The 144179-nt window shown below is 39.1% G+C and overlaps 1 protein-coding gene across 1 annotated transcript; it reads right to left on the bottom strand.

Moving 5' to 3' along the window:
• Positions 1–40709: 40709 nt before the first annotated feature.
• LOC6635287 (leucine-rich repeat flightless-interacting protein 2) lies at positions 40710–123233 on the bottom strand. Its single transcript, XM_032433413.2, has 9 exons — positions 122953–123233; positions 115534–115821; positions 84813–85176; positions 83146–83304; positions 82903–83087; positions 54267–58231; positions 48574–52539; positions 42883–46849; positions 40710–41153 (listed from the first exon to the last, which is right to left on the bottom strand). The coding sequence occupies exons 1-6, from the start codon at positions 123055–123057 to the stop codon at positions 58121–58123; spliced, it is 1212 nt and encodes a 403-aa protein (XP_032289304.1). The 5' UTR covers positions 123058–123233; the 3' UTR covers positions 40710–41153; positions 42883–46849; positions 48574–52539; positions 54267–58120.
• Between the last annotated feature and the right edge of the window lie 20946 nt (positions 123234–144179).

The raw sequence follows: 144179 nt of genomic DNA, 5'->3' as shown, positions 1-144179 counted from the left end.
TTATAAAGTCCAACAGTTCGAAAACATTGTCCATATATTAATAGCAAATCCCAAAGACAAATTCATCTTTAGAACGCACTGAGTATTCCCCGTATACCACCAACATATAGTTCTACAGCTGCAAGACAACATTAAAACTAAGTATATCGCGGCGGTCAGGGAGTGCTCCATTACCAATTTTGGCGCAAAATGCAACATAGCACCAGCCGCAGATGCTGACATAGCTCTGGTCCGGATGTTCTTGCACGACGGCAGCGCACGAGGCGCAAGCTAAGCATTCTAGCGGCCGTTGTGAAAGCACACAATAGCTTAGGTATTTTTGATCAATCTTTTGTAAATTTAGTTTTTAATTCGACTTTCACTGCGGCACATCGGCCCAGCGACTTCGTGTATAATTTAACTCACTCACTACGGCGTGTCGGCCTAGTGTTTTATAAATCATTATAAAAATAAAGTTCTATCAAAATAGTCCGCGAGGACTTATTATTTAAATCCTAATTGGCGCCCAATGTCTTTCGGACCATTTTGTTCCATAATTATTTTGTGTGCTGTGCAGTGTAAAGAACAAACCTACCAGTGCAAACATTAAAAGCTGTGCCTGATCTACATCAACTTACGTCAGCGGCACAAGCACAATAAAAACCATTTGATACACCGAAGCCGCTGGAGCTCTTCGGCCAGTGACTTGTCACCAAACCAGCGCGCAAGCGGGTTTGGGCAGCGACGTAAACCAACACCACAGACTTCAGCGAGGGATAAAAAAAAAGCATTCGCGACTGCAGCGTGGAAATCAGTAGTTTTATACGTAGAACATACAACCTTTCTAGGATCAAATAAAATGTAAGTGGGCCATCATTTGGCACAAACTGTTTTCAATTTGCGTGATTTATTTAAAATAAAATCATAAAAAAAATATAAGTAGAAATATTAAAATTGCAGTAATTGTGTTTCCAACTAACTTTGAGTAACACAATTTTGCATCCATCAGCAATTTTCAATAAACTCTCCTCTGTCAGCATTCATTTAATTTACCGTTGTTGAATTGCCCTTGAAATTGTGTTGTTATTATTGTTGACAAGTATAGTCCATGAACAGCTCATTTGTCAGATATAGAGACCGCTCTGCGAGGGGATCTGAATCTGACGACTCCACCACCTTAGATAGGGAAGCCATCACGCAAAAATCGCTGACAACAGGTGTAAAATAGGAATGGAGCCTGAGCAGCTTAGGGCCTTGCTGCAGGCCGCAGTGGTCGCCGCCTTAGAAGCACAGAGCGCAATATTGAGGCAAAGAGATGCAGAGCTGAGGGCTTCCTTAGACGCTCAGATACAAGAATTGGTAGGCAGAATATCTACCAGTAGTATAGAAACACCGCCGGTCCAGGCATTTGAGCCGGTGGAAATCAGAAACGACGTCCAATGTAATGAGCCATTGGACGCCGTTAAATGCTTACCAGAATTTACAGGGGTGCCAGAGACGTACGCCTCTTGGAGACAAGCTGCGATAGCGGCATATAAAATTTACAAGCCATACGACGGCAGCTCACGCCACTACCAGGCGGTCATTATTATAAAGAGCAAAATTAGAGGGGCAGCTGACGGAGTTTTGGGTCAGTTTGGCACAGTAATGAATTTTGATGCCATAATAAACCGTCTCGATATCACATACAGGGATAAGAGAGGCATTCACGTCAGCCTACGTTAACTCTAGCGCTCCTCAAGCCTACAAAAGAACGGCCACGTCTGGGCGTTTAAGCGGACAGAGGAGGCAGAGAGTCAATCACACAGCTCACGAGCCGGATCAAGATTCAGGTTCGTATGCTAGCTCTGCAGCAGCAACAGAACAGCAAATTGCCGACGACAATGGTAGCCGTTATAACTCAGACACTCTCAATTTTTTAGGGGAAGCTCCCTGCTGCCCTACATCAGTAGAAGAGTAGCAGGGATCTAGATGAGGTCTCCCATCGACACGGGCGCTTCCAAGAATTATATCAGACCACATAAAAATCTAAAAGGTGTGTGCCCAGTAAATTCTTCCTTCTCTACCCATTGTATACACGGCACCACGAAGATCACTCATAAGTGCCTTATATCTCTGTTCGGCAAAACTGCCACATTTTTCTAATTCCCAAACCTGTCCACATTTGATGGAATTGTGGGCCTCGACTTGCTCACACAAGCAGGAGTTACGCTTTGTCTTTCTTCTGGCCAACTCAAATGTGGCGCAGAAACTGAACAAATCGAATTCCACAGGTGCGCGGATGTTAACTTTACCAATGTTGACTGCGCCGACGCGCCCGATGCTGTAAAAGATGCATTCCTAAAGATGCTAAAAAGCAAACATAAGGCCTTCGCAGATCCGGAAGAAGCACTTCCCTATAACACATCAGTGGTGGCAACCATCAGGACCACTGATGAACAACCAGTTTATGTCCGACTGTACCCCTACCCCATGGGAGCAGCGGAATTCGTTAATAAAGAGATTCAAAGCCTTCTGAAGAACGGTATCATCAAAAAATCTGTCTCCCTCTACAACAACCCCATTTGGGGTGTGGACAAGAAGGGGACGGACGAGTTTGGTAACAAGAATATGCGCTTAGTAATGGATTTTCGCAAACTTAACGAGAAAACCATCGCAGACAGATACCCTATCTAAATACTTTTCGACATTGGACCTAAAATCCGGCTATCACCAGATCACGCTAGCAGAGCGTGACCGTGAAAAAAACAGCCTTTGCAGTTAACGGGGGGAAGTACGAATTTTGTCGACTTCCCTTTGGGTTGAAGAATGCGGCCAGCATCTTCCAAAGAACTGTTGACGACGTACTGCGTGAGCAAATTGGCAAATCTTGCTATGTCTACGTTGACGATGTCATCGTCTTCTCAAAAGACGAAAGTTCTCATGTCCAACATGTAGAGTGGGTCTTAAAGAGCCTGTATGAAGCAAATATGAAATCTCCAAGGAAAAATCGCGTTTTTTTAAGAAAAGCGTAGGTTTTCTTGGTTTCGTGGTAACCAGTAATGGAGCTACAACGGACCCTGAAAAAGTCAAAGCGATTCAGGAGTTCCCAGAACCAAAGAATATATTCGAGATCAGATCATTTTTAGGACTGGCTAGTTACTATAGGTGTTTCATCAAAGACTTTGCCTCAATAGGAAAACCCATTTCTGATCTTCTAAAGGGCGAGAATGGGTCAGTAAGTAAACATAGGCGAAACATCCCGGTAGAATTCTCTGAGATTCAACGTCACGCATTCCAAAAGCTACACAACATTTTGTCGTCAGAAAACGTCATGATCAAATACCCTGACTTTAAGAAGCCGTTTGATCTAACGACAGACGCTTCAGCTTACGGCATAGGGGCAGTGCTCTCCCAAGAGGGTCGCCCCATCTCAATGATTTCCAGAACATTGAAACCCCCGGAGGTGAACTACGCCACCAACGAGCGGGAACTTTTGGCTATAGTTTGGGCCCTTAGCAAGCTACGTCACTACCTATATGGGGTAAAAGACATTAACATTTTCACGGACCACCAACCATTAACTTTTGCCATTTCTGAGTCAAACCCGAACGCCAAAATTAAAAGATGGAAGGCGCGCATTGAGGAAACGAATGCGCTAATATTTTATAAGCCAGGCAAGGAGAAGTTAGTTGCTGATGCGCTTTCGCGACAACAGCTCAACACTATTGACGAGCTGAATACTGATTCCTGCTCAGCCACAGTCCACAGCGAGCTGTCCTTGACCTATATAATTAAGTCGACCGAAAAGCCACTTAATTGTTACCAAAATCAAATTGTCATTGAAGAGGCACGCGTCCCCACCAAACGCAACTTCATTCTTTTCGGGGACAAGAGGCGTCTTGAAGTGGGCTTCACTGATCACACAGCCCTTTTAGATGAACTGCTTGACTTGATTAATCCAAATGCGGTCAATGCCCTCTATTGCAACCTGCTCACACTAGCACAGGTGAAGGATGGCTTAGTGCGCATGTTTCCAGGCACAAATTTCTGGCACTGCAAAAACCGAGTTGCAGATGTCTTCAACGTTGATGAGAGGAGAGAAATTCTCGTTGCCGAACATAATAGAGCGCACACGAACATAATAAGCAAGTGTTATCAGAATACTATTTCCCTAAAATGGCGAGGTTAGCTACATAAATTGCAGAAAGTTGTAGAATCTGCTCAGCAGCCAAATACGATAGGCACCCGAAAAGACAGGAGCTGGGAGAAACTCCGGTCCCTAAGACTCCTGGGGAATTGCTACACATTGATATTTTTCCACGGATACAAATTTTTTTTTTGATCTGTGTTGATAAGTTCTCTAAATTTGCAGTCGTACAACCAATTCAACCGCGCTATCTGGGATTTAAAAGCTCCAATACTGCAGCTCACGAATTTCTTTCCACGAGCCAGAACAATTTATTGCGACATCGAGGCTTCGATGAATTCTCAAACGATAAAGACACTGTTGTTAAACAACTATGGAATCCATATTGTTAATGCGCCGCCGCTGCATAGCACCTCCAATGGCCAAGTCGAGCGCTTCCATAGCGCTCTAGCCGAGCTGGCACGTTGTCTCAAGCTGGAGAGAAACATCAGTGACTCAGTCGAAGTCATAATGCTAGCCACGATTGAGTTGAACAAGACAGTATATACATTCGGTCATCAACAAGAGACCTGTTGATGCCCTCCATGTGTCCTCAGGCAAAAGTTAAGGAGTGTGCTAGATGCGCTCCGGGCTAGGCTGAACGACCAGCGACAGAATAGAGTCTTTGAAGTAGGCAAAAAAGTACCAGTAAAAAGAAACTGCAGGCTTGGCAATAAACTCACGCGCTTATGTGAAGAACGGATCGTAGAGGCAGACCTTGGTACGACCGTTCTCATTGGAGGGAGGGTGGTCCACAAGGACAACCTTAAGTAGGGCGAGAGCTGCAATAAAATATCGATTATATGCATCTTGAATTTAACTATAAGTTTCAACATATGTGCCACTAGGCTTCACCTTCAAGTTTTAATATTAACGCTACTTGGCATTTTCTTTAGGAAGATACGTTGTAATAGTTTGATCCGTTTTGTCTGTCTTCCGCAGGTTCGGGTTTCTGCTATTTCTATTTTTTGCAAATGCGGCAGCGCGTGTGACTAATTACTCACACGCCAAGTATATTCCCATTGTTTAGGGCCAAGTTCTGGTCTGGGAGGAATTCAATTTCGTCAGGCACACAGCAAACATCTCTGACTACGAGAAAATGGTAAACGAAACAATGGAGCTATGTGAAATGTTTCCGCAGTCACATATGAGAAAGCTTCTAAGCGTAGATGCGTCCCACCTCAGAGATCTGTTAGAAGCTCTTGACGTGCACCACAGGTTGGCAAGAAGTTTAGATTTCTTGGGCACAGCCCTCAAAGTTGTTGCGGGAACACCTGACGCCAGTGACTTCGAGAAGATCTTATTCACTGAGTTACAGTTGGTGAACTCTAACAACTGACAGGTAGCTATCAACACAAAGGAACAGGAACAAAACAATCAACTCACTACAAGTGTCAACACATTACTAAAAGCTGCATAAGAGAATCAGATAGATTCCGGGCATTTATACGAAACTCTTTTAGCTTGGAATAGAATGTTGCTAATGGAAATGGAGAATTTTGTGCTCGCTGTTACCCTTGCAAAAATGAATATCATAAGCCCATATATATTAGATCACGCAGATTTGACATCTGTTTGGGTCGATGAACCCACAGGTACTTCAATAGCTGACTTTATGTCCGTTGCGTCCGTGAAAGTATTACAATCTGTTTATCCCCTTCACTTTATCATTAAGTTCCCGAAAATCAAAATGGCTTGCAGAAAGGTGATGCTGTATCCAGTTGCACATGAGAATGCTGTGCTACAAATTGACGACAACATTATAGCTGAGTGCGGAGATCAAGTGCTTGCCCTTAAGAATTGCACTTCCACGCCGGGAGGAACCTTTTGTCAACTTTCACCGACCAGCTCTTGTGCCAGAGAGCTGCATGCTGGTGGCTTGGCAAACTGCCAAATGCAGCCGAGTCACTTAGACCCGATCACATGGGTGGATGACGGAATTCTTATCATCAATAACCGGCCTGCTAAAATTTGCGTTGACAACCGTACTGAGACTTGGGTTCACGGAACGAATCTAATCACGTTCAATAATTCGGCTCTGATCAACGAAACTAAGTTCTTGAATCGCAACAACGTCCAGAGTAAGTTCCCCGGCATCGCGGCATCTCCCCTTCTGAACGTCACCGGCCACCCAGACGTGTTGAGTCTCCCCTACCTTCATCGCCTGAATGAACGTAACCTGGAGATCATCAAGGAAGTCAAGGACGAAATTGGAAGCATCGACAGCGTGGTAATAGCCTTCTTGTTGGGTGCTGTGTGTTGCACCATAATTTGCGTCGGAGTCACCTACCGTCGGTTCACCAAAAATATGGCATCGGCCAAGGAGATTAAGAAGGTGATCGCCAAGATAGGAACGGCCGAGGGCGGCCTTAACTTAAAAGGGGAGCAGTTAACAGAGGCCAACGACACCAGCTCCAGATGCTGATATAGCACTGAGCCGGATGTTCTTACGAGCTAACAGGGGACAGCAAAATGCAACATAGCACCAGCCGCAGATGCTGACATAGCTCTGGGCCGGATGTTCTTCCACGACGGCAGCGCACGAGGCTAAGCTAAGCATTCTAGCGGCCGTTGTGAAAGCACACAATAGCTTAGGTATTTTTGATCAATCTTTTGTAAATTTAGTTTTTAATTCGACTTTCACTGCGGCACATCGGCCCAGCGACTTCGTGTATAATTTAACTCACTCACTACGGCATGTCGGCCTAGTGTTTTATAAATCATTATCAAAATTAAGTTCTATCAAAATAATCCGCGAGGACTTATTATTTAAATCCTAATTTATATATGCTCAATGTATATGCTTTAAATGTATGTATATATACATGCTCCCGCTCTGCCGCTGTACTCAGCGACAGAGACTTATATACTAATAATCTAATGTGAGACTTAAGAACGACACATCAGTCGATAAGATATCATCAACGTCTTAAGACGTTAGGTAATAAACTATAAAAGTCCAACAGTTCAAAAACATTGTCCATATATTAATAGCAAATCCCAAAGACAAATTCATCTTTAGAACGCACTGAGTATTCCCCGTATCCCACCAACATATAGTTCTACAGCTGCAAGACAACATTAAAACTAAGTATTTCGCGGCGGTCAGGGAGTGCTCCATTACCAATTTTGGCGCAAAATGCAACATAACACCAGCCGCAGATGCTGACATAGCTCTGGGCCGGATGTTCTTGCACGACGGCAGCGCACGAGGCGCAAGCTAAGCATTCTAGCGGCCGTTGTGAAAGCACACAATAGCTTAGGTATTTTTGATCAATCTTTTGTAAATTTAGTTTTTAATTCGACTTTCACTGCGGCACATCGGCCCAGCGACTTCGTGTATAATTTAACTCACTCACTACGGCGTGTCGGCCTAGTGTTTTATAAATCATTATAAAAATAAAGTTCTATCAAAATAGTCCGCGAGGACTTATTATTTAAATCCTAATTGGCGCCCAATGTCTTTCGGACCATTTTGTTCCATAATTATTTTGTGTGCTGTGCAGTGTAAAGAACTAACCTACCAGTGCAAACATTAAAAGCTGTGCCTGATCTACATCAACTTACGTCAGCGGCACAAGCACAATAAAAACCATTTGATACACCGAAGCCGCTGGAGCTCTTCGGCCAGTGACTTGTCACCAAACCAGCGCGCAAGTGGGTTTGGGCAGCGACGTAAACCAACACCACAGACTTCAGCGAGGGATAAAAAAAAAGCATTCGCGACTGCAGCGTGGAAATCAGTAGTTTTATACGTAGAACATACAACCTTTCTAGGATCAAATAAAATGTAAGTGGGCCATCATTTGGCACAAACTGTTTTCAATTTGCGTGATTTATTTAAAATAAAATCATAAAAAAATATAAGTAGAAATATTAAAATTGCAGTAATTGTGTTTCCAACTAACTTTGAGTAACACAATTTTGCATCCATCAGCAATTTTCAATAAACTCTCCTCTGTCAGCATTCATTTAATTTACCGTTGTTGAATTGCCCTTGAAATTGTGTTGTTATTATTGTTGACAAGTATAGTCCATGAGCAGCTCATTTGTCAGGTACAGAGACCGCTCTGCGAGGCGATCTAAGTCAGACGACTCCACCGCCTTAGAAAGGGAAGCTGTCCCGTAAAAATCGCTGACAAGAGGTGTAAAATAGGAAAGGAGCCTGAGCAGCTTAGGGCCTTGCTGCAGGCCGCAGTGGTCGCCGCCTTAGAAGCACAGAGCGCAATATTGAGGCAAAGAGATGCAGAGCTGAGGGCTTCCTTAGACGCTCAGATAAAAGAATTGGTAGGCAGAATATCTACCAGTAGTATAGAAACACCGCCGGTCCAGGCATTTGAGCCGGTGGAAATCAGAAACGACGACCGTAACATGGCACTCAAATGTCTCAATTCAACAGCGAGTCCGTCTGGAAGAAGATTCACTCGATGGGCCTTAGAATTACAGCAGTTCCAGTTTGACGTGCAGTACTAGCGAGGGAAGTTCAACGTTGAAGCTGACGCACTATCCCGACAGCGATTAGAGACATGTTGTTAAGCCTTGAAGGATCAGCACCCCTGCGGAAGGACGCATGATGCAAACAACTCAGTAATGAGCTAGAGAAGTACCCAGACTACGCTGTCGGGAACGGTCAAATCTACCGCCACCTAGACCACCGAGCTGACGACGAGGACCACGTACCATTCAAATTATGCGTCGTCGGCAATAAGAGGCAGAGAGTCTTGCGGGAGTGCTACAATGCCCTGACGGCGGGTCATCAAGTGGTGCCGATATATCGACTAGCGCAGAGGTATGCCGCACGACAGGTGACGTGTGCCAAAAATTTAAGATTGAACAGGTGAGGCCGGCAAGACGAATGCTGACGCGCCAGGTGACGGAACCGTGGTCCATCTATGCGCCGACTTCGTGAGCAAGTCGGTGGAACTGGTTCCCTTAAGGAGGCTGACGGCAGAATACTTGAAGAGGGCGTTCCGAGAGCGGATACTTTGTCGATTCCAAGTCCCCCGGAAGTTTGTATGCGACAAGGGGTGCAATTTACGAGTCGGAGTTTTCAAGCTTTCCTGATATCGATCGGCGTACGAAAAACCGGAAAACCCCACCGAGCGGAGGAATCAGACGGTCAAGACAATGATCGCCCAATTCATCGAGGAACACCAGAGCCAACCGGATTTTCACTTTCTTGGTACAAGGTGGCGAGCCTCGTCTTCCCGCTTCCTTATACGACGAGGGTACTCCCGGATTCGGGCGTTTGAGAGAGGTATTCGACATCGTTCGTCAAAATCTGCAGCGTGCTTCCCAGGGGAGGCATTACAACTTGCGTCGAAGAGAGTGGCGACCTAAGATCAATGAGCAGGTGTGGCTACGTCAGCATCAGCTATCCAAGGCTGCCGACGGATTCGCGGCGAGGTTGGCACCGAAGTTTGACGGTCCCTACCGGGTCCCGGGTCATAGAGTTCGTCTCGGCCAATATTGTGCGCTTAACGCGCGACGGCGAGCGGAAGAGGTGGGTAGCCAACGTTGTCCAACTAACGATCTACTACGGACCAGGCCAAGAAGACCCATTCGAAGATGGAAGGCCGAGATACGACCAGGTAGACGAAACTTAAATTAAGAATGATTTGTTATAACTAACATGTAAACTATTTATAAGGAAATCGTAAGCTGCACCGTAGACGTCTAGGAGAGTAATATGTAGTTCGAAATCCATATTAGGGGGAGGGGAATCGGAATGGAGAGAAGTTACTTCGTTGCAACCATTTCAATGTCAATGAAGGCTATGGATTCAACAAGGTGACCATCTCCTATGGCCGCAAGGTGACGATCACCCGCCGTCAAGAAAGGGGTGTTGTGACGCAGGGTGACAATAAAATTATTAACAATAAGAAAATCTAAAAATGAAAATGATGTATTTTTATACATATTTAATGACTATGTATAAAGTATTACTTTTATTAAATATGATAGATGACTATGAAGGAAAGTATTAGTATGTTTAGAATAAATAGAGAACAAGAGGAGTGTATTCTGTTGTATAATGAATTAAAATCAGGAGTAGAAGGGAACAGAGGCAAGAAAGAGAGAGATAGAGAGAGTTTTCGCCGCACGGCGAAAAGGGCGAAAAAGGATCGTGGGCTGCTGAGGCTGATCGGTAGTTTCACTTTGCTGACGGTGCAGCAGGGAAAGTTTATAGAAATAAAGTGCGAACGATTATATATAAAGTGCGTCTGTGTTTCCATTATTTTGCACATGTCGGCGAGAAAGAACGTATAGCGATTGTGTGTGTTTTGTGAGCTTTTTTTATTCTGCAGCGGAGCGATTCTAGTAGCACCGGAGTGATGTAGGATTAGTTATTACGCACGTTTTAAGTTTGGGTAGGAGCGACTGTTCTTGTCGCTCCGGATGCTTTTATTAATCTGATTTTACATTTTGGTATTAAGTATCACTAAACATAATGCTGCGTAAACTTCGTTGGCAGCGCTGCCTATTGTATATAAGTCGTATATTACATATAAAACGAATATATGCGCCGTCAGCTAAACGGTCAGCCAGTTCTAGCGGTCCGCGCTGTGAAATATAAGCCTGAGTCAATAAACCCAAGCGGCTCTGGGCTTTTGGCTTTATGTTTGTTATTGTGCAGCGTGTTACTTAATGCATATACTCACTACACCTCCTGATATAGCACTGGGCCGGATTTTCTTCTTCTTAACAGGGGCTAGCAAAATGCAATATAACACCAGCGACAGATGCTGACATAGCTCTGGGACGGATGTTCTCACTACGGCGTATCGGCCTAGTGTTTTATAAGCCGTAATTAATTAATTAATATTTCGTTTCTTAAATAATGAAATAATCAAAATAAAGTCCTATAACGAAAATCCGCAGGGAATTCTTATTTAAATATTAATTGGCGCCCAACGTTTTCAGACCATTTTGTTCTATAATTATCTTGTTTGCTGTGCAGTGTAAAGAACTAGTCTACCAGTACAAACACTTCGCGCTGTGTAAAAGCAATACCCAACCTATCAGTGCAAACAATTAAAGCTGTGCCTGACCTACATCAATTTACGTCAGCGGCGCAAGCCCAATGAAAAGGCTTTTGATACACCGAAGCCGGTGGAGATCTTCGGGCAGCGACTTGTCACCAACACAGCGCGCAAGCGGGTTCGGGCAACGAAGTAAACCAACACCTATAGACTTCAGTGAGGGATCATAAAAAAGCATTCGCGACTGCAGCGTGGGAAGCAGTTGTTTTAGACGTCAAATAAATTGTAAGTGGTCCATCATTTGGCACAATTTTTTTCGATTTGTGTGAGAGAAATATTAAAATTGCAGTAATTGTGTTCCCAACTTACTTTGAGTAACACAATTTTGTATTCATCAATAATTTTCTATATACTCTCCTCTATCAGCAATTATTTACTGTTGTTGATTTGCCCTTGAAATTGTGTTGTTATTATTGTTGACAGTATAGTCCATGAACAACTCGTTTTTCAGGTACAGAGACCGCTCTGCGAGGCGATCTAAGTCAGACGACTCCACCGCCTTAGAAAGGGAAGCTGTCCCGTAAAAATCGCTGACAAGAGGTGTAAAATAGGAATGGAACCTGAGCAGGTTAAGGCTTTGGTGCAGGCCGCAGTGGCCTCCGCCTTAGAAGTACAGAGCGCAATATTGAGGCAAAGAGATGCAGAGCTGAGGGCTTCCTTAGACGCTCAGATACAAGAATTGGTAGGCAGAATATCTACCAGTAGTATAGAAACACCGCCGGTCCAGGCATTTGAGCCGGTGGAAATCAGAAACGACGTCCAATGTAATGAGCCATTGGACGCCGTTAAATGCTTACCAGAATTTACAGGGGTGCCAGAGACGTACGCCTCTTGGAGACAAGCTGCGATAGCGGCATATAAAATTTACAAGCCATACGACGGCAGCTCACGCCACTACCAGGCGGTCATTATTATAAAGAGCAAAATTAGAGGGGCAGCTGACGGCGTTTTGGGTCAGTTTGGCACAGTAATGAATTTTGATGCCATAATAAACCGTCTCGATATCACATACAGGGATAAGAGAGGCATTCACGTCAGCCTACGTTAACTCTAGCGCTCCTCAAGCCTACAAAAGAACGGCCACGTCTGGGCGTTTAAGCGGACAGAGGAGGCAGAGAGTCAATCACACAGCTCACGAGCCGGATCAAGATTCAGGTTCGTATGCTAGCTCTGCAGCAGCAACAGAACAGCAAATTGCCGACGACAATGGTAGCGGTTATGACTCAGACACTCTCAATTTTTTAGGGGAAGCTCCCTGCTGCCCTACATCAGTAGAAGAGTAGCAGGGATCTAGATGAGGTCTCCCATCGACACGGGCGCTTCCAAGAATTATATTAGACCACATAAAAATCTAAAAGGTGTGTGCCCAGTAAATTCTTCCTTCTCTACCCATTGTATACACGGCACCACGAAGATCACTCATAAGTGCCTTATATCTCTGTTCGGCCAAACTGCCACATTTTTCTAACTCCCAAATCTGTCCACATTTGATGGAATTGTGGGCCTCGACTTGCTCACACAAGCAGGAGTTACGCTTTGTCTTTCTTCTGGCCAACTCAAATGTGGCGCAGAAACTGAACAAATCGAATTCCACAGGTGCGCGTTTGTTAACTTTACCAATGTTGACTGCGCCGACGCGCCCGATGCTGTAAAAGATGCATTCCTAAAGATGCTAAAAAGCAAACATAAGGCCTTCGCAGATCCGGAAGAAGCACTTCCCTATAACACATCAGTGGTGGCAACCATCAGGACCACTGATGAACAACCAGTTTATGTCCGACTGTACCCCTACCCCATGGGAGCAGCGGAATTCGTTAATAAAGAGATTCAAAGCCTTCTGAAGAACGGTATCATAAAAAAATCTGTCTCCCCCTACAACAACCCCATTTGGGGTGTGGCAGCCTATATTGCTAGCAAATCTTCTGCTAGCGTGTCAATAACTAAATTTAATTTCTCCACCCCTCGTGAAATATCATCATTCAAAATAAATGTTTCACATGATATGTTCCCAATCATTTGTGATCCCAAATTTTGGCCACCACACATGATTGTTCATAAGTTCAAGCCTAAAAAGCGTAACCAGCCTGTCACCCTTCCAGTCCCTTCAATATAGGGTACCATTGCTGCCCCAAAAAACTAGCTTCATCTTCTGACCAAATCTTTATTCATTATCAGAATGTCAGAGGTCTCACTTCAAAGCTAAAAAATCTTTTTATTGCCGAACATCTCTTGGTCATTATTCACTGCTGAAAATTATCTAGTGCCCTCAGCAGTACTGGCGAGGGAAGTTCAACGTTGAAGCTGACGCACTATCCCGACAGCGATTAGAGACATGTTGTTAAGCCTTGAAGGATCAGCACCCCTGCGGAAGGACGCATGATGCAAACAACTCAGTAATGAGCTAGAGAAGTACCCAGACTACGCTGTCGGGAACGGTCAAATCTACCGCCACCTAGACCACCGAGCTGACGACGAGGACCACGTACCATTCAAATTATGCGTCGTCGGCAATAAGAGGCAGAGAGTCTTGCGGGAGTGCTACAATGCCCTGACGGCGGGTCATCAAGTGGTGCCGATATATCGACTAGCGCAGAGGTATGCCGCACGACAGGTGACGTGTGCCAAAAATTTAAGATTGAACAGGTGAGGCCGGCAAGACGAATGCTGACGCGCCAGGTGACGGAACCGTGGTCCATCTATGCGCCGACTTCGTGAGCAAGTCGGTGGAACTGGTTCCCTTAAGGAGGCTGACGGCAGAATACTTGAAGAGGGCGTTCCGAGAGCGGATACTTTGTCGATTCCAAGTCCCCCGGAAGTTTGTATGCGACAAGGGGTGCAATTTACGAGTCGGAGTTTTCAAGCTTTCCTGATATCGATCGGCGTACGAAAAACCGGAAAACCCCACCGAGCGGAGGAATCAGACGGTCAAGACAATGATCGCCCAATTCATCGAGGAACACCAGAGCCAACCGGATTTTCACTTTCTTGGTACAAGGTGGCGAGCCTCGTCTTCCCGCTTCCTTATACGACGAGGGTACTCCCGGATTCGGGCGTTTGAGAGAGGTATTCGACATCGTTCGTCAAAATCTGCAGCGTGCTTCCCAGGGGAGGCATTACAACTTGCGTCGAAGAGAGTGGCGACCTAAGATCAATGAGCAGGTGTGGCTACGTCAGCATCAGCTATCCAAGGCTGCCGACGGATTCGCGGCGAGGTTGGCACCGAAGTTTGACGGTCCCTACCGGGTCCCGGGTCATAGAGTTCGTCTCGGCCAATATTGTGCGCTTAACGCGCGACGGCGAGCGGAAGAGGTGGGTAGCCAACGTTGTCCAACTAACGATCTACTACGGACCAGGCCAAGAAGACCCATTCGAAGATGGAAGGCCGAGATACGACCAGGTAGACGAAACTTAAATTAAGAATGATTTGTTATAACTAACATGTAAACTATTTATAAGGAAATCGTAAGCTGCACCGTAGACGTCTAGGAGAGTAATATGTAGTTCGAAATCCATATTAGGGGGAGGGGAATCGGAATGGAGAGAAGTTACTTCGTTGCAACCATTTCAATGTCAATGAAGGCTATGGATTCAACAAGGTGACCATCTCCTATGGCCGCAAGGTGACGATCACCCGCCGTCAAGAAAGGGGTGTTGTGACGCAGGGTGACAATAAAATTATTAACAATAAGAAAATCTAAAAATGAAAATGATGTATTTTTATACATATTTAATGACTATGTATAAAGTATTACTTTTATTAAATATGATAGATGACTATGAAGGAAAGTATTAGTATGTTTAGAATAAATAGAGAACAAGAGGAGTGTATTCTGTTGTATAATGAATTAAAATCAGGAGTAGAAGGGAACAGAGGCAAGAAAGAGAGAGATAGAGAGAGTTTTCGCCGCACGGCGAAAAGGGCGAAAAAGGATCGTGGGCTGCTGAGGCTGATCGGTAGTTTCACTTTGCTGACGGTGCAGCAGGGAAAGTTTATAGAAATAAAGTGCGAACGATTATATATAAAGTGCGTCTGTCTTTCCATTATTTTGCACATGTCGGCGAGAAAGAACGTATAGCGATTGTGTGTGTTTTGTGAGCTTTTTTTATTCTGCAGCGGAGCGATTCTAGTAGCACCGGAGTGATGTAGGATTAGTTATTACGCACGTTTTAAGTTTGGGTAGGAGCGACTGTTCTTGTCGCTCCGGATGCTTTTATTAATCTGATTTTACATTTTGGTATTAAGTATCACTAAACATAATGCTGCGTAAACTTCGTTGGCAGCGCTGCCTATTGTATATAAGTCGTATATTACATATAAAACGAATATATGCGCCGTCAGCTAAACGGTCAGCTAGAGTTCTAGCGGTCCGCGCTGTGAAATATAAGCCTGAGTCAATAAACCCAAGCGGCTCTGGGCTTTTGGCTTTATGTTTGTTATTGTGCAGCGTGTTACTTAATGCATATACTCACTACACCTCCTGATATAGCACTGGGCCGGATTTTCTTCTTCTTAACAGGGGCTAGCAAAATGCAATATAACACCAGCGACAGATGCTGACATAGCTCTGGGACGGATGTTCTCACTACGGCGTATCGGCCTAGTGTTTTATAAGCCGTAATTAATTAATTAATATTTCGTTTCTTAAATAATGAAATAATCAAAATAAAGTCCTATAACGAAAATCCGCAGGGAATTCTTATTTAAATATTAATTGGCGCCCAACGTTTTTAGACCATTTTGTTCTATAATTATCTTGTTTGCTGTGCAGTGTAAAGAACTAGTCTACCAGTACAAACACTTCGCGCTGTGTAAAAGCAATACCCAACCTATCAGTGCAAACAATTAAAGCTGTGCCTGACCTACATCAATTTACGTCAGCGGCGCAAGCCCAATGAAAAGGCTTTTGATACACCGAAGCCGGTGGAGATCTTCGGGCAGCGACTTGTCACCAACACAGCGCGCAAGCGGGTTCGGGCAACGAAGTAAACCAACACCTATAGACTTCAGTGAGGGATCATAAAAAAGCATTCGCGACTGCAGCGTGGGAAGCAGTTGTTTTAGACGTCAAATAAATTGTAAGTGGTCCATCATTTGGCACAATTTTTTTCGATTTGTGTGAGAGAAATATTAAAATTGCAGTAATTGTGTTCCCAACTTACTTTGAGTAACACAATTTTGTATTCATCAATAATTTTCTATATACTCTCCTCTATCAGCAATTATTTACTGTTGTTGATTTGCCCTTGAAATTGTGTTGTTATTATTGTTGACAGTATAGTCCATGAACAACTCGTTTTTCAGGTACAGAGACCGCTCTGCGAGGCGATCTAAGTCAGACGACTCCACCGCCTTAGAAAGGGAAGCTGTCCCGTAAAAATCGCTGACAAGAGGTGTAAAATAGGAATGGAACCTGAGCAGGTTAAGGCTTTGGTGCAGGCCGCAGTGGCCTCCGCCTTAGAAGTACAGAGCGCAATATTGAGGCAAAGAGATGCAGAGCTGAGGGCTTCCTTAGACGCTCAGATACAAGAATTGGTAGGCAGAATATCTACCAGTAGTATAGAAACACCGCCGGTCCAGGCATTTGAGCCGGTGGAAATCAGAAACGACGTCCAATGTAATGAGCCATTGGACGCCGTTAAATGCTTACCAGAATTTACAGGGGTGCCAGAGACGTACGCCTCTTGGAGACAAGCTGCGATAGCGGCATATAAAATTTACAAGCCATACGACGGCAGCTCACGCCACTACCAGGCGGTCATTATTATAAAGAGCAAAATTAGAGGGGCAGCTGACGGCGTTTTGGGTCAGTTTGGCACAGTAATGAATTTTGATGCCATAATAAACCGTCTCGATATCACATACAGGGATAAGAGAGGCATTCACGTCAGCCTACGTTAACTCTAGCGCTCCTCAAGCCTACAAAAGAACGGCCACGTCTGGGCGTTTAAGCGGACAGAGGAGGCAGAGAGTCAATCACACAGCTCACGAGCCGGATCAAGATTCAGGTTCGTATGCTAGCTCTGCAGCAGCAACAGAACAGCAAATTGCCGACGACAATGGTAGCGGTTATGACTCAGACACTCTCAATTTTTTAGGGGAAGCTCCCTGCTGCCCTACATCAGTAGAAGAGTAGCAGGGATCTAGATGAGGTCTCCCATCGACACGGGCGCTTCCAAGAATTATATTAGACCACATAAAAATCTAAAAGGTGTGTGCCCAGTAAATTCTTCCTTCTCTACCCATTGTATACACGGCACCACGAAGATCACTCATAAGTGCCTTATATCTCTGTTCGGCCAAACTGCCACATTTTTCTAACTCCCAAATCTGTCCACATTTGATGGAATTGTGGGCCTCGACTTGCTCACACAAGCAGGAGTTACGCTTTGTCTTTCTTCTGGCCAACTCAAATGTGGCGCAGAAACTGAACAAATCGAATTCCACAGGTGCGCGTTTGTTAACTTTACCAATGTTGACTGCGCCGACGCGCCCGATGCTGTAAAAGATGCATTCCTAAAGATGCTAAAAAGCAAACATAAGGCCTTCGCAGATCCGGAAGAAGCACTTCCCTATAACACATCAGTGGTGGCAACCATCAGGACCACTGATGAACAACCAGTTTATGTCCGACTGTACCCCTACCCCATGGGAGCAGCGGAATTCGTTAATAAAGAGATTCAAAGCCTTCTGAAGAACGGTATCATAAAAAAATCTGTCTCCCCCTACAACAACCCCATTTGGGGTGTGGCAGCCTATATTGCTAGCAAATCTTCTGCTAGCGTGTCAATAACTAAATTTAATTTCTCCACCCCTCGTGAAATATCATCATTCAAAATAAATGTTTCACATGATATGTTCCCAATCATTTGTGATCCCAAATTTTGGCCACCACACATGATTGTTCATAAGTTCAAGCCTAAAAAGCGTAACCAGCCTGTCACCCTTCCAGTCCCTTCAATACAGGGTACCATTTCTGCCCCAAAAAACTAGCTTCATCTTCTGACCAAATCTTTATTCATTATCAGAATGTCAGAGGTCTCACTTCAAAGCTAAAAAATCTTTTTATTGCCAGCACTTCCTTCGATTCGGACATAATAGCATTTTCAGAAACATGGTTAAACTCAACCATATCTGATTTTGAGATATTACCGAATAACTTTATTTTGTTTAGAAATGATCGGCCGACTCGAGGTGGTGGGGTGTTAATTGCCGTTAAAGCCACTCTCCAGTCTGAACTATTCTGTTTTAGTACGCCTACTGACGCTGAGATTGTCTCAGTTAAGGTGTCTTTTCCTACACGGAATATCTATGTAACATGCTCTTATGTCCCACCTTCTTCTGATATTCAAGTTTATATGAATCATATTACTTGTATTAAAGAAGTTTCTTCACACGTGCGGGATAATGACCTATTATTGGTGTTGGGTGATTTTAATTTGCCGAACATCTCTTGGTCATTATTCACTGCTGAAAATTATCTAGTGCCCTCAGCACAGCACGATTTTTTAGACTGCATGCTTGATCTTTCGTTGTTTCAAATCAATTCAATTTCTAATCATATGAATAGAACACTTGACCTTGTATTTGTTAACGACTACCTTATTTCTAATGTGTCTAGGTCACCTCCTTTATCTCTTCCTGAGGATGTCTATCATCCAACTTTAGAGATTGCAATGCTAAATTGTAATCCTTCCATTTCGTGCTCATCAGCCAATAAGCCCCGCTATTGCTTTCGCAAAGGAAATTATTCCTTGCTGAATCAGCTTATTTATTCAACCGATTGGTCTTTCTTATATGACTCAGTTTATATGAATACAGCCATTAATTCTTTTTATATCACCCTAAACTCCCTCTTAGATGTCTGTATTCCTAAGTCAATTCCTTCGACTACTTTTTCAAAACCACCCTGGTTTACTCCCAGATTATCACATCTAAAAAATGTAAAATCCAAATATTTTAAAAAGTTTAAAAAGTCTGGTTCGTGTACAGACTTGGCTAAATATTCCATAGCCAAGTCGAACTTCTTTCTTCTTAATTCTCAATGCTATGAGAATTATCTAATTCGTTGTAAAAGGCAATTCGCCCGAAATCCGAAACAGTTTTATAATTTTGTAAACTTGAAGCGTAAGTGTCCTAATACTAATTCTTACCCTTATACTATTTCCTCCGCTAGTTATATACCTCCCCCCATTATTTCACACTCCTCTCTCCTATTAGCTATAAACTCTCTGAAATCGTCTTACTCTCCTGGGCCGGACAATATTCCTAGCTGTCTACTCAAGGAGTGTAGTTCTTCCCTTTTTTATCCATTGCTAAAGCTTTTTAATCTATCCCTTGAAACTTCTGTCTTTCCATCTCTTTGGAAAGAATCTTATATCATTCCTCTTCACAAGAAAGGTGGGAAGTCTGATATACAAAATTACAGGGGCATTGCAAAACTGTCCTAAATTATTTGAAAAAATAATCACTTCGAATTTGTAGCATTTCTGCAAATCAGTTGTTTCCCCTGTTCAACATGGATTCGTAAAGAATCGGTCAACTACGACCAATCTGCTTGAGTTTACTTCCTTGGTAAATGATGCTTTCCTTTCGAAAATGCAAACTGATGTAATTTACACTGACTTTAGTAAGGCGTTTGACTCTGTGCAACATGACATTTTACTTTTTAAACTTGACCGAATAGGTTTCCCTCTGTCCCTTTTACTTTGGATTAATTCTTATTTAAAAGGTAGGACCCAAAGAGTAATACTGAGGTTGACTACCTCTAAAAGGGTTCACGTTACTTCTGGTGTTCCTCAAGGTAGTCATCTTGGACCTTTACTCTTTACACTTTTTATAAATGATCTTCCCTCTGTTATATCACATGCTCGTGTACTCATGTATGCGGACGATGTCAAACTTTTTCTATCATACACTAACCCCCTACATCATTCTCGTCTACAAGACGATTTGAACGCTATGCAACTTTGGTGTTCGGCCAATCAATTGCATCTAAATTGTTCAAAGTGTATGTTTATGACTTTTAATCGTACTACACCTTATCTTGTCAGTTATACAATCGACAATATCCCTTTGCAACGTATACTAACAGTTAAGGATCTAGGCGTTATTTTTGATTCTAAACTCTGTTTCAATCTTCATATAGATACCATTGTTAATGAGGCAAAAGGTGTACTTGGATTCATTAAACCATGGTCTAAAGAGTTTAACGATCCTTTTATAACAAAACTTCTGTACATTTCTCTTGTTCGCCCTATCCTTGAATACTGCTCTTGCATCTGGTCTCCACAGTATATCAACAGCCAGGATCGTATTGAATCTGTTCAGAAGCAATTTCTGCTTTTTGCTTTACGAGGTTTAAATTGGGACGCTAATCTTCGGTTGCCGTCCTACTCCAGCAGACTGCTTCTTCTCAACCTTCCGTCGTTAATCAACCGTAGGACAATTCTCGGTGTTGTCCTTCTACATAAGTTGATTATTGGCGACATTGATTCTCCTTTTCTGCTAGGGCGTCTTCAATTCTCTGTTCCGGCTAGACCAACCAGAAATTATCGCCCCTTATTACTATCTACGTGCACAACTGATTACGCTATGCACAATTCTTTTCGCGTGCTATGTAAAAATTATAATAGTTTGCATCACGTTTTCTCTACCGAACTGTCTCTACCCCTAATAAAATCGTTGCTTTCAGGATACCTTCGGGAAGTCGCTGACCATTCCCAGCTATGAGCAGGGGCATAGCTAGCCGGACAGGCTGAAAAATTTTCCCCCACCGTGTCGGCGATTTCCCATTACTTTTCTCTTTGTCCTATCCACTTAACACTCTTTATCTAACTTACATTGCTTTACTTTATTAACAATTTTCTTACTTTCTTTTTTCCTATTTATTGTATTTTCTTTATTAATATAGCAAAAATTTCACTTGAGATCACTTTTTTCCTACTTACAACCTTCTGCTTAGATGTAGGCTCTAATAGCGTCACTGACAAAATAAGCTGTGAAAAGGGGCACAGCTGGCCGGACTGGCAAATAAAACACCTCCATCGGTCGGTGATGCTATTTAGAAAATTGTATCCTTTAACTAGGCTTTTAGCATATAATTATATTGTACAATTTTGAATAATGAGGAAGACACTCGTTTTGTCGACCATTAATAAATAAATAACTAAATAACTAACAAGAAGGGGACGGACGAGTTTGGTAACAAGAATATGCGCTTAGTAATGGATTTTCGCAAACTTAACGAGAAAACTATCGCAGACAGATACCCTATGCCTAACTATCCAATGATTTTGGGGAATCTTGGCAAAACTAAATACTTTTCGACATTGGACCTAAAATCCGGCTATCACCAGATCACGCTAGCAGAGCGTGACCGTGAAAAAACAGCCTTTGCAGTTAACGGGGGGAAGTACGAATTTTGTCGACTTCCCTTTGGGTTGAAGAATGCGGCCAGCATCTTCCAAAGAACTGTTGCTATGTCTACGTTGACGATGTCATCGTCTTCTCAAAAGACGAAAGTTCTCATGTCCAACATGTAGAGTGGGTCTTAAAGAGCCTGTACGAAGCAAATATGAAATCTCCAAGGAAAAATCGCGTTTTTTTAAGAAAAGCGTAGGTTTTCTTGGTTTCGTGGTAACCAGTAATGGAGCTACAACGGACCCTGAAAAAGTCAAAGCGATTCAGGAGTTCCCAGAACCAAAGAATATATTCGAGATCAGATCATTTTTAGGATTGGCTAGTTACTATAGGTGTTTCATCAAAGACTTTGCCTCAATAGGAAAACCCATTTCTGATCTTCTAAAGGGCGAGAATGGGTCAGTAAGTAAACATAGATCGCGAAGCATCCCGGTAGAATTCTCTGAGATTCAACGTCACGCATTCCAAAAGCTACACAACATTTTGTCGTCAGAAAACGTCATGATCAAATACCCTGACTTTAAGAAGCCGTTTGATCTAACGACAGACGCTTCAGCTTACGGCATAGGGGCAGTGCTCTCCCAAGAGGGTCGCCCCATCTCAATGATTTCCAGAACATTGAAACCCCCGGAGGTGAACTACGCCACCAACGAGCGGGAACTTTTGGCTATAGTTTGGGCCCTTAGCAAGCTACGTCACTACCTATATGGGGTAAAAGACATTAACATTTTCACGGACCACCAACCGTTAACTTTTGCCATTTCTGAGTCAAACCTGAACGCCAAAATTAAAAGATGGAAGGCGCGCATTGAGGAAACGAATGCGCGAATATTTTATAACCCAGGCAAGGAGAAGTTAGTTGCTGATGCGCTTTCGCGACAACAGCTCAACACTATTGACGAGCTGAATACTGATTCCTGCTCAGCCACAGTCCACAGCGAGCTGTCCTTGACCTAAACAATTAAGTCGACCGAAAAGCCACTTAATTGTTACCAAAATCAAATTGTCATTGAAGAGGCACGCGTCCCCACCAAACGCAACTTCATTCTTTTCGGGGACAAGAGGCGTCTTGAAGTGGGCTTCACTGATCACACAGCCCTTTTAGATGAACTGCTTGACTTGATTAATCCAAATGCGGTCAATGCCCTCTATTGCAACCTGCACACACTAGCACAGGTGAAGGATGGCTTAGTGCGCATGTTTCCAGGCACAAATTTCTGGCACTGCAAAAACCGAGTTGCAGATGTCTTCAACGTTGGTGAGAGGAGAGAAATTCTCGTTGCCGAACATAATAGAGCGCACACGAACATAATAAGCAAGTGTTATCAGAATACTACTTCCCTAAAAAGAATCTGCTCAGCAGCCAAATACGATAGGCACCCGAAAAGACAGGAGCTGGGAGAAACTCCGGTCCCTGAGACTCCTGGGGAATTGCTACACATATTTTTTCCACGGATACAAACTTTTTTTTTATATGTGTTGATAAGTTCTCTAAATTTGCAGTCGTACAACCAATTCAATCGCGCTATCCGGGATTTAAAAGCTCCACTACTGCAGCTCACGAATTTCTTTCCACGAGCCAGAACAATTTTTTGCGACATCGAGGCTTCGATGAATTCTCAAACGATAAAGACACTGTTGTTAAACAACTATGGAATCCATATTGTTAATGCGCCGCCGCTGCATAGCACCTCCAATGGCCAAGTCGAGCGCTTCCATAGCGCTCTAGCCGAGCTGGCACGTTGTCTAAAGCTGGAGAGAAACATCAGTGACTCAGTCGAAGTCATAATGCTAGCCACGATTGAGTTGAACAAGACAATACATTCGGTCATCAACAAGAGACCTGTTGATGCCCTCCATGTGTCCTCAGGCAAAAGTTAAGGAGTGCGCTAGATGCGCTCCGGGCTAGGCTGAACGACCAGCGACAGAATAGAGTCTTTGAAGTAGGCAAAAAAGTACCAGTAAAAAGAAACTGCAGGCTTGGCAATAAACTCACGCGCTTATGTGAAGAACGGATCGTAGAGGCAGACCTTGGTACGACCGTTCTCATTGGAGGGAGGGTGGTCCACAAGGACAACCTTAAGTAGGGCGAGAGCTGAAATAAAACATCGATTATATGCATCTTGAATTTAACTATAAGTTTCAACATTTGTGCCACTAGACTTCACCTTCAAGTTTTAATATTAACGCTACTTGGCATTTCCTTTAGGAAGACACGTTGTAATAGTTTGATCCGTTTTGTCTGTCTTCCGCAGGTTCGGGTTTCTGCTATTTCTATTTTTTGCAAATGCGGCAGCGCGTGTGACTAATTACTCACACGCCAAGTATATTCCCATTGTTTAGGGCCAAGTTCTGGTCTGGGAGGAATTCAATTTCGTCAGGCACACAGCAAACATCTCTGAGTACGAGAAAATGGTAAACGAAACAATGGAGCTATGTGAAATGTTTCCGCAGTCACACATGAGAAAGCTTCTAAGCGTAGATGCGTCCCACCTCAGAGATCTGTTAGAAGCTCTTGGCGTGCACCACAGGGTGGCAAGAAGTTTAGATTTCTTGGGCACAGCCCTCAAAGTTGTTGCGGGAACACCTGACGCCAGTGACTTCGAGAAGATCAAATTCACTGAGTTACAGTTGGTGAACTCTAACAACTGACAGGTAGCTATCAACACAAAGGAACAGGAACAAATCAATCAACTCACTACAAGTGTCAACACATTACTAAAAGCTGCAAAAGAGAATCAGATAGATTCCGGGCATTTATACGAAACTCTTTTAGCTCGGAATAGAATGTTGCTAATGGAAATGCAGAATTTGGTGCTCGCTGTTACCCTTGCAAAAATCACGCAGATTTGACATCTGTTTGGGTCGATGAACCCACAGGTACTTCAATAGCTGACCTTATGTCCGTTGCGTCCGTGAAAGTATTACAATCTGTTTATCCCCTTCACTTTATCATTCAGTTCCCAAAAATCAAAATGGCTTGCAGAAAGGTGATGCTGTATCCAGTTGCACATGAGAATGCTGTGCTACAAATTGACGACAACATTATAGCTGAGTGCGGAGATCAAGTGCTTGCCCTTATGAATTGCACTTCCACGCCGGGAGGAACCTTTTGTCAACTTTCACCGACCAGCTCTTGTGCCAGAGAGCTGCATGCTGGTGGCTTGGCAAACTGCCAAATGCAGCCGAGTCACTTAGACCCGATCACATGGGTGGATGACGGAATTCTTATCATCAATAACCGGCCTGCTAAAGTTTGCGTTGACAACCGTACTGAGACTTGGGTTCACGGAGCGAATCTAATCACGTTCAATAATTCGGCTCTGATCAACGAAACTAAGTACTTGAATCGCAACAACGTCCAGAGTAAGTTCCCCGGCATCGCGGCATCTCCCCTTCTGAACGTCACCGGCCACCAAGACGTGTTGAGTCTCCCCTACCTTCATCGCCTGAATGAACGTAACCTGGAGATCATCAAGGAAGTCAAGGACGAAATTGGAAGCGTCGACAGCGTGGTAATAGCCTTCTTGTTGGGTGCTGTGTGTTGCACCATAATTTGCGTCGGAGTCACCTACCGTCGGTTCACCAAAAATATGGCATCGGCCAAGGAGATTAAGAAGGTGATCGCCAAGATAGGAACGGCCGAGGGCGGCCTTAACTTAAAAGGGGAGCAGTTAACAGAGGCCAACGACACCAGCCGGATGTTCTTACGAGCTAACAGGGGTCAGCAAAATGCAACATAGCACCAGCCGCAGATGCTGACATAGCTCTGGGCCGGATGTTCTTGCACGACGGCAGCGCACGAGGCTAAGCTAATCATTCTAGCGGCCATTGTGAAAGCACACAATAGCTTAGGTATTTCTGATCAATCATTTGTTAATTTAGTTTTTAATTCGACTTTCACTGCGGCACATCGGCCCAGCGACTTCGTGTATAATTTAACTCACTCACTACGGCGTGTCGGCCTAGTGTTTTATAAATCATTATCAAAATTAAGTTCTATCAAAATAATCCGCGAGGACTTATTATTTAAATCCTAATTTATATATGCTCAATGTATATGCTTTAAATGTATGTATATATACATGCTCCCGCTCTGCCGCTGTACTCAGCGACAGAGACTTATATACTAATAATCTAATGTGAGACTTAAGAACGACACATCAGTCGATAAGATATCATCAACGTCTTAAGACGTTAGGTAATAAACTATAAAAGTCCAACAGTTCGAAAACATTGTCCATATATTAATAGCAAATCCCAAAGACAAATTCATCTTTAGAACGCACTGAGTATTCCCCGTATCCCACCAACATATAGTTCTACAGCTGCAAGACAACATTAAAACTAAGTATATCGCGGCGGTCAGGGAGTGCTCCATTACCAATTTTGGCGCAAAATGCAACATAACACCAGCCGCAGATGCTGACATAGCTCTGGGCCGGATGTTCTTGCACGACGGCAGCGCACGAGGCGCAAGCTAAGCATTCTAGCGGCCGTTGTGAAAGCACACAATAGCTTAGGTATTTTTGATCAATCTTTTGTAAATTTAGTTTTTAATTCGACTTATACTGCGGCACATCGGCCCAGCGACTTCGTGTATAATTTAACTCACTCACTACGGCGTGTCGGCCTAGTGTTTTATAAATCATTATAAAAATAAAGTTCTATCAAAATAGTCCGCGAGGACTTATTATTTAAATCCTAATTGGCGCCCAATGTCTTTCGGACCATTTTGTTCCATAATTATTTTGTGTGCTGTGCAGTGTAAAGAACTAACCTACTAGTGCAAACATTAAAAGCTGTGCCTGATCTACATTAACTTACGTCAGCGGCACAAGCACAATAAAAACCATTTGATACACCGAAGCCGCTGGAGCTCTTCGGCCAGTGACTTGTCACCAAACCAGCGCGCAAGCGGGCTTGGGCAGCGACGTAAACCAACACCACAGACTTCAGCGAGGGATAAAAAAAAAGCATTCGCGACTGCAGCGTGGAAATCAGTAGTTTTATACGTAAAACATACAACCTTTCTAGGATCAAATAAAATGTAAGTGGCCATCATTTGGCACAAACTGTTTTCAATTTGCGTGATTTATTTAAAATAAAATCATAAAAAAATATAAGTAGAAATATTAAAATTGCAGTAATTGTGTTTCCAACTAACTTTGAGTAACACAATTTTGCATCCATCAGCAATTTTCAATAAACTCTCCTCTGTCAGCATTCATTTAATTTACCGTTGTTGAATTGCCCTTGAAATTGTGTTGTTATTATTGTTGACAAGTATAGTCCATGAACAGCTCATTTGTCAGACATAGAGACCGCTCTGCGAGGGGATCTGAATCTGACGACTCCACTACCTTAGATAGGGAAGCCGTCCCGCAAAAATCGCTGACAACAGGTGTAAAATAGGAATGGAGCCTGAGCAGCTTAGGGCCTTGCTGCAGGCCGCAGTGGTCGCCGCCTTAGAAGCACAGAGCGCAATATTGAGGCAAAGAGATGCAGAGCTGAGGGCTTCCTTAGACGCTCAGATACAAGAATTGGTAGGCAGAATATCTACCAGTAGTATAGAAACACCGCCGGTCCAGGCATTTGAGCCGGTGGAAATCAGAAACGACGTCCAATGTAATGAGCCATTGGACGCCGTTAAATGCTTACCAGAATTTACAGGGGTGCCAGAGACGTACGCCTCTTGGAGACAAGCTGCGATAGCGGCATATAAAATTTACAAGCCATACGACGGCAGCTCACGCCACTACCAGGCGGTCATTATTATAAAGAGCAAAATTAGAGGGGCAGCTGACGGCGTTTTGGGTCAGTTTGGCACAGTAATGAATTTTGATGCCATAATAAACCGTCTCGATATCACATACAGGGATAAGAGAGGCATTCACGTCAGCCTACGTTAACTCTAGCGCTCCTCAAGCCTACAAAAGAACGACCACGTCTGGGCGTTTAAGCGGACAGAGGAGGCTGAGAGTCAATCACACAGCTCACGAGCCGGATCAAGATTCAGGTTCGTATGCTAGCTCTGCAGCAGCAACAGAACAGCAAATTGCCGACGACAATGGTAGCGGTTATGACTCAGACACTCTCAATTTTTTAGGGGAAGCTCCCTGCTGCCCTACATCAGTAGAAGAGTTGCAGGGATCTAGATGAGGTCTCCCATCGACACGGGCGCTTCCAAGAATTATATTAGACCACATAAAAATCTAAAAGGTGTGTGCCCAGTAAATTCTTCCTTCTCTACCCATTGTATACACGGCACCACGAAGATCACTCATAAGTGCCTTATATCTCTGTTCGGCCAAACTGCCACATTTTTCTAACTCCCAAATCTGTCCACATTTGATGGAATTGTGGGCCTCGACTTGCTCACACAAGCAGGAGTTTCGCTTTGTCTTTCTTCTGGCCAACTCAAATGTGGCGCAGAAACTGAACAAATCGAATTCCACAGGTGCGCGGATGTTAACTTTACCAATGTTGACTGCGCCAACGCGCCCGATGCTGTAAAAGATGCATTCCCAAAGATGCTAAAAAGCAAACATAAGGCCTTCGCAGATCCGGAAGAAGCACTTCCCTATAACACATCAGTGGTGGCAACCATCAGGACCACTGATGAACAACCAGCTTATGTCCGACTGTACCCCTACCCCATGGGAGCAGCGGAATTCGTTAATAAAGAGATTCAAAGCCTTCTGAAGAACGGTATCATAAAAAAATCTGTCTCCCCCTACAACAACCCCATTTGGGGTGTGGCAGCCTATATTGCTAGCAAATCTTCTGCTAGCGTGTCAATAACTAAATTTAATTTCTCCACCCCTCGTGAAATATCATCATTCAAAATAAATGTTTCACATGATATGTTCCCAATCATTTGTGATCCCAAATTTTGGCCACCACACATGATTGTTCATGAGTTCAAGCCTAAAAAGCGTAACCAGCCTGTCACCCTTCCAGTCCCTTCAATACAGGGTACCATTTCTGCCCCAAAAAACTAGCTTCATCTTCTGACCAAATCTTTATTCATTATCAGAATGTCAGAGGTCTCACTTCAAAGCTAAAAAATCTTTTTATTGCCAGCACTTCCTTCGATTCGGACATAATAGCATTTTCAGAAACATGGTTAAACTCAACCATATCTGATTTTGAGATATTACCGAATAACTTTATTTTGTTTAGAAATGATCGGCCGACTCGAGGTGGTGGGGTGTTAATTGCCGTTAAAGCCACTCTCCAGTCTGAACTATTCTGTTTTAGTACGCCTACTAACGCTGAGATTGTCTCAGTTAAGGTGTCTTTTCCTACACGGAATATCTATGTAACATGCTCTTATGTCCCACCTTCTTCTGATATTCAAGTTTATATGAATCATATTACTTGTATTAAAGAAGTTTCTTCACACGTGCGGGATAATGACCTATTATTGGTGTTGGGTGATTTTAATTTGCCGAACATCTCTTGGTCATTATTCACTGCTGAAAATTATCTAGTGCCCTCAGCACAGCACGATTTTTTAGACTGCATGCTTGATCTTTCGTTGTTTCAAATCAATTCAATTTCTAATCATATGAATAGAACACTTGACCTTGTATTTGTTAACGACTACCTTATTTCTAATGTGTCTAGGTCACCTCCTTTATCTCTTCCTGAGGATGTCTATCATCCAACTTTAGAGATTGCAATGCTAAATTGTAATCCTTCCATTTCGTGCTCATCAGCCAATAAGCCCCGCTATTGCTTTCGCAAAGGAAATTATTCCTTGCTGAATCAGCTTATTTATTCAACCGATTGGTCTTTCTTATATGACTCAGTTGATATGAATACAGCCATTAATTCTTTTTATATCACCCTAAACTCCCTCTTAGATGTGTGTATTCCTAAGTCAATTCCTTCGACTACTTTTTCAAAACCACCCTGGTTTACTCCCAGATTATCATATCTAAAAAATGTAAAATCCAAATATTTTAAAAAGTTTAAAAAGTCTGGTTCGTGTACAGACTTGGCTAAATATTCCATAGCCAAGTCGAACTTCTTTCTTCTTAATTCTCAATGCTATGAGAATTATCTAATTCGTTGTAAAAGGCAATTCGCCCGAAATCCGAGACAGTTTTATAATTTTGTAAACTTGAAGCGTAAGTCTTCAAGTTTGCCATCTTCTTTTTTTCTTGGTATGGATAAAGCTAGCAATGACACTGATTCTGCTAACCTCTTTGCTAATTTTTTCCAATCAACTTACTCTTCAGTCTGTCCTAATACTAATTCTTACCCTTATACTATTTCCTCCGCTAGTTCTATACCTCCCCCCATTATTTCACACTCCTCTCTCCTATTAGCTATAAACTCTCTAAAATCTTCTTACTCTCCTGGGCCGGACAATATTCCTAGTTGTCTACTCAAGGAGTGTAGTTCTTCCCTTTTCTATACATTGCTAAAGCTTTTTAATCTATCCCTTGAAACTTCTGTCTTTCCATCTCTTTGGAAAGAATCTTATATCATTCCTCTTCACAAGAAAGGTGGGATGTCTGATATACAAAATTACAGGGGCATTGCAAAACTGTCTGCTATTCCTAAATTATTTGAAAAAATAATCACTTCGAATTGTGGGCCTCGACTTGCTCACACAAGCAGGAGTTTCGCTTTGTCTTTCTTCTGGCCAACTCAAATGTGGCGCAGAAACTGAACAAATCGAATTCCACAGGTGCGCGGATGTTAACTTTACCAATGTTGACTGCGCCGACGCGCCCGATGCTGTAAAAGATGCATTCCCAAAGATGCTAAAAAGCAAACATAAGGCCTTCGCAGATCCGGAAGAAGCACTTCCCTATAACACATCAGTGGTGGCAACCATCAGGACCACTGATGAACAACCAGTTTATGTCCGACTGTACCCCTACCCCATGGGAGCAGCGGAATTCGTTAATAAAGAGATTCAAAGCCTTCTGAAGAACGGTATCATAAAAAAATCTGTCTCCCCCTACAACAACCCCATTTGGGGTGTGGCAGCCTATATTGCTAGCAAATCTTCTGCTAGCGTGTCAATAACTAAATTTAATTTCTCCACCCCTCGTGAAATATCATCATTCAAAATAAATGTTTCACATGATATGTTCCCAATCATTTGTGATCCCAAATTTTGGCCACCACACATGATTGTTCATGAGTTCAAGCCTAAAAAGCGTAACCAGCCTGTCACCCTTCCAGTCCCTTCAATACAGGGTACCATTTCTGCCCCAAAAAACTAGCTTCATCTTCTGACCAAATCTTTATTCATTATCAGAATGTCAGAGGTCTCACTTCAAAGCTAAAAAATCTTTTTATTGCCAGCACTTCCTTCGATTCGGACATAATAGCATTTTCAGAAACATGGTTAAACTCAACCATATCTGATTTTGAGATATTACCGAATAACTTTATTTTGTTTAGAAATGATCGGCCGACTCGAGGTGGTGGGGTGTTAATTGCCGTTAAAGCCACTCTCCAGTCTGAACTATTCTGTTTTAGTACGCCTACTGACGCTGAGATTGTCTCAGTTAAGGTGTCTTTTCCTACACGGAATATCTATGTAACATGCTCTTATGTCCCACCTTCTTCTGATATTCAAGTTTATATGAATCATATTACTTGTATTAAAGAAGTTTCTTCACACGTGCGGGATAATGACCTATTATTGGTGTTGGGTGATTTTAATTTGCCGAACATCTCTTGGTCATTATTCACTACTGAAAATTATCTAGTGCCCTCAGCACAGCACGATTTTGTAGACTGCATGCTTGATCTTTCGTTGTTTCAAATCAATTCAATTTCTAATCATATGAATAGAACACTTGACCTTGTATTTGTTAACGACTACCTTATTTCTAATGTGTCTAGGTCACCTCCTTTATCTCTTCCTGGGGATGTCTATCATCCAACTTTAGAGATTGCAATGCTAAATTGTAATCCTTCCATTTCGTGCTCATCAGCCAATAAGCCCCGCTATTGCTTTCGCAAAGGAAATTATTCCTTGCTGAATCAGCTTATTTATTCAACCGATTGGTCTTTCTTATATGACTCAGTTGATATGAATACAGCCATTAATTCTTTTTATATCACCCTAAACTCCCTCTTAGATGTGTGTATTCCTAAGTCAATTCCTTCGACTACTTTTTCAAAACCACCCTGGTTTACTCCCAGATTATCATATCTAAAAAATGTAAAATCCAAATATTTTAAAAAGTTTAAAAAGTCTGGTTCGTGTACAGACTTGGCTAAATATTCCATAGCCAAGTCGAACTTCTTTCTTCTTAATTCTCAATGCTATGAGAATTATCTAATTCGTTGTAAAAGGCAATTCGCCCGAAATCCGAGACAGTTTTATAATTTTGTAAACTTGAAGCGTAAGTCTTCAAGTTTGCCATCTTCTTTTTTTCTTGGTATGGATAAAGCTAGCAATGACACTGATTCTGCTAACCTCTTTGCTAATTTTTTCCAATCAACTTACTCTTCAGTCTGTCCTAATACTAATTCTTACCCTTATACTATTTCCTCCGCTAGTTCTATACCTCCCCCCATTATTTCACACTCCTCTCTCCTATTAGCTATAAACTCTCTAAAATCTTCTTACTCTCCTGGGCCGGACAATATTCCTAGTTGTCTACTCAAGGAGTGTAGTTCTTCCCTTTTCTATACATTGCTAAAGCTTTTTAATCTATCCCTTGAAACTTCTGTCTTTCCATCTCTTTGGAAAGAATCTTATATCATTCCTCTTCACAAGAAAGGTGGGATGTCTGATATACAAAATTACAGGGGCATTGCAAAACTGTCTGCTATTCCTAAATTATTTGAAAAAATAATCACTTCGAATTTGCAGCATTTCTGCAAATCAGTTGTTTCCCCTGTTCAACATGGATTCGTAAAGAATCGGTCAACTACGACCAATCTGCTTAAGTTTACTTTCTTGGTAAATGATGCTTTCCTTTCGAAAATGCAAACTGATGTCATTTACACTGACTTCAGTAAGGCGTTTGACTCTGTGCAACATGACATTTTACTTTTTAAACTTGACCGAATAGGTTTCCCTCTGTCCCTTTTACTTTGGATTAATTCATATTTAAAAGGTAGGACCCAAAGAGTAATACTGAGGTTGACTACCTCTAAAAGGGTTCACGTTACTTCTGGTGTTCCTCAAGGTAGTCATCTTGGACCTTTACTCTTTACACTTTTTATAAATGATCTTCCCTCTGTTATATCACATGCTCGTGTACTCATGTATGCGGACGATGTCAAACTTTTTCTATCATACACTAACCCCCTACATCATTCTCGTCTACAAGACGATTTGAACGCTATGCAACTTTGGTGTTCGGCCAATCAATTGCATCTAAATTGTTCAAAGTGTATGTTTATGACTTTTAATCGTACTACACCTTATCTTGTCAGTTATACAATCGACAATATCCCTTTGCAACGTATACTAACAGTTAAGGATCTAGGCGTTATTTTTGATTCTAAACTCTGTTTCAATCTTCCTATAGATACCATTGTTAATGAGGCAAAAGGTGTACTTGGATTCATTAAACGATGGTCTAAAGAGTTTAACGATCCTTTTATAACAAAACTTCTGTACATCTCTCTTGTTCGCCCTATCCTTGAATACTGCTCTTGCATCTGGTCTCCACAGTATATCAACAGCCAGGATCGTATTGAATCTGTTCAGAAGCAATTTCTGCTTTTTGCCTTAGGAGGTTTAAATTGGGACCCTAATCTTCGGTTGCCGTCCTACTCCAGCAGACTGCTTCTTCTCAACCTTCCGTCGTTAATCAACCGTAGGACAATTCTCGGTGTTGTCCTTCTACATAAGTTGATTATTGGCGACATTGATTCTCCTTTTCTGCTAGGGCGTCTTCAATTCTCTGTTCCGGCTAGACCAACTAGAAATTATCGCCCCTTATTACTATCTACGTGCACAACTGATTACGCTGTGCACAATTCTTTTCGCGTGCTATGTAAAAATTATAATAGTTTGCATCACGTTTTCTCTACCGAACTGTCTCTACCCCTAATAAAATCGTTGCTTTCAGGATACATTCGGGAAGTCGCTGACCATTCCCAGCTATGAGCAGGGGCATAGCTAGCCGGACAGGCTGAAAAATTTTCCCCCACCGTGTCGGCGATTTCCCATTACTTTTCTCTTTGTCCTATCCACTTAACACTCTTTATCTAACTTACATTGCTTTACTTTATTAACAATTTTCTTACTTTCTTTTTTCCTATTTATTGTATTTTCTTTATTAATATAGCATATTAAGTTTATTTTTAATTTCACTTGAGATCACTTTTTTCCTACTTACAACCTTCTGCTTAGATGTAGGCTCTAATAGCGTCACTGACAAAATTAGCTGTGAAAAGGGGCACAGCTGGCCGGACTGGCAAATAAAACACCTCCATCGGTCGGTGATGCTATTTAGAAAATTGTATCCTTTAACTAGGCTTTTAGCATATAATTATATTGTACAATTTTGAATAATGAGGAAGACACTCGTTTTGTCGACCATTAATAAATAAATAACTAAATAACTAACAAGAAGGGGACGGACGAGTTTGGTAACAAGAATATGCGCTTAGTAATGGATTTTCGCAAACTTAACGAGAAAACTATCGCAGACAGATACCCTATGCCTAACATTCCAATGATTTTGGGGAATCTTGGCAAAACTAAATACTTTTCGACATTGGACCTAAAATCCGGCTATCACCAGATCACGCTAGCAGAGCGTGACCGTGAAAAAAACAGCCTTTGCAGTTAACGGGGGGAAGTACGAATTTTGTCGACTTCCCTTTGGGTTGAAGAATGCGGCCAGCATCTTCCAAAGAACTGTTGACGACGTACTGCGTGAGCAAATTGGCAAATCTTGCTATGTCTACGTTGACGATGTCATCGTCTTCTCAAAAGACGAAAGTTCTCATGTCCAACATGTAGAGTGGGTCTTAAAGAGCCTGTATGAAGCAAATATGAAATCTCCAAGGAAAAATCGCGTTTTTTTAAGAAAAGCGTAGGTTTTCTTGGTTTCGTGGTAACCAGTAATGGAGCTACAACGGACCCTGAAAAAGTCAAAGCGATTCAGGAGTTCCCAGAACCAAAGAATATATTCGAGATCAGATCATTTTTAGGACTGGCTAGTTACTAAAGGTGTTTCATCAAAGACTTTGCCTCAATAGGAAAACCCATTTCTGATCTTCTAAAGGGCGAGAATGGGTCAGTAAGTAAACATAGATCGCGAAACATCCCGGTAGAATTCTCTGAGATTCAACGTCACGCATTCCAAAAGCTACACAACATTTTGTCGTCAGAAAACGTCATGATCAAATACCCTGACTTTAAGAAGCCGTTTGATCTAACGACAGACGCTTCAGCTTACGGCATAGGGGCAGTGCTCTCCCAAGAGGGTCGCCCCATCTCAATGATTTCCAGAACATTGAAACCCCCGGAGGTGAACTACGCCACCAACGAGCGGGAACTTTTGGCTATAGTTTGGGCCCTTAGCAAGCTACGTCACTACCTATATGGGGTAAAAGACATTAACATTTTCACGGACCACCAACCGTTAACTTTTGCCATTTCTGAGTCAAACCCGAACGCCAAAATTAAAAGATGGAAGGCGCGCATTGAGGAAACGAATGCGCGAATATTTTATAAGCCAGGCAAGGAGAAGTTAGTTGCTGATGCGCTTTCGCGACAACAGCTCAACACTATTGACGAGCTGAATACTGATTCCTGCTCAGCCACAGTCCACAGCGTGCTGTCCTTGACCTATATAATTAAGTCGACCGAAAAGCCACTTAATTGTTACCAAAATCAAATTGTCATTGAAGAGGCACGCGTCCCCACCAAACGCAACTTCATTCTTTTCGGGGACAAGAGGCGTCTTGAAGTGGGCTTCACTGATCACACAGCCCTTTTAGATGAACTGCTTGACTTGATTAATCCAAATGCGGTCAATGCCCTCTATTGCAACCTGCACACACTAGCACAGGTGAAGGATGGCTTAGTGCGCATGTTTCCAGGCACAAATTTCTGGCACTGCAAAAACCGAGTTGCAGATGTCTTCAACGTTGATGAGAGGAGAGAAATTCTCGTTGCCGAACATAATAGAGCGCACACGAACATAATAAGCAAGTGTTATCAGAATACTATTTCCCTAAAAAGAATCTGCTCAGCAGCCAAATACGATAGGCACCCGAAAAGACAGGAGCTGGGAGAAACTCCGGTCCCTGAGACTCCTGGGGAATTGCTACACATTGATATTTTTTCCACGGATACAAACTTTTTTTTGATCTGTGTTGATAAGTTCTCTAAATTTGCAGTCGTACAACCAATTCAATCCACTACTGCAGCTCACGAATTTCTTTCCACGAGCCAGAACAATTTATTGCGACATCGAGGCTTCGATGAATTCTCAAACGATAAAGACACTGTTGTTAAACAACTATGGAATCCATATTGTTAATGCGCCGCCGCTGCATAGCACCTCCAATGGCCAAGTCGAGCGCTTCCATAGCGCTCTAGCCGAGCTGGCACGTTGTCTCAAGCTGGAGAGAAACATCAGTGACTCAGTCGAAGTCATAATGCTAGCCACGATTGAGTATAACAAGACAATACATTCGGTCATCAACAAGAGACCTGTTGATGCCCTCCATGTGTCCTCAGACAAAAGTTAAGGAGTGCGCTAGATGCGCTCCGGGCTAGGCTGAACGACCAGCCACAGAATAGAGTCTTTGAAGTAGGCGAAAAAGTACCAGTAAAAAGAAACTGCAGGCTTGGCAATAAACTCACGCGCTTATGTGAAGAACGGATCGTAGAGGCAGACCTTGGTACGACCTTTCTCATTGGAGGGAGGGTGGTCCACAAGGACAACCTTAAGTAGGGCGAGAGCTGAAATAAAACATCGATTATATGCATCTTGAATTTAACTATAAGTTTCAACATTTGTGCCACTAGGCTTCAAATTCAAGTTTTAATATTAACGCTACTTGGCATTTCCTTTAGGAAGACACGTTGTAATAGTTTGATCCGTTTTGTCTGTCTTCCGCAGGTTCGGGTTTCTGCTATTTCTATTTTTTGCAAATGCGGCAGCGCGTGTGACTAATTACTCACACGCCAAGTATATTCCCATTGTTTAGGGCCAAGTTCTGGTCTGGGAGGAATTCAATTTCGTCAGGCACACAGCAAACATCTCTGAGTACGAGAAAATGGTAAACGAAACAATGGAGCTATGTGAAATGTTTCCGCAGTCACACATGAGAAAGCTTCTAAGCGTAGATGCGTCCCACCTCAGAGATCTGTTAGAAGCTCTTGGCGTGCACCACAGGGTGGCAAGAAGTTTAGATTTCTTGGGCACAGTCCTCAAAGTTGTTGCGGGAACACCTGACGCCAGTGACTTCGAGAAGATCAAATTCACTGAGTTACAGTTGGTGAACTCTAACAACTGACAGGTAGCTATCAACACAAAGGAACAGGAACAAATCAATCAACTCACTACAAGTGTCAACACATTACTAAAAGCTGCAAAAGAGAATCAGATAGATTCCGGGCATTTATACGAAACTCTTTTAGCTCGGAATAGAATGTTGCTAATGGAAATGCAGAATTTGGTGCTCGCTGTTACCCTTGCAAAAATGAATATCATAAGCCCATATATATTAGATCACGCAGATTTGACATCTGTTTGGGTCGATGAACCCACAGGTACTTCAATAGCTTACCTTATGTCCGTTGCGTCCGTGAAAGTATTACAATCTGTTTATCCCCTTCACTTTATCATTAAGTTCCCGAAAATCAAAATGGCTTGCAGAAAGGTGATGCTGTATCCAGTTGCACATGAGAATGCTGTGCTACAAATTGACGACAACATTATAGCTGAGTGCGGAGATCAAGTACTTGCCCTTAAGAATTGCACTTCCACGCCGGGAGGAACCTTTTGTCAACTTTCACCGACCAGCTCTTGTGCCAGAGAGCTGCATGCTGGTGGCTTGGCAAACTGCCAAATGCAGCCGAGTCACTTAGACCCGATCACATGGGTGGATGACGGAATTCTTATCATCAATAACCGGCCTGCTAAAGTTTGCGTTGACAACCGTACTGAGACTTGGGTTCACGGAACGAATCTAATCACGTTCAATAATTCGGCTCTGATCAACGAAACTAAGTACTTGAATCGCAACAACGTCCAGAGTAAGTTCCCCGGCATCGCGGCATCTCCCCTTCTGAACGTCACCGGCCACCAAGACGTGTTGAGTCTCCCCTACCTTCATCGCCTGAATGAACGTAACCTGGAGATCATCAAGGAAGTCAAGGACGAAATTGGAAGCGTCGACAGCATGGTAATAGCCTTCTTGTTGGGTGCTGTGTGTTGCACCATAATTTGCGTCGGAGTCACCTACCGTCGGTTCACCAAAAATATGGCATCGGCCAAGGAGATTAAGAAGGTGATCGCCAAGATAGGAACGGCCGAGGGCGGCCTTAACTTAAAAGGGGAGCAGTTAACAGAGGCCAACGACACCAGCTCCAGATGCTGACATAGCACTGAGCCGGATGTTCTTACGAGCTAACAGGGGTCAGCAAAATGCAACATAGCACCAGCCGCAGATGCTGACATAGCTCTGGGCCGGATGTTCTTGCACGACGGCAGCGCACGAGGCTAAGCTAAGCATTCTAGCGGCCATTGTGAAAGCACACAATAGCTTAGGTATTTTTGATCAATCTTTTGTTAATTTAGTTTTTAATTCGACTTTCACTGCGGCACATCGGCCCAGCGACTTCGTGTATAATTTAACTCACTCACTACGGCGTGTCGGCCTAGTCTTTATAAATCATTATCAAAATTAAGTTCTATCAAAATAATCCGCGAGGACTTATTATTTAAATCCTAATTTATATATGCTCAATGTATATGCTTTAAATGTATGTATATATACATGCTCCCGCTCTGCCGCTGTACTCAGCGACAGAGACTTATATACTAATAATCTAATGTGAGACTTAAGAACGACACATCAGTCGATAAGATATCATCAACGTCTTAAGACGTTAGGTAATAAACTATAAAAGTCCAACGAAACTAAGTACTTGAATCGCAACAACGTCCAGAGTAAGTTCCCCGGCATCGCGGCATCTCCCCTTCTGAACGTCACCGGCCACCAAGACGTGTTGAGTCTCCCCTACCTTCATCGCCTGAATGAACGTAACCTGGAGATCATCAAGGAAGTCAAGGACGAAATTGGAAGCGTCGACAGCATGGTAATAGCCTTCTTGTTGGGTGCTGTGTGTTGCACCATAATTTGCGTCGGAGTCACCTACCGTCGGTTCACCAAAAATATGGCATCGGCCAAGGAGATTAAGAAGGTGATCGCCAAGATAGGAACGGCCGAGGGCGGCCTTAACTTAAAAGGGGAGCAGTTAACAGAGGCCAACGACACCAGCTCCAGATGCTGACATAGCACTGAGCCGGATGTTCTTACGAGCTAACAGGGGTCAGCAAAATGCAACATAGCACCAGCCGCAGATGCTGACATAGCTCTGGGCCGGATGTTCTTGCACGACGGCAGCGCACGAGGCTAAGCTAAGCATTCTAGCGGCCATTGTGAAAGCACACAATAGCTTAGGTATTTTTGATCAATGTTTTGTTAATTTAGTTTTTAATTCGACTTTCACTGCGGCACATCGGCCCAGCGACTTCGTGTATAATTTAACTCACTCACTACGGCGTGTCGGCCTAGTGTTTTATAAATCATTATCAAAATTAAGTTCTATCAAAATAATCCGCGAGGACTTATTATTTAAATCCTAATTTATATATGCTCAATGTATATGCTTTAAATGTATGTATATATACATGCTCCCGCTCTGCCGCTGTACTCAGCGACAGAGACTTATATACTAATAATCTAATGTGAGACTTAAGAACGACACATCAGTCGATAAGATATCATCAACGTCTTAAGACGTTAGGTAATAAACTATAAAAGTCCAACAGTTCGAAAACATTGTCCATATATTAATAGCAAATCCCAAAGACAAATTCATCTTTAGAACGCACTGAGTATTCCCCGTATCCCACCAACATATAGTTCTACAGCTGCAAGACAACATTAAAACTAAGTATATCGCGGCGGTCAGGGAGTGCTCCATTACCAATTTTGGCGCGATCTGCAACAAAACAGCAAAAGGCGAAACCTGCGGTCGAGCGATACACGCTGGAATGACAGCTATCCTAAGGCCCATGATTCAAGTGGACGACGGCGTGATAATTATAAACGACAGCCCAACGTAAATCAGCGCTGACGACAGTCCAGACATCAAAATCGATGGCAACTTTAAATGTTAAAGAAAAGGCCAGTTGTATCGGGATCCAAATTGCTCAATATCACCATTCATGACCTAATACCACACACAACACCAATGCCACAGCAGTTGTTGCTTCCTCATCTATCAGCTCCTTAAGCTGCGACAAGCTTCGAGAAATTACAAGAATCCATCAGCAAATATAACGTAACCGGGGCGCTCACGAACTTAGTGGGGGGATAGCTAACAAACAACCCAGGCTTGTTAGGCCCGTTATATTTATAGCTACCCTCGCATGGGCATTCATTATGAACACTCGATTGTAAAACAATAAATTAATACTATCTCCGACAAATGGCCGTAAAATAATGTTGTTATTATTTGACAAATTATTACACAGCCCAAGGCCAGTAATAAAAACGCTAATTCAAGCTTTCCATTCTTATCGTCCTAAGACACTTACGTTCAGTCATAACCCAATCTGGCCAGAAGACTTATTTAGATTAAACTATAACTCGATGTGACCAGCAGCCTGCCCAGAAGACCTAATTTATATAGTTTCTAATTTATATGAAATAATATTTAGCCTTCCGTATTCTCGGGGGCTAAAACCGCCAACCTCGTACTCAGTGTGCCCCACTGTTGTAATTAACTGCGATCAATTAATTATGTATCGAGGCTATGCCGGCTGTAGCTTATTTCATATTTAATGCCAATTGCAGTTTGTAATTGGCGCTTAGAGCACTAGCTCTTACAAATAAAATATATTCAATATCCGGTAACAGCCATTAATTCATTGTACTCGTTCTTGGGATAAAATGAATAGCCAGATACCTGGAACACGTCACATAGCAACCAACCAACCAACCAACCAACTTGACTATAAGACTAAGAAGACATAATTTAAATACATGTACCAATTTTTGAAGGATTACATAAAGTAGCGCAGGTATATAAAAAAGTAATTTAAATATTTTCAAATTTAAATATTTGCTATAGGGCCTAACTAGTTGACTATTTTACAGATATATTATCTATGCAATTAGCTTCGATTAATGTTTTGCATGTGCGTGCTGTTGAAATATTGTTATTCCATGTCATCATTGATTATAATTCCTTTAATATTGTGCTTTTTGCATTTTTAAGTTTATCAAGTCGTTTAAGTAGATGGTTATTAGCGGTTTCTGCTTCCTCCAAACGTTCCAAAATCTCCCGATGCTGTAAAATACAAATAGGAAAAAAAACATAATGTTTATAATAAGGTTAATAAAATAGTTAATGGGACAACTGATACAGGAATTCTTACATACAGTTGTACAGCATTGTTTATAAGTGAAAGCTGGGAACAGTAGATGTGGGTTGGCTCCTGTGCCCACATAATGCAGGAATGCCAACTTATTTTCTACACTCATTGCAACAAAATCAACCACGCATCTATCCTATGAATATAATGACACACTATCAAACGATATCAGGGAGTGAAACATCAAGGGTATAAAACAAATGAGAGTAACACACTATGAATACTATGTATGCCATTTTTTTAATAACGGGGAAACTCAAACCCTAGCAGACTACTCTGCCACGCTTTTGATTTTAACACCGCAGAAGTCGCTAGGGGCTCATATTTTAGTACAAAACAACAAAGGGGCCACTGAGAGATTGCAAAATGTGACTTACTGTCTACTTTCTAAAACCCTGAACCCGTTGATAATTGGTGAAAAGAGTATAAAAGGTTTGTGAAAATATACTTAACAAGCAGACCAAAGTATCTTCTAGCCCATATATAAGTTAATGCATTTGGCTAGCTATAAGTCAATTCCGACTAGATTCACAATTAGAACTCCTTTCTGTATGATCAACTTCGCATGCGCGGCTACAACAGTACAGCCGCGCGTCAGAAACAAAGTTGTCATCTGCGCTTCCATGCACTGGTTGTCTGAAATACAATTCGCTTGGACTTAATGCTCTATCAGCGAATATATGTTACATGTCTAGGTTTGCCTTAAGAACATTTTTATACCTAGCTTACGTTTAACTTAAACAATAAATCAGTCACTAAACGGCTTGTAACTTTTATAGCCTAGTGACCCTTCAAAATGTAACATTTTTTACGTGTGTTTAAAAACCAACAAACGTAACATACAATGATATCCTTATGAAAAATGGTGAACAAAAGGATTTAGTAGCCGGGTTAGACAAAGATTCTGTGAACCAAGGCCAGTTTAAAAAAAAAAAAAAAACAAGTAAACGTGACAATAAATGCTCCGTTTGGCGATTCCAATATAAAGCCCCTACTCGTGTTTACGGTTATTACTGCACTTTCCAGTTAGGCCCAAACGTTTGATTACAAATTACAAGAAATGAAAAAAGTAAAGCTCCTAACACATTCCGCACCTGTGGTAATAATAATCAAAGATGCTGAAAAAATGCACAGGACATAGAATGTCACGAGACATTCTATGCTGATTCGGTGCTGTCTTCGTAGCATTATTATTTTTACCGAATCCTTCCTGAGTTTTTTGAAAAATGATTGATTACGCAGCATGTACGATAAATTATTTGTCCAACTTGGTTAAATAATAATCCAGAGGCGAGAGCGAGAATTTTTCTTTTTTCCTCTCCAATCGAACGCAATCCCCGCAGAATTTTAATGAATTATTCATAAAAATAAAAACCCAATCAAACAAAGTTGATACGCAAAATTATAGATCACTTTTTGAATGTTTCGTATAATTTCGTTACTAAAAATTTTTTAGCAACACAACGACTTTCAGTATCAAATCTAACGGGGCTTTTCCAGCAAAGCCCAAAATTCTGTTCTCTTATGCACATTACGCTTTGCATTCGTATTTTATTCCATCGTGTGAGTTGCTAAAACTACATTTTCGATTTGACGAGTGTTAAAAGTAATATTTTTATAGTTTCGTATAATTTCGTTACGCACCTTCTAACACAAAATTAAATTTTAAAGCTATTAACAGACTTGACTTTATGTACCCCTATTACCAAATTAAATACAAACACGATAATACAATGAACGCAATGAAGGAGATATTAGGTGAACGTACGCTTCTCACAAATAAGACAATCGATAGCATATTGTCTGCTTCTCACATCCCCTCGTCAACCGATGGACATTGACAGTTCAACAGCCTCAACAAGTAAGAGGTTCTAGTCGGGAGCTCCCGACTAGGGGATACCCTGAACCCTCTTATTCCAACACCAAATAAATTAATAAAAATAAAGTTCCCTTGGCAGGGCTCGAATTTGCAACTGACCGCATTACTTACTGTCGACTCTACTCAACAGCCACACCAGCAAAAAAAAAATAATAATACTTTCCCCGGTAGGGCTCGAACTCGCGACAGACCGCACCACTTGCTATGCCTCTACTCAGCAGCCACACCAACAATTAAGTACTTATGATAAAAAAAAGGAACTAAAATAACATTACAAAAAAAAGATGCAATTACCATGCTATTAGAATGCGAAGCAGACGCGCATGAATGTGTGTGTGTACATGTATACAGAAATTCTTAATGGTGCTGCCCCATTCAATTGCGCAGTTGCATACAACTTTGGTTTTTCTTAACCGATCTTTATGAAATTTCTACAGTATATCTTATTGTACCAAAAAAAAATCAATTGCATTTAAATTGTGGTTTAAATTCGTTGGTAATAAAAGTTGGTTTATTAACTTGATTTATAGCTCTAAGGTGGTAGCGGGGAGGTGGCGATAGGTATGAAATAAAATATACTTGAAATATCTGCAATATTCTAGAAGCAACATATCATGTTTGGTGGCTCTAGCTCTTATTATTTACCCAATTTGCTAAAAAAAACAGGATGTCGATATCGATTTTTATCGATTGCTTGGAAACGGAATAGAATGTTACTAATGGAAATGCAGAATTTGGTGCTCGCTGTTACCCTTGCAAAAATGAATATCATAAGCCCATATATATTAGATCACGCAGATTTGACATCTGTTTGGGTCGATGAACCCACAGGTACTTCAATAGCTGACCTTATGTCCGTTGCGTCCGTGAAAGTATTTCAATCTGTTTATCCCCTTCACTTTATCATTAAGTTCCCGAAAATCAAAATGGCTTGCAGAAAGGTGATGCTGTATCCAGTTGCACATGAGAATGCTGTGCTACAAATTGACGACAACATTATAGCTGAGTGCGGAGATCAAGTGCTTGCCCTTAAGAATTGCACTTCCACGCCGGGAGGAACCTTTTGTCAACTTTCACCGACCAGCTCTTGTGCCAGAGAGCTGCATGCTGGTGGCTTGGCAAACTGCCAAATGCAGCCGAGTCACTTAGACCCGATCACATGGGTGGATGACGGAATTCTTATCATCAATAACCGGCCTTCTAAAGTTTGCGTTGACAACCGTACTTTGACTTGGGTTCACGGAACGAATCTAATCACGTTCAATAATTCGGCTCTGATCAACGAAACTAAGTACTTGAATCGCAACAACGTCCAGAGTAAGTTCCCCGGCATCGCGGCATCTCCCCTTCTGAACGTCACCGGCCACCAAGACGTGTTGAGTCTCCCCTACCTTCATCGCCTGAATGAACGTAACCTGGAGATCATCAAGGAAGTCAAGGACGAAATTGAAAGCGTCGACAGCGTGGTAATAGCCTTCTTGTTGGGTGCTGTGTGTTGCACCATAATTTGCGTCGGAGTCACCTACCGTCGGTTCACCAAAAATATGGCATCGGCCAAGGAGATTAAGAAGGTGATCGCCAAGATAGGAACGGCCGAGGGCGGCCTTAACTTAAAAGGGGAGCAGTTAACAGAGGCCAACGACACCAGCTCCAGATGCTGACATAGCACTGAGCCGGATGTTCTTACGAGCTAACAGGGGTCAGCAAAATGCAACATAGCACCAGCCGCAGATGCTGACATAGCTCTGGGCCGGATGTTCTTGCACGACGGCAGCGCACGAGGCTAAGCTAAGCATTCTAGCGGCCGTTGTGAAAGCACACAATAGCTTAGGTATTTTTGATCAATCTTTTGTTAATTTAGTTTTTAATTCGACTTTCACTGCGGCACATCGGCCCAGCGACTTCGTGTATAATTTAACTCACTCACTACGGCGTTTCGGCCTAGTGTTTTATAAATAATTATCAAAATTAAGTTCTATCAAAATAATCCGCGAGGACTTATTATTTAAATCCTAATTTATATATGCTCAATGTATATGCTTTAAATGTATGTATATATACATGCTCCCGCTCTGCCGCTGTACTCAGCGACAGAGACTTATATACTAATAATCTAATGTGAGACTTAAGAACGACACATAAGTCGATAAGAAATCATCAACGTCTTAAGACGTTAGGTAATAAACTATTAAAGTCCAACAGTTCGAAAACATTGTCCATATATTAATAGCAAATCCCAAAGACAAATTCATCTTTAGAACGCACTGAGTATTCCCCGTATCCCACCAACATATAGTTCTACAGCTGCAAGACAACATTAAAACTAAGTATATCGCGGCGGTCAGGGAGTGCTCCATTACCAATTTTGGCGCGATCTGCAACAAAACAGCAAAAGGCGAAACCTGCGGTCGAGCGATACACGCTGGAATGACAGCTATCCTAAGGCCCATGATTCAAGTGGACGACGGCGTGATAATTATAAACGACAGCCCAACGTAAATCAGCGCTGACGACAGTCCAGACATCAAAATCGATGGCAACTTTAAATGTTAAAGAAAAGGCCAGTTGTATCGGGATCCAAATTGCTCAATATCACCATTCATGACCTAATACCACACACAACACCAATGCCACAGCAGTTGTTGCTTCCTCATCTATCAGCTCCTTAAGCTGCGACAAGCTTCGAGAAATTACATGAATCCATCAGCAAATATAACGTAACCGGGGCGCTCACGAACTTAGTGGGGGGATAGCTAACAAACAACCCAGGCTTGTTAGGCCCGTTATATTTATAGCTACCCTCGCATGGGCATTCATTATGAACACTCGATTGTAAAACAATAAATTAATACTATCTCCGACAAATGGCCGTAAAATAATGTTGTTATTATTTGACAAATTATTACACAGCCCAAGACCAGTAATAAAAACGCTAATTCAAGCTTTCCATTCTTATCGTCCTAAGACACTTACGTTCAGTCATAACCCAGATTGGGTCAGAAGACTTATTTAGATTAAACTATAACTCGATGTGACCAGCAGCCTGCCCAGAACACCTAATTTATATAGTTTCCAATTTATATGAAATAATATTTAGCCTTCCGTATTCTCGGGGGCTAAAACCGCCAACCTCGTACTCAGTGTGCCCAACTGTTGTAATTAACTGCGATCAATTAATTATGTATCGAGGCTATGCCGGCTGTAGCTTATTTCATATTTAATGCCAATTGCAGTTTGTAATTGTCGCTTAGAGCACTAGCTCTTACAAATTAAACATATTCAATATCCGGTAACAGTCATTAATTCATTGTACTCGTTCTTGGGATAAAATGAATAGCCAGATACCTGGAACACGTCACATAGCAACCAACCAACCAACCAACCAACTTGACTATAAGACTAAGAAGACATAATTTAAATACATGTACCAATTTTTGAAGGATTACATAAAGTAGCGCAAGTATATAAAAAAGTAATTTAAATATTTTCAAATTTAAATATTTGCTATAGGGCCTAACTAGTTGACTATTTTAAAGATATATTATCTATGCAATTAGCTTCGATTAATGTTTTGCATGTGCGTGCTGTTGAAATATTGTTATTCCATGTCATCATCATTGATTATAATTCCTTTAATATTGTGCTTTTTGCATTTTTAAGTTTATCAAGTCGTTTAAGTAGATGGTTATTAGCGGTTTCTGCTTCCTCCAAACGTTCCAAAATCTCCCGATGCTGTAAAATACAAATAGGAAAAAAAACATAATGTATATAATAAGGTTAATAAAATAATTAATGAGACAACTGATACAGGAATTCTTACATACAGTTATACAGCATTGTTTATAAGTGAAAGCTGGGAACAGTAGATGTGGGTTGGCTCCTGTGCCCACATAATGCAGGAATGCCAACCCCTGTATTGTGATTAAATATCGGCTGAATCTTATTTTCTACACTCATTGCAACAAAATCAACCACGCATCTATCCTATGAATATAATGACACACTATCAAACGATATCAGGGAGTGAAACATCAAGGGTATAAAACAAATGAGAGTAACACACTATGAATACTATGTATGCCATTTTTTTAATAACGGGGAAACTCAAACCCTAGCAGACTACTCTGCCACGCTTTTGATTTTAACACCGCAGAAGTCGCTAGGGGCTCATATTTTAGTACAAAACAACAAAGGGGCCACTGAGAGATTGCAAAATGTGACTTACTGTCTACTTTCTAAAACCCTGAACCCGTTGATAATTGGTGAAAAGAGTATAAAAGGTTTGTGAAAATATACTTAACAAGCAGACCAAAGTATCTTCTAGCCCATATATAAGTTAATGCATTTGGCTAGCTATAAGTCAATTCCGACTAGATTCACAATTAGAACTCCTTTCTGTATGATCAACTTCGCATGCGCGGCTACAACAGTACAGCCGCGCGTCAGAAACAAAGTTGTCATCTGCGCTTCCATGCACTGGTTGTCTGAAATACAATCCGCTTGGACTTAATGCTCTATCAGCGAATATATGTTACATGTCTAGGTTTGCCTTAAGAACATTTTTATACCTAGCTTACGTTTAACTTAAACAATAAATCAGTCACTAAACGGCTTGTAACTTTTATAGCCTAGTGACCCTTCAAAATTTAACATTTTTTACGTGTGTTTAAAAACCAACAAACGTAACATACAATGATATCCTTATGAAAAATGGTGAACAAAAGGATTTAGTAGCCGGGTTAGACAAAGATTCTGTGAACCAAGGCCAGTTTAAAAAAAAAAAAAACAAGTAAACGTGACAATAAATGCTCCGTTTGGCGATTCCAATATAAAGCCCCTACTCGTGTTTACGGTTATTACTGCACTTTCCAGTTAGGCCCAAACGTTTGATTACAAATTACAAGAAATGAAAAAAGTAAAGCTCCTAACACATTCCGCACCTGTGGTAATAATAATCAAAGATGCTGAAAAAATGCACAGGACATAGAATGTCACGAGACATTCTATGCTGATTCGGTGCTGTCTTCGTAGCATTATTATTTTTACCGAATCCTTCCTGAGTTTTTTGAAAAATGATTGATTACGCAGCATGTACGATAAATTATTTGTCCAACTTGGTTTAATAATAATCCAGAGACGAGAGCGAGAATTTTTCTTTTTTCCTCTCCAAATTCATAAAAATAAAAACCCAATCAAACAAAGTTGATACGCAAACTTATAGATCACTTTTTGAATGTTTCATATAATTTCGTTACTAAAAATTTTTTAGCAACACAACGACTTTCAGTATCAAATCTAACGGGGCTTTCCAGCATAGCCCAAAATTCTGTTCTCTTATGCACATTACGCTTTGCATTCGTATTTTATTCCATCGTGTGAGTTGCTAAAACTAAATTTTCGATTTGACGAGTGTTAAAAGTAATATTTTTATAGTTTCGTATAATTTCGTTACGCACCTTCTAACACAAAATTAAATTTTAAAGCTATTAACAGACTTGACTTTATGTACACCTATTACCAAATTAAATACAAACACGATAATACAATGAACGCAATGAAGGAGATATTAGGTGAACGTACGCTTCTCACAAATAAGACAATCGATAGCATTTTGTCTGCTTCTCACATCCCCTCGTCAACCGATGGACATTGACAGTTCAACAGCCTCAACAAGTAAGAGGTTCTAGTCGGGAGCTCCCGACTAGGGGATACCCTGAACCCTCTTATTCCAACACCAAATAAATTAATAAAAAAAAGTTCCCTTGGCAGGGCTCGAATTTGCAACTGACCGCATTACTTACTGTCGACTCTACTCAACAGCCACACCAGCAAAAAAAAAATAATAATACTTTCCCCGGTAGGGCTCGAACTCGCGACAGACCGCACCACTTGCTATGCCTCTACTCAGCAGCCACACCAACAATTAAGTACTTATGATAAAAAAAAGGAACTAAAATAACATTACAAAAAAAAGATGCAATTACCATGCTATTAGAATGCGAAGCAGACGCGCATGAATGTGTGTGTGTACATGTATACAGAAATTCTTAATGGTGCTGCCCCATTCAATTGCGCAGTTGCATACAACTTTGGTTTTTCTTAACCGATCTTTATGAAATTTCTACAGTATATCTTATTGTACCAAAAAAAAATCAATTGCATTTAAATTGTGGTTTAAATTCGTTGGTAATAAAAGTTGGTTTATTAACTTGATTTATAGCTCTAAGGTGGTAGCGGGGAGGTGGCGATAGGTATGAAATAAAATATACTTGAAATATCTGCAATATTCTAGAAGCAACATATCATGTTTGGTGGCTCTAGCTCTTATTATTTACCCAATTTGCTAAAAAAAACAGGATGTCGATATCGATTTTTATCGATTGCTTGGAAACGGAATAGAATGTTACTAATGGAAATGCAGAATTTGGTGCTCGCTGTTACCCTTGCAAAAATGAATATCATAAGCCCATATATATTAGATCACGCAGATTTGACATCTGTTTGGGTCGATGAACCCACAGGTACTTCAATAGCTGACCTTATGTCCGATGCGTCCGTGAAAGTATTACAATCTGTTTATCCCCTTCACTTTATCATTAAGTTCCCGAAAATCAAAATGGCTTGCAGAAAGGTGATGCTGTATCCAGTTGCACATGAGAATGCTGTGCTACAAATTGACGACAACATTATAGCTGAGTGCGGAGATCAAGTGCTTGCCCTTAAGAATTGCACTTCCACGCCGGGAGGAACCTTTTGTCAACTTTCACCGACCAGCTCTTGTGCCAGAGAGCTGCATGCTGGTGGCTTGGCAAACTGCCAAATGCAGCCGAGTCACTTAGACCCGATCACATGGGTGGATGACGGAATTCTTATCATCAATAACCGGCCTTCTAAAGTTTGCGTTGACAACCGTACTTTGACTTGGGTTCACGGAACGAATCTAATCACGTTCAATAATTCGGCTCTGATCAACGAAACTAAGTACTTGAATCGCAACAACGTCCAGAGTAAGTTCCCCGGCATCGCGGCATCTCCCCTTCTGAACGTCACCGGCCACCAAGACGTGTTGAGTCTCCCCTACCTTCATCGCCTGAATGAACGTAACCTGGAGATCATCAAGGAAGTCAAGGACGAAATTGGAAGCGTCGACAGCGTGGTAATAGCCTTCTTGTTGGGTGCTGTGTGTTGCACCATAATTTGCGTCGGAGTCACCTACCGTCGGTTCACCAAAAATATGGCATCGGCCAAGGAGATTAAGAAGGTGATCGCCAAGATAGGAACGGCCGACGGCGGCCTTAACTTAAAAGGGGAGCAGTTAACAGAGGCCAACGACACCAGCTCCAGATGCTGACATAGCACTGAGCCGGATGTTCTTACGAGCTAACAGGGGTCAGCAAAATGCAACATAGCACCAGCCGCAGATGCTGACATAGCTCTGGGCCGGATGTTCTTGCACGACGGCAGCGCACGAGGCTAAGCTAAGCATTCTAGCGGCCGTTGTGAAAGCACACAATAGCTTAGGTATTTTTGATCAATCTTTTGTTAATTTAGTTTTTAATTCGACTTTCACTGCGGCACATCGGCCCAGCGACTTCGTGTATAATTTAACTCACTCACTACGGCGTTTCGGCCTAGTGTTTTATAAATAATTATCAAAATTAAGTTCTATCAAAATAATCCGCGAGGACTTATTATTTAAATCCTAATTTATATATGCTCAATGTATATGCTTTAAATGTATGTATATATACATGCTCCCGCTCTGCCGCTGTACTCAGCGACAGAGACTTATATACTAATAATCTAATGTGAGACTTAAGAACGACACATAAGTCGATAAGAAATCATCAACGTCTTAAGACGTTAGGTAATAAACTATTAAAGTCCAACAGTTCGAAAACATTGTCCATATATTAATAGCAAATCCCAAAGACAAATTCATCTTTAGAACGCACTGAGTATTCCCCGTATCCCACCAACATATAGTTCTACAGCTGCAAGACAACATTAAAACTAAGTATATCGCGGCGGTCAGGGAGTGCTCCATTACCAATTTTGGCGCGATCTGCAACAAAACAGCAAAAGGCGAAACCTGCGGTCGAGCGATACACGCTGGAATGACAGCTATCCTAAGGCCCATGATTCAAGTGGACGACGGCGTGATAATTATAAACGACAGCCCAACGTAAATCAGCGCTGACGACAGTCCAGACATCAAAATCGATGGCAACTTTAAATGTTAAAGAAAAGGCCAGTTGTATCGGGATCCAAATTGCTCAATATCACCATTCATGACCTAATACCACACACAACACTAATGCCACAGCAGTTGTTGCTTCCTCATCTATCAGCTCCTTAAGCTGCGACAAGCTTCGTGAAATTACAAGAATCCATCAGCAAATATAACGTAACCGGGGCGCTCACGAACTTAGTGGGGGGATAGCTAACAAACAACCCAGGCTTGTTAGGCCCGTTATATTTATAGCTACCCTCGCATGGGCATTCATTATGAACACTCGATTGTAAAACAATAAATTAATACTATCTCCGACAAATGGCCGTAAAATAATGTTGTTATTATTTGACAAATTATTACACAGCCCAAGACCAGTAATAAAAACGCTAATTCAAGCTTTCCATTCTTATCGTCCTAAGACACTTACGTTCAGTCATAACCCAGATTGGGTCAGAAGACTTATTTAGATTAAACTATAACTCGATGTGACCAGCAGCCTGCCCAGAAGACCTAATTTATATAGTTTCTAATTTATATGAAATAATATTTAGCCTTCCGTATTCTCGGGGGCTAAAACCGCCAACCTCGTACTCAGTGTGCCCAACTGTTGTAATTAACTGCGATCAATTAATTATGTATCGAGGCTATGCCGGCTGTAGCTTATTTCATATTTAATGCCAATTGCAGTTTGTAATTGTCGCTTAGAGCACTAGCTCTTACAAATTAAACATATTCAATATCCGGTAACAGTCATTAATTCATTGTACTCGTTCTTGGGATAAAATGAATAGCCAGATACCTGGAACACGTCACATAGCAACCAACCAACCAACCAACCAACTTGACTATAAGACTAAGAAGACATAATTTAAATACATGTACCAATTTTTGAAGGATTACATAAAGTAGCGCAAGTATATAAAAAAGTAATTTAAATATTTTCAAATTTAAATATTTGCTATAGGGCCTAACTAGTTGACTATTTTAAAGATATATTATCTATGCAATTAGCTTCGATTAATGTTTTGCATGTGCGTGCTGTTGAAATATTGTTATTCCATGTCATCATCATTGATTATAATTCCTTTAATATTGTGCTTTTTGCATTTTTAAGTTTATCAAGTCGTTTAAGTAGATGGTTATTAGCGGTTTCTGCTTCCTCCAAACGTTCCAAAATCTCCCGATGCTGTAAAATACAAATAGGAAAAAAAACATAATGTATATAATAAGGTTAATAAAATAATTAATGAGACAACTGATACAGGAATTCTTACATACAGTTATACAGCATTGTTTATAAGTGAAAGCTGGGAACAGTAGATGTGGGTTGGCTCCTGTGCCCACATAATGCAGGAATGCCAACCCCTGTATTGTGATTAAATATCGGCTGAATCTTATTTTCTACACTCATTGCAACAAAATCAACCACGCATCTATCCTATGAATATAATGACACACTATCAAACGATATCAGGGAGTGAAACATCAAGGGTATAAAACAAATGAGAGTAACACACTATGAATACTATGTATGCCATTTTTTTAATAACGGGGAAACTCAAACCCTAGCAGACTACTCTGCCACGCTTTTGATTTTAACACCGCAGAAGTCGCTAGGGGCTCATATTTTAGTACAAAACAACAAAGGGGCCACTGAGAGATTGCAAAATGTGACTTACTGTCTACTTTCTAAAACCCTGAACCCGTTGATAATTGGTGAAAAGAGTATAAAAGGTTTGTGAAAATATACTTAACAAGCAGACCAAAGTATCTTCTAGCCCATATATAAGTTAATGCATTTGGCTAGCTATAAGTCAATTCCGACTAGATTCACAATTAGAACTCCTTTCTGTATGATCAACTTCGCATGCGCGGCTACAACAGTACAGCCGCGCGTCAGAAACAAAGTTGTCATCTGCGCTTCCATGCACTGGTTGTCTGAAATACAATCCGCTTGGACTTAATGCTCTATCAGCGAATATATGTTACATGTCTAGGTTTGCCTTAAGAACATTTTTATACCTAGCTTACGTTTAACTTAAACAATAAATCAGTCACTAAACGGCTTGTAACTTTTATAGCCTAGTGACCCTTCAAAATTTAACATTTTTTACGTGTGTTTAAAAACCAACAAACGTAACATACAATGATATCCTTATGAAAAATGGTGAACAAAAGGATTTAGTAGCCGGGTTAGACAAAGATTCTGTGAACCAAGGCCAGTTTAAAAAAAAAAAAAAAAACAAGTAAACGTGACAATAAATGCTCCGTTTGGCGATTCCAATATAAAGCCCCTACTCGTGTTTACGGTTATTACTGCACTTTCCAGTTAGGCCAAAACGTTTGATTAAAAATTACAAAAAATGAAAAAAGTAAAGCTCCTAACACATTCCGCACCTGTGGTAATAATAATCAAAGATGCTGAAAAAATGCACAGGACATAGAATGTCACGAGACATTCTATGCTGATTCGGTGCTGTCTTCGTAGCATTATTATTTTTACCGAATCCTTCCTGAGTTTTTTGAAAAATGATTGATTACGCAGCATGTACGATAAATTATTTGTCCAACTTGGTTAAATAATAATCCAGAGACGAGAGCGAGAATTTTTCTTTTTTCCTCTCCAAATTCATAAAAATAAAAACCCAATCAAACAAAGTTGATACGCAAACTTATAGATCACTTTTTGAATGTTTCATATAATTTCGTTACTAAAAATTTTTTAGCAACACAACGACTTTCAGTATCAAATCTAACGGGGCTTTCCAGCATAGCCCAAAATTCTGTTCTCTTATGCACATTACGCTTTGCATTCGTATTTTATTCCATCGTGTGAGTTGCTAAAACTAAATTTTCGATTTGACGAGTGTTAAAAGTAATATTTTTATAGTTTCGTATAATTTCGTTACGCACCTTCTAACACAAAATTAAATTTTAAAGCTATTAACAGACTTGACTTTATGTACACCTATTACCAAATTAAATACAAACACGATAATACAATGAACGCAATGAAGGAGATATTAGGTGAACGTACGCTTCTCACAAATAAGACAATCGATAGCATTTTGTCTGCTTCTCACATCCCCTCGTCAACCGATGGACATTGACAGTTCAACAGCCTCAACAAGTAAGAGGTTCTAGTCGGGAGCTCCCGACTAGGGGATACCCTGAACCCTCTTATTCCAACACCAAATAAATTAATAAAAAAAAGTTCCCTTGGCAGGGCTCGAATTTGCAACTGACCGCATTACTTACTGTCGACTCTACTCAACAGCCACACCAGCAAAAAAAAAATAATAATACTTTCCCCGGTAGGGCTCGAACTCGCGACAGACCGCACCACTTGCTATGCCTCTACTCAGCAGCCACACCAACAATTAAGTACTTATGATAAAAAAAAGGAACTAAAATAACATTACAAAAAAAAGATGCAATTACCATGCTATTAGAATGCGAAGCAGACGCGCATGAATGTGTGTGTGTACATGTATACAGAAATTCTTAATGGTGCTGCCCCATTCAATTGCGCAGTTGCATACAACTTTGGTTTTTCTTAACCGATCTTTATGAAATTTCTACAGTATATCTTATTGTACCAAAAAAAAAAATCAATTGCATTTAAATTGTGGTTTAAATTCGTTGGTAATAAAAGTTGGGTTATTAACTTGATTTATAGCTCTAAGGTGGTAGCGGGGAGGTGGCGATAGGTATGAAATAAAATATACTTGAAATATCTGCAATATTCTAGAAGCAACATATCATGTTTGGTGGCTCTAGCTCTTATTATTTACCCAATTTGCTAAAAAAACAGGATGTCGATATCGATTTTTATCGATTGCTTGGAAACGGAATAGAATGTTACTAATGGAAATGCAGAATTTGGTGCTCGCTGTTACCCTTGCAAAAATGAATATCATAAGCCCATATATATTAGATCACGCAGATTTGACATCTGTTTGGGTCGATGAACCCACAGGTACTTTAATAGCTGACCTTATGTCCGTTGCGTCCATGAAAGTATTACAATCTGTTTATCCCCTTCACTTTATCATTAAGTTCCCGAAAATCAAAATGGCTTGCAGAAAAGTGATGCTGTATCCAGTTGCACATGAGAATGCTGTGCTACAAATTGACGACAACATTATAGCTGAGTGCGGAGATCAAGTGCTTGCCCTTAAGAATTGCACTTCCACGCCGGGAGGAACCTTTTGTCAACTTTCACCGACCAGCTCTTGTGCCAGAGAGCTGCATGCTGGTGGCTTGGCAAACTGCCAAATGCAGCCGAGTCACTTAGACCCGATCACATGGGTGGATGACGGAATTCTTATCATCAATAACCGGCCTGCTAAAGTTTGCGTTGACAACCGTACTGAGACTTGGGTTCACGGAACGAATCTAATCACGTTCAATAATTCGGCTCTGATCAACGAAACTAAGTACTTGAATCGCAACAACGTCCAGAGTAAGTTCCCCGGCATCGCGGCATCTCCCCTTCTGAACGTCACCGGCCACCAAGACGTGTTGAGTCTCCCCTACCTTCATCGCCTGAATGAACGTAACCTGGAGATCATCAAGGAAGTCAAGGACGAAATTGGAAGCGTCGACAGCATGGTAATAGCCTTCTTGTTGGGTGCTGTGTGTTGCACCATAATTTGCGTCGGAGTCACCTACCGTCGGTTCACCAAAAATATGGCATCGGCCAAGGAGATTAAGAAGGTGATCGCCAAGATAGGAACGGCCGAGGGCGGCCTTAACTTAAAAAGGGAGCAGTTAACAGAGGCCAACGACACCAGCTCCAGATGCTGATATAGCACTGAGCCGGATGTTCTTACGAGCTAACAGGGGTCAGCAAAATGCAACATAGCACCAGCCGCAGATGCTGACATAGCTCTGGGCCGGATGTTCTTGCACGACGGCAGCGCACTAGGCTAAGCTAAGCATTCTAGCGGCCGTTGTGAAAGCACACAATAGCTTAGGTATTTTTTATCAATCTTTTGTTAATTTAGTTTTTAATTCGACTTTCACTGCGGCACATCGGCCCAGCGACTTCGTGTATAATTTAACTCACTCACTACGGCGTTTCGGCCTAGTGTTTTATAAATCATTATCAAAATTAAGTTCTATCAAAATAATCCGCGAGGACTTATTATTTAAATCCTAATTTATATATGCTCAATGTATATGCTTTAAATGTATGTATATATACATGCTCCCGCTCTGCCGCTGTACTCAGCGACAGAGACTTATATACTAATAATCTAATGTGAGACTTAAGAACGACACATAAGTCGATAAGAAATCATCAACGTCTTAAGACGTTAGGTAATAAACTATTAAAGTCCAACAGTTCGAAAACATTGTCCATATATTAATAGCAAATCCCAAAGACAAATTCATCTTTAGAACGCACTGAGTATTCCCCGTATCCCACCAACATATAGTTCTACAGCTGCAAGACAACATTAAAACTAAGTATATCGCGGCGGTCAGGGAGTGCTCCATTACCAATTTTGGCGCGATCTGCAACAAAACAGCAAAAGGCGAAACCTGCGGTCGAGCGATACACGCTGGAATGACAGCTATCCTAAGGCCCATGATTCAAGTGGACGACGGCGTGATAATTATAAACGACAGCCCAACGTAAACCAGCGCTGACGACAGTCCAGACATCAAAATCGATGGCAACTTTAAATGTTAAAGAAAAGGCCAGTTGTATCGGGATCCAAATTGCTCAATATCACCATTCATGACCTAATACCACACACAACACCAATGCCACAGCAGTTGTTGCTTCCTCATCTATCAGCTCCTTAAGCTGCGACAAGTTTCGAGAAATTACAAGAATCCATCAGCAAATATAACGTAACCAGGGCGCTCACGAACTTAGTGGGGGGATAGCTAACAAACAACCCAGGCTTGTTAGGCCCGTTATATTTATAGCTACCCTCGCATGGGCATTCATTATGAACACTCGATTGTAAAACAATAAATTAATACTATCTCCGACAAATGGCCGTAAAATAATGTTGTTATTATTTGACAAATTATTACACAGCCCAAGGCCAGTAATAAAAACGCTAATTCAAGCTTTCCATTCTAATCGTCCTAAGACACTTACGTTCAGTCATAACCCAATCTGGCCAGAAGACTTATTTAGATTAAACTATAACTCGATGTGACCAGCAGCCTGCCAGAAGACCTAATTTATATAGTTTCTAATTTATATGAAATAATATTTAGCCTTCCGTATTCTCGGGGGCTAAAACCGCCAACCTCGTACTCAGTGTGCCCCACTGTTGTAATTAACTGCGATCAATTAATTATGTATCGAGGCTATGCCGGCTGTAGCTTATTTCATATTTAATGCCAATTGCAGTTTGTAATTGTCGCTTAGAGCACTAGCTATTACAAATAAAACATATTCAATATCCGGTAACAGCCATTAATTCATTGTACTCGTTCTTGGGATAAAATGAATAGCCAGATACCTGGAACACGTCACATAGCAACCAACCAACCAACCAACCAACTTGACTATAAGACTAAGAAGACATAATTTAAATACATGTACCAATTTTTGAAGGATTACATAAAGTAGCGCAAGTATATAAAAAAGTAATTTAAATATTTTCAAATTTAAATATTTGCTATAGGGCCTAACTAGTTGACTATTTTAAAGATATATTATCTATGCAATTAGCTTCGATTAATGTTTTGCATGTGCGTGCTGTTGAAATATTGTTATTCCATGTCATCATCATTGATTATAATTCCTTTAATATTGTGCTTTTTGCATTTTTAAGTTTATCAAGTCGTTTAAGTAGATGGTTATTAGCGGTTTCTGCTTCCTCCAAACGTTCCAAAATCTCCCGATGCTGTAAAATACAAATAGGAAAAAAACATAATGTATATAATAAGGTTAATAAAATAATTAATAGGACAACTGATACAGGAATTCTTACATACAGTTATACAGCATTGTTTATAAGTGAAAGCTGGGATGTGGGTTGGCTCCTGTGCCCACATAATGCAGGAATGCCAACCCCTGTATTGTGATTAAATATCGGCTGAATCTTATTTTCTACACTCATTGCAACAAAATCAACCACGCATCTATCCTATGAATATAATGACACACTATCAAACGATATCAGGGAGTGAAACATCAAGGGTATAAAACAAATGAGAGTAACACACTATGAATACTATGTATGCCATTTTTTTAATAACGGGGAAACTCAAACCCTAGCAGACTACTCTGCCACGCTTTTGATTTTAACACCGCAGAAGTCGCTAGGGGCTCATATTTTAGTACAAAACAACAAAGGGGCCACTGAGAGATTGCAAAATGTGACTTACTGTCTACTTTCTAAAACCCTGAACCCGTTGATAATTGGTGAAAAGAGTATAAAAGGTTTGTGAAAATATACTTAACAAGCAGACCAAAGTATCTTCTAGCCCATATATAAGTTAATACATTTGGCTAGCTATAAGTCAATTCCGATCTAGTCGGACACAATGAGAACTCCTTTCTGTATGATCAACTTCGCATGCGCGGCTACAACAGTACAGCCGCGCGTCAGAAACAAAGTTGTCATCAGCGCTTCCATGCACTGGTTGTCTGAAATACAATCCGCTTGGACTTAATGCTCTATCAGCGAATATATGTTACATGTCTAGGTTTGCCTTAAGAACATTTTTATACCTAGCTTACGTTTAACTTAAACAATAAATCAGTCACTAAACGGCTTGTAACTTTTATAGCCTAGTGACCCTTCAAAATTTAACATTTTTTACGTGTGTTTAAAAACCAACAAACGTAACATACAATGATATCCTTATGAAAAATGGTGAACAAAAGGATTTAGTAGCCGGGTTAGACAAAGATTCTGTGAACCAAGGCCAGTTTAAAAAAAAAAAAAAAAACAAGTAAACGTGACAATAAATGCTCCGTTTGGCGATTCCAATATAAAGCCCCTACTCGTGTTTACGGTTATTACTGCACTTTCCAGTTAGGCCAAAACGTTTGATTAAAAATTACAAAAAATGAAAAAAGTAAAGCTTCTAACACATTCCGCACCCGCGGTAATAATAATCAAAGATGCTGAAAAAATGCACAGGACATAGAATGTCACGAGACATTCTATGCTGATTCGGTGCTGTCTTCGTAGCATTATTATTTTTACCGAATCCTTCCTGAATTTTTGAAAAATGATTGATTACGCAGCATGTACGATAAATTATTTGTCCAACTTGGTTAAATAATAATCCAGAGGCGAGAGCGAGAATTTTTTTTTTTTCCTCTCCAATCAAACGCAACCCCCGCAGAATTTTAATGAATTATTCCTAAAAATAAAAAACCCAATCAAACAAAGTTGATACGCAAACTTATAGATCACTTTTTGAATGTTTCGTATAATTTCGTTACTAAACATTTTTTAGCAACACAACGACTTTCAGTATCAAATCTAACGGGGCTTTTCCAGCATAGCCCAAAATTCTGTTCTCTTATGCACATTACGCTTTGCGAGAGATTTCTCAGTTGAGAGTGATTGACGTGTTTTACTTGTGCTCCAAGATTTTTATATATTTTTGCGCTTTTATCCTGCTTTTTATTTCAAAACTTTGCATTTTTCGTTGCTTTATTTAAAAAGCTTTTATAAACTGTGCAAAGTGTTATCTGTTGTGCAGCGTGTCTGTTAATTATTACATTTTATAAAACGCGGCGTCAGTTCCGTGTTTGTTGTTATTGGCTGTTTTAAGTCTATTGCCTTTGTGCTCCCCTGTGAATACACTTGTTTGTGCGTGTGTTCGCTGCATACTTTCTGCTTGTCCATCGCGCTCTCACAAATTTCTTTCTATTGCTTTTCGCACCAAACAATTTGTCTGTGTACGAATAATTGTTTTTTGAGTGTTTACTTGTGCACCGTTTTCGTTTCGTTTTGCTCTGCGCTCTCGCAAGTTGCTTGTGCATTTAATAATTATGTCGTGCTGTAAGAAACCGTGCACGTTCAAGCAGGCTGACGATTCTGCGTTGCCGCAATTTGTTAATTGCTGGCTGTGTGAGAATATGATGCATGCTAAATGTGCAGGTCTCACTGGGCGTGTTTGCGACAAGATCGCTGCTATTGCCAAGAAGGGCTGCGGTGGCTTGCGTTGGTCGTGCCCAGAATGCATCGACAAGCAAATTGATTTCTCCAGAATGTATGTGAGAAGTCAATTCTTAAAATTAAATAATGTGGCTAAGCAGCTCTCGAGTAATTTTGACTCGAGTTTCGAGTTGCTAGGCAAATATAAATTTGAGTCCCCAACCAATCGCCGGTTGGAGCCTCAACTTTTGCAATTGCCCTCTACGTCTGTTCAGACACCTACGACTTTCTTGTCCCTTCCTAGCAACTTGGAGGTATCTCCAATGTTGTCTTTATCGCCTTCTCCAAGCGACTGTCCAATTACCCCGGCTTCAAGCCCTCTACTAGACCCAGTAGAGCCCGTATCTGATTCCGTCCCAATTAATCAAACTGCCTCAGCCCCGTCAGCTCCTGGCCGCAAAGGTAGACCTGCGCGCAATCTTGCCCAGATTGTTAAAAACAATCATTGTGCCTCGTTAGCTCCTCCAACTCCTGTATTACCTACAGCCCCATCAGCGCCTACTTTAACGGTAGTTGCCCCTCGTAGGCAAGTTTTTGTGTCTCGACTTTCGTCGGACACCACTTCTGAGTCATTGGCAGCCTATATTGCTAGCAAATCTTCTGCTAGCGTGTCAATAACTAAATTTAATTTCTCCACCCCTCGTGAAATATCATCATTCAAAATAAATGTTTCACATGATATGTTCCCAATCATTTGTGATCCCAAATTTTGGCCACCACACATGATTGTTCATGAGTTCAAGCCTAAAAAGCGTAACCAGCCTGTCACCCTTCCAGTCCCTTCAATACAGGGTACCATTTCTGCCCCAAAAAACTAGCTTCATCTTCTGGCCAAATCTTTATTCATTATCAGAATGTCAGAGGTCTCACTTCAAAGCTAAAAAATCTTTTTATTGCCAGCACTTCCTTCGATTCGGACATAATAGCATTTTCAGAAACATGGTTAAACTCAACCATATCTGATTTTGAGATATTACCGAATAACTTTATTTTGTTTAGAAATGATCGGCCGACTCGAGGTGGTGGGGTGTTAATTGCCGTTAAAGCCACTCTCCAGTCTGAACTATTCTGTTTTAGTACGCCTACTGACGCTGAGATTGTCTCAGTTAAGGTGTCTTTTCCTACACGGAATATCTATGTAACATGCTCTTATGTCCCACCTTCTTCTGATATTCAAGTTTATATGAATCATATTACTTGTATTAAAGAAGTTTCTTCACACGTGCGGGATAATGACCTATTATTGGTGTTGGGTGATTTTAATTTGCCGAACATCTCTTGGTCATTATTCACTGCTGAAAATTATCTAGTGCCCTCAGCACAGCACGATTTTTTAGACTGCATGCTTGATCTTTCGTTGTTTCAAATCAATTCAATTTCTAATCATATGAATAGAACACTTGACCTTGTATTTGTTAACGACTACCTTATTTCTAATGTGTCTAGGTCACCTCCTTTATCTCTTCCTGAGGATGTCTATCATCCAACTTTAGAGATTGCAATGCTAAATTGTAATCCTTCCATTTCGTGCTCATCAGCCAATAAGCCCCGCTATTGCTTTCGCAAAGGAAATTATTCCTTGCTGAATCAGCTTATTTATTCAACCGATTGGTCTTTCTTATATGACTCAGTTGATATGAATACAGCCATTAATTCTTTTTATATCACCCTAAACTCCCTCTTAGATGTGTGTATTCCTAAGTCAATTCCTTCGACTACTTTTTCAAAACCACCCTGGTTTACTCCCAGATTATCATATCTAAAAAATGTAAAATCCAAATATTTTAAAAAGTTTAAAAAGTCTGGTTCGTGTACAGACTTGGCTAAATATTCCATAGCCAAGTCGAACTTCTTTCTTCTTAATTCTCAATGCTATGAGAATTATCTAATTCGTTGTAAAAGGCAATTCGCCCGAAATCCGAGACAGTTTTATAATTTTGTAAACTTGAAGCGTAAGTCTTCAAGTTTGCCATCTTCTTTTTTTCTTGGTATGGATAAAGCTAGCAATGACACTGATTCTGCTAACCTCTTTGCTAATTTTTTCCAATCAACTTACTCTTCAGTCTGTCCTAATACTAATTCTTACCCTTATACTATTTCCTCCGCTAGTTCTATACCTCCCCCCATTATTTCACACTCCTCTCTCCTATTAGCTATAAACTCTCTAAAATCTTCTTACTCTCCTGGGCCGGACAATATTCCTAGTTGTCTACTCAAGGAGTGTAGTTCTTCCCTTTTCTATACATTGCTAAAGCTTTTTAATATATCCCTTGAAACTTCTGTCTTTCCATCTCTTTGGAAAGAATCTTATATCATTCCTCTTCACAAGAAAGGTGGGAAGTCTGATATACAAAATTACAGGGGCATTGCAAAACTGTCTGCTATTCCTAAATTATTTGAAAAAATAATCACTTCGAATTTGCAGCATTTCTGCAAATCAGTTGTTTCCCCTGTTCAACATGGATTCGTAAAGAATCGGTCAACTACGACCAATCTGCTTAAGTTTACTTCCTTGGTAAATGATGCTTTCCTTTCGAAAATGCAAACTGATGTCATTTACACTGACTTCAGTAAGGCGTTTGACTCTGTGCAACATGACATTTTACTTTTTAAACTTGACCGAATAGGTTTCCCTCTGTCCCTTTTACTTTGGATTAATTCATATTTAAAAGGTAGGACCCAAAGAGTAATACTGAGGTTGACTACCTCTAAAAGGGTTCACGTTACTTCTGGTGTTCCTCAAGGTAGTCATCTTGGACCTTTACTCTTTACACTTTTTATAAATGATCTTCCCTCTGTTATATCACATGCTCGTGTACTCATGTATGCGGACGATGTCAAACTTTTTCTATCATACACTAACCCCCTACATCATTCTCGTCTACAAGACGATTTGAACGCTATGCAACTTTGGTGTTCGGCCAATCAATTGCATCTAAATTGTTCAAAGTGTATGTTTATGACTTTTAATGGTACTACACCTTATCTTGTCAGTTATACAATCGACAATATCCCTTTGCAACGTATACTAACAGTTAAGGATCTAGGCGTTATTTTTGATTCTAAACTCTGTTTCAATCTTCATATAGATACCATTGTTAATGAGGCAAAAGGTGTACTTGGATTCATTAAACGATGGTCTAAAGAGTTTAACGATCCTTTTATAACAAAACTTCTGTACATCTCTCTTGTTCGCCCTATCCTTGAATACTGCTCTTGCATCTGGTCTCCACAGTATTTCAACAGCCAGGATCGTATTGAATCTGTTCAGAAGCAATTTCTGCTTTTTGCCTTAGGAGGTTTAAATTGGGACCCTAATCTTCGGTTGCCGTCCTACTCCAGCAGACTGCTTCTTCTCAACCTTCCGTCGTTAATCAACCGTAGGACAATTCTCGGTGTTGTCCTTCTACATAAGTTGATTATTGGCGACATTGATTCTCCTTTTCTGCTAGGGCGTCTTCAATTCTCTGTTCCGGCTAGACCAACCAGAAATTATCGCCCCTTATTACTATCTACGTGCACAACTGATTACGCTATGCACAATTCTTTTCGCGTGCTATGTAAAAATTATAATAGTTTGCATCACGTTTTCTCTACCGAACTGTCTCTACCCCTAATAAAATCGTTGCTTTCAGGATACCTTCGGGAAGTCGCTGACCATTCCCAGCTATGAGCAGGGGCATAGCTAGCCGGACAGGCTGAAAAATTTTCCCCCACCGTGTCGGCGATTTCCCATTACTTTTCTCTTTGTCCTATCCACTTAACACTCTTTATCTAACTTACATTGCTTTACTTTATTAACAATTTTCTTACTTTCTTTTTTCCTATTTATTGTATTTTCTTTATTAATATAGCAAAAATTTCACTTGAGATCACTTTTTTCCTACTTACAACCTTCTGCTTAGATGTAGGCTCTAATAGCGTCACTGACAAAATAAGCTGTGAAAAGGGGCACAGCTGGCCGGACTGGCAAATAAAACACCTCCATCGGTCGGTGATGCTATTTAGAAAATTGTATCCTTTAACTAGGCTTTTAGCATATAATTATATTGTACAATCTTTTGAATAATGAGGAAGACACTCGTTTTGTCGACCATTAATAAATAAATAAATAAAAATAAGCATCAATTCCTATTTTATTCCATCGTGTGAGTTGCTAAAACTACATTTTCGATTTGACGAGTGTTTAAAGTAATATTTTTATAGTTTCGTATAATTTCGTTGGGCACCTCCTAACACAAAACTAAATTTTAAAGCTATTAACAGACTTGACTTTATGTACACCTATTACCAAATTAAATACAAACACGATAATACAATGAACGCAATGAAGGAGATATTAGGTAAACTTACGCTTCTCACAAATAAAACAATCGATAGCATTTTGTCTGCTTCTCACATCCCCTCGTCAACCGATGGACATTGACAGTTCAACAGCCTCAAAAGTAAGAGGTTCTAGTCGGGAGCTCCCGACTAGGGGATACCCCGAACCCTCTTATTCCAACACCAAATAAATTAATAAAAAAAAAGTTTCCTTGGCAGGGCTCGAATTTGCAACTGACCGCATTACTTACTGTCGACTCCACTCAACAGCCACACCAGCAAAAAAAAAAAAAATAATACTTTCCCCAGTAGAACTCGAACTCGTGACAGACCGCACCACTTGCTATGCCTATACTCAGCAGCCACACCAACAATTAAGTACTTATGATAAAAAAGGAACTAAAATAACATTACAAAAAAATATGCAATTACCATGCTATTAGAATGCGAAGCAGACGCGCATGAATGTGTGTGTGTACTTGTATACAGAAATTCTTAATGCTGCTGCCCCATTCAATTGCGCAGTTGCATACAACTTTGGTTTTTCGTAACCGATCTTTATGAAATTTTCTACAGTATATCTTATTGTACCATAGAATATTTGTGTATTCTGAAAAAATCAATTGCATTTAAATTGTGGTTTAAATTGGTTGGCAATAAAAGTTAACTTGATTTATAGCTCTAAGGTGGTAGCGGGGAGGTGGCGATTGGTATGAAATAAAATATACTTGAAATATCTGCAATATTCTAGAAGCAACATATCATGTTTGGTGGCTCTTGCTCTTATTATTTACCCAATTTGCTTAAAAAAACAGGATGTCGATATCGATTTTTATCGATTGCTTGGAAACGGAGTAAGTTATCGATCATCGGAAGCAAACTCGATCTGCGCGGGAACTAGGAGCATTTCCATTTAAAATTTGAAGTCTCTAGCTCTTATAGTTTCTGAGATCCTTTGGCTCGTACATACGGACGGACGGACGAACGGACAGACGGACGGACGGACGGACAGACAGGCGGACATGGCTAGATCGACTCGGCTATTGATGCTGATCAAGAATATATATACTTTATGGGGTCGGAGATACTTCCTTCTGCCTGTTACATACATTTGGATTTTGCACAAATACAATATACCCTTATACCCATTTTTAATGGGTTTGGGGTATAAAAAGGAAAAAATGGCACAGGTGCTTGGTTAAGTTACTTCATTCCTTGAACTCTGCTAAAGTGTTGCACGTTTTTAACACGACTTCCACATTGTTTATAGTCACATATTTGTCAATCGATACTCAATAAAATCAACGCTACATTGGGTTTAAAGATAAACATTATAAGCGGAATCCGGACCTGAAAAATCAGGTTTTTAAGCTTAATGTTTTTCACGCTGGCTTCATTATGCTGAGCATTCTCCAGGTAATGGGGTCATAACCAAATATGACCTTCGAGTTATCTTGAAATGTAATAGTATTTTCTTAATTGGAGAATAAAAATAATATTAATTAAATTTAAAGAAATGATGTAAATATTTGCATCGACTTAGAAATACATATTTTCTGCGGAGCCAACCTCAGTACACAAAATGCATTCATATATCAACACAAATTTGGGATAGGTCATGATCTGCGTAAGAAAACTAACAAAATTAATTTCTTGCCAGCTAAAGCCAGAGCAGTTAATAACAACACATACATACACACTTTATAGTTCTTATGCATGCATAATTCACGCATACAACGAAAGGTGCACGCACGCTATTGGCTGAGACAAGAACTTTTCTCGAGCATACACTGTCCAAAAAGAAAAGTGAAATCAATCTATGTGTGCTCTTTTCTTAACATAGTTATTGCGCAAGAAGCGCCTTGTGTAAAAATTATATAAGTTCTTAAATTTTCCTGTAAAATTAATCGTTAATATCTAGGGTAATATATCATTTAAATAAAGCATGCATTTCATGGATAAAGCACAAGCACTTTGCGTCGATCGTAAGTTCTAAACGTTTTTGCTCAATGTACTTCGAAAACGAAGCGACGCAAAGCAGCATCGACCAGCTTTGCTGAAAGCAGGCTACTTACTTCGTAGCTCGTGTCAGCATCAGCAAGCCGCGACGTCGGCATTCGTTCGTCTGGTCTTTGGAGAACGAACAGCCAGTCGGCAGGTATGCCCTACGAAGCCGAAAAGGCCAGATGAAAGGCGAGGCTAGAAATTTTGCGTCGCATTCAAATGTATGGACGTTACTCATCTTAGTGCTTATATTGTCTTCGGTAGAATGCTGTATCCACGCACTGCACCATCTCAAATCTTAGTTTCAGGCATATCTTCGATAAAGGCTGTATCTACACAGGGTTTTGGTGAGCTTCACTTGAAATCAAGGATATCGGACGACACACTAGACGCTCACATCAACATTGGTTAGGGACAAGATCAATGCATCTGCACTGGAGAACTTCGATGATGTTCTGCTGGCAGATCCGACGTATAACATTTCCAATAGAAACTAGACACACATGGCAATGTTATTCCAATTTCGACGGTATTTCTATGGGTGATCACCGCCATTACCAGCTCGATCATAGCAGCTGCCACCACGCTGCTTACTACAGTTGACATCAATGTCTCATTCCAAGAATTCTGGGACTCGGACAACAAGGAGCAACACGATTTAAAGCTGTACAACGACGACTACTTAAAGATGAATACCTGTGATACCGGTTTGTTAATTTTATGGAAGACTATGGGAGGCCAGGCCACATGCGGGAACTCAACCCAAACGAGATATATGTACATCTGAGTTAATGGATCTTTTCAACATTGTGACGGTCATGCCAAAGACAAAATAAATGCTAAGATAAGTAACATTCACACATTTTCATTTGCATTTCCCACTTTAAATTGGTCGGCTCTTCGCTCTCCGAAGCCCAGACGAACGAATGTCGGAGTTGCGGCTTGTTGATGCTGACACAAACGACGAGGTCAGTCGGCAGTCTGCCTTCAGCAAAGCTGGTCGATGCTTTGCGTCGCTTCGTGTTCGAAGTACATTGAGCGAAAAAGTTATAATCTTTGTTTGTTATAATAAAGTTATAAAAAGTTATAATCTTTTGCTATATCCATGAAATTCATGCTTTATTTGAAAGATGCATTACCCTAGATACTATTGATAAGTTTTACAAGCAAATTTAAAAGTTTTTATCACAAAGCGCTCCTTTTGCAATATCAATGATTAGAAAATATCCCACGTTGATTGCTTTTACTTATTTTTGAACAGTATGCTAGAAAGATGAACTTGCCTCAGCCAATGGTGTGCAAGCACCTATGTTTGTATGTGTTAATTATGCATATATGTTTTTTATTTACTGCACTGGCTTTTGCTGGTAATATCCAAACGCAGCAAGTTAGAAGACTGATGAGATGATGGTTTAACAAAATCTTCAATTGAAGTTAAGCTTCTCCAGCGCGGAGATGAACTGGTACAACGTACGCCCCAAGAACAGCTCGAATTGGGAAAATGGTTTTCAAAAGGGATACGCATTGACACTATTAAAACAAGCTCAAATGTAAATATAAGCAGCCAGCCCGAAACGACAGATAATATCTGACGGAGATTGCAGTTTTAATCAGATTTTATTTCAAGTAACAGAGCTGCATAACTTGAATGGGGATTCTCAGCTCTCACCGAATTTGGCAACGCAATGGCAAATATATCGCATGGATATAATTGCGTTGAATTTAATATTGCATAACCACCTCTGGATGTGCCCGTTGGAGCAAGCCCCAAATATCACTTGTTCATCGGTATAGTAGCATCAGTTGGGATCAAACAAAAAAGTATCATAAAAACGATTTCTCCAATACTCCGTACATTCGGTTGGTGTTTTACAAAAAATTTCAGCTTGCTGGATTTTAAAGTTTGGGCTATGCGTTAATCATCAGTCAGTCAGGATAAACAATATTATATATATAGATATTATAATAAAACAAGTTAGAGGTTCTAGTCGGGAGCTCCCGACTTTGAAATACCCTGAACACTCTTATTCCAACACCATATGCAGTTCGCACAACGCGCTCGCTTGAAGTAATAAAGATAAATTACAAAACAAAGTTCCCTTGACAGGGTTCGAACTCGCAATTGACCGTATTACTTGCTGGCGACTCTACTCAACCAGCAAAAAAGAAAATAGTTTTCCAGGTATGGCTTGAACTCGCGACAGACCGCACCACTTGCTATGCCCTACTACACAGCCACGCCAATAACTAAGTATTATTGAGAAAAAAGCGAACTAAAATAGCATTACAGAAAAAAGGGATAGTAACAATGCTGTTAGAATGCGATACAATGCGAAGCAGACGCGCATGAATGTTTGTGTGTACATGTATACACAAATTCTTAATGTTTTCGCTAGCTGTGCCATCCAATTGCGCAGTTGCATATAACTTTGGTTTTTTCTTAACCGATCTTTATGACATTTTCTACAGTATCTCTTATTGTACCATAGAATATTTGTATATTCTGAAAAAGTCAATTGCATTTAAATTGTGGCTTAAATTGTTTTACAATAAAAGTTGGGCTATTAACTTGATTTATAGCTGTGGGGTGGTAGCGGCGAGTTGGTGATAGGTGTAAAATGAAAGATTATTGACATACATATAATATTCTAGAAGCAACATATTATGTTCGTTGACTCTATCTCTCAATTTGCTCAAATAACAGGATGTCGATATCGATATTCATCGATTGCTTGTGAGTGGAGTAAGTTATCGATTATCCGAAACAAATACAATATACCCATTTTCAATGGGTTCAGGGTATAAAAAGGCATTAATGAAACTAACATTATTGCAATACCCTGACTTCAGCAAACAATTTTCATACCCACAGATGAAAATAAACATGCATGTGGTGCTGTACTATCCCAAAAGTACAACGGTGTGCAATTGCCGATTGCATACACATCCCAAGCTTTCACACAGGGAGAAAGCAATAAATCAACTACAGAACAGGAATTAGCTGCTATACATTGGACAATAAAACACTTGAGTACATATGTTTATGGAAGGCATTTCTTAGTTAAAAATTACCATAGACCCCTAACCTATTTGTTTTGGATGAAAAATCCCACATCAAAATTAACTAGGATGAGACTAGACTTAGAAGAATACCAATTAACGGTTAATAATAAGAATAGGGGAAAGATAACTAGAGACACTAATTGACATGAATAGGAAGATATTAATGGTTCAAACAAGATCATCAAATCGACAGGAAAACATCTACGCAGATGACAAAACAAAAGTGCAAAGAGATCAAAAATATCTAAAAGAGCCCAATGTCTATGAAGTCGTTAGAAACGACGTAAAAAATTTTGATAAACTTAAATTCGATACAATAAATTGTTTACTTAAAAGAGGAAAACGAATCATTTTACAATTTTTACTTAATGATTTGTACTCCAATGGAAAATTTGACATTGGTCAATTTATTTAGAAGCTGGGATACAAAACATTGCTAACTTACGGTTGTCACCATATGAAAACATTTTCGAATTAATTTAAAAATATGGGCAATAAATATTTAAATACATTAAAAGTAGCGCTACTCACAAAAGTGATACAAATAGACAAGAATTACGAAAGTCAAATTAAAAAAATACTGTCCAAATATCAGGATGATCCTATAGAGGCAGGCCATACAGGGATTACGCGCACCTTGTTAAAAATTAAGAAATACTATTACTGCCCTAAACTCACTAAGGCCATTACAAAGTATGTGAAAACTTGTGTGAAATGCAAATAAGCAAAAACCACAACACATACTAAAAGCCTCAGTGATATTGATGAATACCGCAAATACTGCATTCGATACTGTTTAAATAGACACGATCAGTCCATTACCTCGAACAGAGAATGGCAACAAGTACGCAATTACATTATAGTAATATGCGATCTCACTAAATATCTTGTTACAATATCAGTAACAGATAGTGCAAAAACAGTAGGTAAAGCCAAATTTGAATCTTTTGAACTAAAGTACGGTCCTATGAAGACGTTTATAACGGACAATAGTACTAAAGAAGTCATCGCACATATAACGAATTTATTCGTTTATATATTTCAATTGACAAAGACGATTGGAAATCATGGTTGAAATATTTTATATATTGTTTCTACAATACACCATCGACAGTGCATGAATACTGTCCATACGAACTTGTTTATGGTAGATTACCAACACAATTTATAGAATTTTTTAAACAAACTAGAATTGACCCTTTATATTAACATAGACGAGTACGCAAAAGAATTTAAGTTTAGGTTAGAAATAGCTTATAGGAGAGTAAAAACTCTAGTAGATTTAAGAAAAGGAAAAACGAAAAATATAATACGATAGAAAATGAAACGACATAGAACTAGAAATAGTAAATTGAGTTATAGTTATAATCATTGAAGATAGAAACAACATAAAAGTAGATGTAGGAAAAAAGAAACCCCAAGTAGTAACTGAGAACAGGTTAAAAAAGCTTAACACATAATCATTTTGGAATGGCCATACAATGGAACAAATACATTTAAAAATACAAAAATATATACAAGGTGATTGTATAGTTTTCTGTGCTACAATTTTAATTGTTTTTTTTTTTTTCTCACGAAGACTCAATTATTGGTGTTGCTGCCGAGTAGACGCGGTGGCAAGTGGTATTGTCTGAGACCTACCGAGGAAACATTTATTTTTTTTGTGGCTGGTGTGGCTATTGAGTAGAGTCGTCAGCAAATAATACGGTCATTTGCGAGTTTAAACCCTGCCAAGGGTATAATTTATCTTTATTACTTCAAACAAGCGCATTTGATGCGAGAGTTTTGGGGAGGGTTTTGTGGGACCATTGCCACGTACTCGAAAATAGGTATTCACTTGACCGGAAAAATAGCCCCAACGTGTGTAAATAGTCTTTCTGTAGATAAGCGAGCAATTGACAGCGGCGTGCCCATGATTTGACGATGCAGAAATAGGCGATGCCAGACACAGTGTACACAAGACCGTACTGCACGCTAACAGGGTGTTACTTTTTAACAACATAGTACAAACGGAACATATGTGCCATAGTTTAAAGTGACCGATTGACCATTGAGACTCAGCACCACCTAAAGTTCATGAGCTGGTCATCCAGGATGTCAGCAGCGTTGTATTTTGAAGGTACGTGTCTCCATTTTCTATCTGTTGTTTGATCTTGAATAATGGTTCCCAACAAGTGTCGACTGTATAATAGAGTGCTGTCGCAGCCAATGGAACACAATCTGCGAATCAGATAAGAAATGTGCGCTGACCACTTGACTCTTATCAAGGAAGCGTCAACATCTTGACTGGAGCTACCAAAGATTTAGCCGCCAGAAGCAGACGCTTAGTACGAATTGACGCTAAGTATGTGTCACGATCAGGAGATTTTCTCCAGAACACATATTGATATTTCTAATCAACTTGGTTATTTATAACTTGTGTGACTAACTATATGCTGTGATGTAATGAAACAAAGAAGTTTAAACAGATTTTTTGGTAACGTTGACCAACGATAAGAAAATCAGTCAGTTTAAAAACGCAACTGTCAGGTATGTACAAAATTGGCTCACGTTATCTCAGCCTCGCCACTAAACTGTTTGAAGACGTACAATAATCAGGTCGTTTTCTATTTGTTGTGCTTGCCTTGAGTACATGTCTTCACATAGCCGAACTTCCACATTGATTGATGTTAAAGAATCTTGTATTGCCTCAAAATTCAACAGTTGTTGTACCGAAAACACGCACCATCCAAGCAAAGCTTTCTGGCACATTGTTTCCGAGCTCGATCTGTCCTTCAGCCAGGCTTTAAAAAAAATCCACTGCGCTGAGAAGCAGGTCATTTTCGACCGCAAGTGGCGTATTTGCAAGCAACCTCTAATCTGACGTATCGATTTGCGAATTCGTCTGGTGGGCAATGAGGTTATGGAGAACTGTAGAAATACTTCAAACGGTCAGAAAGGAGATAATCCCTTATGGTACGGATTTCGAATAGATGTTTATAACGGCGTGTATGCAGCCGTTAAGCGAATTGATTTGTAATGAAATTGACTTGCGAACATGAGTCATAGTCATACAGTGCTCAGACTAATTTATACGGACCTGATGAATCTCGCACTAGTACCTGTGCAGTCGCAAGAATGATTTGTCCACCTGCAGATTGTTCATGTGTCTTTATTTCGACGAATCAGCCAGTTTTTTTTTTGGGTTTCGTTGCTGACGGTCGCGCCGGCTCTGCACTAAGTGCGAAGCCAATTATAGTTATTGCACTTCTATGCATTCTACCGTGTCTTATCTCAGCACATGTTTTATCGTCTGCAAGTGGGGTTGGTATCGGTAGTGCGAAAATAATAACATTAGCAGAAAAAGGTGCTGTCATAGTGTTGTGTTTGACAACGCGCAGTCGCACACGTGGGGCCATAAAGCGTTATACAGCGCTTGTCGCTAGAGTTGTTATCAGCAATTTCGTCCTCTGTTTTGGTTATGCTAACAACTGTTTGCAGAGGCAAACCTAAACCAACTGTAGCAAATATTATGATTTCTGGGCAATTGCAATACTTTTCATAAGAAAAATATAGTTTATTGCCTTAAAATGGATGAAAACTCACATTCTCATTTGCATCCAAATAACTGGCTAAGTGAGTATAAGAGGATGAGGGGAATCGCCCATGACTCACCTGCTGAGAAACGAGCAAAAATTATTAGAGATAGAGCATTAAAGATAAATGAAGCCCAGAGCACATCAAGTCACAACGGCCTGACACAGACTAGTAGTAGCTAGCCAATAACAAAAAGCTGCACTTCACATGATACTTGTACTATCAGGCTATCAAAGCCAAGTAGTGTATCCATCTACATGATATCTGCTGCTGGTAGTGTCTGCTCTGCTCAAGAAAACCCAACAAGCTGCTCATTCATGTCTGTTCGAAGGAAGCAAAAAGGAAGAGATAAGGCATCAAGAACAATGAAAACTGCCAAAATTACACCTATTAATATAATAAGTGTTCGTCTAGATTCAGCCCCTACTTCTGACTCTGCGCAATAGATAGACATAGATACGCATCCCTAGCTGCGGAAGCTGACAAAGTCATGGTTCTGGATTCATTATCAGGTAGTGCAGAAAACAGTCCCTAAGCCAGCGAAAATAGTTATAGTTATGTCGTCTCCTAAGCCTCCAGCAATCGGTGTACCCCAAGTTAACAAACTTCACCAGTTGGAGCGGGCACTCAACGCTGTTGTAACAGATAAGAAATACGACGTGCAAACATCCATGTTTGGATTCACTCGTATCACAGTGCTTAAGCGTTTCGATGGGTTGTTAAAACGCTGATCCAACTAAATTGTGTTTTTTTTTGGGCATTTTTTGGATATGCCGAAAAGTCTTTGATTTGCTTCATACCGACAAGAAAAGATGCGCCCATATTTGTTAAACTCTTTAAGAATAAGCTAATTGAGTTTGGGGGTGACTTTCAGCAAGACAACGCCCGAAAGAATGAAAAATACCGTTCTTGCAATGGCCAGCGATCAGCCCGGATCTTAACTCAATAGAAGACCTATGGTTTTACAAATTGATGAGCAACACGACTGACTTCTATGATGATGCTTACAGAACTGATTTCTTAACATATATTAAGATTAAAGGGACCGAGCAATTACGGAGTTCGAAAGAGAGCGAGGCTTCGTACATGTGTATAAGTGCTTATGACATTCAAATAGAAGAGAATTAGCATAATTTTAACATAATCTGCTTTGACATTGCTATTGATACCCTGACTAATGTATATATGAGGTATATGACCGAACATCCCGGCCGCCTTGAAAGAATTATCTTTCAAGAAACAGGTAGAACAGCCAGCTTATGTACTGGCCGGCAACAGAGTCCAGAGGCAGTGAGAATATATGCGACACGAACCCGGTCATCTTTGCCACTCACAACAGACTCAACATGCCCTAATTTCCAGTGTAATGGCGGTGTGTTTTCCTCATGTATGATGACCATAGAGTCAACTGTGAGATTTGGGGAAGCCGAAGTCCATTTTGTCCTGGCTCGAAGCTCGTTCACATACTCCGCAGACCAACGACGCTAGAATTGCTGTTTAGCAGCTGTGATCTGCTCGTAACGATCCAAGTTGGAGATGTTGTTGGTGATAATCTCACGCATCTCCATTGAGAAAGTGTCCTGCAGTGAGAGCGCTGAAGTCGTTGGGATCAGATGATAGCGGTGACAGCGGGCGAGAGTTGAGTACTGCTTCTATCCTAACGACTGCGGTGTTCAGTTCCTCAAAGGTGAACCGGGTGTTAGCGAGGGCACGCATCAGCAGACTCTTTGCGCTCTTGACAGCGGCCTCCCAAGGACCGCCAAAGTGTGGAGCCCTAGGTGGAATAAAATGAAAGGTAATCTCTTCAGAGGAACAATATGATAGGATAGCATCTTGAGTGCTAGAACATAAGCTTCTGTAACTCGAGTAGCTTGTTGGAAGCTCCGACAAAATTTGTGGCGTTGTCACAATAGATGTGCGATAGTGGTCCACGACGGGCAACCATGCGTTTCAACGATTCCAAAAACTTATTCGTTGAAACATCTGACACGATTTCAATGTGAAAGGCCTTTACGGCCATACAGACATATATGGCAATATAGGATTTTGTGGGACCCTTGCCACGTATTCGAAGATAGGTGTTCACTGGACCGCAGAAGTCGAACCCATGACTTGACGAAGTAGAACTGGACGATATCTGACACAACGTACGCAAGAACGAACAATGCTGCGTGGTAAAGCTCTTGCGTTTATGACCCAGAATTGAAGCCACAGCAGTCCAACTAATGCCTTTGGTGCTGCATGGTAATTGCGCAAGTGAAGATGCCGAACATAATTGTGGACAAATTGCGATTCCTTGGGAACAATTAAAGGATGCCTTTGATGAGAGGAGATATCAGCATGCTCGTGTCTGCCGCCAACCTTAATGAACTCGTATCCAGAAGAGTCATCTATGAAGGGTCTGAGGAATTTCAGATTGCTTTTCAAATCTCTCTGTTTCCTTAGCAATGGCAAATCTTCCTTGAAATATTGCTGTTGGATGATCCTGATGATGCAGTGCAACGCGTGGCGAAGTTCTTCTGGGCATGGCGGCGAAATTTCGACAGGGTGTTCCTTTTTGGCAATATGGTAAAACCGGAACATATATGCCATAACTCGAAGCGCCCGGATGTATGAACTAGCTCCGCTCAGCCAGTAAAGAATTGAATTACTTTCAATAATTGCAGCAAATGTAGACTTCCGTTTTTCAGCATCGATGATGTCCACGTCCAAATCATTGTCTCGGAATCACGCAGAAACGCAGGTCCTGTAAACCAAATTGATTGCTGGAGCTCATTAGCTGGGCATCCACGTGACACGATGTCAGCAGTATTCAATTTTGACGGTACATGTCTCCACTTTCCATCTGCTCTTAGATCTTGTATAATGGATACTCTATTTCCAACAAATGTCGACAAGGTGATAGAGTGTTGTTGCAGCCAGTGCAAGACAATCTGCGAATCAGACCAGAAATGCGCGCTGTGCGGCTTGCCGATGAATATGTTTTTGACAGTTGTATATAAATTACTCAAAAGTTGAGCTCCGCTTAACTCTAATCAAGGAAGCGTCAGCTTCTGAGTGCAGGAGCCACCCGTGATTTAGCAGTCAGAAGCTGAACCTGGACATTGCCATACGATAATGATTTTCGAGACGATAATGATTGGTGCCAGCAATCCTAATGGATCGAACAGAGAAGACGCAGTCGAGAGAACAGTCCTCTTTGTGACTGTTGAATATAATTTTTTGTGTTTAAATTCAAATAGTAGCACATCACGACGTTCATCCCAAGCTACGCCTAGTGCGCTTGTGCCAGCGTTTTCATCCAAGTTTAAATCCTTTACCGATTCGTCGTTCCTGATGGCGGGATGATTGGAGTGCCACTTAACCAATGGGAAGTGTCCTCGGCGAAGTATCTCGGTGACCTCGTGTTTGATATTCTGCAACTCGATGAGCTCGTTTGCTCCGCATAGCAGATCATCAACATAAAACGATGATTTTACAATGGATGCGCCAATGGGAAACTCGTTCACATGCAGATCTGCCAGATATTGCAAACTGTGAACTGCTAACTATGGGGCCGAGGCCGTTCCATACGTCACTGTATTTAGCTCAAAGGTCTGCAAATCAGTATCACGAGATGCTCTCCAATATATATATTGAAATTTCCGATCCACTGGGCTGACTAAAACTTGTCTATACATTTTCGTAACGTCCGCTGTGATGGCGTAACGAACCAATCGAAAACGAAGGAGAAGTATATACAGATCTTCTTGAAGTGTTGGGCCAACGAGAAGCAAATCATTCAATGACTGCACGACTCGTAACTTCGTTGATGCACTGCTGGGTTTAAAAACACAATGGTGAGGTATATAAAAGTGTGGCTCACTTAATCTCGGATTCGTCGCCAAAGTCATATGGCCAAGATCATTATATTCTTTCATGAAGGCTACATATTGCGATTGAGCAGTAGGCACATTGGATCTCCCTTGAAAGGTAGACGCACAACAATCCTGCCGTTATTCGTCTGTGTTGTCCTTGAATACAGCGATGTTCTGGATTGATTGACTTTGGAGAATTTTCTAGAGCATCAATGCTCCACAGTAATTGAAGATTTTTGTCAATTGACTCCTCCACAGAAAGCAAGCACGTTGATGACTGCTTAGCTGATTGATGACGATACTTGCCAGACACAACCCATCCAAGCAACGTTTTCTAAAGGACTGGCAAATTGTCTCCGAGCTTAATCTGTCCAAAAGCCAGGCATTCGAAAAATGCCTCGGTACCGAGAAGGAGATCAATCCGACCTGCCCTGTGGAAAGTTTCGTCCATCGATTTCCGAATCCGGCTGGTAGGCAATGTTAGACGTTATGCACAACAGTAGTGCTACTTCAAATGGTGACAAACGAGATTTAATTCCAGTAGTTGTACAGCTGTTAATTTTAGTCGAGGTCTCCCCTATGCTGCGAATTTCGAAATGATGCTTATCACTTGAACAGTTATAAAATTGACTTGGGAACATGAGTCAAGCAATGCTCTGCCTTGTTTATACGCCCCTGATGAATCTCGCACTAGTACCTTTGCAGTAGCAAGAATTATTTGTCCACCTGGCGATTGATTCATATGCGAGTGCGTTGCAGCAGGAGTCGTTGTTGAGGACATTTGCGCTATGGATGATGGCGATGTAGACGATGGTGATGCAGGCGGTTGGCCAAAATGCAGAAGCGTGTGATGGCGATGCTTGCAGCTTCGACAACGATTGTTAGACTGACACTGAGCCATCCGATGCAAAGTCCAACATTTTTTACGACTCCGTACTTGAGTTTAGGACTCATGTCTTGAAACTGAGAACATTGTACAATTTTATGGTCGGAGCTGGAACAAACAATGTATGTTGGATTAGTAATAGCAAATGATAATCTCTTGCTACACGTGTTTTTGTTTCGAAGAATCAGCCATTCGATACGATGCAATGCCGCTTGATTGCAGAAACTGAAAATGACGTTCCAAAATAGTTGTGCAGTGCGCCCAATTTGGCAATGTACGTAAGTCAAAAGACTCATTCCACTTGTTACGAGTTTGTTGGTCACATTTTCCGATGACGATGAATATGAACATGGCTTGGGCAATATCTGATCCGGTACCCAATGACGATAATGATGAATACAGGGCTGACGCATTGTCCAGCAGACTGCGCAGCTGATTTCCGTCCGGTTTGTCGACTGGCTGTAGATTTAATAGTGATTCTATTGTGTCTAAAAATGTAAGTGTAGGATTGTCATAACGTTCACTTAAACGAGCAAGAGCCTTGGGATAATTTTCCTGAGTCACTTGGAATGCCTTTACTGCCTGTAGGGCAGGGCCCTTCAAGCAATTCAGCAGATGATTAAACTTTTCAATGTTCGAAAGAGAGTACTCACGACCGATAATCTGATTGAATGATGTAATAAAGTTTTTAAACTCTGCTCGTTTCCTATCAAATACAGGCGGAGCCAATCGAGGAAGACTCGATGGCGGCGAAGAGCGAATTGGAGCAGGGTTAGAAAATGAGGTGCTGTGCAGTACATCATCCAGTTGGGATTGGATGGACAATTTGATACTTACATATGTGTCTTCCACCTCTGCACGTCCATTGTCCTGAGGATCTACCAATTCAATTTCAGATTGTACTTCCAAAAATTTTTTAATGTATATCTCCAACATGTCCAAACGTAATTGTAGCTCACCGTGTGATAATCTTTTTTCACTGCCATCGACCTCAGTAGACACTCTTACAACATCCTCTAAGTATGCGATATTCCGTTTTATGTTCGCTCGCTTACGTAAGTTTGCTTCAAGAGTTGACATTATGTTTCGAGAATGTTGTGATCACCGATGTGACCGAGCGACAGTTTTGATACTGGCAAATTTTCACAGCCTAACTTTAACCTGATAATGTCGCTCTCACCAATGTGAGCGAGCGACAGTTCAAACAGCTAAGACTTGTATATGTTGCGCTCACCGATGTGAGGGTCGCTTGCAGTGATGAAGCAAAATGCAGTGAACAAGCAGAGGCAGCGAGCTTCCAGTGACGAAGCAACAGTAACGAGAATGTAACAGCAAAGCGAAGGTAGCGAGTTTCCAGCGACGAAGCAACGGCAACGAGAAAGGAGATGTGAGGCAAAGGCAATGAGCAATCAAACTCAGAGCGTATCCAGCGCAAAGTAACGGTTACAAGAATGCAGTAGCGAAGCAAAGGTAGCGAGTTTCCAGCGACGAAGCAACGGCAACGAGAAAGGAGAGCTGGCCAAATGTTGCTGTCGATGCTGTATTTTGCGAGGAGTTCGATAAAACCTTTTCCCAACGAAATGTTGTGCGGCAACGATATGCCGTCAACACGACTGACTTCTATGATGATGCTTACAGAACTAATTTCTTAACATAAATTAAGATTAAAGGGACCGAGCAAATACAGAGTTCGAAAAAGAGCGAGGCTTCGTACATGTGTATGAGTGCTTATGACATTCAAATAGAAGAGAATTAGCATAATCTTAACATAATCTGCTTTGACATTGCTATTGATGCCCTGACTAATGTATATAAGAGGTATATGACCGAACAGACCTTATTAACTTAATGCCTACAAGACTAAACAAATCAAATATATTAATAAACTGTAAAATGCACATATACTTAATTCCTAAGATATCATATTACTTCTTTTGTTTGTTTGTTTTTTTTTTTTTTTTTTTGTTTGTATGAACACATAATTCGATTTTTTTTATTTTCGTTACTTTTTATAAGTACAACAATATAAAAACATGTAAGAGGTTCTAGTCGGGAGCTCCCGACTTTGAAATACCCTGAACCCTCTTATTCCAACACCGAGTGCAGTTCGCGCAACGCGCTCGTTTGAAGTAATAAAGATAAATTTAAAAAAATAAGCCAAAAAGACCGGCACGACGAAGATCTAATACCCTTGCACACCCAACCGTTTCATCATGCTTATATTGTTTTATAAGAAGCACAGGGAAAATATTTAGTGCCAAGTTTGGTCAAGATATCTTGATAAAAAGGTTTTTAACAAATATCTAGTTTTGCACCGATCGTTCCTATGGTGATGTAAATAAGATTTTGTAACAACGAAGGGAGCATAGTGAAATTTTAAAATGCCGTGTTTAATCAAGACACTAGTTCGCAAAGAAACAGACAGACGGACAGGCGGACTTTGCCATATCGACTCGGCTGTTGATGCTGATCAAGAATATATATACTTTAGGGGGTCGGAGATGTCTCCTTCTATGCGTTACGACTAAATTATAATACCCTCGGCAAGGGTATAAAAACAGTTAGCCCGGTAGGGTTCGAGCTTGCGACAGACCGCACCACTTGCATCACGTCTACTCAACAGCCACACCAATAATTAAGAATTATTGAGAAAAAACACAGAAAACAATCGTAATTACAATGCTGTTGATAGAATTCGAAGCAGACGCTCATTAATGTGTGTGTGTACATGTATACCGAAATTCTTGAAGTATTCGCTAGCTGGTGGGCAATATAAGTTGGGTTATTAACTTTATTTATAGCCCTGAGGTGGTAGCGGGAAGATGGCGATAGGTATAAGATGAAAGATACTTAATATATATGTAATATCCTATAAGCAACATATCAAGTTTGGTGACTCTCGCTCTTAAAGTTTTCAATTCGCTCAAATGACCGGATGTCGGATGTCGATTTTTAATCGATTGCGTGGAAACGGAGTTAGTTATCGATTATCGGAAACAGATTCGATCTGCGCAGGCACTAGAAGGACCTACAGCTAACATTTTCTTTAGATCTTATGGGTTCTGATATCCTATACGAACAGACGGACGGACGGACAGACGAACAGACGGACATGGTTAGATCGACTTGGCTATTGATGCTGATCAAAAATATATGTATTTTATAGGGTCGGAGATGACTTCTTCTGCCTGTCACACACATTTGCTCAAATACATAATATCCTTTTTACCCATTTCAATGGGTTCAGAGTGTAATAAAGTTCCTTTTGTGTTACATACATTTTTTTAATAAATTGTCGATGCACATATACTTATTTCCCTGATGTAAAGTTCCTTGGTTTTTGGTTCAGCGAGAATGTAGCGGCGAATCAAAGGCAGCGAGAATAAAGCAATGTCATTTTTCACGGGTGCAGAGAAGACAATGCAGGTGGCCAAATATTAGTGTTGATCCTGTAATTGAAGAGTTCGACGAAACCGATATGCTTACGAGCATTGCGAAGTGTATGCAACAACTCCACAAAATGTCCTTTTATAAATTTACGCACACCCTAGCGCCAAAATGATGGATCAAATCCATTTCTTGATCTTCAAAAATATAATTTCAAGTAGGCGGAACTGGCTGGTGTAAAGTTTTTGTTTAAATGCTTGGTTGATAATGCGTACAGAACTGATTTATTAGCATAACCTAATATTAAAAGGTTGCAGCTGATTTTGCCTCATTCAGAAGGAGGCCAGCTGTCTGACCTGGGGACATATACAAAAGCTTCTTGTAGTTAAAACCTAATTTCGTCCGAAAACAAGCGACATAAATCAACCAGAAAAATTAACTGCTTCGAGGAATGTCGACAAATGATGTTGCTAAGCCCAATTAGACATCCTTTCATTCATAATTTGCCCTTACTGACTGCCGGATAACTGCAAGCCTGGTATCAATTGAATTACTCACGAGCTCTAATTTTCTGCTTGTTGACTACAAAAGCTGAATTTACGCCATCCGGAGGGTGTCAAGCATCGTTGCCTATCTGAAATCAATATTGAAACGACAAAAAATATTCCAGTCGATGGACTACTCCATGATGCAAATATCCCCAGCAAGTGGCTGAAAGAATCTTTTCTCCAGTATTTTTTCCATTAAAAGTTGATTATGCACTGTGGTGTTTATACCCAATGTAGGCAAAGCCTCTTTTGCAAGCCATCATTGGTTTATGTGTTCATTGTGACAACCATGAAGAGGGTACTTATTTCCCATTTTAGAAGCACTATGGTGTAGTCTTCTCAAGCTCACTCAAAGAAAACACGGATCCACTGAAACAGTTTGCAAGCTATCTCTTCGTCAATGCAAACAAGTGAGAGAGTAGCACGCAAAGTTATGGACGCTTCAAAATATTTAATCCCCCCAACATCCCTTCCATACTCCCATTCTGTCCAGGGAAGAATTAAATTTTTACGTCTTACACGTCAAAGTAACAAAAAAAGTGGGAGAAGTATATGCATTTATTCCGATGGCCAAGCAGCTATTAAGTCTCAGCAAGTGCCACCAGTAAGCTGCAGCAACACGAAGGATAAGCTGCCCTCGACTATCGTGTTAACCCTACTTATACACGAACATGTCTATGCCTCCTGCTTACATTCCCAACAAATTTTATAAATTCGAAATTGTTAAGACTACAATAACATTTTCTTTCTTACCTCACGTTGCAGCTTACGGCGCTCAACTTTCAGTTCAGCCTCTGCCTTTTCGGCTGCTTCTGCCGTGCTTTTATAACGTATAACTTGTGTTTCAGATCGTGCTAAGTTAGCTTGGAGACTAGCGATTTCCTGTTCAGCTTTTTGTAGTTTATATTTATAATCTGATATGATTTTATTTGATTCTCCTGTGAAAAGCATATTACGATAAATTTAAGCTATATTTTTACTTTATTTAAGACTTACTTTGAACCTCATAGTCATCATCGTACCTTAAAGAGCCACACAACGAACTTCCGCGTCCAACTCTACCTTCACTTTTAAATGCACCTAACTGTTCATGAAGCTTTTGTATTTCATTCAGAAGTCTCTGATTTTCCTCTGCAAACTTTTTGAGTCTAACATCTGAAAAGACAGTTTTTAATCATAGCTTTTTATGTTTACTTAGTCATACCAAAGACAATATAAACACTAAGATGAGTAACGCCCATACATTTGAATGCGACGCGAAATTTCTAGTCTGGCCTTTCATCTGGCCTTTGAGGCTTCGTACGGCATGCCTGCCGACTAGTTGTTCGTTCTCCAAAGACCAGACGAACGAATGCCGAAGTCGTGGCTTGCTGATGCTGACACGAGTTACGAAGTTAGTCGCCAGCCTGCCTTCAGCAAAGCAGGTCGATGATGCTTTGCGTCGCTTCGTTTTCGAAGTACATTGAACGAAAATATTTAGAACTTACGATCAACGCAAAGTGCTTGTGCTTTATTCATGAAAAATGATAAATGATATATTACCCTAGATATTAACGATTAATTTTACAGGAAAATTTAAGAACTTATATAATTTTTACACAAGGCGCTTCTTGCGCAATAACTATGCTAAGAAAATAGCATACATAGATTGATTTCACTTTTCTTTTTGGACAGTGTATGCTCGAGAAAAGGGCTTGTCTTAGCCAATAGCGTGAGTGCACCTTTGGTTGTATGCGTGAATTATACATGCATAAGAACTTTAAAGTGTGTATGTATGTGTTGTTATTAACTGCTCTGGCTTTAGCTGGCAAGAAATTAATTTTGTTAGTTTTCTAGCGCAGATCCTGATCTATCCTAAATTTGTGTTGATATATGAATGAATTTTGTGTACTGAGGTTGGCTCCGCAGAAAATATGTATTTCTAGTCGATGCAAATATTTACATCATTTCTTTAAATTTAATTAATATTATTTTAATTCTCCAATTAAGAAGAAAAAGAGTGCTAAAAAATACAATTACATTTCAAGTCGACTCGAAGGTCATATTAGGCTTTGACCATATTATAATTATAATGGCCACCTCGCGGTGTTCCCTGGGTACCGATTTTGCATCGGTAGCTGATTCGAGCGACGACTTTGTTCTTTATAATTCGAACAAAAAATAATAAAATAAAAATTAATTAAATGTATCTTTGAAAACAACAAATTTGCCCTTTTATTTCCTTAATTTATTTAATTAATATTTTGAATATAAAAAATTACATAACTATTTGTATCGACTTAAAAATACATATTTTGTACGGAGCCAACCTCTGTACACAAAATGCATTCATATATCAATAGAAATTTTTGGTAAGTCGTGATCTGCGCTAAACACCTAAGAAAATTGTTTCTTTGCCAGCCAGAGACTTTGCCAGAGCAGTGGATAACAACACATTCAAATATGCTGTTATGTATGTATATTCAAACGCATACAAACATAATTGCTTGCACGGCCCTCAAGAGAGCAAATTCTATTTTTAGCTTTTTGTTTCTCGGATGTAAGAGCGCAATGCTACACATTTCGTTTTCGTTCTCAATTTTCAAAAAGTCAAGCTGCATAGTAGCATTTTGTTGTATGGCGTTACTCATCTTAGTGTTTATATTGTCTTTGGTCATACTTACCAAGAGAACCCTGTACGGTTGACAAAATATTGGCGTTTTCAACACTCACTAGAGCCCGTTTAGCGTCACTGCCATCACTATTCTCAATGGAAACAATAATAAGACCGTGCTCTTCTATTAGTGCATCTCGCTCGCATAACTGGCCTTGCACTAGGCTTAATTCCAGTGTTGTGCGTTCCAAGTTGCGTTTGAGGGTATTGCAATCGCGAAGTTTGTTTTTGAATTCCCGCTGCAGTTGCGCGAAAGATTCCTCCATTGTTTCACTTTTATCTTTGAGTAGCTTCACTTCATAGGTTTGAGATGAGCGGTCGTTGTCTAGTTGGGCATTCGTTATCATAGCCTTTCGAAACCGTTCTTCGACTTCCTGAAATAAAAAAAAACCAAATTAGAACATAACTGGTGGACAGTTTTAATACAGAGTTAAATTACAAATACACTTAAAAAAAAACGAGGAAACAGAATATTTTGCCATATAAGATCCTACTTTTACACCGATCTTTCCTATCGCAGCTATATTATATATGTTAGGAGCATATTGTAACGCATAGCAGACATCGCCGACCCCCTAAAGTATATTAATTCTTGATCAGCATCAACAGCCGAGACGAAAAAGTGATGTTCGTCTGTCTGTATCTCTGCAAACTATTCTCTAAGTTTTAAAGCTGTCGCATGAAACTTTGTAAAAGTCCCTCTTTCTGTTGCACACAGTACATATGCCGGAACCGGCCGGATCGGACGACTATATCCTATAGCTGCATCGGGCGAAAATTAGGATCTTGTATGAAAAACTTTTTTATTTATCTAGATATCTTATTCGGTATTTAGTGTTTGAATGTGCGTCTCATATATATACACAACCCTATCAACATCGGACCTCTATATCATATGGCTCCCATAGGAACGATCGGTCGAAAACTAAGTTTTCAAAATATATGAAGCAAACTCGTCATTGCTAGTTTTTACTATGCTTGCTAAATTTATGGAAAATCTTCTTTACATCGGACCACTATATCATACTTCTCTTACAAAGAACTTTATTTTTTTAAAGATATCTTAATCATACTCGGAATTCACTATTTTCTCTGTGCTTCTTATATACGGGCAAAGCGTTATGAGCAATATGAAAAGGTTGGGTCTGCAAGGGTAAATCGGCGTGCCAAGGATAGCACTTCTTCCTTGTTATATTTGAAGCCGGTTATCGGACCTAGACTATATATAGACTATAATCTTGCTGGTTGGTTTGTAAAATACGTAAAAGAAAACTACAAGCGGAATGGTTAATATAAGGCACAGTTAATTTGACTACATTTTAGAGATTAAGGTGTAAAACTACTTGTATAGGGACGCTGAAGGTTATTTTTTTAATCAGCACACCCGTTATTATTGTAGATAGAAAAATCATACAAGGAAAATTTTACGATGTTTTGAAGATTACTAAAGTATGATGATAACCACTGAACATCTGGATTCTAGTTTAATCCACCATGAGCGAATGACAAGCATTGTTACAGTACAGAATCTATTCTGTATTTATGAAACTAATGAATTGGACAAACAATATAAACAAAAGTTCCTAAATTACTGAAAACGGTCGTTACGTAGAATTCAAATTAAAATACGGAACGATATTTAGGCTATAAACATTATTACCTGTGCTATTAACTAAGGCTGCAAAACAAAATTATTATCGGTGGTTCACGGTTCGAACTAACATCACGTCAAATCTCGGTTTTCTTTAATTTTTTATTAAACATTATTTCCAAATTTACTTCCTTTACGCAGCTCTTCGGCTAGCTCTCATTGCGGGCAGACGTCAGTTTTCTTATCAGCTCTCTCTCTTATCTGTGATCTTATCTGTGTATTTCCTTGCGAACCACGCGGTCAATCATTAATTGTTTTTTCTCACATTCTTTCCCGAGTGCAGTTAAGTTTTTGCTCTCATACCTAAACCTTTATTTATCCAACTATGGGGCGTCCCCCTCCGGCCACAAACCTGAGGGGCAATCAGTTTGCGTTGCTCTATGATAGCCTCCAGTGAAAAAGAAAAGAGACAAAAAGTCGACATGACATTCCCCGAACTGCCAACAATATCTCCCGAAAACCCCACGTACATTGTAATCGCATCCAAAAACAACGAGAAAAAAATCTCAGATTTCTCTTGTATTGCCGTTTACAACGCATTACGTCTAATATCTAAAAACATCACCTCCATCACCAGCTTGCGTGACGGCAACTTACTGATGCTAGTTAAAAATCAAAGCGAGGCCGACAAATTCATCAACTCACCTTCGTTACCGGGCATTTACGACATCACATGCAACATGCATGCAACTCTAAGCCAAGTTAAAGGCACAATATACGCTCCATATCTCTCCGATATCCCCAACGATGAAATCATAGATGAGCTGAGATCCCAAAAAGTCAGTGATATCTTCAAATTCACCAAAACCACGGACACAGGCACTAAACCCTCTGGAGTAATTCTGCTCACTTTTGATCTATAACACCTTCCCAGCAAAATTGATATTGCATAGCATGCGGTTAAGATACGGGAGTACATACCAAACCCAATGAGGTGCAAATCTTGCCAGCTGCTAGGCCATACAGCCAAACACTGCGAAATCAAACCACGTTGTGTGAATTGCGCTTTACCTCCCCATTCGCCGGACACCTGCACACAATCGAAATGCTTTAACTGCTTAGAAGAACACCCATCCTCCTCGCCAATGTCCCAAATGTCAGCAGCAGAGAAATACTGAATATCAAGACTACAAAAAATGAACAATGCGCGAAGACAAACTACTGTTCAATGGAAAAACAACTAAGCAATCCAATTCTACGCTGCAGTAGCGAATGCGGGACACTATAGTAACTCAAAAACATCCTAACAAAACAAAAACAACAACACTAGTCCAAATCACAACAAACCAACCAAAGATAACACAATGCCTGATGTTAATAAAGAGACAACAACAACAACACCACTGAACACCTCCTCCACGCTGACCTATTAGCAAAATCAACAGAAAAATAACACAAACGGAACATTAGATGATGACTACGAGAGTCTTGGCCTCTCGCCCAAAACTACTCAAATCCTAAAACGACTTAAGTCCAACAAAAATAAAAAGATTTATAATTCAAACCTCCCAACTACTTCTACCAATTTAAAAGAAAATGAATATGTCAACATATCAGATGATCCTATGGATGATTCTGATATATAAACTGAACTTAACTTTTTCCATTGCATATATTATCCATTTTATCTCTTCCAATGACCCTTAAGATTTTACAATGGAACATAAACGGATACTTCAACAATTACATTGAACTTTCATTATTAATTAAACAAACAAACAAACAATCCAGATATTATATGCCTACAAGAGACTAATCTTAAATTTAATAATTCTTAAGTTGCAACCCCCAAACCATTTATTGGTTATTTTTTCAACAATTCTTTCATTATCTATGCGAAGCATGGCGTTGGTATACTTATAAGGCAAAACATCCCACACAAAACTATCAATTTGATCTCACCCACTTGCTCCATGGGCAGCTTTTATCCCACCCGAATATAATAATATTCAATTCTTATATACCCCCAACCAAAGACTATTAGCTACAGATTTAATAAATATTATAGAGTCAGTCCAAAAACCTATAGTTTTTGTAGGGGACTTTAACGCTTGGAGTTCGCTTTGGGGGTCCTGTTCCCAGAACCTCAAAGGTTATTAAATTGCAGATTTTATAGTCAAAGCAAACTGAGCCATTCTAAATGACGGCTCTGCCACCCACCATTCTACCCACAACTCCTTTACTAACATCGACCTAAGTATGGCGTCCGCAACCGTGGTACCATTCTGTGAATGGTCCATTGGCCAAAACTTACACGGGAGCGATCATTTCCCTATTACTATTAACCTTCGCACACATATTAAACCTGAAAAATTTCCGCTTTCAATTAGGTTCAAAACCGACCATGCCAACTGGAGTACCTTCCAATCTGTCTGCAAAAATCACTTTCAGTTTCCTTCGGCCAACGATCTGAAGCTCTTCGCTGCCAGAATTTCGAAAACCATAAAAACAGCAGCCAAGGTAGCCATTCCACAAACTAATACCAAAAAACAGATAATGTACCCTGCTTGGTTTAGCAGTCAAGTCAAGTCTCCAAGATCTGAGAAAACAAAAGCAAGTTCTTTGACACATCTATAAATCTTCTCAAAACTGTACCAATCTAGTAGCTTACAAAGAAGCAAGAGCCCTGTTTAAAAGAGAAGCTATTAGGGCAAAACGAGAATCTTTTAGCAGTTTCATCTCTAAAATAAACCCACTTTCCACAACCAAAAAAAATATGGGCAGATATCAACAAATTAGTAGGGATTTTCCCAGGGCCTTTTAAATCCATTAGAGATATTAATGTAGAGCTCCAAAATTCAGTAGACATTGGCAATGCATTTGGAGCTATGTGGTCCAATTATTCCAGGGATGAAAACTTCTCAAATGCGTATAAAGTTAATAAGGAAAACGTTCTCTCTCAGGCATATCTGCCCAAACACATATCCTCAAATGCTAAGTACCTTGAATCTCAGTTCACAATGATGGAAATAGAATTAGCCCTTCATCACGCTAAAGGGAAAACTCCTGGGTATGACCGCATCTCGTACAATATGGTTCGAAACTTACCAATAGAAGGAAAGAAAAGAATACTAGAAATGTACAACATAATGTAAGATGGGGGTAATTATCCGCACGCGTGGAAAACGGCTACAACTATCCCAATCCTTAAACCAAACAAACCTTCCCACGAATTATCATCCTTTTCGTCCCATATCCCTACTCTCCTGCTTAAGCAAAACACTGGAAAAAATTCTTGCCAAAAAGATGATGTGGTTTATATCTAAAAATAAACTTATCAGCCCCAACCAAACTGCATTCAAACAACAGCACAGTACCATTCACTCCCATTGCATATCCATCATTACGCGTCAGATACCCTTTCAACCAGAAATCACGGAACCATCCTGGCTAATGATTTCGAAAGGGCATTTGAGCGCGTTGGAGTGCACACAGTACTGGAGCAACTTTCCCGGTGGGAGGTTGGTCCTAAGACCTTCAACCTCGTGAAGGCTTTCATGACGAAGCGATCCATTCGTGTTAGAGTTTATAACACCTTAACTAAGTTCTATAAATTACACAACGGTATACCACAAGGGTCTCCACTATCGGTAGTTTTGTTCACGATTGCCTTCAACTCCCTCAATAACATAATACTAAAACATAAGAAAATACAACTCTCCGCGCGCGCGGACGATGTCATTATCTTTAGTAACTGCAAAAATACAAATTTACTCTTCCTTATAATTTAATTATCATTATATCATTATTATATATATCATTATTATAGAATGGGGAAAAGTCTCAGGAGCCACTCTTGCTTTAAACAAATGTAAACTGTTCCATATTTAAAAAAAACAACGTTGTATATATCTAAGTTTAACTGTAAATAACATAACAATAGAATATACATTTACTATTAATGTTCTTGGCCTTACGCTCGACAGAAGACTCATGGTTAAGCAACAAATGTGTTAATCTTAGAGGTAGTCTTAACAAACGCCTTAATATCATTCAGTTCCTTGGGTCCAAGCGTTCCCTTGTCCATCCAACATCACTAATTCATGCCACAAGAGCCTTAATACTGGCCAAAATCGACTATGGGTTGGCAATCTATGGATGGTGCGCGCCATCCAACATCAAATTGTTCTCCCCCGCATACCATGCAGCAGTACGGCGTAGCATTGACGCCTTTAACTGAAGCGGGTCTTCGTGAAATACAGACGAGAACTGCGCAACTGACTTTCAAACTCATCCCTAAGATTTTTTGCTCGACCAACCCAATTCTGCTTAAAGACTAAAAAGGGACGAAATGACACAATGGCACACTTATGTCCTTAGATTTAAGCAATTTAATCTGAACAGAAGACATTGCAGTGTTATCACTCAGCTCAGAACTGGGCACACCGCCTTAACCCACGACCACCTGCTTAAAGGAAAAGCCAATCCCAATTGCCCAAAATGCGGGAGAGAATTATCAATCCAACACATATTGAATAACTGCCCACAACTTAATAACATTAGGACTTGTCTATTTAGCCAAATTCAACCTACCTCTCTTCTTACCACACCTACTCACAATAATGTAAAATTGCTTATCAAATTCTTAGACACCAATAACATACTAAATAGCATATAATAATATATAAATTAATATAATGTACATATAATACTAAAAATAATTTAACTGTCGAGTCGATGGCCTTAGTAGCTAGCACTCCCTCCTGTAAGTTATTATATTATTTTTTTTTGTATAATAATTAATTACGTAAAATAAATAAATAAATTACTTCCTTTAAAAATAACACCCGCAAAATTGCATAATAAACAAGTAAGAGGTGTTTCTTCAATCGGACCCGAATCGACCGCACTACTTGCCACCACCTCTACTCAGCAGCCACACCAAAAATTAATTCTGGATGAAAAATAAAATGAATAGCAGTACATTCACAAAATATTGAATACAATACAATACAGTTGCAATTGCAATGCTGTTTATAGAATTCAATAAAGACCTGCATGAATGTGTGTGTATACATGTGTACAGAAATTCCTGCAATTTGCGCTAGCTGCCGCAAACATGTGTTAATATGGGCACACGTTTTCTACAATAACTTCTGTGTTTCTTAACCGGTCTAGATGATATTATCAGCAGTGGATCTCATCGTGCGATAGAATATTCGTATAATCTGAAAATACAATATCATTAAAATTGTGGCTTAAATTGGTGGATAGCTGATTTATGTATTTGATTTATAGCTGCGGGGAGGAGGCACGGAGTGGCGATAGCTTAAATATGAAAAATACTTGATTTGTACATATTATTCAATAAGCAACAAAATTTACATATGTTTACATACATGCTGTTATTACTAGTTAAAATATAAAAGAATTACATTTTTATTTCAACATTAAATTAAGTTCTCTATAATACGTAGGTATCTATATATATAAGTACATACATCGATGCATGTGTACAAGACTACGTAAAAATACTCTTGGTGTTTTTCCATCATCAGTCATCAGGCAATACTGCTGTCGGCAGAAGTTTGGATACCAAGAACGTTCTTCATGCTACATACGATTGACAGTGTCTATGAATATCAGCATTACCATTAATTTCGAAAAATTTGATTGCATATATGAATGTTTGTATGAAATTTTGATCATAGAGCTTATAAGAAATTTTGGACGTACAGTTTGTCAAGTAATTATTTGCAAAAGGAAAAACAGCATACAAATTCATGTTAAAACTAATATTTTACCGAATTAAACTATTTCTTCTTAATTTTTTTTTGCATATTATTATTATTCTAAGCAAACTTCATAGATATAAGGCACAAACATAACAAAATTCAAAACGCAAATGTAAAAAAAACAGACAAAACTAAAATGAGGCAATTTTTGCGCTGCCAATTAATTCTTTGCAAAATGCAAAATATTAGTACATACATAACTACATCTAGGAAACTATAGCAATGGTGGTACTAATATTTGGTATATTGGCCATTAGCATCCACTACAGGCGACGTGACATTGAGTGAATAAGGTTATTCAGGTCATAGATTTCGGGTATTTTTATCCATTCTTCTTAAATGGCCTTGATGAGAGCGTTTTTATTAGTTGGGCTCCGTTTCCCTACGCGCTTCGTTAGAAAAGCCCACAAATTGTCAATAGGGTTTAAGTCAGGACTCTGGGCAGGGGTGTCAATGACTTGGCTGCAATTATACAGTAGCCAAGTCCTGCACAAAAACGATTTGTGTTTGGGGTCGTTGTCCTGATAAAGCTTGTACCTCTGTTTATTGGGGTTTGAGGGTCTTTGAAGCCACACTTTATTGCGCTCCTTGACAATTCATTTTTTAGAATGTCCAAGTAAAACTCTTTAGTCATCACATCATTGATTGCGCAGCTCACCAACACCTTTCGACGATATGCAGCCCCACACCATAACCGAAAGCTTGCCAAACTTTACTGTTGGTATTATATTCTTCACTCTCGCTTCCTACACTGTCTCTCTCGCTTCCCACACTGTGTGGTGGAACTCTTTTCCTCAGACTCTACTTCTCCTATCGGTTAAAATCGATATCGAAACTATGATTTATATGCAAACCTCTTAGGTTTTCAGAGCTAGATCTCGCGAATAGTATATACAAATTTAGTATCTTTTATTTCATGGGTGTGAGGTATGAGGCGATGGCAAGTTGAGTTAAACAAATGGTTTATAAATTTATTTTTAATATCTAACCGGTAAATTCGCTAAGAAGAAAGCTAAGCTAGTGCATGACGAGAGTTGCATCTAATTTAAGTAGAAATTTATATGTGTAAATACCAGAGCTCAAAACTATACCCCTAAGAATGCATTGATTGTGAGCACAATCAAATATTCATCACCTTCGTATATACCGGTGTGTATACTAAATTTGGTGACTCTAGCTTTTATAGCTTCACGATATGCTCAGAAAGCCAGATTTCTTAACCGAGCTGTAACAATTCCAGGTTATCGATTATCGACCAAAATTTGAAGTCTAGATTTTTACTTTCTCACAAACTCGGCTATTGAATATAAATGCTCTAACGCATAAAAAATCGATTGGAAAGCGAGGTTAGAAAAACTTCACTATTTATCGATAATCTGATCATTACATTAGCCAAACGCGACACGTTCAACCCAGAACGATTATAAACGACAGTAAGTAAACGGAAACTTACGTACGATAGACTGCCGTTAATTTTATATGTGACACAATTCTTCAAAAAATTCCTCATAATTAGTTGATGTCAAACAGCTTTCCCGATCAGGTGTTATAAAATTTGGACTAAAGTAATATAATCTATCAATACTCTAGCCATTTACTTGTAGTTTATTGTCTTACAAATTTTTGACACCACGTACGGCTGCCATTGTCAACCGTTCTGTATTGACTAACTAAAAATGTTTGTTATCGTTTGGTATACAATGCAAGGGAGCGCTTCATTTTGCTATCATAACAAAAATATGAAAATATCCGTTTTGAAATCAATCTTAGTAAACATAGCTTGCACATTTTTAGATCTCCTGATTTTTTTTCTTTACTAAAATAATTGCGGAAGCTTGGTCGGAGCAACTGGATTGAATGATGCCACTTCCAGCGTACTCGCCTAACATTAACTGTTACTTTTCCTTTAAAGCAACTAAATGCCTTCGATTAAACAACTGTAGTCCTAGTTTGCTTCTCGAATTCATCTTCTAAAATTAATATTTAATCTGTACTAGCCGTCTTCCCACTTCTCTAACAATTTATCTTTTACTTATCTCTCCGTTTTCCATTTATTGCCTTACAATTTATTCTTTACTAACCTGATCGTCCGGCATGTACACGTAAGAAGGCTACTTATTTATTTTGTCTTCAGTACATATGACCAAGCAACTAAACCTAATATTTAAATCTCTCGCTAATACCGCCCCAGAAACTCGTAAGATACCACTATTAAAGGAAAATACATTTTTATTGTGTCTTTTAATAACATTTTTCCACGTGTGTTTAAATGGCTTGAAATAATCAACTGTGTGTGGTTGGAGTTCTACACCTTCATAATATAGCATTGTTTATTAATTATATTAGTGTGCTCGGTTCTATGAGGCATTCTAAAAGTAAGAGAACTTTTGCGATACCATTGACTTTTTACTGTCAACTGTCAACGACTGTTGACTTTTTAGGTGATAAGCACCACAACAGTATCGAACCGCGAACTCTCTTCAGCTTCTAGTCCTTTACGCAGATGAATCAGCGTGAATCTCAAAGCATGATAACATTCCCAGCTGCCTCTATTTCACAGTAACGCTTTGCTTCGGCAGAAGCACCCCAACGAATTCCCGATGTATTTTCACAGGGCTGTCAAAGCTGTGGAGCTTTGCGTGTATACGGAAATTCCTCAATGGAATTTCTTTGATGAGGCTATCCAAAAAATCTTCGACGTCAAAGTTTCTTTCGCGGTTCAATTTTGACTGACATTGTCACATTTTTCTAGGCGAGAATTGGATAGGGGTTCGATATTAGGTAATTGCGAGGCTTCCCTTACACCGATGGTTCTATGATGGCCTGTCGAGTCGATTAATTATCAGCCAGACTCTGGAATATATTCCAGGCTGAAATCTACGCAATATTTGAACTCAGCAAGCTTTTCATTTAACAGGACCTCAGAAGCACCAAAGTTTCGAAATACTCAGATAGGTTTTTCTATTCTCAAACAAAATAAATAAAACCACTTAACCTAGGCGGAAAACTGAAGACAATCTGGGTAGCGTGGAGCGACGAGAATCAGATCTTGACATAAAAACGTCGAACACAACAATTATCGCATCAATTTCTACAAGCCGCAAGATCGAAATATATTTTTGAAAAATTGCAGACACATGGTAGAACATAAGGGCAAACAACCGCAGTACTAACGGGACATTGACCGACATGCAAATATGCCGAAAAGCTTGTCTTCACCCATTATAATACATGCAAAAGCTACAAAACAAAGCAAGTAAGAAAAACGCTGGAAATATTTCTGTGTCTCTGCTCGGGTGCTTGTGGATCAAAACGGTCCAGGAAGGCAATCCACCCTAATTATTTTTAAGCTCACTACACACGTATGGAACCATAACCACCCTAACGTTCAATGGATAGCTCTGTCCTTTTGTGAGTCAGGAAAGTATCTAGGTTTAGTAGTTCATAGAAAACTCAACTCGAATTTATAAACGAAAGATTGTATTAGACAAGCGATAGTCTTACAGGCTGAAGAGGAGTATGACACTTCATATTGTCCATTGGTACCGGGTCGATTCTGGTCTACCTATATCTAAGTAAAATTCTGCTTTCTGCCGAACTACTCCTCATAAACAGTCTACGAATGACTCCTAGCGACGCCCTGGATGCCATAATTCATATATTTATATTGGCCGTGTGGGGAAATTAAACGTTGCCTTTTCGCTTTTGTTACTTCAATATACAATCCTTTTCACGTTTCTATCGCCTTGAAGGAAGAATGGAGCAACTACCCTGTAAAACCCATTATTAGGATAGCCCTTAGACTTCCGGACAACTGCATTTTTTTTTAAGGTCGTCTACTTCAACAGGCCACACGGACATCGATGGTAACGACAGAGCTAATTGGATGCAGTTCCTAGAACTTTAGGCTTTTAACGGAACTGAAGGAGTCTTGATTCCTTTATATTCTGGTCCCCATCGGCCAACTACTGATCAGAGAAAAAAACAAACTCAAAGAAGTGACAAAGTCAAACCTCACATACAGTAACAAGAAAGCTAACTGCTTTGTAGACTATACAGAGCACCAGCTCTAACAGATTTCCTTTTTTCAGCAACAACATACTGGATAGGAATGGGAACGAAGATGATGGAAAGGAAACACTGGAAATGATAATTGAAGACGGTATCAATGAAAGCTGCTACCAATATTTTGTCCTATTCTAATGAGATAAGTGCTATGCTTATCTACCTGAATATTAAAATTAGTAAAAATGGACACGTAGGTTCTATGGGTTTTTCAAATAAAGAATATAAAAAATTAGTTAAAAATCTTAGTGATAACTGTGTTAAGTTTCATACATACAAGCTTCAGCCAGATAGAGCATTTAGAGTTGTCGTTAAGAACTTGCACTAACAGACACATGAGACACATAATCAATATTAAAAGCAGCCTAACCAATGAGCCATTAAATGTTTTTTCTAGATATTGAGCCTGAAAAAAAAAATCTTAAACGCATTGGTTACGCTGATGTCAATATAGAGCCACCTCGCAAAACATACAAAATCTTATTGCGCCAAGCTTTTCAGGTATGTAAAATGCTCTCTTAGACATCCAAGTAATACTTGCCCAAAAGACAAACAACTCGAAACGATGTTTATTGTTGGTGGCGACTTCAACGTCAAACACGCATGGGGATACATACTGATGAATCCAAAGGGAAGCGAGCTATACAAATGTATAAGGAATAATAACTTTGCAACTTTTTCAACTGGGAAGCCTAAGTAGTGGCCCACTGACAGCCGGAAATACCTGACCTGATTGACTTCGTAGTATACTCAGGAATCCGACACTTACATATTCATATTGCGGATAGCTTTGATCGAAGTTCAGCCCATTCTTCAATAATAATTACGTACAGTACTAAAGCTAGCGAAGCCATACAAAAGAATCTCTGCAACAACAGAAATTACCCTCTTGTTAATTACCTCTAATAGTAAGGGAAGTATACAGTTTTCATGACTCACTCTGTCAAATGAGCCTATCAATTCGTCACATTAGCTTCGAGGAACTTGCAACAGAGATTTAACACACAAACAATAAAAAAGCAGCAGGATATAAAAAAATCGATGGCTTAACCATACAAATCTTCCTCCAAAATGCATTCGTTTCCTAACTTATATATTCAACACAATACTCAGACTAGATCACTTCCCGAGACAATGGATAAGCGTAGAGATAATCAATATTCTAAAGACAAACAAACTTGAAAATAAGCTCTCGTCGTACTGTCCTATTAGCCTAATGACAACATTTTCTAAAGTATTTGAAACAATACTTTTAAAGAGAATGTTGCCAACTTTGGACGAACCTGCCATCATTCCTGAACATCACTTTGGAAGAAGAGGCCACGGAACTCCTGAGCAGTGCCACAGAGTAATAAATAAAATCATAGCTTTTGAAAACAAAACAATCCATTACTGCTGCAAAAATGTGAATCATTGCCACTGTTTCTCATAAATGCCTGGTTCCTCCATTAAAAAATGAAAGTAAGCTCCCCAAAATCTGTTCAAATAACAAGTATCTTGGCTTCCATCTAGGATCGGAGACTTACATAGAAAAATCATTAATAAATAAAGACAACGAGTGTTCTGGATAAGAGACCAAAAGTCTTAAACTAGCTTAGCAAACAATGTTCGCCTCTATAAATCCATACTAAAGCCTGTGTGGATATATGATTTACAACTGTGGGGTTCTGCTAGCAACTCTAATATTGAAATTATATTATATTATAAATAATTTTTAGCGCTCAAGAAATTATTCAGCAGTCAAAAAAAAAAATGCGATCCATAGTAAATGCTCCTTTTTAACGTTCTAATGCAAACATACGCAAAGACCTAAAAATTGGTTATGTAAAAGAAGAATTAAAGAAAAATAGTACAAAATACATTGATAAACTTCACAACCACCAAAATAACATAGCCGTAAATCTACTAGATAAGGATAGAAGACTTAAAAGAGTGCATATTTCTCCCGGATAAATAAATTAAATAAGTACGACTTCAGCCTAACATACGAAATAAGTCAAATATAATAGTAGATTTCACTGGAAACTTGCTATTCCTGTTGAATTTAATTATAGTTAACAATATTAACTTATTGTCTTAAAGCAGAATGTAAATAAATAAAATGTAAAAATGAAAATCTTACAAATAAATAGGAGTGGTATGCATAACCGTAGTAAGATCGGTATTCTACATACCAGACGTAAAATTGGCGAATTCTAGCAAGCAGTTTGCCCAAGAAACACCAATCATGTCAATCTGTATTGAGAAAACACTACATGCAAGTGCAATATGTCGGAATCATCAGATAAGCAAAACTATCTGGATTAAACAGATGATCAGTTGTGACATTATTTAAAAGTATGAAAGCTCCCGCAAGCATGACAGCAGACTTCATTATCATTGAGTTTTTTTGACAGCCAAATGTAGTCTTAGGTTCCTAACAGGAAAGAGGAGTCAAATGTTGAAGATTATATAAACGTAGTTATAAGTCAGCCAGATACTAATTAATACAATTTTTCAATAAATGTACTTGTCACGAAGCCAGCACAATTATACATTCCCGCTGCGACATGCCGCCTAAGAAAGATAGCTTAATGCTGCATTGCGGCTGCTACCCGTCTATTACATTGCCACCACGCCAGTATTGTGATCTGCCATTAACAATAGTTAACAATATGGCTATCACAGTTTTCATTATAATAAAATAAAACTTTATGATTTATATTGTCTGCATTTGAGTTGTATCGACAGTCTATTAAACTTCAGAAAAGGTATGAGGCGATGGCAAGTTGAGTTAAACAAATGGTTTATAAATTTATTTTTAATATCTAACCGGTAAATTCGCTAAGAAGAAAGCTAAGCTAGTGCATGACGAGAGTTGCATCTAATTTAAGTAGAAATTTATATGTGTAAATACCAGAGCTCAAAACTATACCCCTAAGAATGCATTGATTGTGAGCACAATCAAATATTCATCACCTTCGTATATACCGGTGTGTATACTAAATTTGGTGACTCTAGCTTTTATAGCTTCACGATATGCTCAGAAAGCCAGATTTCTTAACCGAGCTGTAACAATTCCAGGTTATCGATTATCGACCAAAATTTGAAGTCTAGATTTTTACTTTCTCACAAACTCGGCTATTGAATATAAATGCTCTAACGCATAAAAAATCGATTGAAAAGCGAGGTTAGAAAAACTTCACTATTTATTGATAATCTGATCATTACATTAGCCAAACGCGACACGTTCAACCCAGAACGATTATAAACGACAGTAAGTAAACGGAAACTTACGTACGATAGACTGCCGTTAATTTTATATGTGACACAATTCTTCAAAAAATTCCTCATAATTAGTTGATGTCAAACAGCTTTCCCGATCAGGTGTTATAAAATTTGGACTAAAGTAATATAATCTATCAATACTCTAGCCATTTACTTGTAGTTTATTGTCTTACAAATTTTTGACACCACGTACGGCTGCCATTGTCAACCGTTCTGTATTGACTAACTAAAAATGTTTGTTATCGTTTGGTATACAATGCAAGAGAGCGCTTCATTTTGCTATCATAACAAAAATATGAAAATATCCGTTTTGAAATCAATCTTAGTAAACATAGCTTGCACATTTTTAGATCTCCTGATTTTTTTTCTTTACTAAAATAATTGCGGAAGCTTGGTCGGAGCAACTGGATTGAATGATGCCACTTCCAGCGTACTCGCCTAACATTAACTGTTACTTTTCCTTTAAAGCAACTAAATGCCTTCGATTAAACAACTGTAGTCCTAGTTTCCGTATCTAAAATGTTTTTTTGCAATATTTGCTTCTCGAATTCATCTTCTAAAATTAATATTTAATCTGTACTAGCCGTCTTCCCACTTCTCTAACAATTTATCTTTTACTTATCTCTCCGTTTTCCATTTATTGCTTTACAATTTATTCTTTACTAACCTGATAGTCCGGCATGTACACGTAAGAAGGCTACTTATTTATTTTGTCTTCAGTACATATGACCAAGCAACTAAACCTAATATTTAAATCTCTCGCTAATACCGCCCCAGAAACTCGTAAGATACCACTATTAAAGGAAAATACATTTTTATTGTGTCTTTTAATAACATTTTTCCACGTGTGTTTAAATGGCTTGAAATAATCAACTGTGTGTGGTTGGAGTTCTACACCTTCATAATATAGCATTGTTTATTAATTATATTAGTGTGCTCGGTTCTATGAGGCATTCTAAAAGTAAGAGAACTTTTGCGATACCATTGACTTTTTACTGTCAACCGTCAACGACTGTTGACTTTTTAGGTGATAAGCACCACAACTGTATCGAACCGCGAACTCTCTTCAGCTTCTAGTCCTTTACGCAGATGAATCAGCGTGAATCTCAAAGCATGATAACATTCCCAGCTGCCTCTATTTCACAGTAACGCTTTGCTTCGGCAGAAGCACCCCAACGAATTCCCGATGTATTTTCACAGGGCTGTCAAAGCTGTGGAGCTTTGCGTGTATACGGAAATTCCTCAATGGAATTTCTTTGATGAGGCTATCCAAAAAATCTTCGACGTCAAAGTTTCTTTCGCGGTTCAATTTTGACTGACATTGTCACATTTTTCTAGGCGAGAATTGGATAGGGGTTCGATATTAGGTAATTGCGAGGCTTCCCTTACACCGATGGTTCTATGATGGCCTGTCGAGTCGATTAATTATCAGCCAGACTCTGGGATATATTCCAGGCTGAAATCTACGCAATATTTGAACTCAGCAAGCTTTTCATTTAACAGGACCTCAGAAGCACCAAAGTTTCGAAATACTCAGATAGGTTTTTCTATTCTCAAACAAAATAAATAAAACCACTTAACCTAGGCGGAAAACTGAAGACAATCTGGGTAGCGTGGAGCGACGAGAATCAGATCTTGACATAAAAACGTCGAACACAACAATTATCGCATCAATTTCTACAAGCCGCAAGATCGAAATATATTTTTGAAAAATTGCAGACACATGGTAGAACATAAGGGCAAACAACCGCAGTACTAACGGGACATTGACCGACATGCAAATATGCCGAAAAGCTTGTCTTCACCCATTATAATACATGCAAAAGCTACAAAACAAAGCAAGTAAGAAAAACGCTGGAAATATTTCTGTGTCTCTGCTCGGGTGCTTGTGGATCAAAACGGTCCAGGAAGGCAATCCACCCTAATTATTTTTAAGCTCACTACACACGTATGGAACCATAACCACCCTAACGTTCAATGGATAGCTCTGTCCTTTTGTGAGTCAGGAAAGTATCTAGGTTTAGTAGTTCATAGAAAACTCAACTCGAATTTATAAACGAAAGATTGTATTAGACAAGCGATAGTCTTACAGGCTGAAGAGGAGTATGACACTTCATATTGTCCATTGGTACCGGGTCGATTCTGGTCTACCTATATCTAAGTAAAATTCTGCTTTCTGCCGAACTACTCCTCATAAACAGTCTACGAATGACTCCTAGCGACGCCCTGGATGCCATAATTCATATATTTATATTGGCCGTGTGGGGAAATTAAACGTTGCCTTTTCGCTTTTGTTACTTCAATATACAATCCTTTTCACGTTTCTATCGCCTTGAAGGAAGAATGGAGCAACTACCCTGTAAAACCCATTATTAGGATAGCCCTTAGACTTCCGGACAACTGCATTTTTTTTTAAGGTCGTCTACTTCAACAGGCCACACGGACATCGATGGTAACGACAGAGCTAATTGGATGCAGTTCCTAGAACTTTAGGCTTTTAACGGAACTGAAGGAGTCTGGATTCCTTTATATTCTGGTCCCCATCGGCCAACTACTGATCAGAGAAAAAAACAAACTCAAAGAAGTGACAAAGTCAAACCTCACATACAGTAACAAGAAAGCTAACTGCTTTGTAGACTATACAGAGCACCAGCTCTAACAGATTTCCTTTTTTCAGCAACAACATACTGGATAGGAATGGGAACGAAGATGATGGAAAGGAAACACTGGAAATGATAATTGAAGACGGTATCAATGAAAGCTGCTACCAATATTTTGTCCTATTCTAATGAGATAAGTGCTATGCTTATCTACCTGAATATTAAAATTAGTAAAAATGGACACGTAGGTTCTATGGGTTTTTCAAATAAAGAATATAAAAAATTAGTCAAAAATCTTAGTGATAACTGTGTTAAGTTTCATACATACAAGCTTCAGCCAGATAGAGCATTTAGAGTTGTCGTTAAGAACTTGCACTAACAGACACATGAGACACATAATCAATATTAAAAGCAGCCTAACCAATGAGCCATTAAATGTTTTTTCTAGATATTGAGCCTGAAAAAAAAAATCTTAAACGCATTGGTTACGCTGATGTCAATATAGAGCCACCTCGCAAAACATACAAAATCTTATTGCGCCAAGCTTTTCAGGTATGTAAAATGCTCTCTTAGACATCCAAGTAATACTTGCCCAAAAGACAAACAACTCGAAACGATGTTTATTGTTGGTGGCGACTTCAACGTCAAACACGCATGGGGATACATACTGATGAATCCAAAGGGAAGCGAGCTATACAAATGTATAAGGAATAATAACTTTGCAACTTTTTCAACTGGGAAGCCTAAGTAGTGGCCCACTGACAGCCGGAAATACCTGACCTGATTGACTTCGTAGTATACTCAGGAATCCGACACTCACATATTCATATTGCGGATAGCTTTGATCGAAGTTCAGCCCATTCTTCAATAATAATTACGTACAGTACTAAAGCTAGCGAAGCCATACAAAAGAATCTCTGCAACAACAGAATTAATTAACTCTTGTTAATTACCTCTAATAGTAAGGGAAGTATACAGTTTTCATGACTCACTCTGTCAAATGAGCCTATCAATTCGTCACATTAGCTTCGAGGAACTTGCAACAGAGATTTAACACACAAACAATAAAAAAGCAGCAGGATATAAAAAAATCGATGGCTTAACCATACAAATCTTCCTCCAAAATGCATTCGTTTCCTAACTTATATATTCAACACAATACTCAGACTAGATCACTTCCCGAGACAATGGATAAGCGTAGAGATAATCAATATTCTAAAGACAAACAAACTTGAAAATAAGCTCTCGTCGTACTGTCCTATTAGCCTAATGACAACATTTTCTAAAGTATTTGAAACAATACTTTTAAAGAGAATGTTGCCAACTTTGGACGAACCTGCCATCATTCCTGAACATCACTTTGGAAGAAGAGGCCACGGAACTCCTGAGCAGTGCCACAGAGTAATAAATAAAATCATAGCTTTTGAAAACAAAACAATCCATTACTGCTGCAAAAATGTGAATCGTTGCCACTGTTTCTCATAAATGCCTGGTTCCTCCATTAAAAAATGAAAGTAAGCTCCCCAAAATCTGTTCAAATAACAAGTATCTTGGCTTCCATCTAGGATCGGAGACTTACATAGAAAAATCATTAATAAATAAAGACAACGAGTGTTCTGGATAAGAGACCAAAAGTCTTAAACTAGCTTAGCAAACAATGTTCGCCTCTATAAATCCATACTAAAGCCTGTGTGGATATATGATTTACAACTGTGGGGTTCTGCTAGCAACTCTAATATTGAAATTATATTATATTATAAATAATTTTTAGCGCTCAAGAAATTATTCAGCAGTCAAAAAAAAAAATGCGATCCATAGTAAATGCTCCTTTTTAACGTTCTAATGCAAACATACGCAAAGACCTAAAAATTGGTTATGTAAAAGAAGAATTAAAGAAAAATAGTACAAAATACATTGATAAACTTCACAACCACCAAAATAACATAGCCGTAAATCTACTAGATAAGGATAGAAGACTTAAAAGAGTGCATATTTCTCCCGGATAAATAAATTAAATAAGTACGACTTCAGCCTAACATACGAAATAAGTCAAATATAATAGTAGATTTCACTGGAAACTTGCTATTCCTGTTGAATTTAATTATAGTTAACAATATTAACTTATTGTCTTAAAGCAGAATGTAAATAAATAAAATGTAAAAATGAAAATCTTACAAATAAATAGGAGTGGTATGCATAACCGTAGTAAGATCGGTATTCTACATACCAGACGTAAAATTGGCGAATTCTAGCAAGCAGTTTGCCCAAGAAACACCAATCATGTCAATCTGTATTGAGAAAACACTACATGCAAGTGCAATATGTCGGAATCATCAGATAAGCAAAACTATCTGGATTAAACAGATGATCAGTTGTGACATTATTTAAAAGTATGAAAGCTCCCGCAAGCATGACAGCAGACTTCATTATCATTGAGTTTTTTTGACAGCCAAATGTAGTCTTAGGTTCCTAACAGGAAAGAGGAGTCAAATGTTGAAGATTATATAAACGTAGTTATAAGTCAGCCAGATACTAATTAATACAATTTTTCAATAAATGTACTTGTCACGAAGCCAGCACAATTATACATTCCCGCTGCGACATGCCGCCTAAGAAAGATAGCTTAATGCTGCATTGCGGCTGCTACCCGTCTATTACATTGCCACCACGCCAGTATTGTGATCTGCCATTAACAATAGTTAACAATATGGCTATCACAGTTTTCATTATAATAAAATAAAACTTTATGATTTATATTGTCTGCATTTGAGTTGTATCGACAGTCTATTAAACTTCAGAAAAGGTATGAGGCGATGGCAAGTTGAGTTAAACAAATGGTTTATAAATTTATTTTTAATATCTAACCGGTAAATTCGCTAAGAAGAAAGCTAAGCTAGTGCATGACGAGAGTTGCATCTAATTTAAGTAGAAATTTATATGTGTAAATACCAGAGCTCAAAACTATACCCCTAAGAATGCATTGATTGTGAGCACAATCAAATATTCATCACCTTCGTATATACCGGTGTGTATACTAAATTTGGTGACTCTAGCTTTTATAGCTTCACGATATGCTCAGAAAGCCAGATTTCTTAACCGAGCTGTAACAATTCCAGGTTATCGATTATCGACCAAAATTTGAAGTCTAGATTTTTACTTTCTCACAAACTCGGCTATTGAATATAAATGCTCTAACGCATAAAAAATCGATTGAAAAGCGAGGTTAGAAAAACTTCACTATTTATTGATAATCTGATCATTACATTAGCCAAACGCGACACGTTCAACCCAGAACGATTATAAACGACAGTAAGTAAACGGAAACTTACGTACGATAGACTGCCGTTAATTTTATATGTGACACAATTCTTCAAAAAATTCCTCATAATTAGTTGATGTCAAACAGCTTTCCCGATCAGGTGTTATAAAATTTGGACTAAAGTAATATAATCTATCAATACTCTAGCCATTTACTTGTAGTTTATTGTCTTACAAATTTTTGACACCACGTACGGCTGCCATTGTCAACCGTTCTGTATTGACTAACTAAAAATGTTTGTTATCGTTTGGTATACAATGCAAGAGAGCGCTTCATTTTGCTATCATAACAAAAATATGAAAATATCCGTTTTGAAATCAATCTTAGTAAACATAGCTTGCACATTTTTAGATCTCCTGATTTTTTTTCTTTACTAAAATAATTGCGGAAGCTTGGTCGGAGCAACTGGATTGAATGATGCCACTTCCAGCGTACTCGCCTAACATTAACTGTTACTTTTCCTTTAAAGCAACTAAATGCCTTCGATTAAACAACTGTAGTCCTAGTTTCCGTATCTAAAATGTTTTTTTGCAATATTTGCTTCTCGAATTCATCTTCTAAAATTAATATTTAATCTGTACTAGCCGTCTTCCCACTTCTCTAACAATTTATCTTTTACTTATCTCTCCGTTTTCCATTTATTGCCTTACAATTTATTCTTTACTAACCTGATAGTCCGGCATGTACACGTAAGAAGGCTACTTATTTATTTTGTCTTCAGTACATATGACCAAGCAACTAAACCTAATATTTAAATCTCTCGCTAATACCGCCCCAGAAACTCGTAAGATACCACTATTAAAGGAAAATACATTTTTATTGTGTCTTTTAATAACATTTTTCCACGTGTGTTTAAATGGCTTGAAATAATCAACTGTGTGTGGTTGGAGTTCTACACCTTCATAATATAGCATTGTTTATTAATTATATTAGTGTGCTCGGTTCTATGAGGCATTCTAAAAGTAAGAGAACTTTTGCGATACCATTGACTTTTTACTGTCAACTGTCAACGACTGTTGACTTTTTAGGTGATAAGCACCACAACTGTATCGAACCGCGAACTCTCTTCAGCTTCTAGTCCTTTACGCAGATGAATCAGCGTGAATCTCAAAGCATGATAACATTCCCAGCTGCCTCTATTTCACAGTAACGCTTTGCTTCGGCAGAAGCACCCCAACGAATTCCCGATGTATTTTCACAGGGCTGTCAAAGCTGTGGAGCTTTGCGTGTATACGGAAATTCCTCAATGGAATTTCTTTGATGAGGCTATCCAAAAAATCTTCGACGTCAAAGTTTCTTTCGCGGTTCAATTTTGACTGACATTGTCACATTTTTCTAGGCGAGAATTGGATAGGGGTTCGATATTAGGTAATTGCGAGGCTTCCCTTACACCGATGGTTCTATGATGGCCTGTCGAGTCGATTAATTATCAGCCAGACTCTGGGATATATTCCAGGCTGAAATCTACGCAATATTTGAACTCAGCAAGCTTTTCATTTAACAGGACCTCAGAAGCACCAAAGTTTCGAAATACTCAGATAGGTTTTTCTATTCTCAAACAAAATAAATAAAACCACTTAACCTAGGCGGAAAACTGAAGACAATCTGGGTAGCGTGGAGCGACGAGAATCAGATCTTGACATAAAAACGTCGAACACAACAATTATCGCATCAATTTCTACAAGCCGCAAGATCGAAATATATTTTTGAAAAATTGCAGACACATGGTAGAACATAAGGGCAAACAACCGCAGTACTAACGGGACATTGACCGACATGCAAATATGCCGAAAAGCTTGTCTTCACCCATTATAATACATGCAAAAGCTACAAAACAAAGCAAGTAAGAAAAACGCTGGAAATATTTCTGTGTCTCTGCTCAGGTGCTTGTGGATCAAAACGGTCCAGGAAGGCAATCCACCCTAATTATTTTTAAGCTCACTACACACGTATGGAACCATAACCACCCTAACGTTCAATGGATAGCTCTGTCCTTTTGTGAGTCAGGAAAGTATCTAGGTTTAGTAGTTCATAGAAAACTCAACTCGAATTTATAAACGAAAGATTGTATTAGACAAGCGATAGTCTTACAGGCTGAAGAGGAGTATGACACTTCATATTGTCCATTGGTACCGGGTCGATTCTGGTCTACCTATATCTAAGTAAAATTCTGCTTTCTGCCGAACTACTCCTCATAAACAGTCTACGAATGACTCCTAGCGACGCCCTGGATGCCATAATTCATATATTTATATTGGCCGTGTGGGGAAATTAAACGTTGCCTTTTCGCTTTTGTTACTTCAATATACAATCCTTTTCACGTTTCTATCGCCTTGAAGGAAGAATGGAGCAACTACCCTGTAAAACCCATTATTAGGATAGCCCTTAGACTTCCGGACAACTGCATTTTTTTTTAAGGTCGTCTACTTCAACAGGCCACACGGACATCGATGGTAACGACAGAGCTAATTGGATGCAGTTCCTAGAACTTTAGGCTTTTAACGGAACTGAAGGAGTCTGGATTCCTTTATATTCTGGTCCCCATCGGCCAACTACTGATCAGAGAAAAAAACAAACTCAAAGAAGTGACAAAGTCAAACCTCACATACAGTAACAAGAAAGCTAACTGCTTTGTAGACTATACAGAGCACCAGCTCTAACAGATTTCCTTTTTTCAGCAACAACATACTGGATAGGAATGGGAACGAAGATGATGGAAAGGAAACACTGGAAATGATAATTGAAGACGGTATCAATGAAAGCTGCTACCAATATTTTGTCCTATTCTAATGAGATAAGTGCTATGCTTATCTACCTGAATATTAAAATTAGTAAAAATGGACACGTAGGTTCTATGGGTTTTTCAAATAAAGAATATAAAAAATTAGTCAAAAATCTTAGTGATAACTGTGTTAAGTTTCATACATACAAGCTTCAGCCAGATAGAGCATTTAGAGTTGTCGTTAAGAACTTGCACTAACAGACACATGAGACACATAATCAATATTAAAAGCAGCCTAACCAATGAGCCATTAAATGTTTTTTCTAGATATTGAGCCTGAAAAAAAAATCTTAAACGCATTGGTTACGCTGATGTCAATATAGAGCCACCTCGCAAAACATACAAAATCTTATTGCGCCAAGCTTTTCAGGTATGTAAAATGCTCTCTTAGACATCCAAGTAATACTTGCCCAAAAGACAAACAACTCGAAACGATGTTTATTGTTGGTGGCGACTTCAACGTCAAACACGCATGGGGATACATACTGATGAATCCAAAGGGAAGCGAGCTATACAAATGTATAAGGAATAATAACTTTGCAACTTTTTCAACTGGGAAGCCTAAGTAGTGGCCCACTGACAGCCGGAAATACCTGACCTGATTGACTTCGTAGTATACTCAGGAATCCGACACTCACATATTCATATTGCGGATAGCTTTGATCGAAGTTCAGCCCATTCTTCAATAATAATTACGTACAGTACTAAAGCTAGCGAAGCCATACAAAAGAATCTCTGCAACAACAGAATTAATTAACTCTTGTTAATTACCTCTAATAGTAAGGGAAGTATACAGTTTTCATGACTCACTCTGTCAAATGAGCCTATCAATTCGTCACATTAGCTTCGAGGAACTTGCAACAGAGATTTAACACACAAACAATAAAAAAGCAGCAGGATATAAAAAAATCGATGGCTTAACCATACAAATCTTCCTCCAAAATGCATTCGTTTCCTAACTTATATATTCAACACAATACTCAGACTAGATCACTTCCCGAGACAATGGATAAGCGTAGAGATAATCAATATTCTAAAGACAAACAAACTTGAAAATAAGCTCTCGTCGTACTGTCCTATTAGCCTAATGACAACATTTTCTAAAGTATTTGAAACAATACTTTTAAAGAGAATGTTGCCAACTTTGGACGAACCTGCCATCATTCCTGAACATCACTTTGGAAGAAGAGGCCACGGAACTCCTGAGCAGTGCCACAGAGTAATAAATAAAATCATAGCTTTTGAAAACAAAACAATCCATTACTGCTGCAAAAATGTGAATCGTTGCCACTGTTTCTCATAAATGCCTGGTTCCTCCATTAAAAAATGAAAGTAAGCTCCCCAAAATCTGTTCAAATAACAAGTATCTTGGCTTCCATCTAGGATCGGAGACTTACATAGAAAAATCATTAATAAATAAAGACAACGAGTGTTCTGGATAAGAGACCAAAAGTCTTAAACTAGCTTAGCAAACAATGTTCGCCTCTATAAATCCATACTAAAGCCTGTGTGGATATATGATTTACAACTGTGGGGTTCTGCTAGCAACTCTAATATTGAAATTATATTATATTATAAATAATTTTTAGCGCTCAAGAAATTATTCAGCAGTCAAAAAAAAAAATGCGATCCATAGTAAATGCTCCTTTTTAACGTTCTAATGCAAACATACGCAAAGACCTAAAAATTGGTTATGTAAAAGAAGAATTAAAGAAAAATAGTACAAAATACATTGATAAACTTCACAACCACCAAAATAACATAGCCGTAAATCTACTAGATAAGGATAGAAGACTTAAAAGAGTGCATATTTCTCCCGGATAAATAAATTAAATAAGTACGACTTCAGCCTAACATACGAAATAAGTCAAATATAATAGTAGATTTCACTGGAAACTTGCTATTCCTGTTGAATTTAATTATAGTTAACAATATTAACTTATTGTCTTAAAGCAGAATGTAAATAAATAAAATGTAAAAATGAAAATCTTACAAATAAATAGGAGTGGTATGCATAACCGTAGTAAGATCGGTATTCTACATACCAGACGTAAAATTGGCGAATTCTAGCAAGCAGTTTGCCCAAGAAACACCAATCATGTCAATCTGTATTGAGAAAACACTACATGCAAGTGCAATATGTCGGAATCATCAGATAAGCAAAACTATCTGGATTAAACAGATGATCAGTTGTGACATTATTTAAAAGTATGAAAGCTCCCGCAAGCATGACAGCAGACTTCATTATCATTGAGTTTTTTTGACAGCCAAATGTAGTCTTAGGTTCCTAACAGGAAAGAGGAGTCAAATGTTGAAGATTATATAAACGTAGTTATAAGTCAGCCAGATACTAATTAATACAATTTTTCAATAAATGTACTTGTCACGAAGCCAGCACAATTATACATTCCCGCTGCGACATGCCGCCTAAGAAAGATAGCTTAATGCTGCATTGCGGCTGCTACCCGTCTATTACATTGCCACCACGCCAGTATTGTGATCTGCCATTAACAATAGTTAACAATATGGCTATCACAGTTTTCATTATAATAAAATAAAACTTTATGATTTATATTGTCTGCATTTGAGTTGTATCGACAGTCTATTAAACTTCAGAAAACAGGGACGCCCACGCTCACTCGAATAACAACATTAATACAGGATGGCAATGATCTTTCAATAAGACTGTTTTTAGACTGGCTTCAGGTTGCTGGCAGTCCTGTATTATCCATAGTAAATGTATAAAAAATGCCGTGAAATAACACACTCGACAAGTGGAGGTATGAAAAACAATACCATTCAGAAATATGTGTTGCTCAAATTAAATTATCGTGAATATATATAATCAGATTTTTTAATTTATGGCAGGAAATTGAAATATTCTCAATCTTTATACTACACAAGAGCCTACATACATTTTTCATTATTTATTTATTTACTTATTAACCAATTCTGGTAGCTTGTTATCTTAACTTAAAAATATTACATTAAATGGCTAACTAACTAAACAGAAAATCTTAACTTAAAGAAAATGCAAAACTAATTAGTCTTAAAGAAAGAATTTTGTAAGCTTCTGCCTATTATGAGCACTATTGGCAGAAAAATCAAAGTGCATTTCAGATGAAAGACTGTTATAAAGCTTTAATGATCTGCTGATAGGCTCATTACTTGCATAAGCAGTTCTATCAAAGAAAATATAAATACTAAGATGAGTAACGTCCATACATTTGAATGCGACGCAAAATTTCTACCCTGGCCTTTCATCTGGCCTTTGAGGCTTCGTACGGCATACCTGCCGACTAGTTGTTCGTTCTCCAAAGACCAGACGAACGAATGCCGAAGTCGCGGCTTGCTGATGCTGACACGAGCTACGAAGTTAATCGCCAGCCTGCCTTCAGCAAAGCTGGTCGATGCTGCTTTGCGTCGTTTCGTTTTCGAAGTATATTGAGCGAAAAAGTTTAGAACTTACGATCGACGCAAAGTGCTGGTGCTTTATCCATGAAATGCATGCTTTATTTAAATGATATATTCCCCTAGATATTAACAAATAATTTTACAGGAAAATTTAAGAACTTTTATAATTTTTACACAAGGCGCTTCTTGCGCAATAACTATGTTAAGAAAATAACACACATAGATTGATTTCACTTTTCTTTTGGACAGTGTATGCTCGAAAAAAGTTCTTGTCTCAGCCAATAGCGTGCGTGCACCTTTCGTTGTATGCGTGAATTATACATGCATAAGAACTATAAAGTATGTAGGTATGTGTTGTTATTCATTGCTGTGGCTTTAGCTGGCAAGAAATTAATTTTGTTAGTTTTCTAGCGCAGATCCTGATCTATCCTAAATTTGTGTTGATATATGAATGCATTTTGTGTACTGAGGTTGGCTCCGCAGAAAATATGTATTTCTAGTCGATGCAAATATTTACATCATTTCTTTAAATTTAATTAATATTATTTTAATTCTCCAATTAAGAAGAAAAAAAAGCTAAAAAATACAATTACATTTCAAGTCGACTCGAAGGTCATATTTAGTTATGACCCCATTATAATTATAATGGCCTCCTCGCGGTGTTCCCTGCCACCTTTGTTCTTTATAGTAGGAACAAAAATTAATAAAATAAAAATTAATTAAATGTATCTTTGAAAACAACAAATTTGCCCTTTTATTTCCTTAATTTATTTTGTATTACTTAAAATAAATAATAATTTAATTAATAAATTCAAATATAAAAAATTACATTTGCATCGACTTAAAAATACAAATTTTTTTGGACGGAGCCAACCTCTGTACACGAAATGCATTCATTTATCAACAGAACTTTGTGGTAGGTCGTGATCTGCGCTAAAAGACTAAGAAAATTGTTTCTTTGCCAGTCAGAGACTTTGCCAGAGCAGTGGATAACAACACATTTAAATATGCTGTTATGTATGTATGTATATTCACACGCATACAAACATAATTGCTATTTTTAGCTTTTTTCTATTTTTAGCTTTTTCGTTCTTTCGGCTGTGAGAGCGCAATGCTACAGATTTCGTTTTCGTTCTCAATTTTCAAAAAATCTAGCTGCATAGTAGCATTTTGTTGTATGGCGTAACTCATCTTAGTGTTTATATTGTCTTTGGTTCTATGAGACCCCACAGAAAACGGCAAATGGTATCGCAAAGATCTGCTCGGCACATTAAAGTTAACGCGTGCTAGAAGGGAAGGGCAGTCAATTATTCCTACAATTAAATTGTTTAGAAAAAGCAACACTGATATTACTCTTCTATCTTCCAGAGATGACAAATGTAGTAATCGCCACCTAGCTCTGTGTGGCGGTAAGGAGTCAGCAAAGTTAAGGCAATGGACTATAAATTTTAAAAACTTTTTTTGCAGCCTTTCAATCCTATTTGTGTGCACAATTGTGGATGGGCTTCAAATAAAAGAGGCATTCTCTTATATTGGCCGCACAAAGGCCGAACATAATCTTGTGAAAGGGTCTTTAAACTGGGTAGAATTGCGCCTAACGAACCCAAAATCGCATACGCCTTAAGAATAATATAGTTTATATGCTGAATGAATGAGAACTTAGAGTCGAAGTAAGAGATAAAGGTGCCAGCTTATAGTTTAAAAGTTATGCCTAAAACACGTCGCAAAACCTATTATAATCTACATATATTCTGGAAATATGACGATATGTTGACAAAATATATGAATTCATTTTGCGTATGATGTGAGGAAATAGATGTATTTCAAATTTTAGGCATGTAGCTTCCGTAGGTAGTATACTCGTCCACAGCGCAATAGCAGCTTGAAACAGACTACCAACATAATTTGTTAAGATATATCAATTTTTATGATTCATTGCGGTCGGCGTGGGCAAACGATTTTTGGATCAATCTTAAGAGGTGCTTTGCATTCTTAATTTGGTCCTTCTAGTTCTAAAACTAGGAGAAACAAATTTTCTTAATTCTAGTGGGCGTATCCATTTAATTCCAACACTTTTTTTTAACTTTTTATACACGACATATTATTTCAAGTTTCAAGCCGCTTACTGCAAACATAAAATAAAATGCGTTCATGGACAGCGACATGGACGTTGCACGAAACTTAAACACTCAATTCTTCAATAAAGTCTTAAATAAGTGTTTTTGCGTTAAATTAATTTGGCAATGCCTGAATCATCAGCCGAATCTACAAAACAGTGTGACATATTTAGGTGCAGTACTGTCTGAATTTATATAAATTTTGTAAAAATTCTAGTTAAAATCTGCCAATTAAAAATTATAATAATATATTTCCGATTATGCTCTGGATCATACGCAAGTAAGGTGATGAAAACAAATCCAGTATTATCCTTAGTAGATAAACGAACACAAACATTTTTAAATAAACAATAATTAAGTAGTTCAAGATTTATAGAAACAAAAACAAAAAGGGGTGAAGCTATTCCAGAATATCATCAAAATTGTTGGTATGAATGAAATCTGTGCTAATAAAAAACTATAGAAACAATTTTTTTCCAGTTATAAAAAACTTTTTCAGTTTTCTGGAATAAAGTTTCACGGAGTTTTTCAAGCACACGACTAAACAGTATTATAATTTATTCTATTCATTTACTGCTAAAAAGATCCACAGTGTTGACATATTCCTATGACAATTTGTGTATCAAGCCTGATTTAGCAACGAAATTAGGTATCTGGAAAGTATTCATAGAAGCATCAGTAAATTTTAACAACTCACGACCATTAACTTTTTCTTTTACACGCACCCGACTAGGAAATACCCTGAACCCTCTTATTCCAACACCAAATGCAGTTCCCGCAACGTGCTCGTTTAAAGCAATAAAAAAAAAATAAAAACTAGGCGCATGACCCGCGGCAATTGCTGTGGCAGCAAGGCCAAGGCTGCCAGTTCAACGCACAATTATAATATGTAACAAGTAAGAGGTTCTAGTCAGGAGCTTCCGACTAGGGGATACACTGAACCCTCTTCTTCCAACATCAAATGCACACATATATTCTATTTTAGTAGCTATATGTCAAGTTTGGTGACTCTAGCTCTTATTATTTACCAAAATTGCCCAAAAAACAGGTTATCGTTATCGATTTTTATCGATTGCTTGGAAACGGAGTAAGTTATCGATTATCGGAAGTAAACTCGATCTGCGCGGGAACTAGGAGCACCAACATTTAAAATTTCAAGTCTCTAGCTCTTATAGGTTCTGAGATCCTTGCGTTCATACATACGGACGGACGGACGGACAGACAGACGGACATGGCTAGATCGACTCGGCTATTGATGCTGATTAAGAATATATATAGACTTTATGGGGTCGGAGATGCTTCCTTCTGCCTGTTACATTTACATTACATTTGGATTTCGCACAAATACAATATACCCTTATACCCTTTTTTAATGGGTTCAGGGTATAAAATTGTTTTCATAAAAGAACCTACTTTTACACCGATTGTTCCTATGGCAGCTATATGATATAGTCATCCGGCCGATTACGATATATGTACTGCCTACAACAGAAAGTCAAACCTATGCAATTTTTCACATTAGCTCTAAGGCTGATAGATTAGTTGGCATAGTAACAGACAGACAGACCTGGCTGTATCACTACTGTTGATGCTAATCGAACTTTAGGGCATATTATAATTCATTATAATAATACCCTCTACAAAGCTTTGCAAAATATTGATGACACGGTTTATTTCGACCCTTGATTTGACTTTATTTTACACTGGAAACTGAGAAATGTTCTTAACGAACGTTATCTTTGTAATTATCTGTCGTATTTAATATATTTAAAGATACCTACTTTAAGTTCGTGTTTAATATCACGGAAACTGCGACCTTCGTCCTCCAATGAATCTTCACTACTGCGTCGCGATGTTGTTGCACGTACCAAATTTACAAGACCACTATATCCGTGGCGTGTGGGATGTGATGAGAGTGTGTCAATAATAACACTGCCACTTGTGCTTTGCATATCGAATGCACGGTCAGCGTTTTGCTCCAATTCCTTTTGTTGTCGCTCAAGCTCACGCATTCGTATCTCCCGAGCTTCAGCGCGAGCTAGACGACGAGCTGCTAAGCGCGCTTCGGCCTGCATTAGAGATAATGAGAAACACAAATTAGTTGCTTGCTAATTTATTAATCCTTAACAAGACGTTCTAGTCGGGAGTTCCCGACTAGGGGATACCCTGAACCCTCTTCTTCCAACATCAAATGCATATTTATATTCTATTTTAGAAGCTATATGTCAAGTTTGGTGACTCTAGCTCTTATTATTTACCAAAATTGCCCAAAAAACAGGAAATCGATATCGATTTTGAAAGATTGCTTTGAAACGGAGTATATTATCGAATATCGGAAACAAACTCGATCTGCGCATGCACTAGGAGCATCTACATCTAAAATTTCAAGTGTCTAGCTCTTATAGGTTCTGAAATCCTTGCGTTCATACATACGGACAGACGGACGGACGGACGGACAGACAGACAGACGGATGATTCTGATGCTGATCAAGAATATATATACTTTATGGGGTCGGAGTTGCTTCCTTCTGCCTGTTACATACATTTGGATTTTGCACCAATACAATATACCCTTATACCCATTTTAATGGGTTCAGGGTATAAACATACCGCACTACACCGATGTAATCTATTAAACCCGTGAGCATAGCCTCCTTTTTACTGAAAACGTCGTGGTTTTTTGGTCGCGGCTCATTTGGTGAACGGCATTCACCGTCCTGATGTCTGAATTGCGTGTCGTATTCATAAACGGTCTAACTCATAGGACGTCAACTTCGGTGACTAAGGCAACTGTCTACTTCAAACACTGCTGGTTTAGTGAAAGAGAGACAAAATATCGAAAACGTATTATAGCCTGGATTTGGAGCACCGACGTGTGAAAATAGTGGACGTAGAGAAGGGTGTCACCAACTGAAAACCGAAAATGATGTTGGATCATCCTTTCAGCATTATAAAAATAATTTGAACGGAGGCGCCGATCAAGCCGTCTTCCCCATTAAGACAACCACTTAGCTCCTGAAACCCAAATTAGTATCAATATCAGAAAAGCAGTGTCGTATGCGAATGTTGCTGTAAGTGGCCTCCGGGTGTCTGAACTGGGAATATGTTATGTGCAGACAGTGTAAGTTATTTGCCGAAGGACACATCTCTGAGGAACACCAGCCCGAATGGGCACATATCGGAGCAGCTTCCAGAGTCCTTTGATGTCATAAACTTATAAAAGAGACCCGGTAAAAAGCCTGTCAAGAGGCTAGAAAATGGCACAGTACTTTTCCCAATCTGGTACTCTTGTAAAATCTTGAAAGTGTCGACAGCAAGATGAAAAAGCAGGTTTTTTTCAAAGACGTTTGCGATAGTGGGCAGCATTTTATTTATCTGTTGGAGTCCGGGCAGCATGGAATATTATCTTTAGTGCAATTGCTTTAGCTACCTTGCTTTCAAAAGCGTCTAACTTTCTTGATAGCTTAAGCTTTTCTATTTTGGTCTCACTTCGTCCTCCTTTACATACAGGTCTAAAATATTGGATATTGTAGAACCTTTTTTGTTGCTGGTGGTAAAATCAAATGATATTAATCGTACTTAGAGATTCTCTGAAAAACCGTTCGCCGTTCTCATCGTCCGAGCGGGTCCGGAACCAATCGCTGCAGCACTGTTGGAATATCATTCAGAAGGAAGGCATAGCGGCTGTTGAAAGTGGTCATTTGATCTCCAACCTTTATGAGGCGGAGGTCACATTCGATGGGGGTCATTCGTGATGTAAAAGGCGAAATTCGAATGAGCCTTTTAACGAGTAGCTCCTTTTTTCTAGACCAAGCACCCAGCTCTGGTAGGTGTATTGTGCGCTTGCAAGTCAAACTGTGTTCTAGATGGACGCCCAAATAACAGAAGGCGATAGTATGTTGTCCCTCCCCCTCAAGGCGTGAATATGAGACACGCTCATTTGGCATAGTTGAGCTATTTATTTTCGACCTTCAAAAGCCACTTTTTAATGGCATGCCAAGTCCTTGTCAGATGTAGGTGTTGTTTCACCTATCGGAGAGGATGTTTGCTGGGACGAGCAAACTTCCTTGCAAGTAACTCCAGGTCTGATGCTCTTCATACCAATGTTTTTACCCTTGATGACTACGCTAAAGGTACGCCCACAAGCAGGGAGTTATGGATATTGAAGGATGACACTCCTCCTTCAGTTTAAAGAGAAGGCTTCCGTGCCCGACCTTACAAAGATTTTTTTTTTCGAATATATGATATACAACACATTGGACCAACTTAGGATAGGTGTAGGACTTCCAAAAATCAAATTCATGTTACGGGACCAGGCGCATGTCTATGTTAAGTGTCATCGCCTGTACAGCAATAGTTGCTTAAAGCTTTTTGATAGTACTGGAAGCAAACTGATAGGACGATATGACTCCAACTGAGCTGGTGGTTTGCCAAGATTGGCTGCTATGTTGTTTATTTATCTGCTGTCCAGGCTCCTTTTTTAACAAGAACACATTGCATAGAATCTCAGTCTCCACAGGAAAGTACTTCTATTTGCTAGAAGTATTAGCAGCAGCGTTTCGATCAGGCTATGCGGAAATGAACGTTGCCTGCAGCTGATCAGCAGATGGATTATCGTTTTCCTCGTCCGATCAAAGCCAGAGACCACTATGGCCCATCGGATCGGAGAGCTAAAGATGGCTGGTCTTTTCACACTCCTTAAAGCTTCCATACCGAAACGTTGCAGTTGCCGTCTGTACCAGAGAAGATGGCGTTAAGCTTTTCGCTGTCAGTCGATGTAGGAGACAGGCGACATTTTCCTTTCTATGCATGCATTTTTTGTTTCAGCTCCGACAACAAAATTGTACAATGTTCTGATTCAAAACATGAGGCCCAAACCTAAGTACAGAGTCGTCAAAAATGCTGGAATCTGTATTAATTGGTGCTGTACCTTGACCAACCATCGCAAGCGATTGCATCACCATCGTAAACATCGCCACCATCGATAGAGGAAATGCCATCAACGACTTCTGCTGCTAGCATTCACATATGAATCGATTTCAAGGAGGACAGGTAATTCTAGCAACTGCAAAAGTACTAGTGCAACATTTATCAGGTGCATGAAAATAATGCAGAGACTTACTTGATTTATGTTCTCAAGTCAATTTCATGAGGGGTTATCTATGTCGTGATAAGAATAAATAAAAGTTTCAATTTGTAGTATCGTGAATACACAGACTAAATTCAACAGCTGACTGCTACTGAAATTAAATATCGTTTATCAACGTTTAAAGTAACTCTTCAAATCTGCATCACACTCCAAAATTTCACCGGCCTGCTCGGATTGACCTCCTCTGTACAGAGAACGTCCGGCGGTTGTACAGATCCAGGCAATCACAGGCCTGCTTTCGCGCTGAAGGGTCTTACCCCCGCCTGGGGTTTAATCTTAATATCTAACCTTCATGACGGAATATGAGGATCTCGGACACATGTCTTTAGTGACGAATCTAAGATTAACTTATCGACACTTCCACGTACCTCACCATTGGGTATTTAAGCCCAGCAATCAACCGACGACGTTATGAGTCGTGTTTGACGCCTTATGAACTGCATTATTCCAGCATTCATTGAATGAGTTGCTTTTCTTCTCCTTCGTTTTCGATTGGTTGATTATGCCATTTAAGCGGACATAACGAGAATGTACATAAATTACAATGTCGGCTTTTGATATCGTGTCGTGTTTTTTGGTTTACAGGACCCAGATTTCTACGTGATGCCGAGTCCCAATCACCCTGCCAACAACATGACATTAATGTGGACAATTATATTTTCAATGCGAAGAAATTTTTGCAACCATCGAAAATAACTTTATCATGGACAGAACTAGTTCTAACATTCGGACATTTCGGGCTATGTCACACATGTTTCTATTCTACCATGTTGTCTGAAAAGAACACACTACCGAAAAGCTCACCAACATCACCAAGTTAGATCACTACGATCAGATCATGGCAGTCAAACAGCAAGTTTGCCGTCGTTAGTTTCTAAAATTGAACCGGTTGTTTATTTTAATGTCAATAAGAGGTTATGTTAAGTTTATGCTAACTACTCTTAGCATGTAAAAATTGATGCAATGAGCACACACATACACACATTTACGTACCTTCGCTTTTTTCGAAGTCTGTTAATTGTCTGCACCTTTTAAAGTTATGTTTTGTTAATAAATTTGTTGTTTACATATCATCCAACCAACAACATGTGTCGTTTAGTAACTTAATGATGGCTATTTTGCTTGTAATATATTTCGGTTGCACATCGGCAAACCGTCTTCAAGCACTAATGCACGGAACAAAAATCAATTACGATTAAAATTTATTAAATTAAACAATAAATTGCCACATTTCAAACACATTATTTTCCGCACGCCGAAGATCTAATACCCTTGCAAACCCAACCTTGTCAAAATGCTTAAAGTGATTTGCTCATATCTAAGAAGCACAGGGTTTTTAGTCAAAAACCTAGTTTTCGACCGATCGTTCCTATGGCAGCTATATGATATAGTGGTCCGATCTTAATAGGATTTTGCATATATACGAAGAGTATAGTAAAACTAATAAATGCCGAGTTTAGAAAAGATATCTTGAGAACCAAAATGTTTTTTATACAACTTAATTTTCGACCGATCGTTCCTATGGCAGCTATATGGTATTGGTGGCCGATCTTAATAGTATTTTGCCTATATATGAGGAGCATAAAAAAACTAATAAATGCCGAGTTTGGTCAAGATATCTTGAAAAACAAATTGTTTGTTCATACAACAACTTAGTTTTCAACCGATCGTTCCTATGGTAGCTATATGATATAGTGGTCCGATCTTAATAGGATTTTGCATAAATATGAGGAGCATAGTGAAACCAAAGACAATACAAACACTAAGATGAGTAACGCCATACAACAAAATGCTACTATGCAGCTTGACTTTTTGAAAATTGAGAACGAAAACGAAATGTGTAGCATTGCGCTCTCACAGCCGCGAGAACGAAAAAGCTAAAAAGAGAATTTGCTCTCAGCTTCGGCTCTGTGACGGCTGTGCAAGCAATTATGTTTGTATGCGTGTGAATATACATACATAACAGCATATTTGAATGTGTTGTTATCCACTGCTCTGGCAAAGTCTCTGGCTGGCAAAGAAACAACTTTCTTAGTTTTTTTAGCGCAAATCACGACCTACCCAAAATTTCTGTTGATATATGAATGCATTTTGTGTACTGAGGTTGGCTCTATTCAAAATATGTATTTTTAAGTCGATGCAAATATTTATGTAATTTTTTATATTTGATATTATTAATTAAATTATTATTATTTTTAAGTTATATAAAATAAATTAAAGAAATAATGAGGGAAGTGCAAGCAATTATGTATGTATGTGTTTGAATATACATACAACACAGCATATTTGAATGTGTTGCAGTGGATAGCTCTGGCAAAGTCTCTGGCTGGCAGAGAAACAATTTTCTTAGTTATTTAGCGCAGAACACGACCTACCCCCAATCCCAAGCGCACTAATCTAAATTGAAATATCTAACTAAATATTGAATCAAAAGTGATATTTATTTATACAAATAAATATGTAATTGTATTTTTTAGCACTCTTTTATTTCTTAATTGGAGAATAAAAATAATATTAATTTAATTTAAAGAAATTATGTAAATATTTGCATCGACTTAGAAATACATATTTTCTACGGAGCCATCCTCAGTACACAAAATGCACTCATCTATCAACACAAATTTGGGATAGCTCATAATCTGCACTACAAAACTAACAAAATTAATTTCTTGTCAGCTAAAGCCAGAGCTGTGAATAACAACGCATACATACATACTTTAAAGTTCTTATACATGTGTAATTTTGGGTTTGACATATGTGCTGCGTGCAACAGAAAGAGGGACTTCTGCAAAGTTTTATTTTTAAATAGCTTAAAAACTGAGAGACTAGTTCCCATAGAAACAGACAGACGGACAGAGGAACATGGCTTTATCGACTCAGCTGTTGATGCTGATAGAGAATATATATATACTTTATGGGGTCGGAGATGTCTTTTGTCTATGCGTTACACATTTCGCGACAAAATTATAATACCCTCTGCAAGGGTATAAAAACACAGAGAAGAGGCTCTTGTAGGAAGAACTCTACTTGGGAATTCCTAAACCACAGACAATATAAACACTAAGATAGGTATCGCCATACAACAAAATACAACTTTGCAGCTAGATTTTTTTTTTAAATTGGGAACAAATACGAATTCAGTATCATTGCGCTTTCCCGACTGAAAGACCGAAAAAGCCAAAAATAGAATGTAAGACCCTTGCAGGCAATTATGTTTGTATGTGTGTTTATACATAACAGCATAATTGAGTGTATTGTTATGCACTACTGCTTGGACTGTTACCGACAAAATAATACATTTTATTAGTTTTTTAGCGCTGACCATGACCTTCCCCAAATTGTATTTACATATGAATGCATTTTGTATAAGTCGTTCGTCTGGCTTTTGGAGAGCGGACAAGTCAGTCGGCTGGCATGTCTGGTTAAGTGGGGAAAGCCAGATGAGAAGCCAGCCAAGAGATTTTGCGTCACTTTCAAATGTATGGGCGACTAATTATACAAATGTAGGTCGCGCTACGCTACGACTCGAAAGCCATGCAATATACAAGATTTATTTTTTCTTTGTAGTGCAGCTTCAAGTGTTATTGATGCCAGATACCTTAGAGCATGTTTAACGCCTGCAAGGTGTTAGCTATGTGGTTCTCTATTGCACTGCGTTAATTTTGTTACTGAGTGCAAAATGTCCGGCCTAATCGTCGTCAGCCACATTAGTTTCTCCATAAATTATTGGTATTGCGACGCATTCACTTTGCTACACTCCTTATTTATGAAAACATTTTGGTATCCAGCATCCAAAGGCGTGCAGTTTTCATTGCTTTGTCGACAAAACAAATCACGTATTCATTTATTATTCATTGCGACTATCTTTCTTATGCTGGTGCAATCAAGGATCAATTTTGATCAACACCTGATACTTTAACAACGTGCTGATCTTTATTGACAATGCGCATAGTTGTATTCAACATCAGAGGGTCGTATTCTATGTTCATTGTCAAGTGAACCTTTGGAACAGCTAATAGACTCGGAGCATGTAGGTATTCGTGGTACTGACCAAAGCGCCAAGAATACTGTACTGCTTCTTGGTTCGTCCTCGCTTTCCATAGCGAACTAATTTTTGTCTACCTGGTCCCAAACCTGGTACCTTGAGTGCACTCATTAAATTGTCGCTGCTGCTGTCATTTTTTATTCCGACGTTGATATTCGTCGTTGTAAGATCAAATGTAATGGCTCCAGTATCGTACAGTTCACTGCTGTATTGCTTATCGAACAGAGCATCCCTCTGCTCGATCACTTGTCCAGAGTTTGAATTATACAAACGATATACTTTTTAATTGCTCGCATATCCGATAGTTTTGATATTATCCCAACATTAAAGTGACAAATGGAGGGTTCTTTAACATTCCATACTTCTATTGGCGTCATATTTCTAACCGCTCTGAATAGTGCCTTCGCCTATAAAAGACTCCTTCAAAGCAGAATGTACAAGCAGGCATCGTGACATTACAACCAATGTTCGGTTCGCCCTTTCAACCACTTCTTTCTGCTGCGGCGAATACGGTATTGTCAGTTGTCGTGCTATATCCTTATTATTGAGATACTCCTCAAACGTGTTGTTCACGTATTCACGCTCATTGTCGCTACGAATACACGTTACTCGTCTACCACTCTCCATCAAATGCTTAAATGCAAAAAATAACACATCATCTTTCATTTTAATGAAATATATGAAGGTAATATCGCTTACCGCTATTGATCTGGTCTCAAAAAGTCTACGCACATCCGAATGAACTAGCGCGAAAAGTTTACTGGCTCTATTTCCCGATGAATTAGAAAATGCACGTACAACACGTGTGTTTTGCTTATCAAACATGTCTTACATGACACTTTGGATGAAAGATCACCTCCTTCTATCTCACGCACCATCAATTTTGTGGCAAAATCAGTCGTGCTCCAAGAAACTTAAGTGGCTATATTGATTATGCCAAAGTGCTTCCTCCACGTATATCGCAGAAAAACGGACACAGGAAAACGCGTAATTTAACTCAGCAAAGTGTTTAGGCTTAGGTAACATACTCTACATTTTTCGACTTTTTCCTGAAACTCAAATTGAACAAGTAAGGGATTCTAGTCGGGAGCTCCCGACTAGGGGATACCTTTAACCCTCTTCTTCCAACATTAAATGCATATATATATTCTATTTTAGAAGCTATTTGTCAAGTTTGGTGACTCTAGTTCTTATTATTTACCAAAATTGGCCAAAAAACAGGATGGCGATATCGATTTTTATCGATTGCTTTGAAACGGAGTAAATTATCGATTATCGGAAACAAACTCGATCTGCGCAGGTACTAGGAGCACCTACATTGAAATTTCTGTAGCTCTTATAGGTTCTGAAATCCTTGCGTTCATACATACTGACAGACAGACTGACAGATAGACATGGCTAGATCGAATCGGCTATTAGTGCTGCTCAAGAATATATATACTTTATGGGGTCGGAGATAATTCCTTCTGCCTGTTACATACATTTTGATGCTGCACAAATGAAATATACCCTTATACCAATTGGTTCAAAGGTATAAAAATAGTAATTCTCGAGGATTTTCTATTTAAATAGTATACTACTCCGAAAAGTATATTAAAAAATGAAAGAATGCAAATTGAAGGCGAGAAAATAGCATTATAGCTTTTAACAACATATATGACCAAGCAAGAGGTTATAGTCGGGAGCCGAACGTCGGCCCAGAAACCCGAACGTTCAGTATGAAGCCGCAACTCGTTTAGCGGCAGCCACTATCAGCAGTCTTATTCTGTCTTGAAATGATGTAGGTGCTCCTAGTTCCCGCGCAGATCGAGTTTATTTCCGATAATCGATACTTTACTCAGTTTTCAAGCAATCGATAGAAATCGATATCGATATCCTGTTTTTTGGACAATTTTGGTAAATAATAAGAACTAGAGTCACCGAACTTGACATTTAGCTTCTAATATAGAATATATATGCATTTGATTTGGAAAAAGAGGGTTCAGGGTATCCCCTAGTCGGGAGCTCCCGACTAGAAACTCTAGTTTTGATAGTTTATGACGTTTTTAATTATTTTATTGGAGTATCCTACAAATTGACCATCATCTCTGTAAGTTTTTCCGTCCAATATCAATTTTTTGATAAGATCGTGCTTCTATGCAGTGCAGTGCACTCCACGTTCCATCGTAATGATTTTTATTAATTTTTATGATAGAAAAAATTATATCTTAGTCAAAACTAATAAGTACGTTCATTCTGCAAAGGCAATTCCGCAATATAACGAGGATTCGCTAGGAGGTGGCTAATGCTGCTATTTTTTTTCTGCTTTGGGTTTTTTCTTAAAATCCCCCAAAAAGAACATATAGACAGAAATTTGAAGAACGCTAACACTGTTTTTATTTATGGGGAATACTAAACAATATAAAATAAAATAAATTTTCACAAAAATCGGAACAGTAATCGCATTTTTTTTTCATCAAGAACAAAATGTGTTGTAGTGGTGCTATTATTTTATTCACAGCTGTATATGCCGAGTTTGGTCAAGATATCTTGATGAACAAAATGCTTTTTCATAAAAAACCTTAATTTTCGACCGATCGTTCCTATGGCAGCTATATGATATAGTAGTCCGATCCAGCTGGTTTTGACATATGTGCTGCGTGCAACAAAAAAAGGACTTCTGCAACGTTTCATTAAGATAGCTTAAAATCTGAGAGACCAGGTCCCATAGAAACAGACAGACGGACAGAGGGACCTGACTCGGCTGTTGATGCTGATAAAGAATATATATACTTTATGGAGTCGGAGATGTCTCATTCTATGCGTTACAGATTTCACGACAAAATTATTATACCCTCTGCAAGGATATTATAATACAATACACCATGCATGCAGAAACTACTTTTGCGTTGGCCTCCAAGCGGCTAACCAATATAACCACACGTTTTGTTTATAGCTGCTGTGTTTCTTACTCGATCTTCCTGAACTAGATCCTATTGTGCATTGACTAATCGTCTATTTTTAAAACGGCAATAGACTTAAAATTTAGTTTTACATTGTGTGATTCCAATAGGAACTTCTATTTGTTTGATTTTACGGGGTTGTTGAGCATAGCCACTAACCATACAGCCTTGTTATCGGATAACCATAAATCGCAACGAGGGAACCTAAATGGTACCTGTGACTATTTTAGTGTGCCCATACAAAGTAGGACTGCTGAGAGTGGCAGCCGAACGCCCGCCTCGAGAGCCGAACGTTCAGTATAAAGCCGCAACTCGCTCAGCGGCTGCCACTGTCAGGAGTCTTATTCTGTCTGGGCACACTAAAATAGTCGCAGGCACCCTTGGGGTTCCCTCGTTGCGATTTATCGTTATCCGATAAAAAGGCTGTTTGGTATATCTTTGTATTGTGGCATAGCTTTTGAAGCTTAAGAGGTATTCATAAAGAACAGGAATTTAATATAGATTTATATCAATTGCTTGGAATTGTGGATGTTACCGACTATCGGAAACAAACTGAGAGGGCTTGAACAACCTTCAACATACTGAAACGAGATCGACTTAATTATTAATGTTGGCCAAGAATGTATATACTTTATGGTATCGGAGGTGCTTCCTTCTTACTGTTACATATATTTACACAAAACTATGATTCAAAACCAACTTTTCCCCATTTTCACTGTATTTAGGGTATCGCAGAATCAGCCCCAACATTTTGGAGGAACACGGCAACGCCCCGCCATTCCGCTATCGCACGACCGCCCGGTTCTTGAATTTGAGCCTTGCAGTTAGGACCAGCATGAAAAAAAAAACATTCACATTAGTGACGAAGAAATTTGAAAAGAATAAGAAGAAAGCTGATCAGCAGATGGATTTTCGTTTTCCTCGTCCGATCAAAGCCAGAGACCACTATGGCCCATCGGATCGGAGAGCTAAAGATGGCTGGTCTTTTCACACTCCTTAAAGCTTCCATACCGAAAAGTTGCAGTTGCCGTCTGTACCAGTAAAGATGGAGTTAAGCTTTTCGCTGTCAGTCGATGTAGGAGCCAGGCGACATTTTCCCTTCTATGCATGCATTTTTTGTTTCAGCTCCGACAACAAAATTGTACAATGTTCTGATTCAAAACATGAGGCCCACACCTAAGTACAGAGTCGTCAAAAATACTGGAATCTGTATTAATTGGTGCTGTACCTTGACCAACCATCGCAAGCGATTGCATCACCATCGTAAACATCGCCACCATCGATAGAGGAAATGCCATCAACGACTTCTGCTGCTAGCATTCACATATGAAACGATTTCAAGGCGGACAGGTAATTCTAGCAACTGTAAAAGTACTAGTGCAAGATTCATCAGGTGCATGAAAATAATGCAGAGACTTACATGATTTATATTCTCAAGACAATTTCCTGAGGGGTTATCTATGTCGTGATAAGAATAAATAAAAGTTTCAATTTGTAGTATCGTGAATACACAGACTAAGTTCAACAGCTGACTGCTACTGAAATTAAATATCGTTTATCAACGTTTAAAGTAACTCTTCAAATCTGCATCACACTCCAAAATTTCACCGGCCTGCTCGGATTGACCTCCTCTGTACAGAGAACGTCCGGCGGTTGTACAGATCCAGACAATCACAGGCCTCCTTTCGCGCTGAAGGGTCTTACCCCCGCCTGGGGCTTAATCTTTATATCTAACCTTCATGACGGAATATGAGGATCTCGGACACATGTCTTTAGTGACGAATCTAAGATTAACTTATCGACACTTCCACGTACCTCACCATTGGGTATTTAAGCCCAGCAATCAACCGACGACGTTATGAGTCGTGTTTGACGCCTTATGAACTGCGTTATTCCAGCATTCATTGAATGAGTTGCTTTTCTTCTCCTTCGTTTTCGATTGGTTGCTTAAGCGGACATAACGAGAATGTACATAAATTACAATGTCGGCTTTTGATATCGTGTCGTGTTTTTTGGTTTACAGGACCCAGATTTCTACGTGATGCCGAGTCCCAATCACCCTGCCAACAACATGACATTAATGTGGACAATTATATTTTCAATGCGGAGAAATTTTTGCAACCATCGAAAATAACTATATCATGGACAGAACTAGTTCTAACATTCGGACATTTCGGGCTATGTCACACATGTTTCTATTCTACCATGTTGTCTGAAAAGAACACACTACCGAAAAGCTCACCAACATCACCAAGTTAGATCACTACGATCAGATCATGGCAGTCAAACAGCAAGTTTGCCGTCGTTAGTTTCTAAAATTGAACCGGTTGTTTATTTTAATGTCAATAAGAGGTTATGTTAAGTTTATGCTAACTACTCTCAGCATGTAAAAATTGTTGCAATGAGCACACACATACACACATTTACGTACCTTCGCTTTTTTCGAAGTCTGTTAATTGTCTGCACCTTTTAAAGTTATGTTTTGTTAATAAATTTGTTGTTTACATATCATCCAACCAACAACATGTGTCGTTTAGTAACTTAATGATGGCTATTTTGCTTGTAATATATTTCGGTTGCACATCGGCAAACCGTCTTCAAGCACTAATGCACGGAACAAAAATCAATTACGATTAAAATTTATTAAATTAAACAATAAATTGCCACATTTCAAACACATTATTTTCCGCACGCCGAAGATCTAATACCCTTGCAAACCCAACCTTGTCAAAATGCTTAAAGTGATTTACTCATATCTAAGAAGCACAGGGTTTTTAGTCAAAAACCTAGTTTTCGACCGATCGTTCCGTTCCTATGGCAGCTATATGATATTGGTGGCCGAGCTTAATAGTATTTTGCCTATATATGAGGAGCATAAAAAAACTAATAAATGCCGAGTTTGGTCAAGATATCTTGAAAAACAAATTGTTTGTTCATACAACAACTTAGTTTTCAACCGATCGTTCCTATGGTAGCTATATGATATAGTGGTCCGATCTTAATAGGATTTTGCATAAATATGAGGAGCATAGTGAAACCAAAGACAATACAAACACTAAGATGAGTAACGCCATACAACAAAATGCTACTATGCAGCTTGACTTTTTGAAAATTGAGAACGAAAACGAAATGTGTAGCATTGCGCTCTCACAGCCGCGAGAACGAAAAAGCTAAAAAGAGAATTTGCTCTCAGCTTCGGCTCTGTGACGACTGTGCAAGCCATTATGTTTGTATGCGTGTGAATATACATACATAACAGCATATTTGAATGTGTTGTTATCCACTGCTCTGGCAAAGTCTCTGGCTGGCAAAGAAACAACTTTCTTAGTTTTTTTAGCGCAAATCACGACCTACCCAAAATTTCTGTTGATATATGAATGCAATTTGTGTACTGAGGTTGGCTCTATACAAAATATGTATTTTTAAGTCGATGCAAATATTTATGTAATTTTTTATATTTGATATTATTAATTAAATTATTATTATTTTTAAGTTATATAAAATAAATTAAAGAAATAATGAGGGAAGTGCAAGCAATTATGTATGTATGTGTTTGAATATACATACAACACAGCATATTTGAATGTGTTGCAGTGGATAGCTCTGGCAAAGTCTCTGGCTGGCAGAGAAACAATTTTCTTACTTATTTAGCGCAGAACACGACCTACCCCCAATCCCAAGCGCACTAATCTAAATTGAAATATCTAACTAAATATTGAATCAAAAGTGATATTTATTTATACAAATAATTATGTAATTGTATTTTTTAGCACTCTTTTATTTCTTAATTGGAGAATAAAAATAATATTAATTTAATTTAAAGAAATTATGTAAATATTTGCATCGACTTAGAAATACATATTTTCTACGGAGCCAACCTCAGTACACAAAATGCACTCATCTATCAACACAAATTTGGGATAGCTCATAATCTGCACTACAAAACTAACAAAATTAATTTCTTGTCAGCTAAAGCCAGAGCTGTGAATAACAACGCACACATACATACTTTAAAGTTCTTATACATGTGTAATTTTGGGTTTGACATATGTGCTGAGTGCAACAGAAAGAGGGACTTCTGCAAAGTTTTATTTTTAAATAGCTTAAAAACTGAGAGACTAGTTCCCATAGAAACAGACAGACGGACAGAGGAACATGGCTTTATCGACTCAGCTGTTGATGCTGATAGAGAATATATATATACTTTATGGGGTCGGAGATGTCTCCTTCTATGCGTTACACATTTCGCGACAAAACTATAATACCCTCTGCAAGGGTATAAAAACACAGAGAAGAGGCTCTTGTAGGAAGAACTCTACTTGGGAATTCCATGAACCACAGACAATATAAACACTAAGATAGGTATCGCCATACAACAAAATACAACTTTGCAGCTAGTTTTTTTTTTTAATTGGGAACAAATACGAATTCAGTATCATTGCGCTTTCCCGACTGAAAGACCGAAAAAGCTAAAAATAGAATGTAAGACCCTTGCAGGCAATTATGTTTGTATGTGTGTTTATACATAACAGCATAATTGAGTGTATTGTTATGCACTACTGCTTGGACTGTTACCGACAAAATAATACATTTTATTAGTTTTTTAGCGCTGACCATGACCTTCCCCAAATTGTATTTACATATGAATGCATTTTGTATAAGTCGTTCGTCTGGTTTTTGGAGAGCGGACAAGTCAGTCGGCTGGCATGTCTGGTTAAGTGGGGAAAGCCAGATGAGAAGCCAGCCAAGAGATTTTGCGTCACTTTCAAATGTATGGGCGACTAATTATACAAATGTAGGTCGCGCTACGCTACTACTCGAAAGCCATGCAATATACAAGATTTATTTTTTCTTTGTAGTGCAGCTTCAAGTGTTATTGATGCCAGATACCTTAGAGCATGTTTAACGCCTGCAAGGTGTTAGCTATGTGGTTCCCTATTGCACTGCGTTAATTTTGTTACTGAGTGCAAATGTCCGGCCTAATCGTCGTCAGCCACATTAGTTTCTCCATAAATTATTGGTATTGCGACGCATTCACTTTGCTACACTCCTTATTTATGAAAACATTTTGGTATCCAGCATCCAAAGGCGTGCAGTTTTCATTGCTTTGTCGACAAAACAAATCACGTATTCATTTATTATTCATTGCGACTATCTTTCTTATGCTGGTGCAATCAAGAATCAATTTTGATCAACACCTGATACTTTAACAAAGTGCTGATCTTTATTGATAATGCGCATAGTTGTATTCAACATCAGAGGGTCGTATTCTATGTTCATTGTCAAGTGAACCTTTGGAACACCTAATAGACTCGTAGCATGTAGGTATTCGTGGTACTTACCAAAGCGCCAAGAATACTGTACTGCTTCTTGGTTCGTCCTCGCTTTCCATAGCGAACTAATTTTTGTCTACCTGGTCCCAAACCTGGTACCTTGAGTGCACTCATTAAATTGTCGCTGCTGCTGTCATTTTTTATTCCGACGTTGATATTCGTCGTTGTAAGATCAAATGTAATGGCTCCAGTATCGTACAGTTCACTGCTGTATTGCTTATCGAACAGAGCATCCCTCTGCTCGATCACTTGTCCAGAGTTTGAATTATACAAACGATATACTTTTTAATTGCTCGCATATCCGATAGTTTTGTTATTATCCCAACATTAAAGTGACAAATGGAGGGTTCTTTAACATTTCATACTTCTATTGGCGTCATATTTCTAGCCTCTCTGAATAGTGCCTTCGCCTATAAAAGACTCCTTCAAAGCAGAATGTACAAGCAGGCATCGTGACATTACAACCAATGTTCGGTTCGCCCTTTCAACCACTTCTTTCTGCTGCGGCGAATACGGTATTGTCAGTTGTCGTGCTATATCCTTATTATTGAGATACTCCTCAAACGTGTTGTTCACGTATTCACGCTCATTGTCGCTACGAATACACGTTACTCGTCTACCACTCTCCATCAAATGCTTAAATGCAAAAAATAACACATCATCTTTCATTTTAATGAAATATATGAAGGTAATATCAATTACCGCTATTGATCTGGTCTCAAAAAGTCTAAGCACATCCGAATGAACTAGCGCGAAAAGTTTACTGGCTCTATTTCCCGATGAATTAGAAAATGCACGAACAACACGTGTGTTTTGCTTATCAAACATGTCTTACATTACACTTTGGATGAAAGATCACCTCCTTCTATCTCACGCACCATAAATTTTGTGGCAAAATCAGTCGTGCTCCAAGAAACTTAAGTGGCTATATTGATTATGCCAAAGTGCTTCCTCCACGTATATCGCAGAAAAACAGTTATTGGTTTTTAGTTTCACTCATGTCGGACACAGGAAAACGCGGAATTTAACTCAGCGAAGTGTTTAGGCTTAGGTAACATACTCTACATTTTTCGACTTTTTCCTGAAACTCAAATTGAACAAGTAAGAGATTCTAGTCTGGAGCTCCCGACTAGGGGATACCTTTAACCCTCTTCTTCCAACATCAAATGCATATATATATTCTATTTTAGAAGCTATTTGTCAAGTTTGGTGACTCTAGTTCTAATTATTTACCAAAATTGCCCAAAAAACAGGATGGCGATATCGATTTTTATCGATTGCTTTGAAACGGAGTAAATTATCGATTATCGGAAACAAACTCGATCTGCGCAGGCACTAGGAGCACCTACATCGAAATTTCTGTAGCTCTTATAGGTTCTGAAATCCTTGCGTTCATACATACGGACACACAGACAGACAGATAGACATGGTTAGATCGAATCGGCTATTAGTGCTGATCAAGAATATATATACTTTATGGGGTCGGAGATAATTCCTTCTGCCTGTTACATACATTTGGATGCTGCACAAATGAAATATACCCTTGTACCAATTGGTTCAAGGGTATAAAAATAGTAATTCTCGAGGATTTTCTATTTAAATAGTATACTACTCCGAAAAGTATATTAAATAATGAAAGAATGCAAATTGAAGGCGAGAAAATAGCATTATAGCTTTTAACAACATATATGACCAAGCAAGAGGTTATAGTCGGGAGCCGAACGTCGGCCCAGAAACCCGAACGTTCAGTATGAAGCCGCAACTCGCTCAGCGGCAGCCACTATCAGCAGTCTTATTCTGTCTTGAAATGATGAAGGTGCTCCTAGTTCCCGCGCAGATCGAGTTTATTTCCGATAATCGATACTTTACTCAGTTTTCAAGCAATCGATAGAAATCGATATCGATATCCTGTTTTTGGACAATTTTGGTAAATAATAAGAACTAGAGTCACCGAACTTGACATTTAGCTTCTAATATAGAATATATATGCATTTGATTTGGAAAAAGAGGGTTCAGGGTATCCCCTAGTCGGGAACTCCCGACTAGAAACTCTAGTTTTGATAGTTTATGACGTTTTTAATTATTTTATTGGAGTATCCTACAATCTCTGTAAGTTTTTCCGTCCAATATCAATTTTTTGATAAGATCGTGCTTCTATGCAGTGCAGTGCACTCCACGTTCCATCGTAATGATTTTTATTAACTTTTATGATAGAAAAAATTATATCTTAGTCAAAACTAATAAGTACGTTCATTCTGCAAAGGCAATTCCGCAATATAACGAGGATTCGCTAGGAGGTGGCTAATGCTGCTATTTTTTTTCTGCTTTGGGTTTTTTCTTAAAATCCCCCAAAAAGAAAATATAGACAGAAATTTGAAGAACGCTAACACTGTTTTTATTTATGGGGAATACTAAACAATATAAAATAAAATAAATTTTCACAAAAATCGGAACAGTAATCGCATTTTTTTTTCATCAAGAACAAAATGTGTTGTAGTGGTGCTATTATTTTTTTCACAGCTGTATATGCCGAGTTTGGTCAAGATATCTTGATGAACAAAATGCTTTTTCATAAAAAACCTTAATTTTCGACCGATCGTTCCTATGGCAGCTATATGATATAGTGGTCCGATCCAGCTGGTTTTGACATATGTGCTGCGTGCAACAAAAAAAGGACTTCTGCAACGTTTCATTAAGATAGCTTAAAATCTGAGAGACCAGGTCCCATAGAAACAGACAGACGGACAGAGGGACCTGACTCGGCTGTTGATGCTGATAAAGAATATATATACTTTATGGGGTCGGAGATGTCTCATTCTATGCGTTACAGATTTCACGACAAAATTATTATACCCTCTGCAAGGATATTATAATACAATACACCATGCATGCAGAAACTACTTTTGCGTTGGCCTCCAAGCGGCTAACCAATATAACCACACGTTTTGTTTATAGCTGCTGTGTTTCTTACTCGATCTTCCTGAACTAGATCCTATTGTGCATTGACTAATCGTCTATTTTTAAAACGGCAATAGACTTAAAATTTAGTTTTACATTGTGTGATTCCAATAGGAACTTCTATTTGTTTGATTTTACGGGGTTGTTGAGCATAGCCACTAACCATACAGCCTTGTTATCGGATAACCATAAATCGCAACGAGGGAACCTAAATGGTACCTGTGACTAATTAAGTGTGCCCATACAGAGTAGGACTGCTGAGAGTGGCAGCCGAACGCCCGCCTCGAGAGCCGAACGTTCAGTATAAAACCGCAACTCGCTCAGCGGCTGCCACACTCGGCAGTCTTATTCTGTCTGGGCACACTAAAATAGTCGCAGGCACCCTTGGGGTTCCCTCGTTGCGATTTATCGTTATCCGATACAAAGGCTGTTTGGTATATCTTTGTATTGTGGCATAGCTTTTGAAGCTTAAGAGGTATTCATAAAGAACAGGAATTTAATATAGATTTATATCAATTGCTTGGAATTGTGGATGTTACCGACTATCGGAAACAAACTGAGAGGGCTTGAACAACCTTCAACATACTGAAACGAGATCGACTTGATTATTAATGTTGGCCAAGAATGTATATACTTTATGGTATCGGAGGTGCTTCCTTCTTACTGTTACATATATTTACACAAAACTATGATTCAAAACCAACTTTTCCCCATTTTCACTGTATTTAGGGTATCGCAGAATCAGCCCCAACATTTTGGAGGAACACGGCAACGCCGCGCCATTTCGCTATCGCACGACCGCCCGGTTCTTGAATTTGAGCCTTGCAGTTAGGGCCAGCATGAAAAAGAAACATTCACATTAGTGACGAAGAAATTTGAAAAAAATAAGAAGAAAGCAGCTTCAGAAATGATAATCGGACACAAAATGGATGTACAGAGAACTTACTCACCAGACTGCTGATACAGAAAGCTTGCGAGTTTCATTATCTATATACAAAATTTATAAATATATTAATCTTACTTAAGACTGTCCCAATGGACCAACCCCCTTTAATAAAAACTATCTAATATTGGCCTTGTTATACTATGCCTTCTGTGCAGCCAGTCCGCTGAACAACGGCACGAGGGTAAATGGTTAAAAGATTGAAAACGTCCGTCTGTCTGTCCGTATGTATGAATGTGACTTGGCGCCTCTAATTTGCCTATATATGAGGAGTATAGTAAAACTAATATATGCCGAGTTTAGAAAAGAAGACTGTCCCAATGGACCAACCCCCTTAATAAAAACTATCTAATATTGGCCTTTTTCTACTATGCCTTCTGTGCAGCCAGTCCGCTGAACAACGGCACGAGGGAAAATGGTCAAAAGGTTGAAAACGTCCGTCAGTCTGTATGAACGTGACTTGGCGCCACTAATTTGCCTATATATGAGGAGTATAGTAAAACTAATAAATGCCGAGTTTAGAAAAGATATCTTGAGAACCAAAATGTTTTTTTATACAACTTAATTTTCGACCGATCGTTCCTATGGCAGCTATATGATATTGGTGGCCGATCTTAATAGTATTTTGCCTATATATGAGGAGCATAAAAAAACTAATAAATGCCGAATTTGGTCAAGATATCTTGAAAAACAAATTGTTTGTTCATACAACAACTTAGTTTTCAACCGATCGTTCCTATGGTAGCTATATGATATAGTGGTCCGATCTTAATAGGATTTTGCATAAATATGAGCAGCATAGTGAAACCAAAGACAATACAAACACTAAGATGAGTAACGCCGTACAACAAAATGCTACTATGCAGCTTGACTTTTTGAAAATTGAGAACGAAAACGAAATGTGTAGCATTGCGCTCTCACAGCCGCGAGAACGAAAAAGCTAAAAAGAGAATTTGCTCTCAGCTTCGGCTCTGTGACGACTGTGCAAGCCATTATGTTTGTATGCGTGTGAATATACATACATAACAGCATATTTGAATGTGTTGTTATCCACTGCTCTGGCAAAGTCTCTGGCTGGCAAAAAAACAACTTTCTTAGTTTTTTTTAGCGCAAATCACGACCTACCCAAAATTTATGTTGATATATACATGCATTTTGTGTGCTGAGGTTGGCTCTATACAAAATATGTATTTTTAAGTCGATGCAAATATTTATGTAATTTTTTATATTTGATATTATTAATTAAATTATTATTATTTTTAAGTTATATAAAATAAATTAAAGAAATAATGAGGGAAGTGCAAGCAATTATGTATGTATGTGTTTGAATATACATACAACACAGCATATTTGAATGTGTTGCAGTGGATAGCTCTGGCAAAGTCTCTGGCTGGCAGAGAAACAATTTTCTTACTTATTTAGCGCAGAACACGACCTACCCCCAATCCCAAGCGCACTAATCTAAATTGAAATATCTAACTAAATATTGAATCAAAAGTGATATTTATTTATACAAATAAATATGTAATTGTATTTTTTAGCACTTTTTTATTTCTTAATTGGAGAATAAAAATAATATTAATTTAATTTAAAGAAATTATGTAAATATTTGCATCGACTTAGAAATACATATTTTCTACGGAGCCAACCTCAGTACACAAAATGCACTCATCTATCAACACAAATTTGGGATAGCTCATAATCTGCACTACAAAACTAACAAAATTAATTTCTTGTCAGCTAAAGCCAGAGCTGTGAATAACAACGCATACATACATACTTTAAAGTTCTTATACATGTGTAATTTTGGGTTTGACATATGTGCTGAGTGCAACAGAAAGAGGGACTTCTGCAAAGTTTTATTTTTAAATAGCTTAAAAACTGAGAGACTAGTTCCCATAGAAACAGACAGACGGACAGAGGAACATGGCTTTATCGACTCAGCTGTTGATGCTGATAGAGAATATATATATACTTTATGGGGTCGGAGATGTCTCCTTCTATGCGTTACACATTTCGCGACAAAATTATAATACCCTCTGCAAGGGTATAAAAACACAGAGAAGAGGCTCTTGTAGGAAGAACTCTACTTGGGAATTCCTAAACCACAGACAATATAAACACTAAGATAGGTATCGCCATACAACAAAATACAACTTTGCAGCTAGATTTTTTTTAAATTGGGAACAAATACGAATTCAGTATCATTGCGCTTTCCCGACTGAAAGACCGAAAAAGCCAAAAATAGAATGTAAGACCCTTGCAGGCAATTATGTTTGTATGTGTGTTTATACATAACAGCATAATTGAGTGTATTGTTATGCACTACTGCTTGGACTGTTACCGACAAAATAATACATTTTATTAGTTTTTTAGCGCTGACCATGACCTTCCCCAAATTGTATTTACATATGAATGCATTTTGTATAAGTCGTTCGTCTGGCTTTTGGAGAGCGGACAAGTCAGTCGGCTGGCATGTCTGGTTAAGTGGGGAAAGCCAGATGAGAAGCCAGCCAAGAGATTTTGCGTCACTTTCAAATGTATGGGCGACTAATTATACAAATGTAGGTCGCGCTACGCTACTACTCGAAAGCCATGCAATATACAAGATTTATTTTTTCTTTGTAGTGCAGCTTCAAGTGTTATTGATGCCAGATACCTTAGAGCATGTTTAACGCCTGCAAGGTGTTAGCTATGTGGTTCCCTATTGCACTGCGTTAATTTTGTTACTGAGTGCAAAATGTCCGGCCTAATCGTCGTCAGCCACATTAGTTTCTCCATAAATTATTGGTATTGCGACGCATTCACTTTGCTACACTCCTTATTTATGAAAACATTTTGGTATCCAGCATCCAAAGGCGTGCAGTTTTCATTGCTTTGTCGACAAAACAAATCACGTATTCATTTATTATTCATTGCGACTATCTTTCTTATGCTGGTGCAATCAAGGATCAATTTTGATCAACACCTGATACTTTAACAAAGTGCTGATCTTTATTGATAATGCGCATAGTTGTATTCAACATCAGAGGGTCGTATTCTATGTTCATTGTCAAGTGAACCTTTGGAACAGCTAATAGACTCGTAGCATGTAGGTATTCGTGGTACTTTCCAAAGCGCCAAGAATACTGTACTGCTTCTTGGTTCGTCCTCGCTTTCCATAGCGAACTAATTTTTGTCTACCTGGTCCCAAACCTGGTACCTTGAGTGCACTCATTAAATTGTCGCTGCTGCTGTCATTTTTTATTCCGACGTTGATATTCGTCGTTGTAAGATCAAATGTAATGGCTCCAGTATCGTACAGTTCACTGCTGTATTGCTTATCGAACAGAGCATCCCTCTGCTCGATCACTTGTCCAGAGTTTGAATTATACAAACGATATACTTTTTAATTGCTCGCATATCCGATAGTTTTGTTATTATCCCAACATTAAAGTGACAAATGGAGGGTTCTTTAACATTCCATACTTCTATTGGCGTCATATTTCTAACCGCTCTGAATAGTGCCTTCGCCTATAAAAGACTCCTTCAAAGCAGAATGTACAAGCAGGCATCGTGACATTACAACCAATGTTCGGTTCGCCCTTTCAACCACTTCTTTCTGCTGCGGCGAATACGGTATTGTCAGTTGTCGTGCTATATCCTTATTATTGAGATACTCCTCAAACGTGTTGTTCACGTATTCACGCTCATTGTCGCTACGAATACACGTTACTCGTCTACCACTCTCCATCAAATGCTTAAATGCAAAAAATAACACATCATCTTTCATTTTAATGAAATATATGAAGGTAATATTAATTACCGCTATTGATCTGGTCTCAAAAAGTCTACGCACATCCGAATGAACTAGCGCGAAAAGTTTACTGGCTCTATTTCCCGATGAATTAGAAAATGCACGTACATCACGTGTGTTTTGCTTATCAAACATGTCTTACATGACACTTTGGATGAAAGATCACCTCCTTCTATCTCACGCACCATAAATTTTGTTGCAAAATCAGTCGTGCTCCAAGAAACTTAAGTGGCTATATTGATTATGCCAAAGTGCTTCCTCCACGTATATCCCAGAAAAACAGTTATTGGTTTTTAGTTTCACTCATGTCGGCCACAGGAAAACGCGGAATTTAACTCAGCGAAGTGTTTAGGCTTAGGTAACATACTCTACATTTTTCGACTTTTTCCTGAAACTCAAATTGAACAAGTAAGAGATTCTAGTCTGGAGCTCCCGACTAGGGGATACCTTTAACCCTCTTCTTCCAACATCAAATGCATATATATATTCTATTTTAGAAGCTATTTGTCAAGTTTGGTGACTCTAGTTCTTATTATTTACCAAAATTGCCCAAAAAACAGGATGGCGATATCGATTTTTATCGATTGCTTTGAAACGGAGTAAATTATCGATTATCGGAAACAAACTCGATCTGCGCAGGCACTAGGAGCACCTACATCGAAATTTCTGTAGCTCTTATAGGTTCTGAAATCCTTGCGTTCATACATACGGACAGACAGACAGACAGATAGACATGGTTAGATCGAATCGGCTATTAGTGCTGATCAAGAATATATATACTTTATGGGGTCGGAGATAATTCCTTCTGCCTGTTACATACATTTGGATGCTGCACAAATAAAATATACCCTTATACCAATTGGTTCAAGGGTATAAAAATAGTAATTCTCGAGGATTTTCTATTTAAATAGTATACTACTCCGAAAAGTATATTAAAAAATGAAAGAATGCAAATTGAAGGCGAGAAAATAGCATTATAGCTTTTAACAACATATATGACCAAGCAAGAGGTTATAGTCGGGAGCCGAACGTCGTCCCAGAAAGCCGAACGTTCAGTAGGAAGCCGCAAGTCGCTCAGCGGCAGCCACTATCAGCAGTCTTATTCTGTCTTGAAATGATGTAGGTGCTCCTAGTTCCCGCGCAGATCGAGTTTATTTCCGATAATCGATACTTTACTCAGTTTTCAAGCAATCGATAGAAATCGATATCGATATCCTGTTTTTTGGACAATTTTGGTAAATAATAAGAACTAGAGTCACCGAACTTGACATTTAGCTTCTAATATAGAATATATATGCATTTGATTTGGAAAAAGAGGGTTCAGGGTATCCCCTAGTCGGGAGCTCCCGACTAGAAACTCTAGTTTTGATAGTTTATGACGTTTTTAATTATTTTATTGGAGTATCCTACAAATTGACCAACATCTCTGTAAGTTTTTCCGTCCAATATCAATTTTTTGATAAGATCGTGCTTCTATGCAGTGCAGTGCACTCCACGTTCCATCGTAATGATTTTTATTAACTTTTATGATAGAAAAAATTATATCTTAGTCAAAACTAATAAGTACGTTCATTCTGCAAAGGCAATTCCGCAATATAACGAGGATTCGCTAGGAGGTGGCTAATGCTGCTATTTTTTTCTGCTTTGGGTTTTTTCTTAAAATCCCCCAAAAAGAAAATATAGACAGAAATTTGAAGAACGCTAACACTGTTTTTATTTATGGGGAATACTAAACAATATAAAATAAAATAAATTTTCACAAAAATCGGAACAGTAATCGCATTTTTTTTTCATCAAGAACAAAATGTGTTGTAGTGGTGCTATTATTTTTTTCACAGCTGTATATGCCGAGTTTGGTCAAGATATCTTGATGAACAAAATGCTTTTTCATAAAAAACCTTAATTTTCGACCGATCGTTCCTATGGCAGCTATATGATATAGTGGTCCGATCCAGCTGGTTTTGACATATGTGCTGCGTGCAACAAAAAAAGGACTTCTGCAACGTTTCATTAAGATAGCTTAAAATCTGAGAGACGAGGTCCCATAGAAACAGACAGACGGACAGAGGGACCTGACTCGGCTGTTGATGCTGATAAAGAATATATATACTTTATGGGGTCGGAGATGTCTCATTCTATGCGTTACAGATTTCACGACAAAATTATTATACCCTCTGCAAGGATATTATAATACAATACACCATGCATGCAGAAACTACTTTTGCGTTGGCCTCCAAGCGGCTAACCAATATAACCACACGTTTTGTTTATAGCTGCTGTGTTTCTTACTCGATCTTCCTGAACTAGATCCTATTGTGCATTGACTAATCGTCTATTTTTAAAACGGCAATAGACTTAAAATTTAGTTTTACATTGTGTGATTCCAATAGGAACTTCTATTTGTTTGATTTTACGGGGTTGTTGAGCATAGCCACTAACCATACAGCCTTGTTATCGGATAACCATAAATCGCAACGAGGGAACCTAAATGGTACCTGTGACTATTTTAGTGTGCCCATACAGAGTAGGACTGCTGAGAGTGGCAGCCGAACGCCCGCCTCGAGAGCCGAACGTTCAGTACAAAACCGCAACTCGCTCAGCGGCTGCCACACTCAGCAGTCTTATTCTGTCTGGGCACACTAAAATAGTCGCAGGCACCCTTGGGGTTCCCTCGTTGCGATTTATCGTTATCCGATACAAAGGCTGTTTGGTATATCTTTGTATTGTGGCATAGCATTTAAAGCTTAAGAGGTATTCATAAAGAACAGGAATTTAATATAGATTTATATCAATTGCTTGGAATTGTGGATGTTACCGACTATCGGAAACAAACTGAGAGGGCTTGAACAACCTTCAACATACTGAAACGAGATCGACTTGATTATTAATGTTGGCCAAGAATGTATATACTTTATGGTATCGGAGGTGCTTCCTTCTTACTGTTACATATATTTACACAAAACTATGATTCAAAACCAACTTTTCCCCATTTTCACTGCATTTAGGGTATCGCAGAATCAGCCCCAACATTTTGGAGGAACACGGCAACGCCCCGCCATTTCGCTATCGCACGACCGCCCGGTTCTTGAATTTGAGCCTTGCAGTTAGGGCCAGCATGAAAAAGAAACATTCACATTAGTGACGAAGAAATTTAAAAAGAATAAGAAGAAAGCAGCTTGAGAAATGATCGGACACAAAATGGATGTACAGAGAACTTACTCACCAGACTGCTGATACAGAAAGCTTGCGAGTTTCATTATCTATATACAAAATTTATAAATATATTAATCTTACTTAAGACTGTCCCAATGGACCAACCCCCTTTAATAAAAACTATATAATATTGGCCTTGTTATACTATGCCTTCTGTGCAGCCAGTCCGCTGAACAACGGCACGAGGGAAAATGGTCAAAAGGTTGAAAACGTCCGTCTGTCTGTATGAACGTGACTTGGCGCCACTAATTTGCCTATATATGAGGAGTATAGTAAAACTAATAAATGCCGAGTTTAGAAAAGATATCTTGAGAACCAAAATGTTTTTTTATACAACTTAATTTTCGACCGATCGTTCCTATGGCAGCTATATGATATTGGTGGCCGATCTTAATAGTATTTTGCCTATATATGAGGAGCATAAAAAAACTAATAAATGCCGAATTTGGTCAAGATATCTTGAAAAACAAATTGTTTGTTCATACAACAACTTAGTTTTCAACCGATCGTTCCTATGGTAGCTATATGATATAGTGGTCCGATCTTAATAGGATTTTGCATAAATATGAGGAGCATAGTGAAACCAAAGACAATACAAACACTAAGATGAGTAACGCCATACAACAAAATGCTACTATGCAGCTTGACTTTTTGAAATTTGCTTGAGAATTTGCTCTCAGCTTCGGCTCTGTGACGACTGTGCAAGCCATTATGTTTGTATGCGTGTGAATATACATACATAACAGCATATTTGAATGTGTTGTTATCCACTGCTCTGGCAAAGTCTCTGGCTGGCAAAAAAACAACTTTCTTAGTTTTTTTTAGCGCAAATCACGACCTACCCAAAATTTATGTTGATATATACATGCATTTTGTGTACTGAGGTTGGCTCTATACAAAATATGTATTTTTAAGTCGATGCAAATATTTATGTAATTTTTTATATTTGATATTATTAATTAAATTATTATTATTTTTAAGTTATATAAAATAAATTAAAGAAATAATGAGGGAAGTGCAAGCAATTATGTATGTATGTGTTTGAATATACATACAACACAGCATATTTGAATGTGTTGCAGTGGATAGCTCTGGCAAAGTCTCTGGCTGGCGGAGAAACAATTTTCTTACTTATTTAGCGCAGAACACGACCTACCCCCAATCCCAAGCGCACTAATCTAAATTGAAATATATAACTAAATATTGAATCAAAAGTGATATTTATTTATACAAATAAATATGTAATTGTATTTTTTAGCACTCTTTTATTTCTTAATTGGAGAATAAAAATAATATTAATTTAATTTAAAGAAATTATGTAAATATTTGCATCGACTTAGAAATACATATTTTCTACGGAGCCAACCTCAATACACAAAATGCACTCATCTATCAACACAAATTTGGGATAGCTCATAATCTGCACTACAAAACTAACAAAATTAATTTCTTGTCAGCTAAAGCCAGAGCTGTGAATAACAACGCATACATACATACTTTAAAGTTCTTATACATGTGTAATTTTGGGTTTGACATATGTGCTGAGTGCAACAGAAAGAGGGACTTCTGCAAAGTTTTATTTTTAAATAGCTTAAAAACTGAGAGACTAGTTTCCATAGAAACAGACAGACGGACAGAGGAACATGGCTTTATCGACTCAGCTGTTGATGCTGATAGAGAATATATATATACTTTATGGGGTCGGAGATGTCTCCTTCTATGCGTTACACATTTCGCGACAAAATTATAATACCCTCTGCAAGGGTATAAAAACACAGAGAAGAGGCTCTTGTAGGAAGAACTCTACTTGGGAATTCCTAAACCACAGACAATATAAACACTAAGATAGGTATCGCCATACAACAAAATACAACTTTGCAGCTAGATTTTTTTTAAATTGGGAACAAATACGAATTCAGTATCATTGCGCTTTCCCGACTGAAAGACCGAAAAAGCCAAAAATAGAATGTAAGACCCTTGCAGGCAATTATGTTTGTATATGTGTTTATACATAACAGCATAATTGAGTGTATTGTTATGCACTACTG

Source organism: Drosophila virilis, unplaced genomic scaffold (assembly GCF_030788295.1).
Source record: "Drosophila virilis strain 15010-1051.87 unplaced genomic scaffold, Dvir_AGI_RSII-ME tig00001758, whole genome shotgun sequence".
Lineage (NCBI taxonomy): Eukaryota > Metazoa > Arthropoda > Insecta > Diptera > Drosophilidae > Drosophila > Drosophila virilis.
This window is presented reverse-complemented; position numbering and strand designations above follow the sequence as displayed.

Coding starts and splice junctions, on each gene's coding strand:
- LOC6635287 (XM_032433413.2), bottom strand. CDS start 123,057: ATGAGTGCACTCAAGGTACCAGGTTTGGGACCAGGTAGACAAAAATTA. Junction 115,822..122,952: donor ACAGTATTCTTGGCGCTTTG/GTCAGTACCACG, acceptor TCTCTAATGCAG/GCCGAAGCGCGCTTAGCAGC. Junction 83,305..84,812: donor AACCGTACAGGGTTCTCTTG/GTAAGTATGACC, acceptor CTGTCTTTTCAG/ATGTTAGACTCAAAAAGTTT.